Source organism: Pelophylax lessonae (assembly GCF_965119305.1).
Source record: "Pelophylax lessonae genome assembly, chromosome: 3".
NCBI lineage: Eukaryota > Metazoa > Chordata > Amphibia > Anura > Ranidae > Pelophylax > Pelophylax lessonae.
The window spans coordinates 181,231,704-181,375,882 of NC_138770.1; the positions used below are offsets into that span (position 1 = coordinate 181,231,704).

General features: G+C 44.9%; 1 protein-coding gene across 1 annotated transcript; it reads right to left on the bottom strand.

The window, feature by feature from the left end:
* Positions 1-15,169: 15,169 nt before the first annotated feature.
* LOC309551259 (galactose-3-O-sulfotransferase 2-like) lies at positions 15,170-87,027 on the bottom strand (the record flags this gene model as incomplete). Its single annotated transcript, XM_082251781.1, has 4 exons — positions 86,881-87,027; positions 72,042-72,137; positions 65,572-65,863; positions 15,170-15,952 (listed from the first exon to the last, which is right to left on the bottom strand). Exons 1-4 carry the CDS (start codon positions 86,907-86,909, stop codon positions 15,170-15,172), a joined length of 1,200 nt encoding a protein of 399 aa, XP_082107907.1. The 5' UTR covers positions 86,910-87,027.
* Positions 87,028-144,179: the final 57,152 nt, after the last annotated feature.

Here is a 144,179-nt window from a genome sequence, read left to right on the forward strand (position 1 = left end):
TTATTAGATAGCAGGGAGGTGGGGGGGGGGGTCAGCAGTGTATTAGTGGGGAGGGGGGTCAGCAGTATACTAGATAGTGGGGAGGGGGTCAGCAGTGTATTAGATAGTGAGGAGGGGGGTTAGCAGTGTATTAGATAGTGGGGAGGGGGGTTAGCAGTGTATTACATAGTGGGAAGGAGGGTTAGCAGTGTATTACATAGCGGGGAGGGGGGTCTGCAGTGTATTACATAGCGGGAAGGAGGGGGTCAGCAGTGTATTCGATAGTGGGGAGGGGTCAGCAGTGTATCAGATAGTGAGGAGGGGGGGTCAGCAGTGTATTAGTGGGGAGGGGGGGTCGGCAGTGTATTAGATAGCGGGGAGGGGGGTCAGCAGTGTATTAGATAGCGGGGAGGGGGGGTCAGCAGTGTATTAGTGGGGGGTTGGTCGGCAGGGTATTAAATAGTGGGGAGGGGGGCCAGCTCTGCTGTCCCTGGAGCCTGTGCCGTTCTCTCAACCCCCCCCCCCCCAACAAGGAGTAAGAGAAGGAATAAAAAGAGAGAATACATGGAAGAGAGAGGGAAATTCGGGGGAGGAACAAAGAAAAAAAAGGGAGAGAAAGAATAAGAGAAAGAACAGAAAGTCGGATAGAGAGAAAGAGAGATGAAAAAAAAACAAGAAATTAGAAACATAGAAACATAGAATGTGTCGGCAGATAAGAACCATTTGGCCCATCTAGTCTGCCCAATATATCTGAATCCTATGAATAGTCCCTGGCCCTATCTTATATGAAGGATAGCCTTATGCCTATCCCATGCATGCTTAAACTCCTTCACTGTATTTGCAGCTACCACTTCTGCAGGAAGGTTATTCCATGCATCCACAACTCTCTCAGTAAAGTAATACTTCCTCATATTACTTTTAAACCATTGCCCCTCTAATTTAAAACTGTGTCCTCTTGTGGTAGTTTTTCTTCTTTTAAATATGCTCTCCTCCTTTACCGAGTTGATTCCCTTTATGTATTTAAAAGTTTCTATCATATCCCCTCTGTCTCTTCTTTCTTCCAAGCTATACATGTTAAGGTCCTTTAACCTTTCCTGGTAAGTTTTTTCCTGCAATCCATGTACTAGTTTAGTAGCTCTTCTCTGAGCTCTCTCTAGAGTATCTATATCCTTCTGGAGATATGGCCTCCAGTACTGCGCACAATACTCCAAGTGAGGTCTCACCAGTGTTCTGTACAGCCGCATAAGCACTTCTCTCTTTCTACTGCTTATACCTCTCCCTATACATCCAAGCATTCTGCTGGCATTTCGTGCTGCTCTATTACATTGTCTTCCCACCTTTAAGTCTTCTGAAATAATTACTCCTAAATCCCTTTCCTCAGATACTGAGGTCAGGACTGTGTCAAATATTCTATATTCTGCCCTTGGGTTTTTACGCCCCAGGTGCATTATCTTGCACTTATCCACATTAAATTTCAGTTGCCAGAGTTCTGACCATTCTTCTAGTTTTCCTAAATCCTTTTCCATTTGGCGTTTCCCTCCAGGAACATCAACCCTGTTACATATCTTTGTGTCATCAGCAAAAAGACAAACCTTACCATCGAGGCCCTTTGCAATATCACTTATGAAGATATTAAACAAAATTGGTCCCAGTACAAATGGAAGAATTAAAAAAAAAAAAAAAAAAAAATATATATATATATATATATATATATATATATATATATAGCTATATACTAAATAATCTATACATATAAAGTACAAGTGTCTCTGTGTCCAGTCCCTGTGTCCGTGGGATTGCGCTACTGCGCATGTGCCCCACAGACAGCCGTTGGGACTTGGAGCGCAGAAACTTCGGGCGGCCGGGCAAAACTGTTGAAGCGGCGGGTGTGCGCGAGCGTGCGGCGGGTGCGGGCTCCCGTGGACTTACTGCTAAGTCTGTTTTTACAAATGTTTGACCACATATGTTCTAGCACCCGTTAATTTAACGGGCTTAATGTCTAGTCTATAATAATATGCTATGACTGGTTATTATGATGGTATACTAAACTACACATATCTTTAAATTCTCCCTTCTTTTTCTTTGATATGTTTCAGGCATGTGTTTTTTGTTTTTTTTTTATATATACGTATATATATATATATATATATATATATATATATATATATATATATATATATATATCTATAAGTACATTATATGCTTTTGTGATAAAAACATCCATAGCACAGATAGGCAGATCTCTAAACTAACTGACTGCCGTTATATCTATACTCTTTTTACAAGGTTAATATTTATCTTTCTAAAAATGAGAACATGACTCTGTTGTTAGGCTTGTACATTTATAATTCCATCATATACTACTTAATGCTATTGTTTGCTTTTTGACTTAAAAACAGTGGCGGCCTGTCCATAGGGGGCGCAGGGGCGCCGCCCCCCTAAAAAAGAAGAAAAAAAAAAGATTAAAAAATGTCAATTTTTTTAGTCCACTAGGGGCGCCGGACCTAGTGGTGGGTATGGGGGGGGGGTGGGGTTTTGCCACCCACGTGAGGGAGACAGAGGCACGGATTGGCGGCCCTCTGGGGGTCATCGGGGCGCAGAGCAATGCGCCCGACACTCCCCACTTTCTGATGTCCTGCTTGTGATTGGTCCAGACTCCAGGCGTCACGTGACCACCTTCCCGCCCACCGGCGCCATCGAGGACTGAGAGAGAGCCACTCAGCAGTGCAAGTGCAGACGCTGCAGTGCAGAAGAAGTTCATGGTCTGTGTGAGCTGAGAATTTGACTCAGCAGCAGGCCAGCAGCAGCACCCAGGTTACCATCCGGTCCGTCCGACCGTGACTCTGAGTCAGGTAAGTTAGTGATGCCTGGGGGGGGAGGCAGCCCGAGGCAGCCCAACCAGCACAACAGCCCGACCAGCCCGGCCAGCACAACAGCCCGACCAGCCTGGCCAGCACAACAGCCCGGCAAGCACAACAGCCCGACGAGCCCGGCCAGCACAACAGCCCGACCAGCCCGGCCAGCACAACAGCCCGACCAGCCCGGCCAGCACAACAGCCTGACCAGCCTGGCCAGCCCGACCAGCACAACAGCCCGACCAGCCTGGCCCGGGGGGCATGGCAAGCTGGTGGTCACTGCTGCATTGATGATCATGGGGGACAGCAAGCTGGTGGTCAGGTGGTCACTGCATTGATGATGGGGGGCACGGCAAGCTGGTGGTCACTGCTGCATTGATGATCATGGGGGCACGGCAAGCTGGTGGTCAGGTGGTCACTGCATTGATGATGGGAGGCACAGCAAGCTGGTGGTCAGGTGGTCACTGCATTGATTATGGGGGGCACGGCAAAATGGTGATCACTGCTGCATTGATGATGTGGGTCACAGCAAGCTGGTGGTCGCTGCATTGATGATCATGGGGGCACGGCAAGCTGGTGGTCACTGGCACTGCATTGATGATGGCCCTGGGGGCACGGCAAGCTGGTCACTACATTGAAGGGGGCATGTATGCTGGTCACTACATTGAAGGGGGCATGTATGCTGGTCACTGCATTAAAAGGGGGCATGTACGCTGGTCACTGCATTGAAGGGGGCATGTACGCTGGTCACTGCATTGAAAGGGGGCATGTACGCTGGTCACTACATTGAAAGGGGGTCTGTACTGTGGGGTCTGTGCTAGGGGGTCTGTACTGTGGGGTTTGTGCTAGGGGGCCTGTACTGTGGGGTTTGTGCTAGGGGGGTCTGTACTGTGGGGTTTGTGCTAGGGGGTCTGTACTGTGGGGTTTGTGCTAGGGGGCCTGTAATGTGGGGTTTGTGCTAGGGGGCCTGTACTGTGGGGTTTTTGCTAGGGGGTCTGTACTGTGGGGTTTGTATTAGGGGGCCTGTACTGTGGGGTTTGTGCTAGGGGGCCTGTACTGTGGGGTTTGTGCTAGGGCGCCTGTACTGTGGGGTTTGTGCTAGGGTGTCTGTACTGTGGGGTTTGTGCTAGGGGGCCTGTACTGTGGGGTTTGTGCTAGGGGGCCTGTACTGTGGGGTTTGTGCTAGGGGGTCTGTACTGTGAGGTTTGTGCTAGGGGATCTGTACTGTGGAATTAGTGCTAGGGGGCCTGTACTGTGGGGTTTGTGCTAGTGGGCCTGTACTGTGGGGTTTATGCTAGGGGGCCTGTACTGTTGGATTAGTGCTAGGGGGTCTGTACTGTGGGGTTTGTGCTAGGGGGCCTATACTGTGGGATTAGTGCTAGGGGGCCTGTACTGTGGGATTAGTGCTAGGGGGCCTGTACTGTGGGGTTTGTGCTAGGGGGCCTGTAATGTGGGGTTTGTTCTAGGGGGTCTGTACTGTGGGGTTTGTGCTAGGGGGTTTGTGCTAGGGGAACTGTACTGTGCAGTTTGTGCTAGGGGGCCTGTACTGTGGGGTTTGTGCTAGGGGGCCTGTACTGTGGGGTTTGTGCTAGGGGGCCTGTACTGTGGGGTTTGTGCTAGGGGGTCTGTACTGTTGGATTAGTGCTAGGGGGCCTGTTCTTAGGGGTTTGTGCTAGGGGGCCTCTACTGTGGGATTAGTGCTAGGGGGCCTGTACTGTGGGGTTTGTGCTAGGGGGATTGTACTGTAGGGTTTGTGCTAGGGGGTCTGTACTGTTGGATTAGTGCGAGGGGGCCTGTACTGTGGGGTTTGTGCTAGGGGGCCTGTACTGTGGGGTTTGTGCTAGGGGGCCTGTACTGTGGGGTTTGTGCTAGGGGGCCTGTACGGTGGGGTTTGTGCTAGGGGGTCTGTTCTGTGGGATTAGTGCTAGGGGGTCTGTACTGTGGGGTTTGTGCTAGGGGGTATGTACTGTTGAATTAGTGCTAGGGGGGCTGTACTGTGGGGTTTGTGCTAGGGGGCCTGTACTGTGGGGTCTGTGCTAGGGGGCCTGTACTGTTGGATTAGTGCTAGGGGGTCTGTACTGTGGGATTTGTGCTAGGGGGCCTGTACTGTGGGGTTTGTGCTAGGGGGCCTGTACTGTGGGGTTTGTGCTAGGGGGTCTGTACTGTGGGGTTTATGCTAGGGGGTCTGTACTGTGGGATTATTGCTAGGGGGCCTGTACTGTGGGGTTTGTGCTAGGGGGCCTGTACTGTGGGATTTGTGCTAGGGGACCTGTACTGTTGGATTAGTGCTAGGGGGTCTGTACTGTGGGGTTTGTGCTAGGGGGCCTGTACTGTGGGATTAGTGCTAGGGGGCCTGTACTGTGGGATTAGTGCTAGGGGGCCTGTACTGTGGGATTAGTGCTAGGGGGCCTGTACTGTAGGGTTTGTGCTAGGGGGCCTGTACTGTGGGGCTTGTGCTAGGGGGTCTGTACTGTGGGGTTTGTGCTAGGGGGTTTTTTGCTAGGGGGCCTGTACTGTGGGGTTTGTGCTAGGGGGCCTGTACTGTGGGATTAGTGCTAGGGGGCCTGTACTGTGGGGTTTGTGCTAGGGGGTCTGTACTGTGGGGTTTTGCTAGGGGGTCTGTACTGTGGGGTTTGTGCTAGGGGGCCTGTACTGTGGGGTTTGTGCTAGGGGGCCATTACTGTGGGGTTTGTGCTAGGGGGGTCTGTACTGTTGGATTAGTGCTAGGGGGCCTGCACTGTGGGGTTTGTGCTAGGGGGCCTGTACTGTGGGGTTTGTGCTAGAGGGCCTGTACTGTTGGGTTTGTGCTAGGGGGCCTGTACTGTTGGATTAGTGCTAGGGGGTCTGTACTGTGGGGTTTGTGCTAGGAGGCCTGTACTGTGGGGTTTGTGCTAGGGGGCCTGTACTGTGGGTTTGTGCTAGGGGGCCTGTACTGTGGGGTTTGTGCTAGGGGGCCTGTACTGTGGGGTTTGTGCTAGGGGGTCTGTACTGTGGGGTTTGTGCTAGGGGGTTTGTGCTAGGGGAACTGTACTGTGCAGTTTGTGCTAGGGGGCCTGTACTGTGGGGTTTGTGCTAGGGGGCCTGTACTGTGGGGTTTGTGCTAGGGGGCCTGTACTGTGGGGTTTGTGCTAGGGGGTCTGTACTGTTGGATTAGTGCTAGGGGGCCTGTTCTGTGGGGTTTGTGCTAGGGGGCCTCTACTGTGGGATTAGTGCTAGGGGGCCTGTACTGTGGGGTTTGTGCTAGGGGGATTGTACTGTAGGGTTTGTGCTAGGGGGTCTGTACTGTTGGATTAGTGCGAGGGGGCCTGTACTGTGGGGTTTGTGCTAGGGGGCCTGTACTGTGGGGTTTGTGCTAGGGGGCCTGTACTGTGGGGTTTGTGCTAGGGGGCCTGTACGGTGGGGTTTGTGCTAGGGGGTCTGTTCTGTGGGATTAGTGCTAGGGGGTCTGTACTGTGGGGTTTGTGCTAGGGGGTATGTACTGTTGAATTAGTGCTAGGGGGGCTGTACTGTGGGGTTTGTGCTAGGGGGCCTGTACTGTGGGGTCTGTGCTAGGGGGCCTGTACTGTTGGATTAGTGCTAGGGGGTCTGTACTGTGGGATTTGTGCTAGGGGGCCTGTACTGTGGGGTTTGTGCTAGGGGGCCTGTACTGTGGGGTTTGTGCTAGGGGGTCTGTACTGTGGGGTTTATGCTAGGGGGTCTGTACTGTGGGATTATTGCTAGGGGGCCTGTACTGTGGGGTTTGTGCTAGGGGGCCTGTACTGTGGGATTTGTGCTAGGGGACCTGTACTGTTGGATTAGTGCTAGGGGGTCTGTACTGTGGGGTTTGTGCTAGGGGGCCTGTACTGTGGGATTAGTGCTAGGGGGCCTGTACTGTGGGATTAGTGCTAGGGGGCCTGTACTGTGGGATTAGTGCTAGGGGGCCTGTACTGTAGGGTTTGTGCTAGGGGGCCTGTACTGTGGGGCTTGTGCTAGGGGGTCTGTACTGTGGGGTTTGTGCTAGGGGGTTTTTTGCTAGGGGGCCTGTACTGTGGGGTTTGTGCTAGGGGGCCTGTACTGTGGGATTAGTGCTAGGGGGCCTGTACTGTGGGGTTTGTGCTAGGGGGTCTGTACTGTGGGGTTTTGCTAGGGGGTCTGTACTGTGGGGTTTGTGCTAGGGGGCCTGTACTGTGGGGTTTGTGCTAGGGGGCCATTACTGTGGGGTTTGTGCTAGGGGGGTCTGTACTGTTGGATTAGTGCTAGGGGGCCTGCACTGTGGGGTTTGTGCTAGGGGGCCTGTACTGTGGGGTTTGTGCTAGGGGGCCTGTACTGTTGGGTTTGTGCTAGGGGGCCTGTACTGTTGGATTAGTGCTAGGGGGTCTGTACTGTGGGGTTTGTGCTAGGAGGCCTGTACTGTGGGGTTTGTGCTAGGGGGCCTGTACTGTGGGTTTGTGCTAGGGGGCCTGTACTGTGGGATTAGTGCTAGGGGGGCTGTACTGTGGGATTAGGGCTAGGGGGCCTGTACTGTGGGGTTTGTGCTAGGGGGTCTGTACTGCAGGGTTTGTGCTAGGGGGCCTGTACTGTGGGGTTTGTGCTAGGGGGCCTGTACTGTGGGGTTTGTGCTAGGGGGCCTGTACTGTGGGTTTTTTGCTAGGGGGCCTGTACTGTGGGGTTTGTGCTAGGGGGCCTGTACTGTGGGGTTTGTGCTAGGGGGCCTGTACTGTGGGGTTTGTGCTAGGGGGTCTGTACTGTGGGGTTTTGCTAGGGGGTCTGTACTGTGGGGTTTGTGCTAGGGGGCCTGTACTGTGGGGTTTGTGCTAGGGGGCCATTACTGTGGGGTTTGTGCTAGGGGGGTCTGTACTGTTGGATTAGTGCTAGGGGGCCTGCACTGTGGGGTTTGTGCTAGGGGGCCTGTACTGTTGGGTTTGTGCTAGGGGGCCTGTACTGTTGGATTAGTGCTAGGGGGTCTGTACTGTGGGGTTTGTGCTAGGGGGCCTGTACTGTGGGGTTTGTGCTAGGGGGCCTGTACTGTTGGGTTTGTGCTAGGGGGCCTTTACTGTTGGATTAGTGCTAGGGGGTCTGTACTGTGGGGTTTGTGCTAGGGGGCCTGTACTGTGGGGTTTGTGCTAGGAGGCCTGTACTGTGGGGTTTGTGCTAGGGGGCCTGTACTGTGGGTTTGTGCTAGGGGGCCTGTACTGTGGGATTAGTGCTAGGGGGGCTGTACTGTGGGATTAGGGCTAGGGGGCCTGTACTGTGGGGTTTGTGCTAGGGGGTCTGTACTGCAGGGTTTGTGCTAGGGGGCCTGTACTGTGGGGTTTGTGCTAGGGGGCCTGTACTGTGAGGTTTGTGCTAGGGGGCCTGTACTGTGGGGTTTTTGCTAGGGGGCCTATACTGTGGGGTTTGTGCTAGGGGGCCTGTACTGTGGGGTTTGTGCTAGGGGGCCTGTACTGTGGGGTTTTTGCTAGGGGGCCTGTACTGTGGGGTTTGTGCTAGGGGGTTTGTGCTTGAGGGGTTTGTGCTGGGGGGGTCTGTACTGTGGGGTTTGTGCCACTCTCAGTCAGTGTATCCTATAATAGGGTGTCTCTCCCAGTATATCCCATAATAGGGCCCCTGCTCCCTATTATGGGATATACTAGTACTGATGGACCCCTTAATATGTGATATATTGGGAGAAATTTGTTCACACAAGCAAAATACAGGGGACAAAATGGGTGGAGTCTATAAGGGGTGGGGCTTCTGAGAAATGGGAGGGGTCAAAATGGAAGGGTGAGGTCTTGCACCCCACCATCTTAAAACTTCACCAGCCGCCACTGGTTTCCACTAGTGCGACTCCAAAGTTTTCAAAGTCGCTGATTTTCAAAGTAGCAGAGATTGGAATAGGTGCCATTGAAATCAATAAGCTGTGGCTTGTCATGCAACTTTGTGTGTTCAAAGTCGCATGGCAAGTCTCACTATTTGAAACAGAGCCTTAGCCTATGTTTCCACTATTGCGACCCCAAAGTCGCATGATTTAGAGTGTGGCTTTGATCCAACTTTACACTCTCTGGATCAAAGTTGTGCAGGTACCTTGGCTGTGACTTTTCATGCAACTTTGTGTGTTCAAAGTCGCAAGGCAAGTCGCACTAATGGAAATGTAGACGTGTAGTGTGGTTGCCTGTACTATGATCATTGTATATTGTGAGCTAAGACCCCAAGCACTTCCAGCTACACTGACAGCCCCCCCCCCCCTCCCTGTGTCCACCTCCCTTCTTTTATGGTAGTCTTCATTCACAACCCAGCACAGCTATACTGTATGTGGGCACTGTAAAATATATTTGAAAGCATTTGTACTTGACAATATTTATTCTCAGCTGGCAAAAACTTCTGCACAGTATTGTACATAGTAAAATTTTGAAAGTAAGACATTACTTTTATTAATTAGAACACTTCACATATTTTGAATAAACATATTAACCACTTTACCACCGGAGGATTTTCCTGCTAAAAGACCAGGGGTTATTTTGCGATTTTTTACTGCGTGACTTTAACGGACAATTGCGCGGTCGTGCGACGCTGTACCTAAACGAATTTCACGTCCTTTTTTTCCCACAAACAGAGCTTTCTTTTGGTGGTATTTGATCACCTGTGCGATTTTTTGATCACGCGCTATAAACAAAAAAAGAGCGTAATTTTTGCAAAAACAACAATATTTTTCACTTTTTTTTATATGAAATTCCCCCAAAAAAAAATGTAAAAATCAAAATTTTTTAAAATTTTCGGCCAATTTGTTTTACGCTACCTATGTTTGGTAAAAAAAATCGCAAAAAGCGTATTTTGATTGGTTTGCGCAAAAGTTATCGCGTTTACTAACAAAGGGAAAGATTTTTGTCATTTTTGGTGTTTTTTTTTTTAACGAGTAATGGCGGCGATCTGCGATTTTTTTTGCGGTACTGCGACATTGCGGCGGACAGATCGGACCCTTGACTGACATTTTTGACACTTTTGGGGGTACCAGTGACATTACTGCAGTAATCAGTGCTATATATATGCACTGTTACTGCAAAAATGACACTGGCAGGGAAGGGGTTAACAGTATTGGACAGGGAGGGGTTAAGTGTGTCCTAGGGGCGTGATTCTAACTGTGTAGGGACAGGTCTACTAGTGTAAAAACAAAGATCAACAGTTCTACATAGTAGAACTGTTTGATCTTCACTTTTACACAGGGAGAACTGACAGGTGGCTTGTTTACACAAGCCGCTCTGTCTTTCTCCCGCTGTAGCGGCGATCGTAGTGTGACCGGCGGACATCGGGTCCGCCAGTCACACTCCCGCACTCCTCCGTGAACGAGCCGAGGCGGGCGCGCGCGCGCCTCGGCGGGCGCGCGCCCGCCCGCTATTGGCTCTGGAAGGAGTGACAGGCGAGCGACGTAGACCTACGTCACTCTGCCTGGCCGGGGCCGACTGCCGCAGTAAATATACTGTGCGCAGTCGGCAAGCGGTTAATAATACAAACAAGTTCAATGTGTAAAAAATAGCAGCCAGATGTTTGGCCACTCAGACTGAGCGCCAGAGATTCTGTGTGTAGATGGGACAATTTTCAAGAATGGTAAAGACAACTATCACTGCAGGCCTCCACTGATGGGGTCTTTATCATGGCAGAGTGGCTAGATGACGATGGAAGCCTCTCCTCATTGCAAAACACATAAAAGTCTATTTTGATTTTTCAAAAAAGCCCCTGAAGGGCTCTTAGACTGCCCGTAAAAAAATTTTTTCCCTGGTTTGAAGAAAGAGAAATTTAGAATTTTTTTGCCTCAAGTGTAAATGTTATATATGTTGGAAAACCAGTCTTGTTCCTCATTACCTTCCCAATACCATCCCAGCAGTGAAGCATGGTGGTGGCGGGGCAGTGTCCTGCTGTGGGGTTGTGTGTGTTTTCCAACAGCATTATAGACTGGTCTGGGACAGGTAGACTTTTCAGGGTCCATGGTTTAAGGCTTGGTGAAAATCTCTTCCACATCTACAGACAGCACTCTGGACCTCAGGCTGGGCTGAATGTTCTCATTCCTTCCAACATGACAATAATCTTAGGCATACAACCTAGACCAACCCAGAGTCCCTAAAGCTGGCCATAGATGGTTTAATCTAATCTTGGTCAGACTCGGTTCAGTAGGTACTTGTCAGTCAGTTCCTTAAACAAAATGCACTTCTTAAATGTAAACATTTTGGCTGCCACATTGGAATCGAAAAAAAAATATACATTTTTCGATTCAACCTATTCAAAATGTATTGATTTGAGCGTTTTGAAGAAAAACAAATCGTGAAATTCAAAGAAAATTTGAAAAAATACATAAAATGAATTCCGAATATGGATACTGGATACGAATCCTGATCACGAATTGAAGGAGTCAACTGAATTTAACTAAAACAAATTAACTAGATTAACAAATGGAAAAGAAATGAAGCACATTTTTTCATCATGCACACGTCTATATACAACATCCTGAAAGGCAAATTAATGAAGTTATGACAAAACTGCACTAAAATAGAGGATTTCATGACTCAAGCAGAATCAATGGGAAGATTTATGGACAGAGGATACACCCACAGATTCATACAAGACCAAATTGAGCAGGTGGCTAGAGTGGAGAGGAATGGAGAGGAATTCAATGGTATAAGAAAATAAAATAAAAGCAGCACAAAAAATACAAGAGAATCCAGCACTCATTTTAGACTATAATATCAAACACAAGCAAGTAGAAAAAGTTAAATAAATGACATTGGCACATTCTTAAGGCAGATAAACATCTACAGAGTATACTATCTGGGAAACGTAGTTTTGTGTATAAGAGAGTCCCCACACTAAGAGACAAAATTGTCAAAAATGTGATTGAACCACTGCCCAAAAGAGAATTCACCTTTTTCACGGGGTTTTACCTATGTAAGCATTGGTATGCATGCAAAATACAAATAAACCTAACATCAAACAAATGGGATTTACAGTCATAAACACAGGACACATAAAGTAGTTTGTTAGGAGTATAGTTTATATAAGTCTATGTGCGTGCCCGTGTTGTCCGTGTGTGTTTGGCTGGCTTAACCCAAAACAGCATATAAACAAAATGTTCTGTATAGATCACAGGAAAAAGAAAGGTTATTAGTCAGCAATGACATGACGGGCTCTAGGTAAATTGAACATAGACATTTATTGGTAAAAATTCTTGGGGTGTAATAACAACCATGCAAGGTAACAATGTTGGTAAGTACAATCAGTGCAGAGACAAGAAACAAGACATACATGACATTTAAACATACAGTGACAAAAAACCGGCCGGCAGATAAATTAAACTTCAAGAATCTTAATAGATATGTATTCAATCAATTGCAAATTGCAGTAATAATGTTCTTGAAGGGGCTCCTTGAGGGGCGGTGGGTCGCCAATGGGTTAAGTAATTATATTGTACCGTTAACGTTGGATGTTAAATCCAGTGGGATCACTCAGAATGTAACTGTTGGTATGCTTTAGTTTTTGGGGAGAGGGTTGGAGGGTGCCTCAATCCGAGAGGCAGTTGGGTGAGACAGTATAACTGTTTAAGATTGTTGTTGTATGAAGATACATCAATCGTGGGCTGGTGCGGCTTGACGGGGACTATGCAGAGATCTGACAAAGTTGTCTTGATCGCTGACGGTGTATAACCGTTTCTTCACCCCCTATTGGTGGCTAGGTGTCGCTCATGGTTACAGCTAATTAGCTTGTATTTTTTGTATGGGGGTATGGGGTAGTGTAGGGGACTTAAGCAGAGCCAGCAATGATCGGGTAAGTACCTCTGATTCCCGCTGACCGCATGTAAAGTATGGCGGTTCGATGCGGTAAACCAAATGTTTGTCCCGCTTACTCTGACGGCTTTAAGCCGTTTCTTCACCCCTGCTGAGCAAGTACCAAGTACCTTGTTGATGATCCGTGGAGCGAATACACCTGCCTTGCCGCCACTGGTCTCCGTATGTGCTGTCTTCGGCTTCCACTCTCCCTGGCGGTCACTGCGCTGATTGTACTTACCAACATTGTTACCTTGCATGGTTGTTATTACACCCCAAGAATTTTTACCAATAAATGTCTATGTTCAATTTACCTAGAGCCCGTCATGTCATTGCTGACTAATAACCTTTCTTTTTTTCTGTGATCTATACAGAACATTTTGTTTATAAACACAGGACACACCTACCAGATAAAAGACTTTATTAGCCACAGTACTCAAGAAGTAGTATACTGTATATCCTAGAATGTACTTGTAAATTACAATATGCTGGCCAAACCACAAGAGCCTTGAATACTAGAATCCAAGAGCACATACAGAATATTAGAAAGAGATACCATAAACACAGCGTATCCAAACATTTCGCACTGTTACATAACAAGGATCTAGCTAATTTAATTCTGGGATATATAAAAATATAATAAATCATGGAGAGGGAGTCATAAAGTCAGAACACTCAGCTAAAAGGAATCAAGATGGATACATACTCTTAAGACATTGGTTCCTGATGGCTTGAATGTAGAATTCAATATAAATTGTATTATTAGTAATTTTTAAGTGTGGCCTTTTAAGTTTAATTTTTATTGTACTATTTTACCCTTGTTATTTTAATATTTTTTTTCCTAATTTTATTTTTTTATTATTAATATATTTATAATTATTATTATTTATTTATTTTTTTTTGGTTCTACATATACTGGAGATACACAGAGCCCCATCCAACAATAACTGATAAACTGACTGTACGTATTATATCTACTAATAATCATATTACTAACACCTATTTAAAAGGGGCATTAACATATGATGTCGGGGAATTGAAGTGGCGATATCTGGATGATGCCAGACTGGGGTAATTATTGTGTTTTTTTTTAATTCATGAAAGTGGAAAGTGTTTCTTTTTTTCCAAATAAATTGTGTTTGAAAAATTGCTGCGCAAATACTGTGTGACAAAATAAAAAGTTGGAACGACTGCCATTTTATTCCCTAGGGTCTTTGCTAAATATATACAGTATATATATGTGTGCGTGTGTGTATATATATATATATATATATATATATATATATATATATATAATATTTGAGGGTTCTGAGGAATTTTCTAACAAAAAAAATTAGGATTTTTACATGTAGAGAAGAGAAGGAAGAAGCAGAATTGGCTTGGGTGGCAAGTTAAGATCATGCTGTATATCTGAGTATAGGACAACTGAGTGTAATTATAGATTTTGGACACATGAAAGAGGTTATTATGTCTGAAGTAAAGTTTTATTTTGTGAACCCAGGACATCACTTCCCCACTGGGGGACACATGCAACCTTTCCTTTTTTACTATAAATTCGCCCATCTGAGTTAATATTTAAATGATTTTTTTTTAATGCAGTTATGTGTGCCTGAATGGATGAATCCACAACAAAATGGCCACCAAGGAGTACTACCATAGTTCTCTAGCACACGGACTACGGCTCTAGGTGACAATAAAAATTGCCTGACATGTATAGTCTATGACGGATCCAATAAAATGGCGGCTGACACATTTCCTGTTAGTACACAACCAATCATGCCCCCCCTGATGAAGTCACGTGTAGGGTATCCCAGACCGGAAGTGATGTCAAGTACTAATACATGCTATACATGATTATACAGATTGTTTCTATGCACTTTAATTACTTGATAAATGTAAGAGTGTTTTTAACTTAATAAATTGGTGTTACTTTACAATACTACACTATGGGAGGCATTCTGTGCTTTATCCCAACATGCTGATGAGCAGAAACATTGGAACCTTAAAGGGTCCAGCACTTTATTATTGAACAAGCAAACTTGGGTGGATTGGGAGAATATTGGTATTTCCTGGATGACCATACCATCTACCATGTTTCACCTTAAGGCTTTTTTGAATTATAACTAAGTTGGGAGTTATGTGAGCACAGAGGCACTGAGGTGGAAGTGCACTTGTTGGTTGTTCACTAACACATGAGGACTTGCTTATATCAAGGAAGTGGATTGGTGTATATACCTGAAAAATTTGATTTGTCACATTTTTTTTTCTAACATTTATAAGAATCTACTGTGGACATTATTATATATTTTTTTACATTAGGTGTTCCCGTCACCAGTACATTTTCCATTATAATATTCTTTCACTTTGTACACCTTATTTATTCACAATCTGGTAGTGCCAGGGTAAATAACTGTTTAATAGTGACAAGGAATTGTTTCAGCCTGCTTTTTTATTGTTTTATGCCATGTCTTTTTACCAGTGCCCAGCCTTGCACTATATCAGACTTTAGAACAGGTCCATACCTATAGAAACAAGTACCAGTCTGGCATGTTATGCTCTGGCTTTATATTAACTAATTTGTGTTTGTTTGTTTTTTTGCTTGAAACGTAAGAGATTACTATACTGGATCTCTGGTATAATAAGTCTCTGACACAGGGACTTGTCTGTTGTAATTCCAGGTTTCAGGTTGTATCCAAGAATGGTGGCTATTCCAGACTGATATGGCATCATTAAATTGTCTTTTATGTGACTGGGAACAACCTCACCCTGCAGACATTTTTTTTCAGCCTCTGCTCTTTTCATTTGTAATATATGAACTTCGTGTTGCATTCGCTTCATTCCAAACTTCTCTACATGTTTCCAGAAGGAATTGTTGAAATAGATATACAATTGCCAGTCAAGGCTGTTCCATCTTTTCACTTTCTCTTGTGTTTCCAAAGTGAGGGCTTTCTTGGTGGTCTTACTTCTCCTATTCATTGGAAAGGACAAGACATCATCAAATGACCAACAAAGGGCATCCTTCAAAAGAATAAGAGACTCGTCAAAGTATTCCATGATAAGCACTAGATCAAAGATTCTATCTACTGTCCCTTGCGCTGACTTTGCATTTTTAATGGTGTCAAGTCCATTGGGATCAAATCCTAAATCAAAAGTCATTAAGTTTTTAGCTAAGTGGCTTTTATCCATTTTAACATCATAATATGTAGATGTATTGGTGAGAAAGTCTTCCAGGTTCTTAGCCTTTGCAAATGGCCCTTTGTCCTTATAGTAAGAAAAAGACGACTCCATTAGAGAGATTGGGTTCCGCAGGACAGTGAAATAAAAAGTGTCATTTGGCATTACTTTTTGAACCTGTAAAAAAAGACATGAAGCGTTAGTTGGACTTTGTGACATGAAGGAATGGTTTGGTGATATATATATATATATATATATATATATATATATATATATATATATATATATACAGTGGGTACGGAAAGTATTCAGACCCCCTTAAATTTTTCACTCTTTGTTATATTGCAGCCATTTGCTAAAATCATTTAAGTTCATTCTTCTTCCTCATGAATGTACACATAGCACCCCATACTGACAGAAAAACACAGAATTGTTGACATTGTTTCAGATTTATTAAAAAAGAAAAACTGAAATATCACATGGTCATAAGTATTCAGACCCTTTGCTGTGACACTCATATATTTAACTCAGGTGCTTTCCATTTCTTCTGATCATCCTTGAGATGGTTCTACACCTTCATTTGAGTCCAGCTGTGTTTGATTATACTGATTGGACTTGATTAGGAAAGCCACACACCTGTCTATATAAGACCTTCCAGATCACAATGCATGTCAGAGCAAATGAGAATCATGAGGTCAAAGGAACTGCCTGAAGAGCTCAGAGACAGAATTGTGGCAAGGCACAGATCTGGCCAAGGTTACAAAAAGATTTCTGCTGCACTTAAGGTTCCTAAGAGCACAGTGGCCTCCATAATCCTCAAATGGAAGACGTTTGGGACGACCAGAACCCTTCCTAGAGCTGGCCGTCCGGCCAAACTGAGCTATCGGGGGAGAAGAGCCTTGGTGAGAGAGGTAAAGAAGAACCCAAAGATCACTGTGGCTGAGCTCCAGAGATGCAGTCAGGAGATGGGAGAAAGTTGTAGAAAGTCAACCATCACTGCAGCCCTCCACCAGTCGGGGCTTTATGGCAGAGTGGTCCGACGGAAGCCTCTCCTCAGTGTAAGACACATGAAAGCCCGCATGGAGTTTGCTAAAAAACACCTGAAGGACTCCAAGATGGTGAGAAATAAGATTCTCTGGTCTGATGAGACCAAAATAGAACTTTTTGGCCTTAATTCTAAGCAGTATGTGTGGAGAAAACCAGGCACTGCTCATCACCTGTCCAATACAGTCCCAACAGTGAAGCATGGTGGTGGCAGCATCATGCTGTGGGGGTGTTTTTCAGCTGCAGGAACAGGACGACTGGTTGCAATCGAGGGAAAGATGAATGCGGCCAAGTACAGGGATATCCTGGACAAAAACCTTCTCCAGAGTGCTCTGGACCTCAGACTGGGCCGAAGGTTTACCTTCCAACAAGACAATGACCCTAAGCACACAGCTAAAATAACGAAGGAGTGGCTTCACAACAACTCCGTGACTGTTCTTGAATGGCCCAGCCAGAGCCCTGACTTAAACTCAATTGAGCATCTCTGGAGAGACCTAAAAATGGCTGTCCACCAACGTTTACCATCCAACCTGACAGAACTGGAAAGGATCTGCAAGGAGGAATGGCAGAGGATCCCCAAATCCAGGTGTGAAAGACTTGTTGCATCTTTCCCAAAAAGACTCCTGGCTGTATTAGATCAAAAGGGGGCTTCTACAAAAATACTGAGCAAAGGGTCTGAATACTTAGGACCATGTGATATTTCAGTTTTTCTTTTTTAATAAATCTGCAACAATGTCAACAATTCTGTGTTTTTCTGTCAGTATGGGGTGCTATGTGTACATTCATGAGGAAGAAGAATGAACTTAAATGATTTTAGCAAATGGCTGCAATATAACAAAGAGTGAAAAATTTAAGGGGGTCTGAATACTTTCCGTACCCACTGTATATATATATATATATATATATATATATATATTCACCAAATTAGTGCAATAAATCAAATAATATACACCAAGTTGCGCAAGATTATTGATAGATGTAAAAAATATATATGTTAAAAATCAGTAAATCATATAAAAAATTATTAATATAGCTGTGCAAGATTCGCATATGGACAAACTACAAATAATGAACACACACTGTGAACATAACATCAAAGTCCCAATTAATACTATAGCTGTGCAAGATTTGCATATGAACAAACTCCAGATAATGAACACACACTGTGAACATAACATTAAAGTCCCATAATGTGCTCAAAGCGACCACACTGCCTAAAATTGGGCAGAGTCGCTATATAGTGTAATCAAAGTTCCAAAATGATTAAACAAATAAATAACAAGTGCTTCTGCTAGTGGCCAATAATCCTGGAATCCTTTCAGTCTTTGAAATCCTAATTGGACTCTCCAGGTGTGGTTCCCGTGAATCAAACAACAATCACCTTATTAAACCACCACCAATGTGCACACCAACTCCCATTAGATGGTTCCTTACCAGAGACAGTGGCCCCCCATTCTCATGGTATGGGCAAAAACACTTTGTGAATAACAGTATTGGTAATTCTCTCCCGTGTAGAATGAGCTCAGAGGGACTTCTTGTGCACGATTCCCATTAGATAATATGGAAGAAAGAAAAAACTCTCCTTGTGTGATACCGTTTTAAATTAACAGATTTATTAAACAAATCCTTCTCCCATTGCACTTACATAAAAGGCATAAATCAGCACATTGATAGATCCACAATAGGAAGTTGAGCGTCCCAGTGGTCCTTACCACCTCCACACTGGTTGCCGTTCTCCACCTCCTTCACAGAGATATATAGGCGCTTGAGGATATAGGCAGTGATATAGCAACAATGGTAATAATAAATAACAGCAAAAATGTTAATGCAGTTACTGATTACAAGGGAAGGGGGAAGCACAGGGGGGATTTATAGTCCATGTGCATATAAATAGGTTTGGGGGAATAAATAAAGTCTTTGTGAAGGTCCGTAGGCAGGGTCGAGACCGGTACCTGGGATGGATGGTAGCAACTCAGGGCCGGCTCTTAAGAAGAGTGAAGTCAGCTCTAGATAACAGATGAAGGAAGAGGGAAGAGCGCCTCTGAGTGCAAGGTAATAATTTACTGCAGCGATAAAAACATAGTAACTTACATTACAGTAAGGGTATTTGCATATGTCCTGGCGCGGCAGCTCCAAGGTGGAATGGCAGGGTCTGCAGGGTCTTGAGGAGCCTTAGGTGCAGACAGCCATGCCGGCTGGCTGTGTGTGTCCGGGCGGGTGGAGGACCACGAGGCGGGGACTGGAAGGCATCTGATGTCAGGACTGGAATTGGCAAGATGGCGGAAATGGCTTCACAGCGTGTTTCAGAGTCTGCGCTAAACCCGGGCGGGGCATGCGCACCCCCTTTTCAAGTGAACAGGCCATAGGGAAGGAGAGGTCTGATGTAGGCGGCTGCAGGGGGCATGTGTTAGTATATTAAAGCATCAATAGAGTCATAAAAGCGGAAATACCTCTGGGACAAGTGCATAGCAGTTGCTATAAACGACGGGGGAAGGAAGGCATCTTGTATAATAGTGATGTAACAGTGTTATCCATGCTTATGATGGCAAAGGAAATATGAATAGATCGATTAAAAGACGTATAATCACAACAACATGGGTAATCATAGGATAATGCAAACCTAAACATTACTATGAGTACAGATTAAGATAACGATGGTGATCCAAATATTAATATCATAATAAAATAAAAAGGAATAATATAATAATAAAATAATGTGATAATATAATGATGATGAACCGAACCCTACCCTCCCTTCCTCCCATCCACCAGCCCCTCCTCTTTCCCCCCCTTTCTCCCCTTCTATTCCCCCCCATCCCCCTAGTGTCATTTTTTGCCACACAATGATCAATTAGTTGTCATACATTTCACATAATGTAGAAATACATTTTGGTTATTTAGTTGACATAATTTTCACACAAATCTATAACACCTTTTGCCATACAATAATCATATAGTTGTCATAATTTTCACATAATTCAGAAACAACCAACTCTCCACATGCCACATACTAAGAGCATGCATATGCATTGTCATCATAAATCATAAATAATAATATTGAGGGGCGTGGCTTGGCGCGCAGCGAGGATGGCTGCCTGAGATCGGAGCTCCAGACCCACAGCAGCTCTAATCACACTCTGCGGCTTCACTACCTTTCAATTCTGCACAAATATGGGCAGAATCACCAAGGCGATCACCCAGGGCAAACATCTGAAATCCAATAAAGCGGCAAACGGCAAGATTATCGCGGATATTTTTAAAACTCAAGTACCGGCTTGGAGGCACACTACAGGCCTCAAAATGGCGTGGAGGCAGACACAGGAGGAGGATGAGGAGTTCCATGTGGATTCAATAGCTGCTTCAGAGGACACAGTAAGTGACTTACCACATAACGACAGGCAATTGACTTTCAATGATATGACCGCTATAGCGGCGGACATCAAAGGCTCGTTTGCAGCGGCCATTACAGACCTGAAAACTGACATAGTCAGACTGACCGAGCAGATGGCGGGAGTGGAGAGAGCGGGCAAGCACAGAGATAAGGCAATAAAGAGACTGGAAGAAGTTACTAACACACACTCTGGCCATCTCATTGCTATGAATAGACATCTGGAGGATTTGGACAATCGTGGGAGAAGGAATAATATCAGAGTGAGGGGTTTGCCTGAGACTGTGGAGGGGGGAAGCATTAGGTCAGCCCTGACCTCTATCTTTAATAACCTTCTGGAAAGACCCCCTGAATCCTCAACTGAGCTGGAGAGGGCTCACAGAGCTCTAAGACCAAAAGCCCCTGACTCCATGCCGCCCAGGGATGTGATATGTTGTTTGACAAGCCACACTCTCAAAGAGGAAATCCTGCACAAGGCAAGACAGAGTGAACAAATCCTGTTCAATGAGATTCAGATTCAACTCTTCCAAGACCTTTCCCCAATCACATTGAAAAATAGGAGAGCTATAAGACCCATCCTAGATGTGTTGAGGGAGAAAAACATCCCTTACAGGTGGAAATATCCATTTGCAGTTTAAGCCACATATCGTGGTAAACAGCACCTGTTACGTACTCCAGATGACATACCTTCTTTCTGCTCCAGCCTTCAGTTAGACTTGATTGATTTACCAGAATGGTATGCCGAGTTCTTACTGTCTCCTACTCCTCCAAGTCCTCCTAATGGCCCAGGTTCGCCTAATGATCACAGATCCCCCTTTGCGAAGAGTAAGAAAGCCAAAAGCAAGGGGACTTACCTTCCCTTTTCCTCTCCGCCAAAAACTCCCAGATCCAGAGACCACAACTAAGGTACCCAGAATCCAACCTCATAGGATGAAACCTTCACTCTTGCTCGAAAGATGTTGAATTTTTCCCTCTATATTGAGCCCATGAATCAATCTTGTTCCATAGTGTCCAGGTTTAAACTTTGGTTTTTATTACAATTACCTCATGACCTCAGTCTTGGTTTAACCAGAAGATGGCGCTGTTTCACCACTGCTGAAGAATCAATCTACATGGGATATATGCACGTTTGTTCTCACAATTTATGGCCTGACCTTGGGTAATACCTTCACTTGACTGTGTATTCTCCCTTGCTAAATTTGATATGTCCGCCATTTGCTGGGTTGTCCCTGCATAGTTACACAGTTGTGCCACAAACGCACTATCCCTCACTACTATACATTAAACAGCATGGACACAACCGTTCCTGTGCCGCAAGGTTCGTTCTCTGATCTTTATAGGTGTAATGTCAGTTTTTTCCAGCAGATGGCACACATCCTCCGCAATTCTGTCTGCAAACTTGGGATGGGATCAGAATTCAGAACTACTTCTTCAACAGTGGAGGACTTCTATTGCTCATGGGACTTATGATGACAGAATGGACATAACTGAGGTTGGCTTTCGAGGTATTTCTTTTGTCTACCCCATATATTACATTTACTCAGGGCGTTAACCCCCTGTGAATATGGAATTCCCTTAACGGCATCACCTGGATACGTTTTTAATTTTTCATCTAATATACTAGAACACGGTCCTGTTTTTATTCTTTACCTTAGGCCTTTTACTGCTCTACGGAATATTGCATCACGGGACCCTATAACTGAGGGTTTAAAATATCACATCTAGATTGAACCAAATGTTTTTGGGCTTTTCTAATGTTTTCTCAATATGGCCCGTTCTATGTTGTTTTTGGCCGCAGAGTCCATTTTTCTTTTAATGTATTTACGATTATTTGTTTAAAGAGCTGTTTCCCTGTGGGTTTGGACGACATGTTCAAGCGCACAGGAAGTTTATTGAGAAGCGGGGCGCCTCCTTTTTGCGTCTCTCCCACTGTTCCCAACAGGCACTTTATATTTTTACATACCTGTGTATTCTAACGACTTTTGTTAAACTTTGCCTACCGATTAGCTGACGCCTAGGTCAATACCTAGCTGTTGGCTTGTCACGTTGTTTGTCTTTACTTCCTTCTTCTCTTTGTTTCCTCTCCTTTCTCTTTTCGCTCTTCCTAACCACTGACCCTCCCCCCTCTTCCCCTGTCCCTTATCCCAACACAAAAAAGAAACAACCATGGCTTTCTCACACCTGGGTAAAAACCCCATGATCATATCTCATAATGTCAATGGTCTCAATATCCCCGAAAAAAGAAGGAAGGTTCTGCATGAACTTAAAAAAAAGTAAATCTCAAATAGTTTTCCTCCAGGAGACTCATTTCAAAGATAATTCCGTTCCCAAACTGACGGATAAATACTTTACCAAAATGTATTCTGCCTCAAACCCACTTGCCAAAACGAAGGGAGTGGCTATACTGCTAAGTAGGAGTGCTCCCTTTGTGATGGAAAGACAATTTTCAGATCCTGAGGGTAGGTTTATTTTTCTGTCCGGCACACTAAATGGACGCCCTTGTACATTAGCTAACGTTTATTTTCCTAACAAGGCTCATGTGTCCTTTTGCAACAAACTTATTAACAAACTTAAAAGTTTTGCAACTGGGTGTGTGATCCTGGGTGGGGATTTCAACATTCCGCTGGACCCTATTCAGGACACCTCCTCTGGCAAAACAAGTATAGCATACAAACAACTGAAAAAGATTAAGGAGTTGTTGAGGTCCATGAGCCTAGTCGATACCTGGCGAACTTTACTCCCCACAGAGGAGGATTTCACGCATTACTCGGCCCCTCACAGTAGGTACGCCAGTATTTACCAACTATTTATCTCCCAAAGGGACCTACCGGATCTGATGAAGGCTAAGATTGGAATTATCTCATTATCTGATCACGCTCCAGTATCAATCTCCATTGCCACAAGCACGAATTGCAAGCCTATGTTTAATTGGAGGCTAAACCCCTTGTGCTAATTGATCACAAGATAAAGTCAGATATCCATTCCACACAGAAAACACCTCTTCTGAGACTTCCCCAATTATGATTTGGGGAGCTCACAAGAGTGTGATTAGGGGGGAATTCATCAAATTTGGGGCTAGGAAGAAAAAAGAGAATGAAAAACGAATTTCAGATCTAGTAGCCAAAATTGCCCCCCTAGAAGCCGAACACAAACTTTCCTTAGCCAAGACTTTGAACAAAGATCTGCTAGGGTTGAGAAAAGATTTAGCTGACATCTTGAACAGAAAGACTAAAAGATCTTTATATTTGAGTAAAGCAATTTATTACGAACATGGAGACAAGAGCAGCAAGTATTTAGCCAGGGCGCTCAAGGATCTCCAAACCGCATCACAAATCCCATGTATCAGAGATAAAAATAATAACAAATTCAATGATTCTAGTAACATAGCGGAATCATTCCGTCTTTTTTATGAAAAATTATATAACCTCCCTCCCCAAACACATCTCGCTAACCTCGTGGGATCTAGGGAATCACTCATCCATCAGTATATTAAAGAAAGTGGTTTACCTACTCTTTCACAGTCTGACATTTCTGATCTGGAGAAAGACATTTCCTTATGCCCCATACACACCTGCAGATTATCTGCAGACTTTTGTCTGCAGACTTACCTTTTCTATGTAGTGCAAGGGCCTGCCGGATTGCATACAAATTGAAAGTGTTTAGGTTTGACCTCATATTATATGGTTTTGGTAAGTCTGCAGACAAAAGTCTGCAGATAATCTGCACGTGTGTATGGGGCATTAGAGGAGGTACAGCTGGCCATTAGAGACCTGAAAAATGGCAAGAGCCCGGGGCCTGATGGGCTGACTTCCCAGTATTATAAAACTTTTGATACAACCTTAGCAACCCCTCTTACTGAAGCTTTAAATGTTCTTTCCAAACAAACCAAAACTTCCGCACATATTACAGTAATCCCCAAGAAAGACAAAGATTCGACAGATTGCGCTAATTACAGACCCATCTCACTCTTAAATATAGATGTGAAATTGTTAGCAAAAATTTGGGCTAATAGATTGAGACCCCTGTTGCACCTCGTCAGTAGGCTTCATGCCTGGTCGTGAAGCGAGGGATAATATTGTGAAATCCCTTAACTTGATCCATGAAGCGCGTAGAAGCGGTTTGGAGGGTTTTGTTCTTGTCAACAGACGCCGAAAAGGCCTTTGACAGGGTGGCCTGGGTCTACCTCCTGGCCACCTGTAAACACATAGGCCTAGGCAACAACATGATGAGATGGATCGGGGCTCTCTACGCTGACCCTATAGCCAGGGTCAAAGTCAATAATGTCCTGTCATCACCCATTCACCTGAAAAACGGAACTAGACAGGGATGTCCACTCTCTCCGGTTCTTTTTATCCTGGCTCTGGAACCCCCTGATTAGACATGTGAATGCAGAACCAGCGATTCATGGCTTCCAAATTAGAGACAGAGATTTTAAAGTCTCCGCTTACGCAGATGACTTACTATTCTATATCATCCAGCCAAATATTTCAATACCTAATTTGAATCTCAAATTTCGCAACTTCCGTTACCTTTCTAATTTCAAGATTAACCATTCCAAATCTGAGGCAATGGACATCTCTCTGTCAGACAAGTTAAAATTGCTAACCCAAAGTAATTGCCCCTATAAGTGGGAACCCAGATCCCTAAAGTATTTGGTGATTCAACTCACTCCCCATATTGAGTCCCTTTATGGAGCGAACTTCGTGCCCCTATTGGGGAAAATTAACAAAGACCTGCGCAGCTGGAACACTAAAAACTTTTCTTGGTTCGGAAGAGCCGCTATGCTAAAAATGGTCATATTACCCAGATTACTTTACTTGTTCCATGCGCTCCCTATCAAAATCCCCACCACTTTTTTCCGAAATCTCATCTATGCCCAAAGACAATTCATTTGGGCCCATAAAAAGCCTAGAATCAATTTGCGAAGGTTGCAAATGTCTAAGCTGAGGGGAGGTATGGGTCTACCAGACTTCCTTAAATATTATCATGCCTCACATATAATCAGGGTGGTTGACTGGCACTGCCACTCCCATCAGAAGGATTGGGTAGATCTGGAAATAAACTGCTCGAGATTCCCGACCCAACATCTAATCTGGACAGACCCTACTAATTACCCAGCTGAGGTTAGACACCATCCTCTAGCTTTTACTACACTATCGATCTTCAATAGACTCACCACTGAGTATCTCTTAGTCTCCAACCCCGGCCCTATGACACCAATCACCGATAGCCCTGATTTCCTACCAGGTCTAGACTTTAAAACCTTGAAGTCTGACCCACACACTATAGACTCCCCCTCTTGGGTAATGGATTGTTTTAAGAAGAATCAACTCCTGTCTTTCAGAGAATTCAATGAGGTAAAACCTAAAAACTACAATATTGGAACTATCTCCAAGTTCATAATTTCATTCGAAACCATAAGTACAGGTCTCTTGACTAAACCTCTGACGACCTTCGAGAAGCTCTGTAGGGACCAAACGCCTTGCTATAAAACCACCTCACAAGCATACAAATGGATCTCCTGTAAATCCACACAAACACCGGATAAATATAGAAAAATTTGGGAGCGGGACTTGGAATGCTCGATTTCCGATAAGAGTTGGGAAAAAGCATGCGTCTTTACGCACAAATGTTCACTGAGCAAGAAGACCCAGGAAACGGCTTTCAAAATTTTAGTACAATGGTACATTACTCCTGTGAAATTACAGGCATGGTCCCTCAGGGCTCCAACTGCTGCTGGAGGTGTCTGAAAAATAGAGGTACTTTTGTACATATTTGGTGGTCATGTGACTTAATACAGTCTTATTGGAATAAGATTATTAACCTCATTAGACTCATAACAGGCACATCCCTGGACTTAAATGCTGCATGTTGTTTACTTCATATAAACAACCTCTCCTACAAAAAGTACAAGCACTCTCTATCAAGACATTTGCTCAATGCTGCAAAAGCGGTTATACCCCTTCACTGGAACACCCAAAACATTCCCTCTACCAAAGAATGGGCGGATAAGGTAAAACTTATACATGAAATTGAGGAGATTATAGCAATTAAAAAAGAGTCTGATGCTGCCTTTCATGAAACATGGAGACCTTGGACAATTTTTACACTGTCCGATGACTTCTCTAAACTAATAACTCACTAGCTGGATCAGTAGTTTAGTCTACAGGTTACTGGTTCTGCTTGTTGAATTTACTTTATGCTTCCTGAAAATCTGTTCTGAACGTACTATATTGCCATCATTTGATCATCTCCCCCCCACAGTCCCTTCATACCTCCCTCCCTACCTCCCCCACTCTCTCGCACTTTTCTTCTCTCAATTCTTAACATTCCTCCTACTCTTCCTTCTTATTGGCCTTTTAGGCCAACTGGTGTAGTGGTTTCTCTCTTAGACTACACTGTTACTTGTTCTATCCAGTATTTATCACGTTGCTGATAATAGACTTTCAGTTTGTGGTCACCGCATTTAAATATCTGTACAATCTTCATACTGAATTGTCGATACTATGTGATTTTGCTATACCAATTTGTTTACATTACTTTTGTCATTGTTGCTTTCATTTCTCAATAAAGCTTTTTATTGGAAAAAAAAAAATAATAATATTACTCCTTTTTCATTGCATTTGTGTGTATTGTATTTTTGGTCCTTAGCATGCATATTTGGCTTTGATGTAGAGCCTTATGTACCATTCTAGAGATGGACGAACATCGGCCGGGGTGGTTCGCGAACGTCAGCTGCAAATTTTCTCAAATGTCCGCGAACCGCAAGTTCACGGCGGGCCCCATTGACTTTAATGGGAGGCGAACTTTAAAAACCTTTAAGTCATATTTGCAGCCACAAAAGACTTACTAGCTGTGCACAAATAGTCCCACCACATGGACAATGTCATAACTGAAGTATTGCAATTGCAAAAGTTGCCCTAAAAAAAAATTTACAGCAAAAAAAATGTTTTGTTTTTTTTCATAAATCAGCCAGAACTGACAGCAGCCGGTAAATATATGTCAAATACATATAGGGTCCATTAACACATCTGTAAAATGGGTCCGCATCCATTCCACAATTTTGCAGAACCTTTACAGACCTATTGATTTCCAATTCCATTCTGAAAAAATGGGCATTCACAGGATAAAGAAGTGTCGGCCAGTACAGGCCCCAAAAATTAGCCCACATGCATTTACCTGACAGCTAAGAGCGTAGTATTCTGTGGCTGAAGGTTCATTAGGCATTCACAGGATACAGAAGTAAGTTTCGGCCATAAAAGACCCCAAAAATTAGCCCACATGGGTTTACCTGACAGCTAAGAATGTTGTATTCTGTGGATGGAGGTACATTAGGCATTCACAGGATAAATAAGTAAGTGTCGGCCATAAAAGGCCCCAAAAATTAGCCCACATGGGTTTACCTGAAAGCTAAGAACGTAGTATTCTGTGGCTGAAGGTTCATTAGGCATTGACAGAAAAAATAATTGTCGGCCATGAAAGGCTCCAAAAATTAGGCATTCAATGGACATGAAATGCCTTTTATGCCGCTGTATTTAGCGAAGACAAGGACCAGGAATTTTTGTGGGTGGATGGCGGTCTGGTGGATATTTGTGGCCTCTCATGAGGAATTTCAATGAAACATGGTCTACTGGTCACATGTGTTGAATTCCTCAGAGATCCATGCCTCATTGATTTTTATAAATGTGAGATAGGCTACACTGTCATGAGCTAGGTGAGTGCGCTTATCAGTCACGATCCCCCCTGCTGCGCTGAACGTCCTTTCGGACAGGACACTGGACGGGGGGCAAGCCAACAGTTCCATTGCAAATTGTGCAAGCTTTGGCCAGAGGTCAAGCCTGCCCACCCAGTAGTCCAGGGGTTCATCACTCCTCAGAGAGTCCACATCGGCCGTTAACCCAATGTAGTCGGACACCTGTCGGTCTAGGAGTTCCCAGATGCTGGATCCGGAATACAGCTGTCGATGGTTCGGCTGAAAGAAGGATCTCATATCTGAAGTGACCATGACATCTTCAAACCGCCCTCTTCTTGCAGGCGCTGTTGGATTGCTACCCGCAACTGTCTCTCTGTGACTGGAAATTCCTCTGCCAGCGCACGCAAAAGCAAAATAAAGCATTTCTCTCAGCAAGGCCTAGAAGTGCTGCATTCTGACCGCCCTCTGTGATGGTGGTAACATTTCCGCCATTTTTTGTTTGTCCTGGGGGTCTAAGTACGTTGCCACCCAGCACTGGTCCTTGCCCTTTATGCTTTTTATACGGGGGTCCCCCTTAAAACACTGGAGCATGAAGGCCCCCATTCACACTAAACTGGAAGCGGTGTAGTGGCCTGGCTCCAGCTCATCATCCAGGATAATGTCGTCCTTGTTCTCCTCCCCCCATCCACGGATAACACCAGGGATCCCAGAAAGGTTTAAAGCATGCTCTTCTTGCTCCTCCTCATCTGCCCCACAACCATCCTCCTCTGACTCTTCTTCAGACTCCTGTTGTTGACTTGTCTCAGATGGAGTAGCACCCACTGGGAATTCATCCAACATTGCGACTTCCTCATCTTCCTGCTCCTGCTCCTCGACGGCTTGACCAATGACACGACACAATGCACACTCCAGAAATAAGGCGTAAGGTATGATGTCACTGATGGCGCCCTGGCCGTGACTGAACAGTTTGGTGATCTCATCGAATGGCCGCAGAAGTCTGCATGCGTCCCGCATTAGCAGCCACTGGCGAGGTGAAAAAAACCCAAGCTCCCCAGAACCTGTCCTGCCGCAGAGTTCGTACAGGTAGTCGTTAGGCGGCTCCAGCAGAAACGTGCAGTTATCAAGCATATGCAATGTAGAGTTCCATCGTGTCAGGCAGTCACAAATAAGATGCCTGATGGGCAGGTTGTGTTGCCGCTGAATGTCAGCAAGGCAAGCCATGGCTGTGTAAGATCTTCTGAAATGGCCCGAGATTTTCCTCGCCTGCTGCAAGACGTCCTGGACCCCAGGGTATTTGGCAATGAATTGCTGCACAACCAAGTTCAGGACGTGTGCCATGCATGGCACGTGTGTTATTTTGCCCTGTTTCAGCGCACTCAGCAGATTGGCACCGTTGACGCACACCACTTTACCAACTGTTAAATTGAGTGGTGTCAGCCACTGATCTGCCTGTGAACGCAAAGCTGAAAGGAGTGCAGGACCAGTGTGGCTCTTGGCTTCCAGGCACAACAGAGGCAGCACAGCATGGAAACGTCTCACCTGGCATGTGGAATAGGTTCTGGGCCTCTTGGGCGGTGTATCGGAAGAGACGGTAGCAGCAGAAAAGGAGGAGTCAGCCGAGGAGGAGAGGGAGGATGGAGGAGGAGGAGGAGAAGAAGAGGCAGGCCTGCATGCAATTCGTGGCGGTACAACCAAATCTACATGGGTGTCACGGGTTACATGCTTGACAGCCGTCAGAAGGTTCACCCAGTGGGCAGTAAAAGTGATATACCTTCCCTGCCCGTGTTTGCTAGACCATGTGTCTCTGGTCAGATGTATCTTGGCACCGACACTGTGTGCCAGAGATATATTCACTTGCCACTAAACATGGCCATACAGCTCTGGAATGCCCTTCTTCGAGAAATATTTCCTGCCTGGGACCTTCCATTGTGGTGTCCCAATGGGCACAATTTACGAAAGGTCTCCGAGTCCACCAGTTGATATGGCAGTAGTTGACGGGCTATCAGTTCCAACAAGCCAGCAGTCAAACATTGGGCAAGAGGGTTATCCGGCGCCATCATTTTTTTACGCTCCAACATTTGGGCCACAGAAGCCTGCCTTTTTCCAGAACAACGTGACGACGGCATCATGGAAGGTGGAGTGGAGGACAATTGTGAGGAGAGAGGAGAAGGAGAAGAGGCTGGGCGGTGAGAGCCTGGAGTGTGGCTTTTTGGGTTTTGACGGTGTTGCTCCCACTGGGCTCTGTGATGGGAGTTCAGGTGCCTTCTTAAGCCGGTCGTCCCTTGGTGAGTGTGTGGGCTTACCGTGACTTATGCATTGACTGCAAAGGCTGCAGATGTCAACACTGTTGTCATCAACGGACACATTAAAAAAAGCCCACACTGCGGAGCCATGTGCCGGTGTCCTGGGGGCGCCAGATGTGATTGTACATGGTTGATGGCTCGCTCCTGATACATTTGCAGTCTGCTTTGTACCTCTTGTGCAATGCAAGTTCCGTCTACCTCTCCTCCCCCCCATCTGCTGGTCCGTCTCTCCCTCTGAACTCCCCTTCTCTTTCTCTCTTGTGGCCACCTACGTGACGTCCATAGACACGTCATCATCCACGTCACCTTCCCCACCACTAAAATTCGAGATCTCGGAGTAGGCAGCAACAGCGGGGACCAACCTCCTTTGGTTTATCTGGGTACTGTCGTCAGACTGCTGAGTGGCGGCTGTTGCTACCTCCTCTTCCTGATCTGATGCCAAGAATTGCTACGCATCGCAAATGTCTTGTGATGGATCGGAAATTAATTCCAGTGACTAAAGTGGAGGGTATATGGTGGTGGTGGTGGTGTTTGTGGTGGTGTCTTTGGGGGTGCACACAGCAGAGAGTGAAGAGGGTGCAGATAGAGAGGATGTGGAGGGTGCAGAAGAGGAAGCCACTGAACCAATTCTGGTGCGTCCTTTGACATAATCAAAGGCACCTTCTGAAACTTCACACTTTGGCTCCGGCCTACTGCTCCTGCCCTACCCCTACCACCCCTGCGGAAGGGCCTGCCTCTTCCTCTGTCTGTCATTTTTAAAATTACCCTGTGACAAAAGTCTCTAGAGAATCGCAGTATATCTGGAAAAAGATATATAACACCCCGCTTCAATCTGTGGTATTGGGGGGCCACAGGTTTATCACACCAGTTCTACAAATAATTGGTCAGTAATTGTTGTTACTGTGTGTAGCACAGTTAACATAGCAAAAGAGGCCACATTTTTGCAGGACTAAAAACAAAACTCTTAGAAAAGTATACTCTTAAATAACACCCCACTTCAGTATGTGGTATTAGGGGCCACTGGTTTATCATACCATTTGTTCAAAAAATTGGCCAGTGAGTTTGGCACTGTGTGTATCAGAGTTAACACAGCAAAAGAGGCAATATTGTTGCAGGACACGAATACACCTATGAAAGTATACTCAGATAACACCCCACTTCAATATGTGGTATTGGGGGGCCACTGGTCTATCACACCAGTTGTTCAAACAATTAGCCAGGGAGTTTGGCACTGTGTGTATCAGAGTTAACACAGCAAAAGAGGCAATATTGTTGCAGGACACAAATACACTTATGAAAGTATACTCAGACGACACCCCACTTCAATATTTGGTATTGGGGGGCCACAGTTTTATCACACCAGTTCTATAAATAATTGGCCAGTAACTGTTGTCACTGTGCGTAGCACGGTTATCGCAGCAAATGAGGCCAAATTTTTGCAGGACTACAATACACTCTTAGAAAAGTATACTGTTAAATAACACCCCACTTCAATATGTGGTATTGGGGGGCCACTGGTCTATCACACCAGTTATAATACATTAAAAGTGCTTTTGTCACTGTTTGTAGTATTGCTGCAGCAACGCTCAACACACCAGTCACAATGCTGCGCAGTGCACAATACAAATCCACTATAATATGCTTTCTATATTACAAAGTATATTATACGTGGATTACACCCCTATATAGTACACCCCTATCTATTCCAAATAGCAGCCCTTAAAATTACTTTTGTGGACCTTAACAGAGCGATTTGTGTCACTGGCAATCTCTGTCACTGGCAATCTCTGTCCCTGATGAACACAGCACACCTGTCCCTAAACTGAAAAGAGACTGTAGTAGATACTGTATATACCAAATACCAGCCCTTTAGAAGGACTTTTGTGGATCTTAACAGAGCTATTTGTGTCACTCTCAATCTCTCCCTGATGAACACAGCAGACCTCTCCCTACACTGACAAAAAGCAGAATGTAGCGCTTGAAATAAATGTGGGAGAACTACACAGTCCTTAGATACAGACAGTCCATATAAAAAAACGTCTATGTATAAAAATCTTCCAGGAAAGATAAATTCAGGTGCTCCTAAGAATTTATCTTTCCTGGAAGATTTTTATACATAGACGTTTTTTTATATGGACTGTCTGTATCTAAGGACTGTGTAGTTCTCCCACATTTATTTCAAGCGCTACACTCATATGTTTTTATTGTTTAAGAGGATCTGTTTTACCTAATTCGTGGATCAAGTGTTGGCAGCTCATTCATTTATCATTGCTATTTATTGAATTGTACTGTAATGTTTGTGCTTATTCCCCATACATGCGCAGCATATTCCTAATTTTTTAAAAAGCAGAATGTGAAATGGCCGACAGCTCTGGTCTATTTATAAGGTAGGGGGCATGTCCATGTGCTGAAATGTTTCAATTGGCTGTCCCGTTCCACCTGACAGCTGTGTCATGGGTCAAAGTTCTCCCCAATGTAAATGAATATGGCCGCCGCGAACATCGGCAAAAGTCTGCCTTTTCGCAAATTTGCGAACAAGCAAAATTCGCCGCGAACTGACCGCCGGGCGAACCGCAAGGCCATCTCTATACCATTCGTGTAAATCAGTATAATCTGTACCCACAGAGACCCCCGCTAGTTCAATTTCTATTTGCACATGGTCTCTACCATTGTTGTTATTGTTATTACCATTATTGGTAATACTCTTTCATCATCATTATATTATCACATTATTTTATTATAATTCCTTTTTATTTTATTATGATATTAATAATTGGATCACCATCGTTATCTCAATCTGTACTCATAGTAATGTTTAGGTTTGCATTATCCTATGATTACCCATGTTGTTGTGATTATAGGTCTTTTAACCAGTTGCCGACCGCTCACGTTGAAGGTACTGCGGCAAAGTGGCTCGTTATTGTCCAGCGACGTAGACCTACATCGCTGGACAACGCCCCCTCTCGGCGGCGCGCGTGCCCCCGGAGGCTCCCTCCCGCTGTATTCAGACACAGCGGGAGCCGGTCCAGGGGAGGAGAGGCGGTGATCACTGCCGCTCTTCCCCAATCGTCTGGGATCGAGTGTGGAAATCCGCCCACTTGTGTAAACAAAGTGGGCGGATCTCCTATGTGACAGACAGTCACAGATTACAGGATTCAGCATAGTTGAACCTGCGATCTGTGTCTGTGTCACACAATCCCCTCCCCCCACACACGTCAGTAAGCATGAGGCATACATTTAACCCCTTGATCACCAATAAAGTTAACCCCTTCCCTGCCAGTGGCATTATTACAGTAAGTGCATATTTACAGCATTGATTACTGTAGTAATGTCACTGGTACCCCCAAAAGTGTCACAAATGTCAGTTAGGGGTCCGATCTGTCCGCCGCAATGTAGCAGTCCCGCAAAAAAAATCCCAGATCGCCGCCATTACTAATAAAAAAATAAACAATAAAAATGACAAATCTTTCCCGTAGTTAGTAAACGCGATAACTTTTGCGCAAACCAATCAAAATACGCTTATTGGGATTTTTTTTTTTACCAAAAATATGTAGCAGAAAACAAATTGGCCTAAAATGTTAAAAAATTTTGATTTTTAAATTTATTTTGGGGAATGTTATATATCAGAATGTAAAAAATATTGTTTTTTTTTTTCAAAAGTGTCGCTCTTTTTTTTCAAAAATTAAAAAAATTGCACAGGTGATCAAATACCACCAAAAGAAAGCTCTATTTGTGGGGGAAAAAGAACATAAATGTAATTTGGGTACAGCGTCGCATGACTACGCAATTGTCCGTTAAAATGCCGAATCGCAAAATATAGTCTGGTCAGCAATGGGGTAAAATCTTCTGGACTTAAAGCGGTTAAAAATACGCTCTTTGAGAATTTTTTTGTCAAAGACATGTAGCTAAATACATTTTGGCCTAAATATATGACAAAAATTGAATATATTGGATATTTTTTAACTGTCAAAGTAGAAAATGTCAAATTTTTCACAAAATTTTCGCTCTTTTTTTATTAATATCGGAAAAAATGAAAAGCGCAGAGGTGATCAAATACCACCAAAAGGAAGCTCTTTTTGTGGGGGAAAAAAAGGACGTTCACTTGAAGAAGGAGTGCGCATGCCCCGCCCGGGTTTAGCGCAGACTCTGAAACGCGGTGAGATGCCATTTCCGCCATCTTGCAAATTCCAGTCCTGACGTCAGACGCCTTCCAGTCTCCGCCTCACGGTCCTCCACCCGCCCGGAACACACACAGCCAGCCAGCATGGCTGTCTGCACCTAAGGCTCCTCAAGACCCTGCGGACCCCCGCCATTCCACCATGGAGCTGCTGCGCCAGGACATATGCAGATACCCTTACTGTGATGTAAGTTACTATGTTTTTATTGTTGCAATAAATTATTACCTTTCACTCAGAGGTGCTCTTCCCTCTTCCTACACCTCCTTCACAAGCACTTGCGTTTTGCCATATAGCCACGCCCCGACGTTTCGTCACTTCCGACTTACACTGGGAATTCTTATAAAAAGATATATATATATATATATATATATATATATATATATATATATATATATACACAGTATATATGGTCTTCAAAAAGTTCCGCTATATTATATATATACTGCTCAAAGAAATGTAAGGAAAACTTTGAAACACATCAGATTTCGATGGTGAAAAATATAATGCTGGATATCTATACTGATATGGACTGGGTAATGTGTTAGGAACTAAAGGATTCCACATCGCTTGATGGAAATGAACATTTTCAACCTACAGAGGGCTGAATTCAAAGACATCCTGAAAATCAAAATGAAAAATTATACAGCAGGCTAGTCCATTTTGCTGAAATTTCATTGCAGCAACTCAAAATGGTACTCAGTAGTTTGTATGGCCCCAACATGCTTGTATGAAAGCCTGACAACATCGGTGCATGCTCCTTTTGAGACGACGGATGCTGTTCTGGGATATTTCCTCCCAGATCTGGACCAGGGCATCACTGAGCTCCTGAACAGACTAAAGTGCAACCTGGTTGCGTCAGATGCACCAAAACATAATGTCCCAGAGGTGTTTTATTGGATTTAAGTCAGGTGAGCGTGGGGACCATTCAATGGTATCAATTCCTTCATCCTCCAGGAACTGGCTGCACACTCTTGCCACACTCTTGCCACACTCTTGCCACATGAGGCCGGGCATTGTAGTGCACCCGGAGGAACCCAGGACCCACTACACCCGCGTAAGGTCTGACAATGGGTCCAAAGATTTAATCCCAATACCTCATGGCAGTCAGGGTGCTATTGTATAGCCTGTGGAGGTCTGTGTGTCCCTCCATGGATATGCCTCCACAGACCAACATTGACACACCACCAAACTGGTCATGCTGAACTATGTTACAGGCAGCATAACGTTCTCCACAGCTTCTCCACACCCTTTCACATCTGTAACATGTGCTCAGGGTGAACCTGCTTTGATCGGCGAAAAGCACAGGGTGCCAGTGGCGGACCCGCCAATTCTGGTGTTCAATGGCAAATGCCAATCGAGCTCCACGGTGCCGGGCAGTGAGTACAGGGCCCACTAGAGGACGTTGGGCTCTCAGGTCACCCCCATTAAGTCTGTTTCTGATTGTTTGGTTAGAGACATTTATACCAGTTGAGGTCATTTTGTAGGGCTCTGTCAGTGCTCATCCTGTCCCACCTTGCACATAGGTGCAGATACCGGGCCTGCTCATGGGTTAAGGACCTTTTTTGGCCCTGTCTAGCTCTCCTAGAGTAACTGCCTGTCTCCTGGATCCTCCCCCATGCTCTTGAGACTGTGCTGGGAGACACAGCAAACCTTCTGGCAATGGCATGTATTGATGTGCCATCCTGGAGGAGTTGGAATGCCTGTGCAACCTCTATAGGGTCCAGGTATCGCCTCATGCTACCAGTAGTGACACTGACCCTAGCCAAATGCAAAACTAGGGAAAAACAGTCAGAAAAGATGAGTAGGGAAAAAAAATGCAGTGGCCTTCACTTGTAAAACCATTCTGCTTTGACGGTCGTCTCATTGTTGCCCATCTAGTGCACCTGCTGTTCATTTCATTAACACCAAAGCAGCTGAAACTGATCAACAACCCCCTCTGCTACTTAACTGACCAGATCAATATCCCAGGAGTTTAATTGACTTGATGGTATACTCTGATTAAAAAGCGTTCCTTCAATTTTTTTGAGCAGTGTATTATAGTGTTTAAAAAAGTGTGGAAACTTTTTGAAGAACCCTTTCTATCTATCTATCTATCTATCTATCTATCTATCTATCTATCTATCTATCTATCTATCTATCTATCTATCTATCTATCTATCTACAAGTGCATCTCAAAAAATTAGAATATCATCAAAAAGTTAATTGTTTTCAGTAATTCAATTCAAAATGTGGAACTCATATTTTATATAGATTCAATGCACACAATCTCTCTACTGAACCAAACTGTCCATTTAAACGCTCAGGAAACCTTTACAGGTGTTTTGAGTTATTTGGCTGATTGGAGTGTGACCCCATGAGTCTATATTTATTGAACTTTTTCACAATAATCTAATCTTGAGTTTTCACTAGCTGTCACAAGGGATATTTACATTCCTTGTGACAGCAAAAAAGTGAGATTTTTTTTTCTAAAGCAAGAGTGTAAAAATCAAATAAAAAAAAAAAAAAATTACTAGTAAAAAACATAAAAATTTTGAATGCTATTGTGCAAAGGCAAATGCGCGCATCAGTCCCGCATGCACGCAAACAGCAAGGTATTACCACGAACATCCTATCATGGCCAGCAATTCTAGCACTAGACTTAAAAATGTTACTAAACCCAGGGGCCTGCATTCACTGTCTCCCACAGTACGCAGAACATGGAAATGCAATTATTATAGTAAAGACAAACAGCTAAACACCTTTTTCCTGACAGACTCCATGGCAGCATACGTTCGGGTAGGCCCCGCCTCCTCTCCTACCTCATAGGACCCCACTCCCATAAATCTTTGCTCCCTTTCAGCATCAGTGTTCCTTTTTTGTCCTCCTCATTCATACGGTGTATGTTCCTACAATTTCGGTCCTATATGCTGGAAGCAGGATTGGGTCACGGAACCTCCGCTAAGCCCTGGCTCTTAGCAGGGTATGGCGGGAGCAATAGAAGAGACCCCTTGCAGGAGCTTGGTGGTCTGGCCGAGAGAGAACGGCTGCTGCGGGTGGCCCAACATTGCCCGAAGATATGGCTGGTGATGCGTCTCTGGACCCGTCCCTGCTCCAGGCAGGGTGGTAAGCCCTGTCATGGGACCCCCTTTTTTTACTCTACTTGCTTGTTTTGTGTTTTACCTTCTTTATTGCTGTGGCCATGTCATGCTTTGCTTGAATGTTCCTTTGCCCCGGTTATATGATTCCTATGGCTGTACTGTACCTTTGGTGTTGTGCTCTCCGGTCCGGTTCCCGGCCGCGGCCGCAATCGTGGCCGCCACTTCCGGGTTGCGCCGTGTGTCTGCGCATGCGCGGTAGCCGCCGGGGGGTTCGATTCATTGCGCATGCGCGGGAATGACGCGTGACGTCACCCGCGCATGCGCGGTGCGTCTCAGCGGCCGCTTGGCGGTCTATTTAAACTTTCTGCAGTACTAGAGCTGGTGGGAAGGTCGGCGTGAATAGCCTCCCCCAGTCTCTGGCTTGTGATTCAAGGTAAGATGATATCTTCTGCTTTTATGTATGGCTATTTAAAAAAAAAAAAAAGGCTCTTTTCTTTTTTATTATGGAAACTTAGCCTGCTGTTTCTATCTGTCTAGCTGTTGAGGGATATTGCCTATCTTCTGTTATAAGATGGATGCATCTCCGCCCCCTAGTGGCCAGCCCGCTCATACAAGGTATGTGCTGGGTGAATTAAGGGATGGGGAGTCCTGTGTGTTATTGGCTCTTTTTCTACACCATGTATATCTGTCTCCAGCTCTTCTAGGTCTGACCAGCAGCCCAGCACACGCAATAAAGACAGACACTCTAAAGCGCATTACCAGCACTCCTCATCTAGGTCCAGACGCAGCTCCCCCCATAGTAGGGGACGTGATGGCCAGTCTTCATCTGCCAAGCATCAGGGCCACCCGGAGCGTCCGCACGGGAGGAAGTGCTGGGGGTGCGGTACCCTAGTATCGGATGGCTCCTCTCTGTGCAAGCCCTGCTATGCCCAAGCTACGGGTGAATGGAAAAAGTCAGACCAGCATATTGAGGAGGTTGTGCGCAGAGCCCTTAAAGACTCCCTTGCGGATCTACATAGACCAAGTACTTCTGCAGCGCCATCCCGCTCTCCTGAAAGAGATCTTCTGGTTCAAGATCCTTTTGAGTCTTCCTAGTCCAGCCATCCTTCTATCCTTCCGTCAGAGTCGGAATCTGATTCAGAGGACTCCGGTACAGGGTTTGAGTTTAACCTCGTCTCCCCTTTAGTTAAGGCGGTGAGAGAAGCCCTTGATTGGGAAGATCCTGCTGTCTCCTCTCCGAAACAGAAATTTTTTTTCAAGCAGTTATGTAAGGAATGCTTGAATTTTCCCTTCCTAGGGGAGCTGGGAGACATAATCTCCGAAGAGTGGAGCAAAGTGGAGAGGAAGAATTCCATGACCACGAAAATGGCGAAGCGGTATCCATTTAAACAGGATGAGGTGAAGCATCTAGAGTCTTCCCCTAGTGTGGATGCAGCTGTGATGCGTCTTGTGAAGTACGTCACTCTTCCGATGGAGGATACGGTGTTGTTTAAGGATCCTCTGGATAGGAGGATTGATGCTGACCTTAAGCGAGCATACCTTTCAGCTGGCATGGCCTGCAAGCCAGCTTTGGCCTTGGCTACAGTTTCAAAAGCCATGGAAGTTTGGATCAACGCCCTGGATGATACTCTTAAAGGAGTTTCGGAAGAAGTTCTTCGGAGGTCCCCGATTCAGGAGCTGAAGATGGCGGCGGGCTTCTTGGGGGAGGCATCTATAGACACCATTCGCCTTTTGGCCCGAGTTATGCTGTCTTCAGTCATGGCAAAACGTGCCCTTTGGCTTCGTCCGTGGGTGGCTGATGCCGCTTCTAAACAGGCATGGTGCCGAATTCCCTTTGAGGGCTCTTCCCTCTTCGGGAACAAGTTGGATGCGGCCATAACTCGGGCCAAGGGCGGGAAGTCTGGATTCCTTCCTCAGGACAAACGCCCAGGCGCTCAGAAGCGCTCCTTCCCAAGGAGACAGAATATTAATCGTTCCAGGGAAGCACGCAGCTACAGGCCGGGCAAGTCCTACGGGAGAGGTTGGAAGTCAAGACAATCTTCCTTCCAGAAAGGTCCAAAAGGCACTTCGTCTGGTGACCGGGAGGCCACCAAATCCTTTTGAGGTTGGGCCCATCCAGGCTTCCCCGGTAGTAGCCAGGTTGCTCCAATTTTGGGATGTCTGGGCGGCCTCGATCCAGGATCCCTGGGTTCTAAATATAGTGTCCCAAGGGCACTCTTGAGTGTTCAACAGCGTTCCCAAACCCAGGTTCATCGCCACATCTCTTCCTCCTTCATCAGAAAAAAAGAAGGTCCTTCTTTGCTATCTAGACACCTCATTGGCTCAGCGAGCTGTTGTTCCAGTTCCCGAAGCGGAAAGAGGTCGTGGAGTCTATTCACCCCTCTTCCTTGTTCAGAAGAAGAACGGCCCGTGGCGGCCTGTGATAGACCTCACGTACCTCAACAGATCTATCCGTCAAGAAAGATTCAAGATGGAGTCCCTAGTCACAATCCAGCAATCTGTTCTGCCAGGAAACTGGCTAGCATCCATAGATCTAAAAGATGTGTACTTCCATGTGCCTGTGGCAAGAGAATATCATCAGTTTCTCAGATCGCAATCGGTCATTAGTGATGTCGCGAACCTAAAATTCGCGGTTCGCGAACGGCGAACGCGAACATCGGCAAATGTTCGCGAACCGGCGAACCGGGCGAACCGCCATAGACTTCAATAGGCAGGCGAATTTTAAAACACACAGGGACTCTTTCTGGCCACAATAGTGATGGAAAAGTTGTTTCAAGGGGACTAACACCTGGACTGTGGCATGCCGGAGAGGGATCACGCAAAAAAAAGTTCTTAAAAATTATAATTTTTTGATAGAGAGCCAATTATTGGAAAAATTAAAAAAAAATAAAAATAAAAAATTTCTTTGGATTTAGCATCTGGGGGGTCTAAAAAGTGTACCTGTGAAGTTTCAGCTCTGTAGCATGTCCAGAACCCCTAAAAAACAGCATTTTTCTTATATTTTCAGGAATATGGCTTCTCTGCGGCTGGCTTTTTCTCTTGCAGGCATTTAGCGGGCATTTTTTTAGGCAGGCATGTCATTTTTTGTATTTAGTGTCTGGGGGGGTCTAAAAAGTGTACCTGTCAAGTTTCAGCTCTGTAGCATGTCCAGAACCCCTAAAAAACAGCATTTTTCTTATATTTTCAGGAATACGGCTTCTCTGCGGCTGGCTTTTTCTCTTGCAGGCATTTATCGGGCATTTTTTTAGGCAGGCATGTCATTTTTTGTATTTAGTGTCTGGGGGGTCTAAAAAGTGTACCTGTCAAGTTTCAGCTCTGTAGCATGTCCAGAACCCCTAAAAAACAGCATTTTTCTTATATTTTCAGGAATACGGCTTCTCTGCGGCTGGCTTTTTCTCTTGCAGGCATTTATCGGGCATTTTTTTAGGCAGGCATGTCATTTTTTGTATTTAGTGTCTGGGGGGTCACAAAAGTGTACCTGTCAAGTTTCAGATCTGTAGCATGTCCAGAACCCCTAAAAAACAGCATTTTTCTTATATTTTCAGGAATACGGCTTCTCTGCGGCTGTCTTTTTCTCTTGCAGGCATTTATCGGGCATTTTTTTAGGCAGGCATGTCATTTTTTGTATTTAGTGTCTGGGGGGTCAAAAAAGTGTACCTGTCAAGTTTCAGCTCTGTAGCATGTCCAGAACCCCTAAAAAACAGCATTTTTCTTATATTTTCAGGAATACGGCTTCTCTGCGGCTGTCTTTTTCTCTTGCAGGCATTTATCGGGCATTTTTTTAGGCAGGCATGTCATTTTTTGTATTTAGTGTCTGGGGGGTCACAAAAGTGTACCTGTCAAGTTTCAGCTCTGTAGCATGTCCAGAACCCCTAAAAAACAGCATTTTTCTTATATTTTCAGGAATACGGCTTCTCTGCGGCTGTCTTTTTCTCTTGCAGGCATTTATCGGGCATTTTTTTAGGCAGGCATGTCATTTTTTGTATTTAGTGTCTGGGGGGTCACAAAAGTGTACCTGTCAAGTTTCAGCTCTGTAGCATGTCCAGAACCCCTAAAAAACAGCATTTTTCTTATATTTTCAGGAATACGGCTTCTCTGCGGCTGTCTTTTTCTCTTGCAGGCATTTATCGGGCATTTTTTTAGGCAGGCATGTCATTTTTTGTATTTAGTGTCTGGGGGGTCACAAAAGTGTACCTGTCAAGTTTCAGATCTGTAGCATGTCCAGAACCCCTAAAAAACAGCATTTTTCTTATATTTTCAGGAATACGGCTTCTCTGCGGCTGTCTTTTTCTCTTGCAGGCATTTATCGGGCATTTTTTTAGGCAGGCATGTCATTTTTGTATTTAGTGTCTGGGGGGTCACAAAAGTGTACCTGTCAAGTTTCAGCTCTGTAGCATGTCCAGAACCCCTAAAAAACAGCATTTTTCTTATATTTTCAGGAATACGGCTTCTCTGCGGCTGTCTTTTTCTCTTGCAGGCATTTATCGGGCATTTTTTTAGGCAGGCATGTCATTTTTTGTATTTAGTGTCTGGGGGGTCACAAAAGTGTACCTGTCAAGTTTCAGCTCTGTAGCATGTCCAGAACCCCTAAAAAACAGCATTTTTCTTATATTTTCAGGAATACGGCTTCTCTGCGGCTGTCTTTTTCTCTTGCAGGCATTTATCGGGCATTTTTTTAGGCAGGCATGTCATTTTTTGTATTTAGTGTCTGGGGGGTCACAAAAGTGTACCTGTCAAGTTTCAGATCTGTAGCATGTCCAGAACCCCTAAAAAACAGCATTTTTCTTATATTTTCAGGAATACGGCTTCTCTGCGGCTGTCTTTTTCTCTTGCAGGCATTTATCGGGCATTTTTTTAGGCAGGCATGTCATTTTTTGTATTTAGTGTCTGGGGGGTCACAAAAGTGTACCTGTCAAGTTTCAGCTCTGTAGCATGTCCAGAACCCCTAAAAAACAGCATTTTTCTTATATTTTCAGGAATACGGCTTCTCTGCGGCTGTCTTTTTCTCTTGCAGGCATTTATCTGGCATTTTTTTAGGCAGGCATGTCATTTTTTGTATTTAGTGTCTGGGGGGTCACAAAAGTGTACCTGTCAAGTTTCAGATCTGTAGCATGTCCAGAACCCCTAAAAAACAGCATTTTTCTTATATTTTCAGGAATACGGCTTCTCTGCGGCTGTCTTTTTCTCTTGCAGGCATTTATCGGGCATTTTTTTAGGCAGGCATGTCATTTTTTGTATTTAGTGTCTGGGGGGTCTAAAAAGTGTACCTGTCAAGTTTCAGCTCTGTAGTATGTCCACAACCCAAAAAAAACAGCATTTTTCTTATGATTTTTAGTAGAAAACTAATGCAGTGTCTTTCCAGCTGTCTTTTTTTCTTTCTGGCAAGCTGAAATATGATATGCCAAGGCAAACATGCCTATCAGTTGAGCTATGACACAGACAACACTGCACACATGGGGAAATATGTAAAACAAAAAACAGGAAAAGGAAATTAGGTGACGGTAACAAAACATGATATTGTGATTGGCCAAATAAAAAGTCACCTCGCGATGAGGTCGCGCCAAAGTCGCGCTAAGTCGCGCCAAAGTCGCACTGGAAGCGACGCTACTTTAGTGGTAGCGGCAGTGTAAACCAGCACTAAAACATCCAGTGTGTGAATACGATCAGGTATGATGTTTTATCGGTCAAGTAGTGTAAGGGTTACGCCCGTTGCCCGCTTCACAGTGACAGACCAAACTCTGACAGACCAAACTCCCCGTTTAACAGTCAGTCAGTCCATTTGCACAACCGCAAACTCCCAATTTGCACAAGGTTGGATACCAAGCTAGCCATGTCCCGTTCCTTGTCCTCACTGACATCATTGAAGGTCTCTTCCTCCACCCAGCCACATTCAACACCAAGGGTCCCCGAAAGGTGAGAACAAGCCCCCTGGGACGCCTGCTGTGGCTGGTATTCCACCTCCTCAAAGCCACCTTCCTCCTCTGACTTCTCTTCTTCAGACTCCTCTCTCTGCGTTGCCACAGGTCCAGCAATTGACAACGACAAGGCTGCTTCTGGTGGTGATGAGGACCACAACTCTTCCTCTTCATGCTCATCTACAGCCTGATCCAGTACTCTTCGCAGGGCACGCTCCAGAAAAAATGCATATGGGATGAGGTCGATGATGTTGCCTTGGGTTCGACTGACCACCAGGGTTGTCATCTCCGCAAAAGGACGCATGAGCCTACAGCCATTGTTCATGAGCATTCAGTAACGCGGCCAAAAAATACCCAGCTCCGCAGAAAGAATGAAAGAAAATGAATGTTTTTTTTTATGAAAAATTATCCTGCGGATCGCTTTTGGTCTGTACACAATGAAGCAACGACCTTATCATCTGGGGTGTGCCAACACAATCCTAGAGGTGATCGCTTCATTGTGATACGCATGCCCCTTCACCACGACAAGGTAACGATCACGAAGGGGAATTGACACATGTATGTGCCTTTTTTTTTGTTTTTTGTTTTTTTGCAGCCACAGTGTAGCACCAGAGGCCAGAAAAATTAGGCATGTACACATGCATGAAAAAGTAGGTATTGTTGCAGCCGCTGCTGTAGCAGCGGCCTGAAAAATTGAGGTTTTAAGGCAGAAAGTGCACTAAAACATTGCTGCTTGAACCGTAGTTGGTGGCGGAGACGTCACGTAAGTCATCCGGCATGCAGAGAATGATTATATACAGCAGCGTGTGGACCATTTTTAGGCCAAGGCATCTCAGTCATCACCAGGCCTTTTTTAGTCAAATGCATCCCCCACTGTCAGTCCCTTCGGGATCCATGCCTCATTCATCTTAATAAACGTGAGGTAATCAAGACTTTTTTGACCTAGGCGACTTCTCTTCTCAGTGACAATACCTCCTGCTGCGCTGAAGGTCCTTTCTGACAGCACACTTGAAGCGGGGCAGGCCAGAAGTTCAATGGCAAACTGGGATAGCTCAGGCCACAGGTCAAGCCTGCACACCCAGTAGTCAAGGGGTTCATCGCTCCTCAGAGTGTCGATATCTGCAGTTAAGGCAAGGTAGTCTGCTACCTGTCGGTCGAGTCGTTCTCTGAGGGTGGACCCCGAAGGGCTGTGGCGATGCATAGGACTAAAAAAGCTCCGCATGTCCTCCATCAACAAGACGTCTGTAAAGCGTCCTGTCCTTGCCGGCGTGGTTGTGGTGGTAGGAGGAGGATTACTTTCACCTCTTCCCCTGTTGGATTCCCGTTGTGCTGTGACATCACCCTTATACGCTGTGTAGAGCATAGTTTTTAACTTATTTTGTAGCTGCTGCATCCTTTGCGACTGCCGGTAATTGGGTAACATGTCACAGACTTTCTGCTTATACCGGGGGTCTAGTAGCGTGGCCACCCAGTACAGGTCGTTCTCCTTCAGCCTTTTTATACGAGGGTCTCTCAACAGGCATGACAGCATGAAAGACCCCATTTGCACAAGGTTGGATGCCGAGCTACTCATGTCCAATTCCTCGTCCTCACTGATGTCATTGAAGGTGTGTTCTTCCCCCCAGCCACGTACAACACCACGGGTACCAGATAGGTGACAACGAGCACCCTGGGATGCCTGCTGTGGTTGGTGTTCCTCCTCCTCAAAGCCACATTCCTCCTCTGACTCCTCTTCCTCACACTCCTCTTCCAGTGTTGCCGCAGGTCCAGCAATCGATGGTAAGGCTGTTTCTGGTGGTGGTGATGGTGACCACAACTCTTCCTCTTCCTCTTCACGCTCATCTACGGCCTGATCCAGCACTCTTCGCAGGGCACGCTCCAGGAAAAAAACATATGGGATGATGTCGCTGATGGTGCCTTCAGTGCGACTCACTAGGTTTGTCACCTCCTCAAAAGGACGCATGAGCCTACAGGCATTGCGCATGAGCGTCCAGTAGCGTGGCAAAAAAATACCCAGCTCCGCAGAGGCTGTCCTAGCACCCCGGTCATACAAATACTCGTTGACCGCTTTTTCTTGTTGGAGCAGGCGGTCGAACATTAGCAGTGTTGAATTCCAACGTGTCGGGCTGTCGCAAATCAAGCGCCTCACTGGCATGTTGTTTCGCCGCTGAATATCTGCAAAGTGCGCCATGGCCGTGTAGGAACGCCTGAAATGGCCACACACCTTCCTGGCCTGCTTGAGGACGTCCTGTAAGCCTGGGTACTTCTGCACAAAACGTTGCACAATCAGATTCAACACATGTGCCATGCACGGCACATGTGTCAACTTGCCCAAATTCAATGCCGCCAACAAATTGCTCCCGTTGTCACACACCACTTTGCCGATCTCCAGTTGGTGCGGGGTCAGCCACTGATCCACCTGTGCATTCAGGGCGGACAGTAGTGCTGGTCCGGTGTGACTCTCTGCTTTCAGGCAAGTCAACCCCAAGACAGCGTGACACTGTCGTATCCGGCATGTGGAATAGCCCCTGGGGAGCTGGGGGGGTGCAGTTGGTGTGGAGCAAGACGCAACAGCAGAAGAGGACTCAGCCGAGGAGGTTAGCAAAGAGGATGGAGTAGGAGGAGTAGAGGAGGTGGCAGCAGGCCTGCCTGCAAGTCGTGGCGGTGTCACCAACTCCTCTGCAGCAGAGCCACGCATTCCATGCTTGGCAGCCGCCAGCAGGTTTACCCAATGCGCAGTGTACGTTATATACCTGCCCTGACCGTGCTTTGCAGACCAGCTATCAGTGGTCAGATGGACCCTTGCCCCAACACTGTGTGCCAGACGTGACATGATTTCTTTTTCCACAATAGAGTACAGGTTGGGGATTGCCTTTTGTGAAAAATAATTTCGGCCGGGTACCTTCCACTGCGGTGTCCCAATAGCGACAAATTTTTTGAAGGCCTCAGACTCCACCAGCTTGTATGGTAAAAGCTGGCGGGCTAAGAGTTCCGACAAGCCAGCTGTCAGACGCCGGGCAAGGGGGTGACTCTGCGAGATTGGCTTTTTGCGCTCAAACATTTCCTTCACAGACACCTGACTGTGGGCAGGTGACGAGCAGGAACTGCTGAAGGTGAGAGGCGGAGGGGCGGGTTGTTGATAGGGGGCATGGAGGACAGCAGTGGTTGACGTGGCTGAAGATGCTGGACCAGGAGGAGGATGGTGGCTTTCAGTTTGTGTGCTGCTTTTACTCATGTGTTGATCCCATAGGCGTTTGTGATGTGAGATCATGTGCCTTCGCAAAGCAGTTGTACCTAGGTGGGTGTTGGACTTCCCACGACTCAGTTTCTTTTGGCACAGGTTACAAATGGCATCGCTGATATCAGAGGCAGACACACAAAAAAAATGCCACACTGCTGAGCTTTGCAAGGACGGCATTCTGGTGGTGGCAACAGCTTGCGTTGATTGGCGTGCTGTCTGGCTGACCCCGGGTGCCGAATCTACATGCTGTCTGACTGCGCCACTAGCTCCTTGCGATGACCTCCTCCCCCTGCTTCCAACTCGTCTCCTCCTCCTCTCTGTCTCCCCATCTGAACTTTCCCCCTCTTCTTCTGCTCTTCGAGCAGGCACCCAGGTGACATCCACAGACACATCGTCATCAGGTACAACATCATCATCATCACAATGTACGTCCATGTGTATAATGCTGCCTGACTGAGACATATCCCCGTTATCTACATCCTCTGGCACTAATAGTTGCGCATCACTTATTTCTTCAAACTGATGTGAAAATAACTCCTCTGACGGATCAAGTGAAGCGGCTGTGGTGCTAGTGTTGGTGGTGGTGCCGGCGGGCTGGCGAGTGGTAAATTGAGAGGTGCCCGAAGCTGAGCTGGAGGAGGATGGTGCATTAGGGTTCCGAGCGGAAGCTGTAGACGATTGGGTGTCCTGTGTAAGCCAGTCAACTATGGCCTCAGAATTTTTTGAGTTCAGGGTCTGTGGTGGCCTCTGAACACTGGGCATTATTCTAGGGCCTAAGGAAATCACAGCACCACGACCACGACGGCCCTTGCGGGGTGGCCTGCCTCTGCCTGTCATTTTTTTTTTAATGTGTTGTTACTGTTGTACTATGAGTGCAAGCTGCTGTGCCACCTTATATATCAGTGGTGGGTGGGCAGTGGCACAGTACACTCTCTGTGGACCTGACAGCAGTCACTGGCACCCAGGCAACTGCAATTTAAAAAATATATATATTTTTTTTTACTTTGCAAGCTGCTGTGCCACCTTATATATCAGTGGTGGGTGGGCAGTGGCACAGTACACTCTCTGTGGACCTGACAGCAGTCACTGGCACCCAGACAACTGCAATTTAAAAAATATATATATATTTTTTTACTTTGCAAGCTGCTGTGCCACCTTATATATCAGTGGTGGGTGGGCAGTGGCACAGTACACTCTCTGTGGACCTGACAGCAGTCACTGGCACCCAGGCAACTGCAATTTAAAAAAATATATATATTTTTTTTACTTTGCAAGCTGCTGTGCCACCTTATATATCAGTGGTGGGTGGGTGGGCAGTGGCACAGTACACTCTCTGTGGACCTGACAGCAGTCACTGGCACCCAGGCAACTGCAATTTAAAAAAATATATATATTTTTTTTACTTTGCAAGCTGCTGTGCCACCTTATATATCAGTGGTGGGTGGGCAGTGGCACAGTACACTCTCTGTGGACCTGACAGCAGTCACTGGCACCCAGGCAACTGCAATTTAAAAAAATATATATTTTTTTTTTACTTTGCAAGCTGCTGTGCCACCTTATATATCAGTGGTGGGTGGGCACACAGTGGCACTGCAGTGGGCACAGTACACTCTGTGGACCTGACAGTCACTGGCAGCCCAGGCAACTGCAATAATAGAAAATATTTTTTTTTTCAATTTATTGCAACAAGATGCTGTGCCAACGTATATATATCAGTGGTGGGCAGTGCACTGCAGTGGGTACAGTGCACTCTGTGGACCTGACACAGCACTCACTGCAATTATGACAGAGAAAAAAAAAATATTTTTTAAAATGCCAGGTACTGTGCCTGTGCCACCCGAAATGAGTGTGGTGTGCACACAGTACAGTCTGTGGTAGGTCTGTGGCCTCTCACACACAGCGGGCAGGCAACTGCAGTGTACAATAGATATATATATATATATATAAAGAAAAAAATCTATTACCTTACCAGCCCTTGAAAGGGCTTTTGGGGACACTATATATATATATATATGTATATATATATAAATAAAAAAATCCTCAATTACCAGCCCTTAAAAGGGCTTTTGGGGACACTAGATAGATATAGATATATATATATATGAAGAAACAACTCAATTACCAGCCCTTAAAAGGGCTTTTGGGGACGCTAGGTATATATATATATATATATATTAAAAAAAAAAAAACACACAAATACCAGCCCTTAGAAGGGCTTTTTGGGGTGCTGATATTACAGCAGTAGTGGACCAAGAACACTGCAAGACCAGGAACACTGACTAACTGTCCCTAGCTTAACAGCAGCAGCAGCAGCTCTCTCCCTATTCTCACTACACACACTGCTTCAGAATGATCTAAGATGGATGCTGCCCTTGCTTATTTATAGGAGGTGGGAGGGTGTGGGAGGGAGGTACGCTGATTGGCTGGAAATGTGTCTGCTGACTGTAAAGTTCAGGGTCAAAGTTTGCCTCAATGATGTCTTATGGGGGGCGGACCGAACATCGCATATGTTCGCCGGCAGCGGCGAACGCGAACATGCTAAGTTCGCCGGGAACTGTTCGCCGGCGAACAGTTCTATACATCTCTATCGGTCATGCTCACATGCAGTTTACATGTCTCCCCTTCGGCTTTCAACATCGCCTCGCACGTTTTAAAAGACCTTATTGGCAGTAGTGATGTCGCAAACATAAAATGTAATGTTCGCGAACGGCGAACGCGAACATCGGCAAATGTTCGCGAACCGGCGAACCGGGCGAACCGCCATAGACTTCAATAGGCAGGCAAATTTTAAAACCCACAGGGACTCTTTCTGGCCACAATAGTGATGGAAAAGTTGTTTCAAGGGGACTAACACCTGGACTGTGGCATGCCGGAGGGGGATCCATGGCAAAACTCCCATGGAAAATTACGTAGTTGACGCAGAGGCGGGTTTTAATCCATAAAGGGCATAAATCACCTAACATTCCTAAATTGTTTGGAATAACGTGCTTTAAAACATCCAGTGTGTGTATACGATCAGGTATGATGTTGTATCGATCAGGTAGTGTAAGGGTTACGCCCGCTTCACAGTGACAGACCAAACTCCCCGTTTAACGCACCGCAAACAACCGCAAACAGACCAGAACCGACCAAAATAGGACAGGAACTGGGCTTTAAGGGTTAGGGTTAGGTTTAGTGTTAGGGGCTAGGGTTAGGGTTACGGTGAGATACTTAGGGTTAGAGTTAGTAACCCTACCCCTACGCCTCTAACCCTAACCGTCTAACCCTAAGCACTAAAAATAACCCTAACCCTAGCCCTAACCCTAATTCTATTTTTTTTTCTGGTTCTGGACATGCTACAGAGCTGAAACTTCACAGGTACACCTTTTAGACCCCCAGACACTGAATCACACAAAAAAAAAAGTTCTTAAAAATTGTAATTTTTTGATAGAGAGACAATTATTGGAAAAATTAAAAAAAAAATAATAAGAAATGTATTTGGATTTAGCATCTGGGGGGTCTAAAAAGTGTACCTGTGAAGTTTCAGCTCTGTAGCATGTCCAGAACCAGAAAAGAATTACGAATTAGGGTTAGGGCTAGGGTTAGGGTTAGGGCTAGGTTTAGGGATAGGGTTAGGGTTAGGGTTAGGGCTAGGGTTATTTTTATGGCTAGGCTTAGAGGGTTAGGGTTAAGGTTAGAGGGTTAGGGTTATGGTTAGAGGGTTAGGGTTAGGTTTAGTGTTAGGGGATAGGGTTAGGGTTACGATGAGATACTTAGGGTTAGAGTTAGTAGCCCTACCCCTACCCCTCTAACCCTAACCCTCTAACCCTAAGCACTAAAAATAACCCTAACCTTAGCCCTGACCCTGACCCTAACCCTAACCCTAACCCTAACCCTAACCCTAGCCCTAATTCTATTTTTTTTTCTGGTTCTGGACATGCTACAGAGCTGAAACTTCACAGGTACACTTTTTAGACTCCCAGACACTGAATCACACAAAAAAAAGTTCTTAAAAATTGTAATTTTTTGATAGAGAGCCATTTATTGGAAAAATTAAAAAAAAAAAAATAAAAAAAAAAATAAAAAAATCTTTGGATTTAGCATCTGGTGGGTCTAAAAAGTGTACCTGTGAAGTTTCAGCTCTGTAGCATGTCCGGAACCAGAAAAAATTACGAATTAGGGTTAGGGCTAGGGTTAGGCTTAGGGCTAGGGTTAGGGCTAGGGTTAGGGTTAGGGTTAGGGTTAGGGTTAGGGCTAGGGTTAGGGCTAGGGTTAGGGCTAGGGTTAGGGTTATTTTTATGACTAGGCTTAGAGTGTTAGGGTTAAGGTTAGAGGGTTAGGGTTATGGTTAGAGGGTTAGGGTTAGAGTTAGTAGCCCTACCCCTACCTCTACTCCTCTAACCCTAACCCTCTAACCCTAAGCACTAAAAATAACCCTAACCTTAGCCCTGACCCTGACCCTAACCCTAACCCTAGCCCTAATTCTATTTTTTTTTCTGGTTCTGGACATGCTACAGAGCTGAAACTTCACAGGTACACTTTTTAGACGCCCAGACACTGAATCACACAAAAAAAGTTCTTAAAAATTGTAATTTTTTTGATAGAGAGCCAATTTTTGGAAAAAAAAAAAAAAAAAAATTCTTTGGATTTAGCATCTGGGGGGTCTAAAAAGTGTACCTGTGAAGTTTCAGCTCTGTAGCATGTCCGGAACCAGAAAAAATTACGAATTAGGGTTAGGGCTAGGGTTAGGGCTAGGGTTAGGGTTATTTTTATGACTAGGCTTAGAGGGTTAGGGTTAAGGTTAGAGGGTTAGGGTTAGAGGGTTAGGGTTAGGTTTAGTGTTAGGGGATAGGGTTAGGGTTACGGTGAGATACTTAGGGATAGAGTTAGTAGCCCTACCCCTACCCCTCTAACCCTAACCCTCTAACCCTAAGCACTAAAAATAACCCTAACCTTAGCCCTGACCCTAACCCTAGCCCTAACCCTAACCCTAGCCCTAACCCTAATTCTATTTTTTTTTTTCTGGTTCTGGACATGCTACAGAGCTGAAACTTCACAGGTACACTTTTTAGACCCCCCAGACAATAAATCCAAAGAATTTTTTTTTAAGTTTTTATTTTTTTTTATTTTTTCAATAATTGTCTCTCTATCAAAAATGACAATTTTTAAAAACTTTTTTTTTTGTGTGTGATTTAGTGTCTGGGGGGTCTAAAAAGTGTACCTGTGAAGTTTCAGCTCTGTAACATGTCCAGAACCAGAAAAAAAGATCATTTTTCAGTAGAGCAGGGATGGTGGGAACCCTCCTTTTTATAACTATATGATCTTTTTTTTTATGGTTCTGGGCATGCTACAGAGCTGAAACTTCACAGGTACACTTTTTAGACCCCCCAGACACCAAATCCAAAGAATTTTTTTTTTTTAATTTTCCCAATAATTGTTTCTCTATCAAAAATGACAATTTTTAAGAACTTTTTTGTGTGATTTAGTGTCTAGGGGGTCTAAAAAAGTGTACATGTGAAGTTTCAGCTCTGTAGCATGTCCAGAACCAGAAAAAAAGATAATTTTTCAGTAGAGCAGGGATGGTGGGAACCCCTTTTACACCTATATGATCTTTTTTTCTGGTTCTGGACATGCTACAGAGCTGAAACTTCACAGGTACGCTTTTTAGACCCCCCAAGACACTAATCCAAAAAAAGTCATGCCTGCCACCGTATATATCAGTGGTGGGTGGGCAGTGGCACTGCAGTGGGCACAGTACACTCTTTGGACCTGACAGTCACTGGCACCCAGGCAACTGCAATTATAAAAAAAATATATATTTTTTTAATTTGCAAGCTGCTGTGCCACCGTATATATCAGTGGTGGGTGGGCAGTGGCACTGCAGTGGGCACAGTACACTCTGTGGACCTGACAGTCACTGGCAGCCCAGGCAACTGCAATAATAAAAAATATATTTTTTTTTTCAATTTGCAACAAGATGCTGTGCCACTGTATATATATCAGTGGTGGGCACTGCAGTGGGTACAGTACACTCTGTGGACCTGACACAGCTCTCACTGCAATTATGACAGAGGAAAAAAAAAATATTTTTTAAAATGCAAGGTACTGTGCCTGTGCCACCCGAAATGAGTGTGGTGTGCACACAGTACAGTCTGTGGTGGGTCTGTGGCCTCTCACACACAGCGGGCAGGTAACTGCAGTGCACAATAGATATATATATATATATATATATATATATATATATATATATATATATATATAAAATACTCAAATACCAGCCATAAAAAGGGCTTTTGGGGACAATATATATATATATATATATATATATATATATATATATATATATATATATATATCACAGAACAAAAAAATTACACAAATACCAGCCCTAAACAGGGCTTTTTGGGGACAATAGATATACTGTATATATATATATATATATATATATATATATATATATATATATCCAAAAAAACCCTCAAATACCAGCCCTAGGAAGGGCTTTTTGGGGTGCTGTCCTTACAGCAGGAGTGTACCAAGAACACTGACTAACAAGACCGGGAACAACTGTCCCTAGCTATTAACAGCAGCAGCAGCACTTTCCCTGCTCTCCCTAACACACTGCTTCAGAAATGATCTAAGATGGATGCTGCCCTTGCTTTTTTATAGGAGGTGGGAGGGTGTGGGAGGGAGGGTATGCTGATTGGCTGGAATGTGTCTGCTGACTGTGAGGTTCAGGGTCAAAGTTTGCCTCAATGATGATGTATAGTGATGTCGCGAACATAAAATTCGCCGTTCGCGAACGCGAACATCGGCGAATGTTCGCGAACCGGCGAACATTGCGAACCGCCATAGACTTTAATAGGCAGGCGAATTTTAAAACCCACAGGGACTCTTTCTGGCCACAATAGTGATGGAAAAGTTGTTTCAAGGGGACAAACACCTGGACTGTGGCATGCCGGAGGGGGATCCATGGCAAAACTCCCATGGAAAATTACGTAGTTGACGCAGAGTCGGGTTTTATTCCATTAAGGGCATAAATCACCTAACATTCCTAAATTGTTTGGAATAACGTGCTTTAAAACATCCAGTGTGTGTATACGATCAGGTATGATGTTGTATCGATCAGGTAGTGTAAGGGTTACGCCCGCTTCACAGTGACAGACCAAACTCCCCGTTTAACGCACCGCAAACAACCGCAAACAGACCAGAACCGACCAAAATGGGACAGGAACTGGGCTTTAAGGGTTAGGGTTAGGTTTAGTGTTAGGGGCTAGGGTTAGGGTTACGGTGAGATACTTAGGGTTAGAGTTAGTAACCCTACCCCTACGCCTCTAACCCTAACCGTCTAACCCTAAGCACTAAAAATAACCCTAAACCTAGCCCTAACCCTAACCCTAATTCTATTTTTTTTTCTGGTTCTGGACATGCTACAGAGCTGAAACTTCACAGGTACACTTTTTAGACCCCCAGACACTGAATCACACAAAAAAAGTTCTTAAAAATTGTAATTTTTTGATAGAGAGCCAATTATTGGAAAAATTAAAAAAAAAAATTTCTTTGGATTTAGCGTCTGGGGGGTCTAAAAAGTGTACCTGTGAAGTTTCAGCTCTGTAGCATGTCCGGAACCAGAAAAAAATTACGAATTAGGGTTAGGGCTAGGGTTAGGGTTAGAGCTAGGTTTAGGGTTAGGGTTATTTTTATGGCTAGGCTTAGAGGGTTAGGGTTAAGGTTAGAGGGTTAGGGTTATGGTTAGAGGGTTAGGGTTAGGTTTAGTGTTAGGGGATAGGGTTAGGGTTACGGTGAGATACTTAGGGTTAGAGTTAGTAGCCCTACCCCTACCCCTCTAACCTTAACCCTCTAACCCTAAGCACTAAAAATAACCCTAACCTTAGCCCTGACCCTAACCCTAACCCTAGCCCTAGTCCTAATTCTATTTTTTTTTTTCTGGTTCTGGACATGCTACAGAGCTGAAACTTCACAGGTACACTTTTTAGACCCCCTAGACACTAAATCACACAAAAAAAGTTCTTAAAAATTGTCCTTTTTGATAGAGAGCCAATGATTGGAAAAATTAAAAAAAAAATAAAAATAAAAAATGTCTTTGGATTTAGCGTCTGGGGGGTCTAAAAAGTGTATCTGTGAAGTTTCAGCTCTGTAGCATGTCCGGAACCAGAAAAAAATTACGAATTAGGGTTAGGGCTAGGGCTAGGGTTAGGGTTAGGGTTAGGGCTAGGGTTAGGGCTAGGGTTAGGGTTATTTTTATGTCTAGGCTTAGAGGGTTAGGGTTAAGGTTAGAGGGTTAGGGTTATGGTTAGAGGGTTAGGTTTAGTGTTAGGGGATAGGGTTAGGGTTACGGTGAGATACTTAGGGTTAGAGTTAGTAGTCCTACCCCTACCCCTCTAACCCTAACCCTCTAACCCTAAGCACTAAAAATGACCCTAACCTTAGCCCTGACCCTAACCCTAACCCTAGCCCTAACCCTAATTCTATTTTTTTTTCTGGTTCTGGACATGCTACAGAACTGAAACTTCACAGGTACACTTTTTAGACCCCCCCAGACAATAAATCCAAAGAATTTTTTATTTTTTTTTAATTTTTTTTTTTTTTAATTTTTCCAATAATTGTCTCTCTATCAAAAATGACAATTTTTAAGAACTTTTTTTGTGTGATTTAGTGTCTAGGGGGTCTAAAAAGTGTACCTGTGAAGTTTCAGCTCTGTAGCATGTCCAGAACCAGAAAAAAAGATAATTTTTCAGTAGAGCAGGGATGGTGGGAACCCCTTTTACACCTATATGATCTTTTTTTTCTGGTTCTGGACATGCTACAGAGCTGAAACTTCACAGGTACGCTTTTTAGACCCCCCCAGACACTAATCCAAAAAAAGTCATGCCTGCCACCGCATATATCAGTGGTGGGTGGGCAGTGGCACTGCAGTGGGCACAGTACACTCTGTGGACCTGACAGTCACTGGCACCCAGGCAACTGCAATTATAAAAAAATATATATATTTTTAATTTGCAAGCTGCTGTGCCACCGTATATATATCAGTGGTGGGTGGGCACGCAGTGGCACTGCAGTGGGCACAGTACACTCTGTGGACCCGACAGTCACTGGCAGCCCAGGCAACTGCAATAATAAAAAATATTTTTTTTTTTTCAATTTGCAACAAGATGCTGTGCCACCATATATATATATCAGTGGTGGACAGTGCACTGCAGTGGGTACAGTACACTCTGTGGACCTGACACAGCACTCACTGCAATTATGACAGAGGAAAAAAAAATATTTTTTAAAATGCAAGGTACTGTGCCTGTGCCACCCGAAATGAGTGTGGTGTGCACACAGTACAGTCTGTGGTGGGTCTGTGGCCTCTCACACACAGCGGGCAGGTAACTGCAGTGCACAATAGATATATATATATATATATATATATATATATATATATATATATATAAAAAATACTCAAATACCAGCCCTCAAAAGGGCTTTTGGGGACAATAGATAGATATATATATATATATATATATCACAGAACAAAAAAATTACACAAATACCAGCCCTCAAAAGGGCTTTTGGGGACAATAGATATATATATATATATATCCAAAAAAACCCTCAAATACCAGCCCTAGGAAGGGCTTTTTGGGGTGCTGTCCTTACAGCAGGAGTGTACCAAGAACACTGGCTAACAAGCCCAGGAACACTGACTAACTGTCCCTAGCTATAACAGCAGCAGCAGCAGCACTTTCCCTGCTCTCAGTAACACAGAAATGATCTAAGATGGATGCTGCCCTTGCTTATTTATAGGAGGTGGGAGGGTGTGGGAGGGAGGGTATGCTGATTGGCTGGAATGTGTCTGCTGACTGTGAGGTTCAGGGTCAAAGTTTGCCTCAATGATGATGTATAGGAGGCGGACCGAACATCGCATATGTTCGCTCGCAGCGGCGAACGCGAACATACGAAGTTCGCCGGGAACCGTTCGCTGGCGAACCGTTCGGGAACATCACTAATGATGTATAGGAGGCGGACCGAACATTGCATATGCTCGCCCGCCGAGGCGAACGCGAACATGCGAAGTTCGCCGGGAACTGTCTGCCGGTGAACAGTTCGGTACATCTCTAATTGGCAGTTGTAGCTCTCATCAGGACCAGAGGTATCAGGTTGCAGATTATCTGGACGACCTCCTTCTTCTGTCCCAGGACAGATCTCAACTACTTTTACATCTGGAGCAGGTGATCTCTACTCAGACTAGTCACTAGTGTTCCTAGGGGCATTGTTCAACACGATAAAATGCACCATCTCTCTGCCCGAAGAAAAAATCCCAGTGGATCAAGGCAGGGTGGCTCTCACTGCTCGCCAGTGTCTGAAGGTAGTGGGGACTCTTGTTGCTACATCGCCCATGGTGAAGTGGGCTCTGTGGAAACTGAGACCCTTCCAGAGGGGTTTTCTCCAGCAATGGACGTCAGAGAACATGTCACAGGTTATTCACCTGACCCCATTCATGAAGGGGTGCCTTCCTTGGTGGTTACGCCGTGTAAATCTCACCAATTGCCACTCGATTACCCCAATCACCTGGGTCACGATAACCTCCGATGCCAGCAGTACCGGTTGGGGGGCCCACTGTCTTTCAGAAGTAGCACAAGGCAGGTGGAACTTTCCCGCTCACGGAGTGATGTCCAACATTCTAGAACTGCGAGCTGCCCTCAAAGCCCTTTAGGCTTTCCACCATCTGACTCAGGGAGCCTCAGTGTTACTCAGGATGGACAACACCACAGCAGTGGCATATGTCAAGAGGCAGGGAGGAACTCGCAGCATGTCTTTTCTCCAGGAAACAGAACCGATCATGTAGTGGGCCCAGCAACATCTGGCCAATCTGTCGGCAGTCTTTGTTCCAGGAGTGTTGAATGTGGAAGCAGACTTCCTGTCCAGATACCAACTCGACAACAACGAGTGGTCTCTACATCAGGAAGTGTTCGATTGGGTTCTGTCTCTGGGAATATCTCCAGAAGTAGATCTTTTTGTGAGTCCACGCAACAAGAAGCTTCGGAAATACTATGCAAGGTTCAGGGATCCTCAAGCCTTCAGAGTGGATGCCCTCACGGACAGATGGAATTTCCAAACTGCATATGCTTTTCCACCAGTGCCAATAATTCTCCAATTCCTTCGGAGACTGAAGATGGAGGAGGTAGTAGTCATAGCGATAATTCCCTTCTGGCCCAACAGGCCCTGGTTTCCCCTGCTGTCTCTTCTCAGCTTCAGGGATCCAATCCCTCTACCTCCCAGACCGGACCTTCTGTCACAGGGTCCTACTATGCATCCTTGTCCGGCACGTCTGCACCTCAAGGCTTGGTTCTTGAGAGGGGGAGGTTGGAGGCTCTCGGATGCCCAGAAGAGGTGATTCCTACTCTCATGAGTTCAAGAAGAGGTAGTACCAACAGTCTATGAGAGGATCTGGGCTAGGTTCATGAGTCATCAAGTCCAGAGGTCTGGTCCAGTAGACACACCTACTATCCAGCAAATCCTAAGTTTCTTGCAGTCTGGTCTGGATCTCTCCCTGTCGATCAGTTCTCTCCGGGTGCAAGTCTCTGCCATCTCAGCCTTCACTGGAATTTCGTGGGCAAAAAATCAACTGGTCCAACAGTTTTTTAAGAGCGCAGTCAGGCTCAGGCCTCAGAGAAAACCGAGATTCCCAAAGTGGGAATCTCTTGGACTTCTTCTCTTCGGTGGATGTTGCTTCCATGTCAATCAAGGAGCTCACGCTGAAGACAGTATTTTTGGTAGCTATTACCTCCGCTAAGAGAGTATCTGAAGTTCACAATCTAGGTTGCAAAGAGCCTTTTCTGACCTTCTTCCAGGACAGAGTGGTCCTAATACCGATGCTAGGGTCAAACCCTAAGATGACCTCTGTCTTCCATGAAAATTCTGAGATAGTTCTTCCCACCTTCAGAACCAATGAGGGATTTCCAGTTCATCCACTAGATGTGGGCAACACTTTGAATCAATATTTGGAGTCTACATCCTCCTTCCGCCAGTCGGATTTTCTTTTTGTCCTTCTTCATGGGAAAAAAAGAGGAATGCGTGCCTCTTCTAGAGCAGTGGCTGCGTGGATTGTCCAGGCTATTCAATGGGCGTATAGAGCAAAGGGCTTGGCTCCTCCGGAGGCGGTTACGGCTCATTCTACCAGAAGCATTGCTACGTCTTGGGCAGTCTCTAAACACGTCGCTCCTGATGTGATCTGCAGGGCAGCCTCTTGGTCATCTATCAACACCTTTCTTTCCCATTATTGTGTTGAACCTGCCGCATTATCCTCTGTTAACTTTGGCGTTCAAGTCCTGTCAGTTGACGGTGCCAATTAAAATTTTCTTTGTTCAGCATCTTCCCACCCGGGAGTGTATAGCGAGTTATTTCCCGAACGTATGCTGCCATGGAGTCTGTCAGGAAAACGGAAAATTGATATCAAATACTTACCGTAATTTTCCTTTCCTGATGGACTCCATGGCAGCAGGAGTCCCCTCCCAATTCCTGAGTAGGCTAGTTACAGAACACTGATGCTGAAAGGAAGCAAAGATTTATGGGAGTGGGGTCCTATGAGGTAGGAGAGGAGGCGGGGCCTACCCGAACGTATGCTGCCATGGAGTCCATCAGGAAAGGAAAATTACGGTAAGTATTTGATATCAATTTTCCGTTTTTTTATCAGCAGTATATAGCAGCCTTGTGATTGGTGAAGCTTGTAGGAGGAGTTTTAATACTGCACTGAGCTGTCCTATTAGGATCCCTGACCCCTGATCCTCTGTCTGGACATATCTGGACAGTGCTGATTGGCTCTGTGCTGATTGGCCCTGTGCTGATCACATACACCCTCCCAAGAAAAAAAATAAAAAAAATCTCTAGCAACACATACCAAACTGAGCATGCCTGCCTCCAAAGGCTCTGTTTTATCCTGACAGGTTCTGGAGACAATGCAAGAAGAATGATCTGTGCATACAGGATCAAGCAGCGTTTTTACACAATGCAGAGGATTTACCCCTTAGGTTCCACCGTGAGTATAACAAGCATGCTTTATTGCATATACAGACTGATTTTACTGTTGTGGGTTTAGTAACACTTTAAATATACATTTTAAGTGATAACTTGTAAAGGCTTTTAAAGCATCGCTCATGGATACTAAAGTTTACGTTGTTTGTCGCCATTGCGGGGGCATGCACAATTTTAAAGCATGACATGTTTGGTCTCTATTTACTCAGTGTAACATCATCTTTTATATTTTACAATAAAAATGGGTTATGTATAGTGTTTCTTTGCATTAAAATTCAAAAACGTGTATTTTTTCCCCAAAAAAAAATATACAAACCCGATTCCAAAAAAGTTGGGACACTGTACAAATTGTGAATAAAAACTGAATGCAATGATGTGCAAGTTTCAAATTTCAATATTTTATTCAGAATAAAACATAGATGACATATCAAATGTTTAAACTGAGAAAATGTATTATTTTAAGGGAAAAAGAAGTTCATTTTAAATTTCATGGCATCAACACATCTCAAAAAAGTTGGGACAAGGCCATGTTTACCACTGTGTGGCATCCCCTTTTCATTTTATAACAGTCTGCAAACGTCTGAGGACTGAGGAGACAAGTTGCTCAAGTTTAGGAATAGGAATGTTGTCCCATTCTTGTCTAATACAGGCTTCTAGTTGCTCAACTGTCTTAGGTCTTCTTTGTCGCATCTTCCTCTTTATGATGCGCCAAATGTTTTCTATGGGTGAAAGATCTGGACTGCAGGATGGCTATTTCAGTACCCGGATCCTTCTTCTACGCAGCCATGATGTTGTAATTGATACAGTATGTGGTCTGGCATTGTCTTGTTGGAAAATGCAAGGTCTTCCCTGAAAGAGACGACGTCTGGATGGGAGCATATGTTGTTCTAGAACTTGGATATACCTTTCAGCATTGATGGTGCCTTTCCAGATGTGTAAGCTGCCCATGCCACATGCACTCATGCAACCCCATACCATCAGAGATGCAGGCTTCTGAACTGAGCGCTGATAACAACCTGGGTTGTCCTTGGCCTCTTTAGTCTGGATGACATGGCGTCCCAGTTTTCCAAAAAGAACTTCAAATTCTGATTCGTCTGAACACAGAACAGTTTTCCACTTTGTCACAGTCCATTTTAAATGAGCCTTGGCCCAGTGAAAACACCTGCGCTTCTGGATCATGTTTAGATATGGCTTCTTTTTTGGCCTATAGAGTTTTAGCCGGCAACGGCGAATGGCACGGTGGATTGTGTTCTCCGACAATGTTTTCTGGAAGTATTCCTGAGCCCATGTTGTGTTTTCCATTACAGTAGCATTCCTGTATGTGATGCAGTGCCGTCTCAAGTTCCGAAGATGACGGGCATCCAGTATGGCTTTCCAGCCTTGACCCTTATGCACAGAGAATGTTCCAGATTCTCTGAATCTTTGGATGATATTATGCACAGTAGAGGATGATAACTTCAAACTCTTTGCAATTTTTCTCTGAGAAACTCCTTTCTGATATTGCTCCACTATTTTTCACTGCAGCATTTGGGGAATTGGTGATCCTCTGCCCATCTTAACTTCTGAGAGACACTGCCACTCTGAGAGGCTCTTTTTATACCCAATCATGTTGCCAATTGACCGAATAAGTTGCTAATTGGTCCTCTAGCTGTTCCTTATATGTACATTTAACTTTTCCGGGCCTCTTATTGCTACCTGTCCCAACTTTTTTGGAATGTGTAGCCTTCATGAAATCCAAAATGAGCCAATATTTGGCATGAGATTTCAAAATGTCTCACTTTCAACATTTGATTTGTTATATATATATATTATATTGTGAATAAAATATAAGTTTATGAGATTTGTAAATTAGTCCATTCCTTTTTTACTCACAATTTCTACCGTGTCCCAACTTTTTTGGAATTGGGTTTATATAATGTTTGGGGGTTCTAAGTAACTTTTTAGAAACTTTTATATAAAAATGTCAGGAAAGGCCTGGTCTTCAAGTTGATATACCATGTTAAATTAGAATTGTTAACAATTTTGCTTACTTTCAATGGGAAACTGTAGATACCATTGGGCACACTTGTCAAACTTAAATAAAAAAATACAATTTGGAGTCCTATAAACTTTAATTTTCCTAGCTTTCCTCTCTCCCATCTGTTTAGAGCAGGGGTGTCAAACTCAATTTAATCGCGGGCCGCATCAGCATTATGGTTGCCCTCAAAGGGCCAGTTTTATCTGTAAGATTAGATGTCCAGAGCACCCCACGCCCCCTTACACCATTACATGAGATGTCAAGAGCCCCCCACCATCATAAGTCAAGAGTCACCCACCCTTCCTTAAATCACAATGCATCCCCTTACCTTGTGCTACTACCAGGAAGAAGATGTGGGTGGATCTGGGAAGAAGAATGTGCAAGATCTGGAGGAGAACCAGAGGAAGGTTGGAGTCAGCTTGGTCTGCTGAATGCTGAGACCAGGGAAGGCAAAGACAAGGTGGTGTTGTGGCTACACAGAGAGGTGCAGGATCTGGCAAATTAGTTCTGTCCTCTCTGCTGCCAACTACTGAGACAAGGTGGGGCAGAGACAAGAGGTGTGCCACAGCTGCAGGAGAGGTGCGAGGGCCACATGAAATGGCCTGGGGGGCCGCATTCGGCCCGCGGGCCTTGTGTTTGACACCTGTGGTGTAGAGAGTTTAAATATGACTGTGCAGTCCACTAGACCATGTGCTCTGGTCATGGTCAACTACACCACTCCTCCTTCTATGCCAAACAAGTCTGTGTGAGAACGTTGGTGCTGAAATGTTTGACTGTTACTCTACCAGCAAAGGGCATCACAGTGGGGGGGGGGGGGGGGTAGGAAGCAAGATTTTCACTTAAAGAAAATGTTTTTTTTTATGCATTTTTCTATCAAAGAAAGCCACAAATCATAACATATAGGATTTAAAAGAGATAAAATGGTGTGAGGTTTCAATTGTACATGAAATATATCTCACTTTACTAGTATGCGATTCAAATACCTAAAAATAATGTTTAATAAAATTAGTATTCATAAAATAAATGTTAATAAGAATATTTCACCACAGTAACACACAATATGTACTGCCTTTCACTCACTAGTGTTCATCATCCTCACAGGCAAACTCACAAACTAAATAACAGCAATATACTAAGGAGTTTTACTTAATGCAGATGGAAAATGTAACCAATGCCCACTCAAGATATTAGACTTTAATATAAAATTGTTCCCTAATCATGGATGTTCTGACAGACCTCCTACCAAAATTATTTATGGGTATGTTGCCACCTTGAGGTCATTGTATTAAATAAACTCAATTTTCAGCCTATGCTCCCTATTATATAATTGTAACTTACTTCCTTCCTCATTGCGGGTTCCTGTATTGTTCCTGCAAGACGCACAATGAGGCTCAGAAACATAGAAACATAGAAACATAGAATGTGTCGGCAGATAAGAACCATTTGGCCCATCTAGTCTGCCCAATATATCTGAATCCTATGAATAGTCCCTGGCCCTATCTTGTATGAAGGATAGCCTTATGCCTATCCCATGCATGCTTAAACTCCTTCACTGTATTTGCAGCTACCACTTCTGCAGGAAGGTTATTCCATGCATCCACTACTCTCTCAGTAAAGTAATACTTCCTCATATTACTTTTAAACCTTTGCCCCTCTAATTTAAAACTGTGTCCTCTTGTGGTAGTTTTTCTTCTTTTAAATATGCTCTCCTCCTTTACCGAGTTGATTCCCTTTATGTATTTAAATGTTTCTATCATATCTATCATATCCCCTCTGTCTCTTCTTTCTTCCAAGCTATACATGTTAAGGTCCTTTATCCTTTCCTGGTAAGTTTTTTCCTGCAATCCATGTACTAGTTTAGTAGCTCTTCTCTGAACTCTCTCTAGAGTATCTATATCCTTCTGGAGATATGGCCTCCAGTACTGCGCACAATACTCCAAGTGAGGTCTCACCAGTGTTCTGTACAGCGGCATAAGCACTTCTCTCTTTCTACTGCTTATACCTCTCCCTATACATCCAAGCATTCTGCTGGCATTTCGTGCTGCTCTATTACATTGTCTTCCCACCTTTAAGTCTTCTGAAATAATTACTCCTAAATCCCTTTCCTCAGATACTGAGGTCAGGACTGTGTCAAATATTCTATATTCTGCCCTTGGGTTTTTACGCCCCAGGTGCATTATCTTGCACTTATCCACATTAAATTTCAGTTGCCAAATATACCCCCGGGACAGTCAGGGCTAGTACATTCCACAATGGCTAGCCTCTGATATGTCCCGGTTCGCACTTACCTTTTAGAAGAAATACTCACTTATAAAATTTCTTCCAACAGCGTTTCCATCTCTCTTGTGGGCAGCTGAAGCCGGTGCGGTCCTCTTCGGCGTCTTCTTCCGCGTCTTCTTCTCCCAGAATGCGCCTGCACCGGCCCTTCTCGTCACTTCCGGTGCGGCGCCGCATTCCTCCACAGCTTCTGGGCATGCCCAGAAGCTGTTTAGCAGGGTAATGCGGGGCGCCCGGAAGTGACGAGCGGGGCCGGTGCAGGCGCATTGATTCCTGGGAGCGATGACGTTCAGCTCCCAGGAATCAGTGCAAGCCAGGAAGTGACGGGTGAGCCGCGGCGCAGAGGGAGGAAGTGAAGACTAGGTGAGTATCTTTGATCTTCAATTACAAGGTGAGTGAATAAAAAAAAAAAAACTAACTATCCAATTCTGTTTCAGGTGGAGGGGAACTAGCGGACAGGCACAAAAAAAAATATCGATTTTGTGCCCGGAACTCCGCTTTAATTTATAAAATAAGGTCTGCAGGCATCGACCACAAGGTTTGCTTTTCGATACGGAACTGGCTAAAAGGGCGTGTCCAAAGGCTGGTAATAAATACCGCATACTCAGACTGGTCTGGGGTGGTAAGTGGGGTCCCCCAAGGCTCAGTCCTGGGACCAACCTTGTTCAATTTATTCATAAACAGCATTGAGGACGGGATCATTAGTTCTATATCAGTTTTTGCAGATGACACAAAATTGGGCAGGGCAATAACAGCACAGCATGAAGCAGATATCCTACAGAATGACCTGAACAAACAACATTTGGGCAACGACATGGCAAATGAGGTTTAATGTGGAGAAGTGTTAGGTTTTGCACTTTTGGACTAAAAACATAAAAGCACAATACACTTTAGGGGGGAACCCTTGGGGGAATCAAAAATGGAGAAAAATCTGGGAGTCTTGGTAGAGGATAGACTAAGCAACAGCATGCAATATCAAGCGGCAGCTGCCAAAGCCGGCAGAATATTAGCATGCAAGGGATGTATTCCAGAGATAAAACTATAATCCTACCACTTTATAAAACTCTGGTCCGACCGCATTTGGAGTATTCTGTCCAGTTCTGGTCGCCAGTCCTCAGGAGGGATGTGTTGGAGCTGGAGAGAGTCCAGAGAAGGGCAACTAAACTAATTAGGGGATTGGAGGATCTTAATTATGAAGAGCGTCTACAATCCCTTAATTTATTCTCCCTGGAGAAGAGACACCTGAGAGGGGACATGATAGCAATTTATAAATACCTCATTGGTGATCTCAGCATAGAAAAAAGCTATTCAGTCGCAAGGATTGCATGAGGACTCGAGGGCTTATATTGCAATTAGAGGAGAAGCCTTTTAACCACAGGCAATGCAGAGGGTTCTTTACTGTTAGGGCTACAAGATTGTGGAATTCTCTACCACAAGAGGAAATTTCTGTGGGAAGTATGGCTACTTTCAAAAGACTCTTGGACATACATCTCAAGGATCAGATCATTAAGGGGTATGAGAGATTATTACGGCCATACACACCTACACAGGTTGAACTGAATGGGCTATTGTCTTTATTCAACCTCAACCTGTATGTAACAATGTAACTAACTATAAGTATTTGTAAGTTTAAAAGTCTCTCTCACCTCTGTGAACCTGAAGCGCATATGATGGCACATGATGTTAAATGTTGTATTTCCTTTTTCAGAAAAGTTATCCACATACGAGGCTGAAAATATTTTTGGGTAAAAGTAATAAGTAAAGCGAACAGGTAAGGCAAAGGTTAAGTTGTGGAATTCACCGTAGCGCAGAAGGATGTTCATGATGGTGCTGCTGGCTGTTTTGTGGGTCTTCAAAAAAAAGATGTTTCTCTTGGGCTGACAGGACCTTCTTCCTTTATTGAGCAGCATTTTCCAGAGGTTTGTTCTGTTTTCAGATCTTAAAACATAAGGATAATGTTTTTTTTCTGTGAGTACGCATTTTGATTTGTTATTGTAATTTTTACCTAAGCGCAAACATGTTACCAAATTGAAAGTCCAAAAAAAGGTATGTCAGTAAAGGAGAAAGTCAGTACTTCCCTCTCAAAACCCTCTTTCCCTGTCCTGCACCACTAAATATCCCTCCATTCTAACACATTACAGGACTTTTCACCTTCTTGTTCCCTGCTGCACTCATTGGTTCCCTATACCAGCCCCTATGTCACCATTGGACACAGTAGTTATGTAGGGGTTGGCGGGAGGAACTACATATCCCTGTGAAGAGCCAGGAGATCAACAATCCTGAAAGTGTCAATTTCCGAAGAAATTTTAGCTAGCGATTTCTCTTTATTGGAGAGGTATTCAGTGGTGTGGACAGCAGGAGAGGTAAGCATTTACTTTATTCTTCACAGGTACATATGTTATATAGACTTCCATTTTAGTCACAGAATAATTTTCAAGTATACCTGTATTTAAACTGCAGACATTCATATATTTACTGTGTAGCACCCCCCCCCCCCCTGATCACCGGCATCAGAGAGGGCTGATATTTCACCTCAAAGTGCAAGCTGCTAGGCATGGTGGGCTGTGAACAGTGTAGACAAATGGGTACCAGTTATGTTTAATGCTGAACAAAAATAGGTTTATTGCAAAGACAACAAAAATTCAGGGAGAGAAGGATAGGGCACAGGACACTCAAAAACAAGTAGGCTAGCATACTAGCAGACTCCTCAAACAAAAATGGAAAGGTTTACAGTAGTACAGAAAAAAAGGCCTTTAGGCTGTGCCTAGCGATCTGTACTTTTGTAGTAACAGCTGTTTCCTTTAGCAACAATAACTCACAGTAATGTGCAGGAATTGTCTGAATGAGGGCATCTTCACAGTATCCCTGGCTCTCCACAGTTCCCTGGTCTATGGCAGAGTGACTTCTGTTACTTCATCTCGGGTCTCCATCCTTTCCTTCATGAAAGCATACAGGTCCTCGATTTTTAGAGCCTGGAGTACATGGCTAGGCCTTAAGCTTCAGGCCTATCCAGCACAGCAGTTCCTTAAACACCTACACCAGACCAAAGTCTGGGTAGGATGACCCTGATCACTTGACCTCCAACAATATGTATACTCTCTCCCAGCATGCAACAGTAGAAGAACACTCCTACTGGTTGGCTAAGAGAAGTATGCATATTCATAACCCAGTTTACCTGCAGCTCATCATACTACAGCTACATTGAACTTAGGAGAAAACCCACATGATCATAAAGACTACAAATTAGCCAGGTTACCTACAACCCAGCACAGCTAAATGTAATGTAGCCCCTCTTTAGGACAGGATGGCTACAACCGTATATATCAACAAGCAGCGAATGAGTTTACAAACAAGCTTTCACTGATCTCTGCAGGATATGTAAAGCTATTCATTAAATTTTACAGCAGAAGCACTGTGGTCATTACCTAATGGCCTGAATACACGATTAGAATATCGCCCGATCATGAAAAAGTGTTCGTTGATCGAAAACGTTCCCAACATGCATGGGCCGAATATTGCCGACCGTTGACCGCCGACCATCGAAACAGTGTTCGTCAGTCAAGTATTTCCGGTCATGCGTGATAAGGTTCTACAGATTTCAAATGAACGACCTTAACACCAACGTATAGAATATCGTTCATTTGCAAACGAGACAACAGAATTTTTCGTTTTTTTTCAAACGTTATTTTTCGTTCACAATATCGATATCGGTCATTGATGGCTGGACATTAACTAGTAGAATATCGGCCGATCGTTTGCTGAACGGAAGTTTTCGGCCGATTTTCTTATCGTGTATTCCAGCCTTAAGCCAGCTCAGCCCACCCTGCTTTTTTCTTCCAACAGTGCTTCAGTTTTCCAGCCTTCTAACCTTGAATGTAAACACAGAGCAGGTACTCTTTGTGTGCATGTAAATCAATAATTAATTGCTAGAGAGACTAGGAGGACTTAGCGCAAGCAAACTCTTGACTTCAAGGAGAATACCTTAAAAAGCTACTAGACACAGGACTACAAGCAAATCCAAAGAAATAGGAAGGCACTCTTACCAGCCAATTAAAGAGACTCTGTCACTTTGCCCTAAATGAGTCTCTTTAAATCTCTCTCCCTAATCCCGTTATGCTCATCTTTCATGAACTCTGTCAATCAGTTGTCTTATTGGCACTGCCACAAAATAGTGAGACTGTGAACCTCGCGCTTATGGAGTGTGTAAATACCATATGTTGTGTTTGTCTTAAAATTAGCTGCCTGCTGCAAGAAAAAAGTGCTAGTGCTTTTTGAGAGTTTAGGTCAGTGTTTGCAGCGCTGCTAGAAATTGTCTGAATACAATGTATTCATATAAGTTCATCTGTGCTATTTAGTTGCTACTAATCTCAATATTACTGTGCAAATTATACTGTGCAATATCTGTGCAAAAGAGCAATAAAAATGTGCAAGTAATGCAATATAAAAATCATATAATAAAGTGCAAGCTCAGTGCATAAAAAAGTCCATATAACAGTCCTTCAGAGGAAAACAGATGCTTGGTGCTCGTTCCGTACTGCTTTGGGGTGTCCCCCCTACCTCTCGGCCAATGGCTAGACGAGCTACAGATGACGCTGTGTCCACAGCGAAACGCGTCTAGCCATTGGCCGAGAGGTAGCCACGTGATTTCCGGTCGGTGAAGCGCACGCTGTGGGAGCAGCTAAACCACCGCACCGTGTATAGGATATATGATACAGGCTTTTATTTATACTATGTTTGATACCTGGGATTACTCTATCTTGAGAAAGGATCGCTTCCAACAACAGCACAACAGCCCTACAGGAGCCAAAGGAACTCAGTGTCAGCACTTTCTGCCTCAATCAAACCACATTGTAGATACCCAAGGGGGGACACCCCAAAGCAGTACGGAACAAGCACCAAGCATCTGTTTTCCTCTAAAGAACTGTTATATGGACTTTTTTATGCACTGAGCTTGCACTTTATTATATGATTTTTATATTGCATTACTTGCACATTTTTATTGCTCTTTTGCACAGATATTGCACAGTATAATTTGCACAGTAATATTGAGATTAGTAGCAAATAAATAGCACAGATGAACTTATATGAATACATTGTATTCAGACAATTTCTAGCAGCGCTGCAAACACTGACCTAAACTGCCGCAAAATACCCAGCATGACCTCCAGCGTGCAGTGCTTGACCCTAAGCAGCCAATTGTCATGTGACAGAGGGAATGTATCATCAACCCTGTGTGAGCTCTGGAATCATCCAATACAGAGCTTACCCATGGTTGGAACTGTGGAGGAAGCAAGCTGCAGAAAATGTGAATATAATTGGGTCAGAGGGAATTTAAAGGGATTCTTTTTAGAACTTTACAAAAATATTTAAAATAACTGTTAATGTTAGAACCATGTCACTAAGGCTCCATTCACACCTGGGTGTATCGTTTTCAGAGGTTTTTTTGGGGGCTTTTTTCCAGGTTTTTTTGGGGGGGGTTTTACTGGCCTTTTTCAAGCATTTTCAGGCTTTTTTTAGGTGTTTTTTGCAGGTGTTTGGAGGCAGGCATTGACATCTAACAAAAACACTTGTAATCTGCCAAAAAAGAAGCTCATGTACTTTTTTAAGCTTCAGGCGTTTTGCTTCAGGTGACAAAATGCTCAGATGTAAACAGGGGCCATTGAAATGAATGGGATTTTGCTTGTTGGGCGTTTTGAGACTTCAGAGATAAGCGTTTTACGAACTGGAATACGCTCAGGTGTGAACAGGGCCTTAGACCTTTAACAACTGCAATGGACACCTGCAAACAATTTGTGGAGTCTTGTTATAATTTGCCAGCATCTGATATTATTCATCTTGCATTTTACTAGTAATGGCCAGCTTGGAAATTTAGATCATCATAATTATGGCCCCTGACTTGTCCAGAGTAGGAATGAGGTTGGGGCTGGGGTTCTCTGCTACCATGGATTTGAGGTGAATTCTGTGGGTTTGAGATTTGTGGTCCTAATAAACATTGGTACAGATTCAGCTGGGAGATTTTGTTAAGCCATAGAGCACTGCATGGCCTTTAAACTATGAGCCCTAGAAGTGCCAATACGGGGGCTTTTGGATAAGCCAGCTTTGTCACTATAATGGGGGGGGGGGTTACAGAGCAGCCATGGTGTCAGTAAACTAGAAGCTAAGGTAGGGAAAGCATAGAGAAAGCTGACAAACTGCATAGGTAGAGGTTAGGGTCAGTTGTTATCCTTGGGCAACCAACCTATTTTTTAATTGTTAATATTTTTAGAGACTATTTTGTCTTTTGTTTTATTTTTTGTTGATGTCAGCAATCACTTTTAGCTGCTGTCCCATCCACGACAACTTTTGCTGCAAGGCTTCCATGGAAAAAATGTGCTTTTGTTTCATGGGTTTTTTTTTTTATTATTTCATATTGATTGGGCATATTTTTTTTACACACAAATAGAGATTTCTTTTGGTTGTATTTATTTACCACTGGGGTTTTTTATTTTTTGCGCTATAAATAAAAAAAAAGACTGAAAGTTTTGTAAAAAAAAAAAAAAATGTTTGTTCATTTCTGTTATAAAATTTAGCAAATTAGTGATTTTTCTTCATAAATTTTGGCCAAAAGTCATACTGCTACATATCAGTGCCATTGGCTCCTGCTGCTGCCAATCAAATCCTGTGATGCGGGATGCGGGGACGGGGCTATGTAATGATAGGAAGCAACTTCCTGTGGTGGTGCACCAAGATGAGGAGGAGGCAGGAATGCCAGTGGGGGACCCTAGGAGGCCCAAGGAAACCGATTATAGAAGGGGACTTATAACTGACCTATATGCCAATTTCTTACCTACCCCTCAACATCCCCACCGACATATGTGACCATGTGGGAAAGAGACCTTGATATTATGCTAGAACCAGCTGACTGCTCACACATCTGGCAGGCCACCAAATCGGCTTCCCCCAACATTGTAGCCCTGGAAACCAACTATAAGGTGCTCACCAGATGGTATCTAGTCCCCACCAGGATCTCCAAATTCTTCCCCCAATGTCCCCTGCACTGTTTTAAGGGCTGTCAGGCACCAGGAACCCACGTTCATATCTGGTGGGAATGTCCCATAGTGGACACTGGCACGCAGTATTCCAAATCCTATCGACTCTCTTTGACATGCCCTTACCTTCTGACTCACTTGTGACTCTCCTGAACAACCGACCGTCGGCTGTGACCCATCGCCAATTTAAACTCTTACTCTTCATCACCACAGCAGCTAAACAAACCATTGAGAAAGTATGGAAATCTCCCTCCCTAAATATTCTAGCAATGAAACACAGAATCACTTAAGCAATTACCCACGCTAAAACTGACGTTGTAATTCTAGACAAGGTTGCCCTCCTTTCTTTCTCTCTCATTCCATAGCCTTAAGCCACCCTTTGCTTTGCTTTCACTTTCTCTCTCCATCTACACCCACCCCCAGTGGTCCCTGAGAATTCTTTCCTATGTCACACCCTACTCATATGGGCAAATAAAACACCCTCCCCCTACTTTTCAGTTACATGTCCACTGACGGATTTTGATGGTGACCCTCAGGCTTCCCCCTTAGATGTACTCGGAGGTACCCTGATGTGGTTATTACCATCCTTCTTTCACCTCCCCCTCTGAAATGCCTAATTGTACCTCTATAGGTTGTTCTCACTTCTGAATTTATTTTTTTCTCCTTATTCCGACTATACTGTGTAACCTATCCTCCTCCCACTAGAGGGTCCACCCTCCTATGTCAGCCACAGTTTAATCCTACAAGCCTGGCCAAGGCCCCTTTCTTGTTGTTTTTTTTTTTTATTTTATGTACTAAATTATGATGACATATTCTGTGGCGCAATATTGTACATGTATCTAACCTTTTTCTGACTCCAGTGTATCGATGTACAATAAACTATTTTAACAAGAAAACATCTAATAAAGTATATCTTATTTCAAATTTGTCTGCAACAGTAAAAACACACTTTAGATCACACAGAGATTAGTGGGAGCTGTTTTTGGCTTTTAACTTTACTTAACTGTACATGTCTTCGCAGTAAATATTTATCTGATGAATTATATTAGAGCTCCACACTTATTTGGTTTGTTTATAAATCCACTTACCTGTCTGGGACTTTGAAACACCAAATCTGTAGAATTAGGAGCATTGTACCAGTTACAATGAGAACAGCACCTACACTTTTCAGATGCAGAATATTGCTGTAGAAATAATATAAATAATATATTTATTTAGGCTTTGTGGCAATTATAATCACATAGAGTAAATGTCAGAAGGAATGAACCAGTTATTTCCTGTCACATGACCTTGACCTATCCACAAGTTTTTTCTGCAGCAATCTACAGAGAACACCTCAAAGGGAATATATTACATGCCCCATGCTAGGAAGTATTTCCATCAAAATAATATGGTTTACAGAAGATATATATATTATATATAGATCAACTTTAAAGAATTACTAATACTTTTCAGGAAATATAATTCAGGTCCTTCTTGTAATTTTTTTCCAGGAAAACTAGCCTTCAACATCAGATGGTCTTTAGACATACAAGATTAAGGTGACTACCAAAATTTCAGATTGCCTATACATTAAATTGTCTCTGGTGGTGAATAGAAAGAGAGCCATCGGACATCCCAGAGGTGGTCTAATCTAAAAAAAATGCAATCCAACTGATTACTAGTTTTCTGGTCAGCTGTGGTCTAAAACTAGCTACATTAGGGGACAATTATGTCATGTGTTTGGATAGCCCAGTGTTTCTCAACTCCGGTCCTCAGGGCACACTAACAGGCCAGGTTTGCAAGAAAACTGAAATACATCACAGGTGATATCATTTACTGCTCAGTGATTGCAGTATTCTAGTCTGCATCTCCCCAAGGTAATACTTAAAATCTGGCCTGTTAGTGTGCCCTGAGGACCGGAGTTGAGAAACACTGGGATAGCCTATGGGAAAATGTACTAAAGGTGTGACTTTCCATTAGATCCTAGATACTAGGTACATCTGCAGAGTGCCTCCAAAACCTTTAGAAAGATGGAGACTTTAATAGTATAGGAGGAGGAGGCATATCCCCTTCAACGCACACAGCAGTGGTAGTTGTCTAAAAAACCCATCAATAGGCTTAAGCACAGTTTATACAAGGGGCTGAGAGTATGCCTAAGTCTTTACCAATACCAAGTACCAAGAAAGTCTGTATTTCCATAGGAACTTCTGTAGGACCACAGGCCCAGGCAAGGACTGGTACATTATTGCTCTGATATGCTATAATAAAGTATACTATTCAGCCAAAGATAGGTTTATACTAGTGATCGACCGATATCAGTTTTTTGTTGCCAATACCGATACCGATATTTTGGAGATCGCATATCGGTATTGGCCGATATTGGCCGATATATTGTGCATTTCAAATTTTGCAAAATAAACACAAACTTCGACACAAATCTGTTACTGAACATGCTAATCTTTATTTTAACATTAAGGGCTTGTTCTTCACACCTTAACTGCATGAAAACTGATAGGAAAAGTGAACTTGCAGGGACATCAGTTTCACATCATCTGATTGTGCATTAATGCATAATAAACTGCTGCAGCAGTGCACTCACTTACTGCTGTCAGGTAAACTCCAACAGTTTGGCTAATCAGCGAACTCGCGCATTGGCGCGAATACGCATGCGCGGCCAACTCCGGGCAAGATCAACTAAGAACGTGCGTGCGCCAATGAGCACACACACACGCAGGACGTGACGGCGCTTGGCGCCAAACGGCCTATTTAAACTCAGCAATGACAGGCACTAGTTGCTGGATGATCTTCAGCTCCCTGTGTCCCTTGTGCCTTGTTTTTGCCTTTATCTTGGATTTCCTGTTGCCGACCCGGATTGCTTGACCATCGACTCTTCTTGATACCTCTGGCTTTTGACCCTTTGGCTTGTCCCTGGACTTTCCCTGTTTTCTCCAGTGTCTGACCCGGCTTGGCTATTGACTCCACTTTACCAGTCTCCTGTGGGCTATCCAACTTACCTTGTTCCTGCAGCACACCTGCCTGGCTTGTCAAGTGTTCCAGATCCGCCTTGGACCTATCACCCATTGGCCTCAACCACCATCTGGCCATCCCAGCCGGCAACCCGTGCTACTTCGGGCACAGCACTCCCTGTCTCACCTCCAGGGGTGTTCTGCACCTAGCCGCAAGGGGAGCCCTCTCTACACTCCGGCTTCAGATCAGGTACGTGACACTGCAATAATTTAAAATCCCTACTGCAGTGCAGTCAGTGCAAAACTGCTAGAAAAAAAGCTAGGCAACAGCTAGACAGTGGATTGGACTGGAGTCAGTGGACTACTGCTGCAGTAGGGCACTCACTGCAACTACTACAGTCAGTTCAAAACTGCTAGAAAAAAAGCTAGGCAACAGCTAGACAGTGGATTGGACTGGAGTCAGTGAACTACCGCTGCAGTAGGGCACTCACTGCAACTACTGCAGTCAGTGCAAAACTGCTAGAAAAAAGCTAGACAAAAGCTACACAGTGGATTGCAGTAAACACTACTACTACACTTTTCAATAATCCCAGTTAAGTAGAACAATATTTTACTGAAGAAAGCAGAACATTTCAGCATGTCCATGGTCACCTGTTAAACGGCTTCTGTTTTGTTCATATTATGCTGCCACTTCATTAACATGTTTAGGAGGAGAGGAGGACAAAGGAGTGAGAGAGGTATCTTCTAGCCTGGGAAGCAAGTCTTTTGTAGGGTGTCTCATTTTCTTTCCACCACTGAAGAGGATCACTACTTCTGTCAATTACTGGTTCCTGAAGATGAAGTTCATCATCCCTGGCTCATTGCAGATTCAGAAGAAATTGAATCCTCCACATGAGGCCCCAAGAAAACACTGAAAATGTCCTGATCAATTCGACCACGATGAAGATGATTCTCTTCTGTTCATTGACTTATTTTTGGACATTTTTCTGTTTTTGCAGCATGCTGCTCTTTCAGATTATAAAAATGATGTTCTGGACTTGTCTTTTCGGCAGGAACCTCCTGCGCCTCCTGTTGAATATCTTCTGTCAGCCATTGTTTTGCCTTAGCCACTACATCATCAGAAGAGAAAGCATGGTTCTTGTATTGAGGATTCAAAAGACTTGCAAGCACAACATTTTTAATCTCTTCATGATTCTCAAAACATATATCAATCAAAGCTCTTTGGCTTGACAGACCATCATTTGAAAGTTGGAGGGTGTTGTGTGCCATGACACTGATAGAACATAGAAACATAGAATGTGTCGGCAGATAAGAACCATTTGGCCCATTTAGTCTGCCCAATATATCTGAATCCTATGAATAGTCCCTGGCCCTATCTTATATGAAGGATAGCCTTATGCCTATCCCATGCATGCTTAAACTCCTTCACTGTATTTGCAGCTACCACTTCTGCAGGAAGGTTATTCCATGCATCCACTACTCTCTCAGTAAAGTAATACTTCCTCATGATGTCTGATATATCAGCAAGCCTCATTCCTTTCCACATGTTTGCTCCACTGTCTCAAAGTAGCACAAGCATCACTCGGTCTTTGTTGATTCCCCAGTCTTCAAGCATGCCTAGAAACATTTCTCCACTGTACTCAGTGTGGGATCCTTGCATCACTTTTGTATTCAACACCAATTGCCTTTTTGTCCATCCGCTGTCAATGAAGTGGCATGTAAGAATCATTAGTGACTTTGACTCTGTTTGTCCTGATGACCAGCAGTCAGTCATGAATAAGAGTGAGTTGCCGGCATTCTCTGGTTGCAGCATAGCCTTTACTTTCTCAACGACCTTTTGGAGAATCTTTCCCAGCATTTTGGTTCGATAATACTTCTCACTCTTCGGTGTGTAACTTGGCCCAAGTATGGACATCAACCGCTTAAATCCTGAGTCAGACGCCATTGTAAATGGCTGGTTATCAGTGACAATCATCTCTGTGATTACTCTGTCCAGCAGTTAGGATCTTCTATCTCAATCTAGACAGTTACACCTGTTTTTTTTTTTTTTTAGAAACATATCTGTTATTGTTGCCTGGGATAATGTAGGAGGTATTTCAAAATCATTTTGTTTTTTCTGTGCTGCATGATATAATTGATTATGATGAACTCTTAGATGGGCCCAGAGATTTGACACATTTTTGTTTTTTGCAGTTACTGATCCCATGCTTATATTGTTTGTGCATGTGTTGCACACTGCTGCTTTTCCTGGAGATGGTTGAGACGAGAAATAGTCCCAGACCACACTTTTACTTTTTCTGTCCTCATCCATCTCCAAAATGGCTGGCTGGCTGGCTGCTGGCCTGGCACCCTGCTGTGGGTGGCTTGCTGGCACCCTGTTGGGGGTCAGTCGGTGGCTGACGCCTAGCAGTGTGGGTGGCTGGCTGGCACTCTGTTGTGGGTCAGTGGCTGACGTCTGACAGTGTGGGTGGCTTGCTGGCACCCTGTTGTGGGTCTGTAGCTGACTCCTGGCAGTGTGGGTGGCTTGCTTTCTGGCACCATATTGTGGAGTGGCTGGCTGCTGTCACCTTGTTGTGGGTCAGTGGCTGATGCCTGGCAGTGTGGATGGCTTGCTGGCACCCTGTTGTGGGTCGGTGGCTGACGCCTGACAATGTGGGTGGGTTGCTGGCGCCCTGTTGTGGGTCAATGGCTTACTCCTGGCAGTGTGGGTGGCTGGCTAGCACCCTGTTGTGGGTTGGTGGCTGATGCCTGGCACTGTGGGTGGCTTGCTGGCACCCTGTTGTGGGTTGGTGGCTGATGCCTGGCAGTGTGGGTGGCTTGCTGGCACCCTGTTGTGGGGTGGCTGGCTGCTGTCACCCTTTTGTGGGTCGGTAGCTGACGCCTGGCAGTGTGGGTGGCTGGCTGGCACCCTGTTGTGGGTGGCTGGCTTGCTGGAACACTGTGGTGGGTGGCTGGCTTGGTGTCACCCTGTTGTGGGTTGATGGCTTGCTGGAACACTGTGGTGGGTGGCTGGCTTAGTGTCACCCTGTTGTGGGTGGTTGCTTGCTGGAACACTGTGGTGGGTGGCTGGCTTGGTGTCACCCTGTTGTAGGTGGCTTGCTTGCTGGAACACTGTGGTGGGTGGCTGGCTTGGTGTCACCCTGTTTTGGGTGGCTGGCTTGCTGGAACACTGTGGTGGGTGGCGGTCTGGCTTGCTTGAACACTGTAGTAGGTGGCTGGCTTGGTGTCATCCTGTTGTGGGTGGCTGGCTGGCTTGCTGGAACACTGTGGTGGGTGGCTGGCTTGGTGTCACCCTGTTGTGGGTGGGTGGCTGGCTTGTTGGAACACTGTGGTGGGTGGCTGGCTTGGTGTCACCCTGTTGTGGGTGACTTGCTTGCTGGAACACTGTGGTGGGTGGCTGGCTTGGTGTCACCCTGTTGTGGGTGGCTGGCTTGCTGGAACACTGTGGTGGGTGGCTGGCTTGCTAGAACACTGTGGTGGGTGGCTGACTGGCTTGCTGGAAAACTGTGGTGGGTGGCTGGCTTGGTGTCACCCTGTTGTGGGTGGCTGGCTTGCTGGAACACTGTGGTGGGTGGGTGGCTGGCTGGCTGGCTGGCTGGCTTGCTGGAACACTGTGGTGGATGGCTGGCTTGGGGTCACCCTGTTGTGGGTGGCTGGCTTGGTGTCATTCACCCTGGCCTTTTGTGTGTGGCTGGCTTGCTGGAACACTGTGTGGTGGCGGGTGGCTGGCTTGGTGTCATCTGGGTGGCTGGTTTGCTGGAACCCTGTTGTGGGGTGAGTGGCTAGCTGCTGGCACCCTGTTGTGGGTTGGGTGTCTGGATACTGGCCTGGCACTCTGCTCTGTTGTGGGTCGGATGGCTGGCGGCTGGCACCCTGTGGTAGGTGGCTGAGGCCACCTACCACAGGGTGCCAACACCATGAGCACTGTGACCAGGCTGGCTGCACACGAGGCTGTCATAGGCATGGGAGTAAGACTTAGAAGGCAGAACCTGTGCAGCGCGCGGTAAAATGACGTCATGTATGCACCATGCAGGCATGGGAGGCAGTCTTAGAAGGCAGAACTGCCTTATTAAAGGCTTACCTATAGGTACAACTTCCATAGAGGGTTTACAACCTCTTTAATAAATATTTATCCAGGTTTCCCTTTCTTGCACCCAGTTTTGGTTGTTCAATGACCCAAAACTTGAGTTGCTGTGGTTCCTTACTATGCACCTGTCGCATATGTTTAGCCAAGGTTCTATTTCTATTGAGTCTTGCCCACATATATTTTGGGGCACGGACACTTGACTGCGTACATCACTCCTTCTGAGCTGCAATTGAAAAATGATTTCTATTGGATCATTGTGTCATCCTTTTGGTTTACAAATTCCTTAGTTGTCGGGATTTATGTGCATGCCTTGCATATCTCTTTGATTTTTTTCCCCCTCCTTTATGTAATTAAAGGATTCTGGGGAAGGACACCATGCAGGTCCTTGATGTCATGTAAGATATTCTAATATCGTTTGAAAATTTACATTGAAAATCTAACCCGACTGATTAGAATATGAGCCAATGATTCGAAACATAGAATGTGTCGGCAGATAAGAACCATTTGGCCCATCTAGTCTGCCCAATATATCTGAATCCTATGAATAGTCCCTGGCCCTATCTTATATGAAGGATAGCCTTATGCCTATCCCATGCATGCTTAAACTCCTTCACTGTATTTGCAGCTACCACTTCTGCAGGAAGGTTATTCCATGCATCCACTACTCTCTCAGTAAAGTAATACTTCCTCATATTACTTTTAAACCTTTGCCCCTCTAATTTAAAACTGTGTCCTCTTGTGGTAGTTTTTCTTCTTTTAAATATGCTCTCCTCCTTTACCGAGTTGATTCCCTTTATGTATTTAAAAGTTTCTATCATATCCCCTCTGTCTCTTCTTTCTTCCAAGCTATACATGTTAAGGTCCTTTAACCTTTCCTGGTAAGTTTTTTCCTGCAATCCATGTACTAGTTTAGTAGCTCTTCTCTGAACTCTCTCTAGAGTATCTGGAGATATGGCCTCCAGTACTGCGCACAATACTCCACGTGAGGTCTCACCAGTGTTCTGTACAGCGGCATAAGCACTTCTCTCTTTCTACTGCTTATACCTCTCCCTATACATCCAAGCATTCTGCTGGCATTTCGTGCTGCTCTATTACATTGTCTTCCCACCTTTAAGTCTTCTGAAATAATTACTCCTAAATCCCTTTCCTCAGATACTGAGGTCAGGACTGTGTCAAATATTCGATATTCTGCCCTTGGGTTTTTATGCCCCAGGTGCATTATCTTGCACTTATCCACATTAAATTTCAGTTGCCAGAGTTCTGACCATTCTTCTAGTTTTCCTAAATCCTTTTCCATTTGGCGTTTCCCTCCAGGAACATCAACCCTGTTACATATCTTTGTGTCGAAGACCTGCCTGTGTGTCCCTTTTCTTTTGTTTGTCAACCAAAAAACTTTCTCTTGGGATGTCTTTTACCTTTTGATATGATCTTTTAAGGTCATGCATTTTTATAACCCCTCCGTGAAAACCATTCCATTAGCAAGGAGCTCTCTGTCTGGAAAGCCTGCTCCGTTGAGCAATTTTGTTTGGCTCACATAAATTGGCCAGTGGGTATACCCTTTTTAAGGGATGCTGGGTGGTTGCTGTCCCAGTGGAGTAGGGCATTTGTGGATGTTGATTTCCGATATATTGTTGTCTGAATTGAGTCCTGGGCATCCCTTCTAAATGACAGATCTAAAATATTGATACTGATGTAATGGATCTTACGCGTAAAGTACATGCCAATCTCATTCTCATTCAGACAATTCACAAACTACACAAAAGTTTTTTTTCTGGCCCTTCAACAAGATGTATATATCATCTATAACGCATACCCAGAGAAGGATCCTTGATGTATAATTATCCATAGCTTCACTGAATACCAAAGTGCACTCCCACCAGCCCAAAGATAGGTTGGCATACGTTGGCGTACATGCAGTGCCCATGGCAGTGCACTTCTGCTTCTTATATATTTTTCCATCAAATAGAAAGAAGTTGTGTTCCAGTCTGAACTTAATAGTTCCAGAAAACAACTCCTCCCGCATCCAAAAAGAATCTGCATGCCTGTAAGCCCAAATTGTGTCCGATATTGCTGTATAGGGCTTCAACATCCAGGTTCGCTAGCATGTATCCAAGACTATGTCAGCTTGTTCACAAAGTCCCTTGTGTCTCCTTAATATAGGATGTTAATTTGTGGACGCATGACAAAGTCTATATATTTTCTAGCTCCTTCTGTCAGTTTGTCGTTGCCGGATACAATTGGATGACCCGGAGGTCTGCCCTGCTGTTTGTGCACTTTAGGGAGAGCGTAGAAGGTTGCTATAGTAGGGTAATTATTGATAATAAAAGCATGTTCATCCATGGAAAGTATGCCTCTCTATCAATTGCTCTTTTAACCTCCCTAGCGGTATTCCCGAGTGTGGCTTGGGGTTAATATTCAGTGCCAAAAGCGGTAACCCCGAGCCACACTCAGGATTACCCCAGAATGAAACTCACCTTCTCTGCGATCCTCTGCTGTCCTTACCAGCCTTCCTCCAGCCTTCCTCCAGCCATTCTCCAGCTGTGTGTTAGGCCAAAGCCGTTACCTGTTTTCCGGTTCCCTTCCCTGCGAGCGCCGCGTCGCAGGTGGGTGAAACCGGCAGGAGATTTAAAAAAGAAAAAAAATTACATGATACAGAACTGTTAGGATTACAATTTTGTATTATGCCTTTCCACCTGGTGGCTTTTCCAGTGCCCTGCCTGTACTTTTTGCAGTACTTTGTGCCTGGAAAATTGAGAACGTCCATAGCGTCCAAAAAGCGTTCTTTTAGCTCAAAAACGCTTTTGTACGAACTGGAAAACAGCGATGGTGAATCAGAAATATTTGAAGAACTGAGCGATAGCGATTCGTGGGAAAATTCGTTATTGTATCTTAGTTATATGAGTTATTCCTAAGAATTACAGGCCTAAAATATAAAACAACATATTTCAATGCAAAACAATGTACCACTTTTAGCACAAAAATTCTGACATAATCAGACCGCCAGGGAGGTTAAAAATACCTCTCAGTTCTTCTAGGTATTCTGGTGTGGGATCTTTTAATAACACTTCATAATTAACTTCATTACTCAAGATGTCATGACACATCTTGAGGTAGAAGTGTCTCTCTATCAGGACAATGTTTACACCCTTGTCTGCTAGCTTAAACACCAGTGACTTATTATTTCGCAATTCTTATAGAGCTTTCCATTCTGCAAAACGATGAATTAAAGGATTTTTGCCTGCCTCCCCTCTTTTCCTACAGTTACTGTAAGTCCCTCTCAACTAGTTTGACAAAAAGCTGAATGTGACTTCCCTGTGGGAATGGAAGAGTATAGATACTACTAGTTTTAAATGGGGAGAAGGGGGGCCCACTACATCACTACTTCCTCCCTCACATTCCTTTTGTAGTGACTCCAACAGTCTCAATGCCTCAATATCCTTTGCTGTCATATCATTAGTTTGCTGGATCGGTTTATCCTCATACTCTTTTCTTAGTGCTAGTTTCCTGGCAAATAGATTTAAATCCTTTACCCATTCGAATAAATCAAAATCCTGAGTGGGTACAAATGATATGCCTCTTTTAAGCGCCGCCAAATGCGCTTTTGTAAGTCTCAAATGAGACAGAAAATAAACCTGCAAATCAACCTTGGTGGATGTTGATGGATCTATTTTTGTTTGCTGCACCCCCCTCTTGGTTCCCGTGTATCTCCATTTTTCCAGATTCCTCAGATGTTGTGGTTGTCCTAAAAAATGATCATCTCTATTTCTTGGGGGTCTTGTTTTGCCCCTCCTACCTAGACCTCTGAATTGGGGTTTGTTTATAGCAGGGATGTGACTCCTTGGAGTCACTAGGTCACTCCATCCCACCCTCTGTGCCTGAATTCTCAGACTCACAAGTGGTCTCTGAGTCTGAACTGTAGGCGGGTTGTGGGATCCCCCCCCCCTCCATTTTCCAAGCTTAGTTATAGGCCCTCCCATTCCCAAAGTCTTCGGAATCCCTAATAATTTTTTTGTGTTTTTTCACTCTAATTAACTCTTTACGTTTTTAACCCTGTCTTTGTAATTTCTCTTCCAGTTTCTTAAACTCTGGATAATCTTTATATTGGAGGATATTGGTCTGTTCGGCTTTCAGTTGGGCATTCAGCTCATCTGACTGGGATTTCTCAAAATCTAACAGATATTGCATCATTCTGAAAGTATTATCAGTTTGTAATTTGTCCCAGCCTGCCATGAATTCTGGATTTTCAGTGTGGGTATGAGGCCCGATCAAATTCTCAGACCACGGACCGTGATTTGCTTCTTTATATACATGTCCAAGCTTGCCACCTCTCACTAGCATCTTTATATCTTTTATAGGCTCGCTGTGTGCGTCTGAATGTCTCATGAATATTTGTTTCTTTTGGCACAGCAAGTGCCTCATTTGAAAATACTTGGCTGGCTTCCAGACAGAGTGACTCAAAGTAAATTCCTTTCTCAGGGAAGCCTGCCAGTTTGAGATATCTGGCCCAGGTAGAGGCTTAAGCCCCGGTTCACACTTATGCGACTGCGGGAAGGCTGCGAATCTGCAGCCTGTTCCCGCATCGCACACGCACCCCCGGCAGTTCACACTGCCATATGCGATATGCTGGGGGTGTCAATGTAATCTTAACGACACCCCCAGTTTGATCGCATATCGCAGTGCGATCGTGCAGTTCGCACAGGATCGGATCGCACAAGTGTGAACCGCTGTGCGATCCGATCCTGATGCGGCTGCCAAAAAGGGTCCCTGTGCGTGTTTGGTGCGGCTGAGGTGCGAATTTAGCCATACAAACTGTATGGCTAAACTCGCACCGCACAGCTGATCGCATGTAATGTCGGAGCAGTGCGCTTCGACATTACATGCGAACCCCGCACACGCACAAGTGTGAACCGGGGCTAAAACAAATGCAAAAAAATTATAATCAACACAGACTAATACCTGAAGTTTAGCAAAAAATACCAGACTGGCAACAAACTGAAGCTACACTGAACAAAGGATGCATTCCCTTACGTACCATAAACCATAGGTATTTAAATTATAACTTTTATTCATACCTGTAAAACATTGTCTGGACTGTATACATGTACAATAAGGGAAGGTTCAGTGTAGCTTCAGTTCAGTGTAGCTTCAGTTTGTTGCCAGTCTGGTATTTTTTGCTAAACTCCAGATATTAGTCTGTGTTGACTAACTTTCAGGTGCCAGACACCTTGCAATCACCTTCTATGGGTACCCAGCTGAGGAATACTTACAGATACCCACAGTCGGGGTATAAGTTTAGAGTGCACTCAAGAACATTATTATTGCATTAGCTGGGTCTATCCATGCTCACTGCTAATTACCTTATTTCAATTTTTATTTGACATTTCTACAGTTCACTTGTTTCATACTGTAATAAGGCAGTTCAATGGACCTAATTCTGCCTCTTAAAGAGTTATATTGTTTGATGCCAATTTACCCATTCATTATAGTACAGTTTCTTAATCTACCATGTGGTGGTCTGTGGTCTATTTTCTGTGCATTGTTTTAAAGTGGAAGCTCATTACTGCTTTAGTCACACAGGTGTGAGCAAGGCTCATGTCACAGCCAGGTGTGTCAGTGGGGAACATGCCGTTTACTGAGTCACGGCAGAATAGAGAATACTTCATCGCCGGCAAATCCTGCAGGGGTAAGCTCTACACTATAATGCACACAGCGTTATGTGGCTTTATAGAACACTGCAAGAGAAAGAAGCCGCCTATTGATTAGAGCAGTGTTTCTTAATCTTTTTTCAGTAAAGGCACCCTTTAAAAATGATGGAGAATCTCGAGGCACCCTTTTAAAATTATGGACAGTCTCGAGGCACCCCATTCTAAAATGTAAAAACGATTCTAATAGTTTTACAAATTGCAGCAACCTCCACAAGTTCAAGTAGGACACCCAACGTTAGAGGTGATTTATTCTTCCAAAGCAAATACACTTTTGCAAACTGGTACTGACTAGTATTTCAATGTTTCTCCATCACTCAGCTAATGTGACCCCACCATTTATAAAGAGGGGCAGAGGAGGGTCATTTAAAGATGCTATGCAGGCAACTGGGATCTTTCTTATTAACTGATGATGCCATTGGTCATTAGGACGCCGGCAGCTAGAAGGCTGTAATGGTGCACAATGAAAACCTGTGACAGTTTAACTAAAAAGCAACCTTCATCCACATGCCAGCTTATATTCAAATTTTGGACAATTTTCAAGTATTTTGCCAAAGCACCCCCTGAAGAAACCTCAAGGCACCCCAGGGTTTCTTTGCACCCTGATTGAAAAAAGGCTGCATTAGAGTGTTTAAATCAGCTTCTGAAAGTGCTTTAAAAAGAAGGGTTCAAAATAATTTTAATTGACATATGTAGGCATCATGATTACTTAGCAGGCTGGAGGCAGAGAAGTTAAACATAAAGGCACAAACCAGAATCTCAATCAGGAAGTGTATAACCTGTCTGACAATGCAGTGTGTCAGAGGTGCATAAATCACAGTTCCACAAGAAGGAACTGTTCGACCCGAGTTACAATGTGATTGAAGTTTTAAGATAAACTAAGCTGATAAAAGAATATTAAAGGAAATAAAAGAGGTAAAAACATTTCTTCAGATTGTCATTATGTTATAGTATGTCTGAACTAACTTTGAAGCAGAGAAATGTATTTGAAAAATAATGCAAAATAACATTAAAGTCAGCCTTTAAGAGGGTTGGCAAAGTTTCAGAATGATCATTAATATTGGCAAAAAAATGGTAAATGTTCTTTGTAAACTAAATAAAAAACATCCTTCTACCCATTAAAATCTTTGATCTGCCTGACTCCTCCAAGGTTTTGTTGCTAATCACACCAGATTTAAAAAAAAAAAAACAAAACATGTCATTAGAAGATCTAGAGTCATATTTGTTGCATTTTGGAAGTTTTTGCTGTGTTTATGTGAAGAAAAGTATATTTTATCAGTTGGATTATATAGAAATGTCTAATTAGTGTCCAATAGTTGGGGGCAAGTCTTTGATGTAAGACCACAAAGACTGCTAGTAATGTCCATAAGGAAAAAGACCAGTAAAATGATTGGCTATTTCTGAAATTAAAAGGTGGGCAAGGGTGGTCTTATTACAAATTAATTATATGATATGATTTAATGTTATTGTAATCAGTGAAGAACATAGCTTCCAGATTAGAGGAATGATGATCATGAAGACCCACAAAGTGAGATCCTGATTTGCCTGAGCATTGCTTCTGCTACATACAGTGGACTGGAATAAATCCTATATTTAAAATATTGGTACTGGCCATAGAGCAACATACAGTGTATTTTAACATGAAGAATGGTCATACATGACATAAATTATACAACACAATCCAAGCACATCTTGTGACAAGAATATTTGGGTCATTTTAACGGGATGAGAGTAAGTGCTTTTGAGAGTTAGAAGTGCTTATATCATTTGCAATCAAAGTCACTAAAGGGCACTTGCTTAAGAAAGATATTTGACCCCCCCCCCCCCCTTGCCTTAAAAAACTACACCTCAACAAACACTTAATCACTGTGTATAGCTAGATGAAAATGAAGTGTAGCTTTTGTACAGTTTGCTGAACTCTGGTCCAATAATAGGCAACTGGGATCAGGTACCGCTTTCACTTTAAGTTGAATTGTTAACCTCACTGACCTCTGAAGTTTCAGACACTGTGGAACAATTCACCCACAATAATCACAGCAGGAGCCCTAAAGGTACCTCACCTTGCTTTCCACTGAGCAGGGTGAGCTGTCAAGAGATAATGAGTTTAGTACTTGTATTAAAACTCATTTAATTATATTAAGAATATATACATACTTAAATGTTTATACCCTGGCCACCTGTTTACTTTAAAGTGACACTAAACTCTAGTTTAAAAAAAAAAACTTCTATTGCTTTTAGCCAGTCTTTTTTTTTTGCTGCTGTGATCCATCTTCTTGAGTTAGAAGGTGGCTAGGTTCATTCTCCATGGTACCACTCTATGTAGGAATGTAGCCACCCTGTCTTGCTCACTTCTGAGATTGACTAAGGAATATGGACTATGGGATTTCTAGTGTACACAGACCAGTGCTCACAAAGGAAGTTATAAGGAGGCAGAAAAACCCAATAAAAAACCATTAAAAAAAAAAAAAAATTACAGGGCCATTATTGAATGTACATGAATTATTTTTGTAGAATAATGATGATATTTAGTGTCATTTCAAGCACATGATATATTTTTAAATGAATAGCCTACAAAAACGTTGTATGAAAAATCTTCATTTTCTTTCCCTTTCTCTGCTACGGGGGCTGGAGAGAGTGATGCCAGAAGAATCTTTGATCAAGGAACGTGTATTCCTAATTTGTAAACCACCATCTGTACATTTTGACTATATTAGGCTCACTAAAAGCAAGTCAAATGACTAAAAGCAAGCCCACCTACTGCACTTCTGTACTTGACTACATTGATAAAACCGACAATTACTGCTGGAGATAATACTGTACAGTATCTTTGTGCACCAAGTCTGCCAAGCTGTACCTCAAATGGCAGAACAGACTGCCCTTTGGGTTAAGCAAAAATATACATTGTACTTTTTGTAATGAAAATAGAAAAAGGAAAGGTATAATAATTTATGAATAAACCTAAATAATTTTGAAATGAACTTTCACTGGCAGTTCATTTTTTTTTTTTATCTTAAGACACCAAGGTGCAGTGATTCTTACTAAAGTGTCTGCATGTAATGTGCAATATACACCAGGATTCATTTTTATAACATGAGTCATATTTTACTTAAATTACAACATTTATACAATATACAGGTACAGGATACTGAAAGTTAGTCAATAATAGATGTAAATGTCACACTTTTCTTACCCGCAATGATCCCTTTGCTTTGACATCATGAAATAGCACTTCACAGCAATCACTGTTAAATAAGATCTTTCTCACACCACCAGGATTTCCGTTTCATAGATTTATATCCTTATTCCACGTCATCATTCTAAATTCTTGTATGATCTGTCTCCTGTATTTGCTCACATCTCTACTTACTCTGTGTACTCAGGTAGGAGCTCTCCACTTTCATTCTCTCTTTAATAGTTTACATACTCCTGCAAGTCAGTTGCTTCTCAAGTTGCTCCGTCAACCATGACCCAATGGAAATTTTTCATCCCTATTTAATAGGTTATCAAGATTGTACATGAGTGTAGATTAACCATCCTAATATCTGCAAATAGTTTCATTTTTATAAGTATCATTTTTAAAGCTGTACTTCACCCCTTTTAAAAAAAAAAAAAGTAAAAGTCAGCAGTAGTGTTGAGCGAACACGGACTGTATTATTCAGGTCCGTACCGGATAATTGGATTTTTGCCACCCGGACACGGACCCGAATACTGTACTGTATGTTCGGGTTTAAAATCCATGTTCGGTAATTTTATTTCCTGTTTTGTATGTAATGGCGCGCTTTTAATGGCGGGCTTTCAACAGCCAATCAACAAGCGTTTAACTGGTGTGCCTTAAGCCATCCCAGCCATGCCTACAAATGTATTAGTAGCTGTGATTGGCCATCTGAAGCATGTGACCCATGTCGTTATAAGTTCGAGAGGCACAGCGCGGTGCATCATTCTGCTGTAGTGTAGGAAGAGAGCACACATCATACGTGCTGGCTGCTGCTGATTAGGGACAGACAGTGAAAAATTGTGCCCGAAAAGAATGCAGGGACAGGTCGGAGTGTAGGCAGGGAAAGATATTTGTGCATTTTAGGGACAGGCTGGAGAGATTAGGCAGGGACAGAACAATCGTCCGTTAGCGATCTACATCGATATTGCTGTGTGGGGGGTGGTGCATTGAACGATCTTTTTGCCCTCACTTGAGCCCACTGAGGAGGAGGAGGAGGAGGGAGAAAAATATATATTTTTATCAGTCTGTTGTGTGCAGCGTTCAGCTATATTTTACTACAGATTGCTGTACTAATCTGCTATTTAAAAATTACAAAGTTAAAGGGGAATTTTTTTTTCCCTTCATAGCCTGCTGCTGAGCTGACCGTGACATAAAACATAAGACACTGCTGTGTTCACATGTGCTATTGAAAAATCACCAATTTTATTATACTTTTTTCTATTCTGCTATTCAATCTACACCCTTTTGGGGTAAAAAAAATTAAATTGCGGCATAGTCTGTATCGGTACGTGTGAGATACACCTTCCAAATTTTTGGGGTGCATCTTCCACCGCCGAGGATTGCAGGGTGCTTCAGTTTGCCTCCTGTTCCGAACTCCTCCTACTCCTCATCCTGCCTTTAGGGTACAAAAAATTGTAATCGGGGCCTAGTCTGGGATGGTACGTGTGAGATACACCTTTTTATATCATATTTTCTATTCCGCTATTCAATCTACACCCTTTGGGGTAAAAAGAATTAAATTGCGGCATAGTCTGTATCGGTACGTGTGAGATACACCTTCCAAATTTTTGGGGCGCATCTTCCACTGCCGAGGATTGCAGGGTGCTTCAGTTTGCCTCCTGTTCTGAACTCCTCCTACTCCTCATCCTCCCTTTAGGGTACAAAAAATTGTAATCGGGGCCTAGTCTGGGTTTGTACGTGTGAGATACACCTTTTTATATCATATTTTCTATTCCGCTATTCAATCTACACCCTTTGGGGTAAAAAGAATTAAATTGCGGCATAGTCTGTATCGGTACGTGTGAGATACACCTTCCAAATTTTTGGGGCGCATCTTCCACCACCGAGGATTGCAGGGTGCTTCAGTTTGCCTCCTGTTCCGAACTCCTCCTACTCCTCATCCTGCCTTTAGGGTACAAAAAATTGTAATCAGGGCCTAGTCTGGGTTTGTATGTGTGAGATACACCTTTTTATATCATATTTTCTATGCCGCTATTCAATCTACACCCTTTGGGGTAAAAAGAATGAAATTGCGGCATAGTCTGTATCGGTATGTGTGAGATACACCTTCCAAATTTTTGGGGCGCATCTTCCACCGCCGAGGATTGCTGGGTGCTTCAGTTTGCCTCCTGTTCCGAACTCCTCCTACTCCTCATCCTGCTTTTAGGGTACAAAAAATTGTAATCGGGGCCTAGTCTGGGTTTGTACGTGTGAGATACACCTTTTTATATCATATTTTCTATTCCGCTATTCAATCTACACCCTTTTGGGGTAAAAAGAATTAAATTGCGGCATAGTCTGTATCGGTACGTGTGAGATACACCTTTCCAATTTTTTGGGCGCATCTTACAATGCCGAGGATTGCAGGGTGCTTCAGTTTGCCTCCTGTTCCGAACTCCTCCTACTCGTCATCCTCATCCTGCCTTTAGGGTACAAAAAATTGTAATCGGGGCCTAGTCTGGGTTTGTACGTGTGAGATACACCTTTTTGTATCATATTTTCTATTCCGCTATTCAATCTACACCCTTTGGGGTAAAAAGAATTAAATTGCGGCATAGTCTGTATCAGTACGTGTGAGATACACCTTCCAAATTTTTGGGGCGCATCTTCCACCGCCGAGGATTGCAGGGTGCTTCAGTTTGCCTCCTGTTCTGAACTCCTCCTACTCTTCATCCTCCCTTTAGGGTACAAAAAATTGTAATCGGGCCTAGTCTGGGTTTGTACGTGTGAGATACACCTTTTTATATCATATTTTCTATTCCGCTATTCAATCTACACCCTTTGGGGTAAAAATAATTAAATTGCGGCATAGTCTGTATCGGTACGTGTGAGATACACCTTCCAAATTTTTGGGGCGCATCTTCCACTGCCGAGGATTGCAGGGTGCTTCAGTTTGCCTCCTGTTCTGAACTCCTCCTACTCCTCATCCTCCCTTTAGGGTACAAAAAATTGTAATCGGGGCCTAGTCTGGGTTTGTACGTGTGAGATACACCTTTTTATATCATATTTTCTATTCCGCTATTCAATCTACACCCTTTGGGGTAAAAATAATTAAATTGCGGCATAGTCTGTATCGGTACGTGTGAGATACACCTTCCAAATTTTTGGGGCGCATCTTCCACCACCGAGGATTGCAGGGTGCTTCAGTTTGCCTCCTGTTCCGAACTCCTCCTACTCCTCATCCTGCCTTTAGGGTACAAAAAATTGTAATCAGGGCCTAGTCTGGGTTTGTATGTGTGAGATACACCTTTTTATATCATATTTTCTATGCCGCTATTCAATCTACACCCTTTGGGGTAAAAAGAATGAAATTGCGGCATAGTCTGTATCGGTATGTGTGAGATACACCTTCCAAATTTTTGGGGCGCATCTTCCACCGCCAAGGATTGCTGGGTGCTTCAGTTTGCCTCCTGTTCCGAACTCCTCCTACTCCTCATCCTGCCTTTAGGGTACAAAAAATTGTAATCGGGGCCTAGTCTGGGTTTGTACGTGTGAGATACACCTTTTTATATCATATTTTCTATTCCGCTATTCAATCTACACCCTTTGGGGTAAAAATAATTAAATTGCGGCATAGTCTGTATCGGTACGTGTGAAATACACCTTCCAAATTTTTGGGGCGCATCTTCCACCGCCGAGGATTGCAGGGTGCTTCAGTTTGCCTCCTGTTCCGAACTCCTCCTACTCCTCATCCTGCCTTTAGGGTACAAAAAATTGTAATCGGGGCCTAGTCTGGGTTTGTACGTGTGAGATACACCTTTTTATATCATATTTTCTATTCCGCTATTCAATCTACACCCTTTTGGGGTAAAAAGAATTAAATTGCGGCATAGTCTGTATCGGTACGTGTGAGATACACCTTTCCAATTTTTTGGGCGCATCTTACAATGCCGAGGATTGCAGGGTGCTTCAGTTTGCCTCCTGTTCCGAACTCCTCCTACTCCTCTTCTTGCTTTTAGGGTACAAAAAATTGTAATTGGGGCCTAGTCTGGGTTTGTAAGTGTGAGATACACCTTTTTGTATCATATTTTCTATTCCGCTATTCAATCTACACCCTTTGGGGTAAAAAGAATTAAATTGCGGCATAGTCTGTATCAGTACGTGTGAGATACACCTTCCAAATTTTTGGGGCGCATCTTCCACCGCCGAGGTTTGCAGGGTGCTTCAGTTTGCCTCCTGTTCCGAACTCCTCCTACTCCTAATCCTCATCCTGCCTTTAGGGTACAAAAAATTGTAATCGGGGCCTAGTCTGGGTTTGTACGTGTGAGATACACCTTTTTGTATCATATTTTCTATTCCGCTATTCAATCTACACCCTTTGGGGTAAAAAGAATTAAATTGTGGCATAGTCTGTATCAGTACGTGTGAGATACACCTTCCAAATTTTTAGGGCGCATCTTCCACCGCCGAGGATTGCAGGGTGCTTCAGTTTGCCTCCTGTTCTGAACTCCTCCTACTCCTCATCCTCCCTTTAGGGTACAAAAAATTGTAATCGGGCCTAGTCTGGGTTTGTGCGTGTGAGATACACCTTTTTATATCATATTTTCTATTCCGCTATTCAATCTACACCCTTTGGGGTAAAAATAATTAAATTGCGGCATAGTCTGTATCGGTACGTGTGAGATACACCTTCCAAATTTTTTGGGCGCATCTTCCACCACCGAGGATTGCAGGGTGCTTCAGTTTGCCTCCTGTTCCGAACTCCTCCTACTCCTCATCCTGCCTTTAGGGTACAAAAAATTGTAATCAGGGCCTAGTCTGGGTTTGTATGTGTGAGATACACCTTTTTATATCATATTTTCTATTCCGCTATTCAATCTACACCCTTTGGGGTAAAAATAATTAAATTGCGGCATAGTCTGTATCGGTACGTGTGAGATACACCTTCCAAATTTTTGGGGCGCATCTTCCACCGCCGAGGATTGCTGGGTGCTTCAGTTTGCCTCCTGTTCCGAACTCCTCCTACTCCTCATCCTCGTCCTGCCTTTAGGGTACAAAAAATTGTAATCGGGGCCTAGTCTGGGTTTGTACGTGTGAGATACACCTTTTTGTATCATATTTTCTATTCCGCTATTCAATCTACACCCTTTGGGGTAAAAAGAATTAAATTGCGGCATAGTCTGTATCAGTACGTGTGAGATACACCTTCCAAATTTTTGGGGCGCATCTTCCACCGCCGAGGATTGCAGGGTGCTTCAGTTTGCCTCCTGTTCTGAACTCCTCCTACTCCTCATCCTCCCTTTAGGGTACAAAAAATTGTAATCGGGCCTAGTCTGGGTTTGTATGTGTGAGATACACCTTTTAATATCATATTTTCTATTCCGCTATTCAATCTACACCCTTTGGGGTAAAAAGAATTAAATTGCGGCATAGTCTGTATCGGTACGTGTGAGATACACCTTCCAAATTTTTGGGGCGCATCTTCCACCGCCGAGGATTGCAGGGTGCTTAAGTTTGCCTCCTGTTCCGAACTCCTCCTACTCCTCATCCTGCCTTTAGGGTACAAAAAATTGTAATCGGGGCCTAGTCTGGGTTTGTACGTGTGAGATACACCTTTTTATATCATATTTTCTATTCCGCTATTCAATCTACACCCTTTTGGGGTAAAAAGAATTAAATTGCGGCATAGTCTGTATCGGTACGTGTGAGATACACCTTTCCAATTTTTTGGGCGCATCTTACAATGCCGAGGATTGCAGGGTGCTTCAGTTTGCCTCCTGTTCCGAACTCCTCCTACTCCTCATCTTGCTTTTAGGGTACAAAAAATTGTAATCGGGGCCTAGTCTGGGTTTTTAAGTGTGAGATACACCTTTTTGTATCATATTTTCTATTCCGCTATTCAATCTAGACCCTTTGGGGTAAAAAGAATTAAATTGCGGCATAGTCTGTTTCAGTACGTGTGAGATACACCTTCCAAATTTTTAGGGCGCATCTTCCACCGCCGAGGATTGCAGGGTGCTTCAGTTTGCCTCCTGTTCCGAACTCCTCCTACTCCTCATCCTCATCCTGCCTTTAGGGTACAAAAAATTGTAATCGGGGCCTAGTCTGGGTTTGTACGTGTGAGATACACCTTTTTATATCATATTTTCTATTCCACTATTCAATCTACACCCTTTGGGGTAAAAATAATTAAATTGCGGCATAGTCTGTATCGGTACGTGTGAGATACACCTTTCCAATTTTTTGGGCGCATCTTACAATGCCGAGGATTGCAGGGTGCTTCAGTTTGCCTCCTGTTCCGAACTCCTCCTACTCCTCATCTTGCTTTTAGGGTACAAAAAATTGTAATCGGGGCCTAGTCTGGGTTTGTAAGTGTGAGATACACCTTTTTGTATCATATTTTCTATTCCGCTATTCAATCTACACCCTTTGGGGTAAAAAGAATTAAATTGCGGCATAGTCTGTATCAGTACGTGTAAGATACACCTTCCAAATTTTTGGGGCGCATCTTCCACCGCCGAGGATTGCAGGGTGCTTCAGTTTGCCTCCTGTTCCGAACTCCTCCTACTCCTCATCCTCATCCTGCCTTTAGGGTACAAAAAATTGTAATCGGGGCCTAGTCTGGGTTTGTACGTGTGAGATACACCTTTTTGTATCATATTTTCTATTCCGCTATTCAATCTACACCCTTTGGGGTAAAAAGAATTAAATTGCGGCATAGTCTGTATCAGTACGTGTGAGATACACCTTCCAAATTTTTGGGGCGCATCTTCCACCGCCGAGGATTGCAGGGTGCTTCAGTTTGCCTCCTGTTCTGAACTCCTCCTACTCCTCATCCTCCCTTTAGGGTACAAAAAATTGTAATCGGGGCCTAGTCTGGGTTTGTACGTGTGAGATACACCTTTTTATATCATATTTTCTATTCCGCTATTCAATCTACACCCTTTGGGGTAAAAATAATTAAATTGCGGCATAGTCTGTATCGGTACGTGTGAGATACACCTTCCAAATTTTTGGGGCGCATCTTCCACCACCGAGGATTGCAGGGTGCTTCAGTTTGCCTCCTGTTCCGAACTCCTCCTACTCCTCATCCTGCCTTTAGGGTACAAAAAATTGTAATCAGGGCCTAGTCTGGGTTTGTATGTGTGAGATACACCTTTTTATATCATATTTTCTATGCCGCTATTCAATCTACACCCTTTGGGGTAAAAAGAATGAAATTGCGGCATAGTCTGTATCGGTATGTGTGAGATACACCTTCCAAATTTATGGGGCGCATCTTCCACCGCCGAGGATTGCTGGGTGCTTCAGTTTGCCTCCTGTTCCGAACTCCTCCTACTCCTCATCCTGCCTTTAGGGTACAAAAAATTGTAATCGGGGCCTAGTCTGGGTTTGTACGTGTGAGATACACCTTTTTATATCATATTTTCTATTCCGCTATTCAATCTACACCCTTTGGGGTAAAAATAATTAAATTGCGGCATAGTCTGTATCGGTACGTGTGAGATACACCTTCCAAATTTTTGGGGCGCATCTTCCACCGCCGAGGATTGCAGGGTGCTTCAGTTTGCCTCCTGTTCCGAACTCCTCCTACACCTCATCCTGCCTTTAGGGTACAAAAAATTGTAATCGGGGTCTAGTCTGGGTTTGTACGTGTGAGATACACCTTTTTATATCATATTTTCTATTCCGCTATTCAATCTACACCCTTTTGGGGTAAAAAGAATTAAATTGCGGCATAGTCTGTATCGGTACGTGTGAAATACACCTTTCCAATTTTTTGGGCGCATCTTACAATGCCGAGGATTGCAGGGTGCTTCAGTTTGCCTCCTGTTCCGAACTCCTCCTACTCCTCATCTTGCTTTTAGGGTACAAAAAAATGTAATCGGGGCCTAGTCTGGGTTTGTAAGTGTGAGATACACCTTTTTGTATCATATTTTCTATTCCGCTATATAATCTACACCCCTTGGGGTAAAAAGAATTAAATTGCGGCATAGTCTGTATCAGTACGTGTGAGATACACCTTCCAAATTTTTGGGGCGCATCTTCCACCGCCGAGGATTGCAGGGTGCTTCAGTTTGCCTCCTGTTCCGAACTCCTCCTACTCCTCATCCTCATCCTGCCTTTAGGGTACAAAAAATTGTAATCGGGGCCTAGTCTGGGTTTGTACGTGTGAGATACACCTTTTTATATCATATTTTCTATTCCACTATTCAATCTACACCCTTTGGGGTAAAAATAATTAAATTGCGGCATAGTCTGTATCGGTACGTGTGAGATACACCTTCCAAATTTTTGGGGCGCATCTTCCACCGCCGAGGATTGCAGGGTGCTTCAGTTTGCCTCCTGTTCCGAACTCCTCCTACTCCTCATCCTGCCTTTTGGGTACAAAAAATTGTAATCGGGGCCTAGTCTGGGTTTGTACGTGTGAGATACACCTTTTTATATCATATTTTCTATTCCGCTATTCAATCTACACCCTTTGGGGTAAAAAGAATTAAATTGCGGCACAGTCTGTATCGGTACGTGTGAGATACACCTTTCCAAATTTTTGGGGCGCATCTTCCACCGCCGAGGATTGCAGGGTGCTTCAGTTTTCCTCCTGTTCCGAACTCCTCCTACTCCTCATCCTCATCCTGCCTTTAGGGTACAAAAAATTGTAATCGGGGCCTAGTGTGGGCTTGTACGTGTGAGATACACCTTTTTATATCATATTTTCCATTCCGCTATTCAATCTACACCCTTTGGGGTAAAAATAATTAAATTGCGGCATAGTCTGTATCGGTACGTGTGAGATACACCTTCCAAATTTTTGGGGCGCATCTTCCATCGCCGAGGATTGCAGGGTGCTTCAGTTTGCCTCCTGTTCCGAACTCCTCCTACTCCTCATCCTGCCTTTAGGGTACAAAAAATTGTAATCGGGGCCTAGTCTGGGTTTGTAAGTGTGAGATACACCTTTTTATATCATATTTTCTATTCCGCTATTCAATCTACACCCTTTGGGGTAAAAATAATTAAATTGCGGCATAGTCTGCATCAGTACATGTGAGATACACCTTTCCAATTTTTTGGGCGCATCTTACACCGCCGAGGATTGCAGGGTGCTTCAGTTTGCCTCCTGTTCCAAACTCCTCCTACTCCTCATCCTCATCCTGCCTTTAGGGTACAAAAAATTGTAATCGGGGCCTAGTCTGTGTTTGTACGTGTGAGATACACCATTTTATAAGATTTTTTCTATTCCGCTATTCAATATACACCCTTTTGGAGTGTAAAAAATTAAATTACGGCATAGTCTGTATCGGTACGTGTGAGATACACCTTTTTAAATTTGTTTGCGCATCTCCTTCCACCTCCGAGGATTGCAGGGCGCTTCAGTTTGCCTCCTGTTTCGAACTCCTCCTACTCCTCTTCCTCATCCTCATCCTGCCTTTAGGGTACAAAAAATTGTAATCGGGGCCTAGTCTGTGTTTGTACGTGTGAGATACACCGTTTTATAAAATTTTTCCTATTACGCTATTCAATATGCACCCTTTTGGGGTGTAAAAAATTAGATTACGGCATAGTCTGTATCGGTACGTATGAGATACACCTTTTGAATTTGTTTGGCGCATCTCCTTCCACCGCCGAGGATTGCAGGGCGCTTCAGTTTGCCTCCTGTTCCGAACTCCTCCTACTCCTCTTCCTCATCCTCATCCTCCCTTTAGGGTACAAAAAATTGTAATCGGGGCCTAGTCTGTGTTTGTACGTGTGAGATAAACCGTTTTTGAAAATTTTTTTCTATTCCGCTATTCAATATACACCCTTTTGGAGTGTAAAAAATTAAATTACGGCATATTCTGTATCGGTACGTGTGAGATACACCTTTTCAATTTGTTTGGCGCATCTCCTTCCACCGCCGAGGATTGCAGGGCACTTCAGTTTGCCTCCTGTTGCAAACTCCTCCTACTCCTCTTCCTCATCCTCATCCTCCCTTTAGGGTACAAAAAATTGTAATCGGGGCCTAGTCTGTGTTTGTACGTGTGAGATACACCGTTTTATAAAAATTTTTCTATTCCGCTATTCAATATACACCCTTTTGGGGTGAAAAAAATTAAATTGCGGCATACTTTGCATATTTGACTGTGAGATACACCCGTGCGATACTGTTGTTGTTTTGTTCCGCTATTCAATAAACACCTGTCTAGGGCAAGATCATAAATTACAGAAATATGAGGAGACCGTCAAATAGGGGCCGTGGCCTGGGTCGTGGTGCTGCTGGTAGAGCTCCTGTTGCAAGGAGAGGACGTGGTCGATCTGTGCCAGCTACACGCACAAGTGAAACACCTTCCTCAAGTGTGAGTAGGTGACAGAACCTGCAGCAGTATTTGGTAGGGCATCATGCGCCTCTACAAGTGTTGAGGCCAGAACAAGTAGAGGTGATAGTAGATTGGTTTGCTGCTGACAGTGCCTCCAGTTCCTTCACATTGTCTCCCACCCAGTCTACTGCAGAAAGGTCAGAGTTGGCACCTGCAGCCGATGTCCAACCGTCTTTCACCTCACCCCCTTGCAAATCAGGCAAGCAGTCTGAGTCCCAAGTCATGCAGCAGTCTCTTCTTCTTTTTGATGACTCTGTCAGCAGGGTTTCCCAGGGCCATCCACCTAGCCCTGCCCCAGAAGTGGAAGAGATTGAGTGCAGCGATGCCCAACTACTTATTTCTCAAGATGAGTACATGGAAGGACCATCGCAGCACGTCTCCGATGATGACAAAACGCAGGTGACAACTGCTGCGGCACTCAGAATTGTGGAGACCGACAAGGAAGGCAGGGGTGAAGACTGGGTGGAAGATGATGTGGAGGACGATGAGGTCCTCGACCCCACATGGAATGAAGGTCATGCAGGTGACCTGAGTAGTTTGGAGGAAGAGGCGGTGGTCGCACAGAGCCACCAGCACAGCAGAAGAGGGAGCAGGGTGCAGAAGCGGAGCGGCCGTGCCCTATACACTACACCTGCTACTGCCCAACGCAGCAAGGGACCGAGCGCACCAAAGCCAGCTCAAAGGAGTTCTCTAGCGTGGAAGTTCTTCAGAAAGTGTGCTGATGACAGGACACGAGTGGTTTGCACCCTGTGAAATCAGAGCCTGAAGCGAGACATAAACCTTCTCAACCTGAGCACAGCCTGCATGATCAGGCATCTAAGTGCAAAGCACGAGCTGCAGTGGAGTAGACACCTTCAAAACCAAGAAAGGTCTCTGGCTCCTCCTGCTTCCTCTTTTGCTGCAGTCTCGGCCTCTTCATCCACCTCTGTAGTGATACCGGCACCCCGCAAACAGATGATCTGTCAGCAACACCACCACCTGGGTCACCAACCATCTCCTCAATGTCCCGTGGAAGCGTTCAGCTTTCCATCTCCCAAACACTTCAGAGGAAGAGGAAGTACCCCCCTACCCACCCGCGATCCCTGGCCCTGAATGCCAGCATTTTAAAATTCTTGGCCTTTGAAATGCTGTCATTCCATCTGGTGGAGACGCACAGTTTTAAAAGCCTTATGTCGGTGGCTGCCCCACAGTACGTCGTGCCCAGCCGCCACTACTTTTCCAGGCAAGCCATCCCTTCCCTGCACAACCAAGTGGGGGAAAAAATCAGGTGTGCACTGCGCAACGCCATCTGTGGCAAGGTCCACCTAACTACCGATACGTGGACCGGTAAGCACGGTCAGGGGCGTTATATCTCCCTAACGGCACACTGGGTAAATGCAGTGGCGGATGAGCCTGAGGCGGATAGCAATTTGGCGCATGTCCTTCCACCACCGAGGATTGCAGGGCGCTTCAGTTTGCCTACTGTTCCTAACTCCTCCTACTCCGCTTCCTCATCCTCTACCGCCTCCTCATCCCGTCAGCGTAACACCTTCACCACCAACTTCAGCACAGCCAGGGGTAAACGGCAAACAGGCAGTTTTAAAACTTGCCTGTTTGGGGGAAAAACCACACACTGCGCAGGAGTTGTGGGGGAGCATGGAACAGCAGACCGATGAGTGGTTGCTGCCAATGAGCCTCAAGCCCGGCCTGGTGGTGTGCGATAACGGGCGAAATCTCATAGCAGCTCTGGGCCTAGCCAGTTTGACGCACATCCCTTGCCTGGCGCATGTGCTGAATTTGGTGGTGCAGAGGTTCCTTAAAAATTACCCCGATATGTCAGAGCTGCTGCAGAAACTGCGGGCCGTCTGTGCGCACTTTCGGCGTTCTCACCCTGCTGCTGCTCGCCTGTCAGCACTGCAGCGTAACTTCGGCCTTTCCGCTCACCGCCTCATATGTGACGTGCCCACAAGGTGGAATTCCACCTTGCACATGCTGGAAAGACTGTGCGAGCAGCAGCAGGCCATAGTGGAGTTTCAGCTGCAGCACGCACGCGTGAGTCGCTCTGCGGAACAGCACCACTTCACCACCAATAACTGGGCCTCCATGCGAGACCTGTGTGCCTTGTTGCGTTGTTTTGAGTACTCCACCAACATGGCCAGTGCCAATGACGCCGTTGTCAGCCTAACTATCCCACTTCTATGCCTCCTTGAAAAAACGATTCGGGCGATGATGGAAGAGGATGTGGCACAGGAGGAGGAGGAAGAGGGATCATTTCCAAGGCTTTCAGGGCAGTCATTCACAAGTGGCTCCGAGGGTGGGTTCCTGCACCCACAAACGCCAAGTACACAATTGTCCAGCAGGGGCACAGTTCTGGAGGATAAGGAGGATGAGGAGGAGGAGATGGAGGAGGAGATGGAACCATGTTCACAGCAGGGTGGCACCCAGGCCACCTCATGGCCATCACTGGTGCGTGGCTGGGGGGATACAGAGGACACAGACGATACACCTCCCACAGAGGACAGCCTTTCGTTGCCTCTGGGCAGCCTGGCACACATGAGCGATTACATGCTGCAGTGTCTCCACAACGACCGCCGAGTTGCCCACATTCTAACTTGTGCTGATTACTGGGTGGCCACGCTGCTGGATCCCCGTTACAAGGACAACGTACCGTCCTTAATTCACTCACTGAAGCGTGATCGCAAGATGCGCGAGTACAAGCGCACGCTGGTAGACGCGATGCTGCTGGTATTCCCACCTGACAGCGGGGCCACAGTGGAAGCACAAGGCCAAGGCAGAGGAGGAGGAGGAGGAGGAAGAGGTCGCCAACGCAACCAGGGCACCGCCAGCACCTCAGAAGGCAGGGTTAGCATGGCCGAAATGTGGAAAAGCTTTGTCAGCACGCCACAACAAACAGCAGCACCAGCAGCTCATATGGAACGTCTTAGCAGGAGGCAGCATTTCACCAACATGGTGGAGCATTATGTGTGCACACGGCTACATGTAGTGAATGACGGGTCTGCCCCCTTCAACTTCTGGGTCTCCAATTTGGGCACATGGCCTGAGCTTGCCCTTTACGCCTTTGAGGTGCTGGCGTGCCCTGTAGCCAGTGTATTATCTGAACGTGTATTTAGCACGGCTGGGGGCGTTATCACAGACAAGCGCAGCCGCCTGTCCAGAGACAATGCGGACAAGCTCACGTTCATTAAAATGAACCAGGCATGGATCCCACAGGACTTTTCCGTACCTTGTGCAGAATAGAGATGGATACCGACCTTACCCAGCCATTGTTGTTATATTTTTGACCTTTCTCACTCTTTTGGGGTGTACCCTAATTTAAAATGACTGAAAAAAAGCAGTGTTGGCTACCTCGTCCACCTCCACCGCCGCTTCCACCTACACCGCCACATCCACCGCCACCTCAACCTCCCTCCTACTCCTTATGGGCCTTGTCCTTCACAGATGAAGAAAATTGTTTTATTTTTCTTTTTTTCGTTTTTTTGTTGTTTTAAGTTATTTCCCTATCCACATTTGTTTGCAGAGCACTTGCCATGCTCTTAACTACATTTTGCTGCCATTTGCAGCACTCTAGCCCTTTCCATTGGTGTTTTAGAGCCATTTTAGGGCCTGAAAGTTCGGGTCCCCATTGACTTCAATGGGGTTCTGTGTCCGGGTAAAGTTCGGAAAAAGTCCGGGAAACGGACCCGGACTTTTTTTTCAAGTTCGGCCGAACTCGACATCCAGGTGTCCACTCAACTCTAGTCAGCAGCTACAAATACTGAAGCTGTTGTCTTTTTAATAAAAAGACACTCACCTGTCCAGTAGTCCAATGCCTTGCTCTCCCGAACCAGTTCTTCACCAGTTTTCGGGCCCCCCTGGTGCTCCTGGCATTTTACCTATGCTGAGTACCACAATCAGGAGAATTTCAAGAAGAGATTAGGCCTGATGCTTACCCTACTCACCAGGAACCTTTCCCTAGCACTATTACTATCCCTCACAGATGGATAACTTGCCCCTAAATTGTCCACTAGCCAAAGTGTGCCAAAACCCGGGAGCCAGGGCCTTAAGGCTCTGCCTGTTTCAAGATGGCTGCTTGAGTAATGTGGGGGCAGCATCCAAAAGGATAGCTTCCCCAGTGACCCAGGAAACCATAGAGGGACCTTGTTGCCCCTGACTTCCTATCCAGCAACAGGGCCACTGCTGAAGAGCACCACCTGCTGTGTAAAGCGTAGACTGCACCAGCCTACAAGTGCCTTTCATTGTAAAAACATAAGGCATCGCTTCCCTTTGCTGACAGCTGTGATCACTACCCGCAGGAAAAAACAGAACGCCCCCCTGCTCTCTGATAATAGGATTTGAATGGCAGCAGTCGATCCTCTATGTACTCAGATGGCTTGAGTCATGGATACTGTGTACAGAGCGGATCTAAGCGACTCTGTACTATGTGATCACTCTGATGACCAGTGACAGCACTTATACATGTAAATAGTTTACATTGCTAACCACACCCTTCCTCTTACAATAGAAGAAATAATACTACAAATGAATGATTAATGTATTCATTAGTTTCAGGTCAGAGGAAGCAGCAGTTGTGGTTTGTTTTTAACCCTCTCACCTGCACCCCTTGTATCTAATCTCAATTATGTCTATACAATGACTTGTACAATAACCCCTCACCTTCCTCAATCTGCATATTTGTACATTATCCTCTTCACCTCCTCGTTCCATTGTTTATGACTAGAGTTGAGCGGACACCTGGATGTCCGTGTACGGCGGGTTCGGCCGAACTTGAAAAAAAAGTCCAGGTCCGTGTCCCGGACTTTTTCCGAACTTTACCCGGACACCGAACCCCATTGAAGTCAATAGGGACCCAAACTTTCAGGCACTAAAATGGCTATAAAACACCAATGGAAAGGGCTAGAGTGCTGCAAATGGCAGAAAAAAACGTAGTTAAGAGCATGGCAAGTGCTCTGCAAACAAATGTGGATAGGGAAATAACTTAAAACAACAAAAAAAACCCAGAAAAATAACACAATTTTCTTCATCTGTGAAGGACGAGGCCCATATGGAGTAGGAGGGAGGTTGAGGTGGCGGTGGATGTGGCGGTGTAGGTGGAAGCAGCGGTGGAGGGGGACGAGGTAGCCAACACTGCTTTTTTTCAGTCATTTTAAATTAGGGTACACCCCAAAAGAGTGAGAAAGATCAAAAATATAACAACAATGGCTGGGTAAGGTCGGTATCCATCTCTATTCTGCACAAGGTACGGAAAAGTCCTGTGGGATCCATGCCTGGTTCATTTTAATGAACGTGAGCTTGCCCACATTGTCTCTGGACAGGCGGCTGCACTTGTCTGTGATAACGCCCCCAGCCGTGCTAAATACACGTTCAGATAATACACTGGCTGCAGGGCACGCCAGCACCTCCAAGGCGTAAAGGGCAAGCTCAGGCCATGTGCCCAATTTGGAGACCCAGAAGTTGAAGGGGGCAGACCCGTCATTCACTACATGTAGGCGTGTGCACACATACTGCTTCACCATGTTGGTGAAATGCTGCCTCCTGCTAAGACGTTCCATATGAGCTGCTGGTGCTGCTGTTTGTTGTGGCGTGCTGACAAAGCTTTTCCACATTTCGGCCATGCTAACCCTGCCTTCTGAGGTGCTGGCAGTGGCCTGGTTGCGTTGGCGACCTCTTCCTCCTCCTCCTCTGCCTTGGCCTTGTGCTTCCACTGTGGCCCCGCTGTCAGGTGGGAATGCCAGCAGCATCACGTCTACCAGCGCGCGCTTGTACTCGCGCATCTTGCGATCACGCTCCAGCGAGTGAATTAAGGACGGTATATTGTCCTTGTAACGGGGATCCAGCAGCGTGGCCACCCAGTAATCAGCACAAGTTAGAATGTGGGCAACTCGGCGGTCGTTGTGGAGACACTGCAGCATGTAATCGCTCATGTGTGCCAGGCTGCCCAGAGGCAACGAAAGGCTGTCCTCTGTGGGAGGTGTATCGTCTGTGTCCTCTGTATCCCCCCAGCCACGCACCAGTGATGGCCATGAGCTGGCCTGGGTGCCATCCTGCTGTGAACATGGTTCCATCTCCTCCTCCATCTCCTCCTCCTCATCCTCCAGAACTGTGCCCCTGCTGGACAATTGTGTCCCTGGCGTTTGTGGGTGCAGGAACCCACCCTCGGAGCCACTTGCGAAAGACTGACCTGAAAGCCTTGGAAATGTTACCTCTTCATCCTCCTCCTCCTCATCCTATGCCACATCCTCTTCCATCATCGCCCGAATCGTTTATTGAAGGAGGCATAGAAGTGGGATAGTTAAGCTGACAACGGCGTCATTGGCACTGGCCATGTTGGTGGAGTACTCAAAACAGCGCAACAAGGCACACAGGTCTCACATGGAGGCCCAGTTATTGGTGGTGAAGTGGCGCTGTTCCGCAGAGCGACTCACGCGTGCGTGCTGCAGCTGAAACTCCACTATGGCCTGCTGCTGCTCGCACAGTCTTTCCAGCATGTGCAAGGTGGAGTTCCACCTTGTGGGCACGTCACATATGAGGTGGTGAGCGGGAAGGCCGAAGTTACGCTGCAGCGCTGACAGGCGAGCAGCAGCAGGGTGAGAACGCCGCAAGTACGCACAGACGGCCCGCACTTTCTGCAGCAGCTCTGACATATCGGGGTCATTTTTAAGGAACCTCTGCACCACCAAATTCAGCACATGCGCCAGGCAAGGGATGTGCGTCAAACTGGCTAGGCCCAGAGCTGCTATGAGATTTCCCCCGTTATCGCACACCACCAGGCCGGGCTTGAGGCTCGCTGGCAGCAACCACTCATTTGTCTGCTGTTCCATGCTCCTCCACAACTCCTGCGCGGTGTGTGGATTTTCCCCCAAACAGGCAAGTTTTAAAACTGCCTGCTGTCATTTACCCCTGGCTGTGCTGAAGTTGGTGGTGAAGGTGTTACACTGACGGGATGAGGAGGCGGTAGAGGATGAGGAAGCGGAGTAGGAGGAGTTAGGAACAGGAGGCAAACTGAAGCGCCCTGCAATCCTCGGTGGTGGAAGGAAATGCGCCAAATTGCTATCCGCCTCAGGCCCATCCGCCTTTGCATTTACCCAGTGTGCCGTTAGGGAGATATAACGCCCCTGACCGTGCTTACTGGTCCACGTATTGGTAGTTAGGTTGACCTTGGCACAGATGGCGTTGCGCAGTGCACACCTGATTTTTTCCCCCACTTGGTTGTGCAGGGAAGGGATGGCTTGCCTGGAAAAGTAGTGGCGGCTTGGCACGACGTACTATGGGACAGCCACCGACATAAGGCTTTTAAAACTGTGCATCTCCACCAGACGGAATGACATCATTTCAAAGGCCAAGAATTTTGAAATGATGGCATTCAGGGCCAGGGATCGCGGGTGGGTAGGGGGGTACTTCCTCTTCCTCTGAAGTGTTTGGGAGATGGAAAGCTGAACGCTTCCACGGGACATTGTGGAGATGGTTGGTGACCCAGGTGGTGGTGTTGCTGACAGATTGTCTGTTTGCAGGGTGGAAGGTGCCGGTATCACTACAGAGGTGGATGAAGAGGCCGAGACTGCAGCAGAAGAGGAAGCAGGAGGAGCCAGAGACCTTTCTTGGTTTTGAAGGTGTCTACTCCACTGCAGCTCGTGCTTTGCACTTAGATGCCTGATCATGCAGGTTGTGCTCAGGTTGAGAAGATTTATGCCTCGCTTCAGGCTCTGATTGCACAGGGTGCAAACCACTCGTGTTCTGTCATCAGCACATTTTCTGAAGAACTTCCACGCTAGAGAACTCCTTTGAGCTGGCTTTGGTGCGCTCGGTCCCTTGCTGCGTTGGGCGGTAGCAGGCGTAGTGTCTAGGGCACGGCCGCTCCGCTTCTGCACCCTGCTCCCTCTTCTGCTGTTCTGGTGGCTCTGTGTGACCACTGCCTCTTCCTCCAAACTACTCAGGTCACCTGCATGACCTTCATTCCATGTGGGGTCGAGGACCTCATCGTCCTCCACATCATCTTCCACCCAGTCTTCACCCCTGCCTTCCTTGTCGGTCTCCACAATTCTGAGTGCCGCAGCAGTTGGCACCTGCGTTTCGTCATCATCGGAGACGTGCTGCGATGGTCCTTCCATGTACTCATCTTGAGAAATAAGTGGTTGGGCATCGCTGCACTCAATCTCTTCCACTTCTGGGGCAGGGCTAGGTGGATGGCCCTGGGAAACCCTGCTGACAGAGTCATCAAAAAGAAGAAGAGACTGCTGCATGACTTGGGACTCAGACTGCTTGCCTGATTTGCAAGGGGGTGAGGTGAAAGACGGTTGGACATCGGCTGCAGGTGCCAACTCTGACCTTTCTGCTATTTCCTGGGTGGGAGACAATGTGAAGGAACTGGAGGCACTGTCAGCAACCCAATCTACTATCGCCTGTACTTCTTCTGGCCTCATCACTTCTAGAGGCGCATGATGCCCTACCAAATACTGCTGCAGGTTCTGTCGCCTACTCACACTTGAGGAAGGTGTTTCACTTGTGCGTGTAGCTGGCACAGATCGACCACGTCCTCTCCTTACAACAGGAGCTCTACCAGCAGCACCATGACCCAGGCCACGGCCCCTATTTGACGGTCTCCTCATATTTCTGTAATTTATGATCTTGCCCTAGAAAGGTGTTTACTGAATAGCGGAACAAAACAACAACAGTATCGCACGGGTGTATCTCACAGTCAAATATGCAAACTATGGCGCAATTAAATTTTTTACACTCCAAAAGGGTGTATATTGAATAGCGGAATAGAAAAAAATGTATAAAACGGTGTATCTCACACGTACAAACACAGACTAGGCCCCGATTACAATTTTTTGTACCCTAAAGGGAGGATGAGGAAGAGGAGTAGGAGGAGTTCGGAACAGGAGGCAAACTGAAGCACCCTGCAATCCTCGGCGGTGGAAGATGCGCCCCAAAAATTAGAAAGGTGTATCTCACACGTACCAATACAGACTATGCCGCAATTTAATTCTTTTTACCTCAAAGGGTGTAGATTGAATAGTGGAATAGAAAATATGATATCAAAAGGTGTATCTATCTCACACGTACAGACCCAGACTAGGCCCCGATTACTATTTTTTGTACCCTAAAGGCAGGATGAGGAGTAGGAGGAGTTCGGAACAGGCAGGAGGCAAACTGAAGTACCCTGCAATCCTCAGCGGTGTAAGATGCGCCCCAAAAATTGGAAAGGTGTATCTCACACGTACCGAAACAGACTATGCCGCAATTTAATTCTTTTTACTCCAAAGGGTGTAGATTGAATAGCGGAATAGAAAATATGATATAAAAAGGTGTATCTATCTCACACGTACAGACCCAGACTAGGCCCCAATTACTATTTTTTGTACCCTAAAGGCAGGATGAGGAGTAGGAGGAGTTCGGAACAGGAGGCAAACTGAAGCACCCTGCAATCCTCGGCGGTGGAAGATGCGCCCCAAAAATTGGAAAGGTGTATCTCACACGTACCAATACAGACTATGCCGCAATTTAATTCTTTTTACCTCAAAGGGTGTAGATTGAATAGTGGAATAGAAAATATGATATCAAAAGGTGTATCTATCTCACACGTACAGACCCAGACTAGGCCCCGATTACTATTTTTTGTACCCTAAAGGCAGGATGAGGAGTAGGAGGAGTTCGGAACAGGCAGGAGGCAAACTGAAGTACCCTGCAATCCTCAGCGGTGTAAGATGCGACCCAAAAATTGGAAAGGTGTATCTCACACGTACCGAAACAGACTATGCCGCAATTTAATTCTTTTTACCCCAAAGGGTGTAGATTGAATAGCGGAATAGAAAATATGATATAAAAAGGTGTATCTATCTCACACGTACAGACCCAGACTAGGCCCCGATTACTATTTTTTGTACCCTAAAGGCAGGATGAGGAGTAGGAGGAGTTCGGAACAGGCAGGAGGCAAACTGAAGTACCCTGCAATCCTCAGCGGTGTAAGATGCGCCCCAAAAATTTGGAAGGTGTATCTCACACGTACCGAAACAGACTATGCCGCAATTTAATTCTTTTTACCCCAAAGGGTGTAGATTGAATAGCGGAATAGAAAATATGATATAAAAAGGTGTATCTATCTCACACGTACAGACCCAGACTAGGCCCCAATTACTATTTTTTGTACCCTAAAGGCAGGATGAGGAGTAGGAGGAGTTCGGAACAGGAGGCAAACTGAAGCACCCTGCAATCCTCGGCGGTGGAAGATGCGCCCCAAAAATTGGAAAGGTGTATCTCACACGTACCAATACAGACTATGCCGCAATTTAATTCTTTTTACCTCAAAGGGTGTAGATTGAATAGTGGAATAGAAAATATGATATCAAAAGGTGTATCTATCTCACACGTACAGACCCAGACTAGGCCCCGATTACTATTTTTTGTACCCTAAAGGCAGGATGAGGAGTAGGAGGAGTTCGGAACAGGCAGGAGGCAAACTGAAGTACCCTGCAATCCTCAGCGGTGTAAGATGCGCCCCAAAAATTGGAAAGGTGTATCTCACACGTACCGAAACAGACTATGCCGCAATTTAATTATTTTTACCCCAAAGGGTGTAGATTGAATATCGGAATAGAAAATATGATATAAAAAGGTGTATCTATCTCACACGTACAGACCCAGACTAGGCCCCAATTACTATTTTTTGTACCCTAAAGGCAGGATGAGGAGTAGGAGGAGTTTGGAACAGGCAGGAGGCAAACTGAAGCACCCTGCAATCCTCGGCGGTGGAAGATGCGCCCCAAAAATTTGGAAGGTGTATCTCACACGTACCGAAACAGACTATGCCGCAATTTAATTCTTTTTATCCCAAAGGGTGTAGATTGAATAGCAGAATAGAAAATATGATATCAAAAGGTGTACCTATCTCACACGTACAGACCCAGACTAGGCCCCGATTACTATTTTTTGTACCCTAAAGGCAGGATGAGGAGTGGGAGGAGTTCGGAACAGGCAGGAGGCAAACTGAAACACCCTGCAATCCTCGGCGGTGTAAGATGCGCCCAAAAAATTGGAAAGGGGTATCTCACACGTACCGATACAGACTATGCCGCAATTTAATTCTTTTTACCCCAAAGGGTGTAGATTGAATAGCAGAATAGAAAATATGATATCAAAAGGTCTACCTATCTCACACGTACAGACCCAGACTAGGCCCAGATTACTATTTTTTGTACCCTAAAGGCAGGATGAGGAGTAGGAGGAGTTCGGAACAGGCAGGAGGCAAACTGAAGCACCCTGCAATCCTCGGCGGTGGAAGATGCGCCCCAAAAATTGGAAAGGTGTATCTCACACGTACCGATACAGACTATGCCGCAATTTAATTATTTTTACCCCAAGGGTGTAGATTGAATAGCGGAATAGAAAATATGATATAAAATTGGTGATTTTTCAATAGCACATGTGAACACAGCAGTGTCTTATGTCAGTCAGCTCTGCAGCAGGCTATGAAGGGAAAAAAAAAGAAAATTCCCCTTTAAGTTTGTAATTTTTAAATAGATTAGTACAGACTATACCACAATTTATTTTTTTTAACCCAAAAGGGTGTATATTGAATAGTGGAATAGAAAAAAGTGTATACAATTGAAAATCACTCAATAGCACATGTGAACACAGCAGTGTCTTATGTCACAGTCAGCACTGGAGCAAAAAGGCTATGAAGGAGTAAAAAAAAAAAAAAAAAAAAATCCCTTTTAACTTGTTGTAAAATAGATCTAAGATGAACGCTGCACACAACTGACTGATAAAAATTGATTTTTTTTTCTCCCTCCTCCTCCTCCTCCTCAGTGGGCTCAAGTGAGGGCAAAAAGATTGTTCACTGCACCAACCCCAACACAGCAAAATCGATGTATACTGTCCCTGCCTAATCTCCAGCCTCTCCCTAATATGCTCAATAAGATCGTTCACTGCACCACCCCCCACACTGCAAAATCGATGTAGAAGACTGACCCTGCCTAATCTCCAGCCTCGCCCTAAAATGCTCTAATAACTTTCCCTGCCTGCACTCCGACCTGTCCCTGCATTCTTTTCGGACACAATTTTTCACAGAATCACTGTCTGTCCCAAATCAGCAGCCAATCACAGCTACTAATACATTAGTAGGCATGGCTGGGATGGCTTAAGGCACACCAGTTAAACGCTAGTTGATTGGCTGTTGAAAGCCCGCCATTAAAAGCGCGCCATTACATACAAAATAGGAAATAAAATGACCGAACACGGGTTTTAAACCCGAACATACAGTAAAGTTTTCGGGTCCGTGTTCGGGTAACAAAAATCCAATTATTCGGTACGAACACGAATAATACAGTCCGTGTTCGCTCAACACTATTTATGACCTGTACATTTACAGTAACCACCAAGACCAAGCTCCATGTTATAACCTCCTCAATACCAGACCGCTTCTTCATTTTCAACAAACTGTGCCAAAAAAAAATGGATCACCTTGGGGTGTCTACGTTCCAAAAAAGGGTAATTTTAGAGTTTTCCCATTTTTATTTGCTTTGTTTTCCAGCATGACATTAGGAAACCATTTATTCAAAGTATTTTTTTCCCTTAATATAATAAAGAATAGAAACAACCCAGTGGTTATTAAAAATCATCAAAAGCAAGCTTTTCCTGTCTCAAATGAAAAAGATATTCATTTTATTCGGGTCTAGTGTTGCATGACCAAATAAATGTCAAACTATCAGAGCAATGAAAGTTGAAAAATCCCCTGGTAAAGAAGGGGTATTGCAGGCCAGTACTAAAGTGGTTAAAGCAAACCAGTGTCCTCCATTGCCAATTGTTCCTTTGTATTTAGATGCACTATATCCAGGTGTCTACAGACATCTTTAATGCAGGTGTAAACCCTTACTAAATGATATACAGTTTACTAAAGCACTATCGATCATAAACAATTGTTATTATAATAATGCAAGTCACGCTTTCACCTTTTACTTGTTTTTAGTTGCACCTAATCTCAGCTACCTATTCTTAGCCACTTCTTGTCCCCATGTGTAGCACCCTCAGTGTTACTAAGTGTAGGTAAATTTAGTTTTTAGACTGTGCAGGGGTTAATTTGTTTTTAGACTGTGCAGTGCTTCAAGGTTGTGGCTCTGTTACCTCCCCCTGTCTTCTAGAAGTCACTGGATAGTTCTAGAACTTAGGTGGAGGAACAGACACTGCAGTCTGAATATTTATGGAGTTCTCATCAATCCCTGAGGAGGCAAGGCTCAGAAGCCTAGCAGTCAGAGGAGCAGAGTCCAGAGTCCAGTCATCTGAAGGGGACCCCTGTGCTGGGACTCTGCCCCTGGGCAGAAGGAAGGGCAGGAGAAAGAGAAAGTGAGAGAAAGAGCAGCTCCCTTTTCTTGCCTCAGCTAGGCTTATCTGAAGCCATCCTGATAACAAGGCTTATTGGATTCCAGAAATCATTTAAAGGGACTGAGTGAGTAACTTCCATTTCAACTTACCTCAAGCTTGTACAGAGAAGACAGTTAGGCTGCAATATTTTACATCTCTGGGACCAGGGAACAGCTTAGAGCCAGCACAAAGCAGCCTGAAAGCATTTCCACATCTCTAGCTTGTGTTAGTGGTAGCCAAGTGCTTTGGTATTCCTGCAAGGAGTTTTGGAACCTTTTTGATGTTTTTTTTTTTTTAGCTGCATCATCATCCACACAGGTGAGCAGCACTGTTGTAGTCAGTTCTTAGCAGTCAGAGACATTAGCCAGTCCGCAAGTGTTTATCCAAGTTGTTCAGTTCTGAGCATCCCATGCATCCCTATTTCCTATCCAAGTTCATCCCTTTAATAAACAAAACCAAACCAAAACCCCTGGACTGACTATTGAGCTTTGAAAAAGTGTGAACAATGTTATTGTCTGCTGCTAGGGGGAAAGACCCACCAAATCCAGCGCTTCCTATGGGAGTGAGCACTACAAATGCATTGCATTCCAGTGGTAGCATGGCACATGCATGGCATTTTTGGGTTGAAATAATATGGTAAATCTTTAACTTTTCCAAACAACCTTTGAAAATAAAGGGCACTCAGTTATTCAAACTGCAGCCTGAACTGGCCTTGTCAGCACTTTGACTGCCTTAGTATCTAGTGAAATAGCATATCCTATTCTATATCCTAGCAATAACCTCTGCATAGCTCACAACTAGTGATGTCGCGAACATAAAATTCGCCGTTCGCGAACGGCGAACGCGAACATCGGCAAATGTTCGCGAACCGGCGAACATTGCGAACCGCCATAGACTTTAATAGGCAGGCGAATTTTAAAACCCACAGGGACTCTTTCTGGCCACAATAGTAATGGAAAAGTTGTTTCAAGGGGACAAACACCTGGACTGTGGCATGCCGGAGGGGGATCCATGGCAAAACTCCCATGGAAAATTACGTAGTTGACGCAGAGTCGGGTTTTATTCCATAAAGGGCATAAATCACCTAACATTCCTAAATTGTTTGGAATAACGTGCTTTAAAACATCCAGTATGTGTATACGATCAGGTATGATGTTGTATCGATCAGGTAGTGTAAGGGTTACACCCGCTTCACAGTGACAGACCAAACTCCCCGTTTAACGCACCGCAAACAACCGCAAACAGACCAGAACCGACCAAAATGGGACAGGAACTGCGCTTTAAGGGTTAGGGTTAGGTTTAGTGTTAGGGGCTAGGGTTACGGTGAGATACTTAGGGTTAGAGTTAGTAACCCTACCCCTACGCCTCTAACCCTAACCGTCTAACCCTATGCACTAACCCTAGCCCTAACCCTAGCCCTAACCCTAATTCTAATTTTTTTCTAGTTCTGAACATGCTACAGAGCTGAAACTTTACAGGTACACTTTTTAGACCCCCAGACACTGAATCACACAAAAAAAAAAAGTTCTTAAAAATTGTAATTTTTTGATAGAGAGCCAATTATTGGAAAAATTAAAAAAAAAAATAAAAATAAAAAATTTCTTTGGATTTAGCATCTGGGGGTCTAAAAAGTGTGCCTGTGAAGTTTCAGCTCTGTAGCATGTCCGGAACCAGAAAAAAATACGAATTAGGGTTAGGGCTAGGGTTAGGCTTAGGGCTAGGGTTAGGGTTAGGGCTAGGGTTAGGGCTATTTTTATGGCTAGGCTTAGAGGGTTAGGGTTAAGGTTAGAGGGTTAGGGTTATGGTTAGAGGGTTAGGGTTAGGTTTAGTGTTAGGGGCTAGGGTTAGGGTTACGGTGAGATACTTAGGGTTAGAGTTAGTAGCCCTACCCCTCTAACTCTAACCCTCTAACCCTAAGCACTAAAAATAACCCTAACCTTAGCCCTGACCCTAACCCTAGCCCTAACCCTAACCCTAACCCTAATTCTATTTTTTTCTGGTTCTGGACATGCTACAGAGCTGAAACTTCACAGGTACACTTTTTCGACCACCCAGACAATAAATCCAAAGAATTTTTTTTTTTTTTTGAAGGTTTTTTTTTTTTTTTAAGTTTTCCAATAATTGGCTCTCTATCAAAAATGACAATTTTTAAGAACTTTTTTTGTGTGATTTAGTGTCTAGTGGGTCTAAAAAGTGTACCTGTGAAGTTTCAGCTCTGTAGCATGTCCAGAACCAGAAAAAAAGATAATTTTTTCAGTAGAGCAGGGATGGTGGGAACCCCTTTTACACCTATATGATCTTTTTTTCTGGTTCTGGATATGCTAAAGAGCTGAAACTTCACAGGTACGCTTTTTAGACCCCCTAGACAATAAATACAAAGAATTTTTTTTTTTTTTAAGTTTTTTCTTTTTTTTAATTTTTCCAATAATTGGCTCTCTATCAAAAATGACAATTTTTAAGAACTTTTTTGTGTGATTTAGTGTCTAGGGGGTCTAAAAAGTGTACCTGTAAAGTTTCAGCTATGTAGCATGTCCAGAACCAGAAAAAAAGATAATTTTTTCAGTAGAGCAGGGATGGTGGGAACCCCTTTTACATCTATATGATCTTTTTTTCTGGTTCTGGACATGCTACAGAGCTGAAACTTCACAGGTACGCTTTTTAGACCCCCCAGACAATAAATACAAAGAATTTTTTTTTTAAGTTTTTTTTTTTTTTTAATTTTTCCAATAATTGGCTCTCTATCAAAAATGACAATTTTTAAGAACTTTTTTGTGTGATTTAGTGTCTAGTGGGTCTAAAAAGTGTACCTGTGAAGTTTCAGCTCTGTAGCATGTCCAGAACCAGAAAAAAAAAAAGATAATTTTTCAGTAGAGCAGGGATGGTGGGAACCCCTTTTACACCTATATGATCTTTTTTTTCTGGTTCTGGACATGCTACAGAGCTGAAACTTCACAGGTACGCTTTTTAGACCCCCCCAGACACTAATCCAAAAAAAGTCATGCCTGCCACCGTATATATTAGTGGTGGGTGGGCAATGGCACTGCAGTGGGCACAGTACACTCTGTGGACCTGACAGTCACTGGCACCCAGGCAACTGCAATTATAAAAAAAATATATATATTTTTACTTTGCAAGCTGCTGTGCCACCGTATATATATCAGTGGTGGGTGGGCACGCAGTGGCACTACAGTGGGCACAGTACACTCTGTGGACCTGACAGTCACTGGCAGCCCAGGCAACTGCAATAATAAAAAATATTTTTTTTTTTCAATTTGCAACAAGATGCTGTGCCACCGTATATATATCACTGGTGGGCAGTGCACTGCAGTGGGTACAGTGCACTCTGTGGACCTGACACAGCACTCACTGCAATTATGACAGAGGAAAAAAAAAATATTTTTTAAAATGCAAGGTACTGTGCCTGTGCCACCTGAAATGAGTGTGGTGTGCACACAGTACAGTCTGTGGTGGGTCTGTGGCCTCTCACACACAGCGGGCAGGCAACTGCAGTGTACAATAGATATATATATATATACAGTGGCGTACCTAGAGCATTTGGCACCCGGGGCGGATCCTATATCTGGCACCCCCCCCCCCCCCCCAACTTTAAAATGTAAAAACACCCACAAAAAATTGTAATGTGTTCAAGAATATTTTTTGCACAAATTTCACAGCCCCCCCCCATCACAGTGCCCCTTGCAGTCTGCCCTCCGTCTCTCTAATCACAGTTCCCCCTTTTGCACTCTCTGCCTCCCCTGCACAGTCCTACCTTCAGCATAAATAGATAGCTAATATTATTATCAATGTGTTTAAGTTTGAGTAAGAGATTGGAGACTTGCTAAAGGAGATATTCAGAGACTGCAGACATGATACAGGAGATGGTCAGAGACTAAGGGCATGATACAGGAGATGGTCAGAGACTGAAGACATGATACAGGAGATGGTCAGAGCCTGCAGACATGATACAAGAGATGGTCAGAGACTGAGGACATGATACAGGAGATGGTCAGAGACTAAAGACATGATACAAGAGATGGTCAGAGACTGAGGACATGATACAGGAGATGGTCAGAGACTGAGGACATGATACAGTAGATGGTCAGAGACTGAGGACATGATACAGTAGATGGTCAGAGACTGAGGACATGATACAGTAGATGGTCAGAGACTGCAGACGTGATACAAGAGATGGTCAGAGACTGCAGACATGATACAGTAGTTGGTCAGAGACTCAGGACATGATACAGTAGATGGTCAGAGACTGCAGACGTGATACAAGTGATGGTCAGAGACTGCAGACATGATACAGTAGATGGTCAGAGACTGCAGACATGATACAGTAGATGGTCAGAGACTGCGGACATGATACAAGAGATGGTCAGAGACTGCAGACATGATACAGTAGATGGTCAGAGACTGCAGACATGATACAGGAGATGCTCAGAGACTGCAGACATGATACAGTAGATGGTCAGAGACTGAGGACATGATACAGTAGATGGTCAGAGACTGAGGACATAAAACAGTAGATGGTCAGAGACTGCAGCCGTAATACAGGAGATGGTCAGAGACTGCAGACATGATACAGAAGATGGCCAGAGACTGCAGTACATGATACAGGAGATGGTCAGAGACTGAGGACATGATACAAGAGATGGTCAGAGACTGAAGACATGATACAGTAGATAGTCAGAGACTGCAGACATGATACAGGAGAGGGTCAGAGACTGCAGACATGATACAGGAGATGGTCAGAGACTGCAGACATGATACAGGAGATGGTCAGAGACTGAGGACATGATACAGTAGATGGTCAGAGACTGAGGACATGATACAAGAGATGGTCAGAGACTGCGGACATGATACAGGAGATGGTCAGAGACTGCAGACATGATACAGTAGATGGTCAGAGACTGAGCACATGATACAGTAGATGGTCAGAGACTGCAGACATGATACAGTAGATGGTCAAAGACTACAGACATGATACAGGAGATGCTCAGAGACTGAGGACATGATAGAAGATAGAAGAGCACTAGGGGGGACGGAGAGCACAGACGAAGCAGGGAGCACTGGAGGAGCTGAAGGGCACGGTGGGGGGGGGGGGCTGGAGAGAATTAAGAGGGGGTTTGGAAAGCATTGTAGGGGGGTTGGAAGGTGCAGGGGGTGGAGAGCACTGGGGGGGACAGGGAACACTTGGGGGGCTAGCAGGGAAAACCAGGGGGGTGGAGAGCACTGGGGGGGGGGACAGGGAGCACTTGGGGGGGTGGGCAGGGAAAATCAGGAGGGTGGAGAGCACTGGGGGGGTACAGGGAGTACTTGGGGGGCAAGCAGGGTAAAATCAGGGGGGTGGAGAGCACTGGGGGGGACAGGGAGCACTTGGGGGGCGAGCAGTGAAAACCAGGGGGGTGGAGAGCACTGGGGGGGGACAGGGAGCACTTGGGGGGGTGGGCAGGGAAAATCAGGAGGGTGGAGAGCACTGGGGGGTACAGGGAGTACTTGGGGGGCAAGCAGGGTAAAATCAGGGGGGTGGAGAGCACTGGGGGGGACAGGGAGCACTTGGGGGGCGAGCAGGGAAAACCAGGGGGGTGGAGAGCACTGGGGGGGGACAGGGAGCACTTGGGGGGGTGGGCAGGGAAAATCAGGAGGGTGGAGAGCACTGGGGGGTACAGGGAGTACTTGGGGGGCAAGCAGGGTAAAATCAGGGGGGTGGAGAGCACTGGGGGGGACAGGGAGCACTTGGGGGGCGAGCAGGGAAAACCAGGGGGGTGGAGAGCACTGGGGGGGGGGACAGGGAGCAATTGGAGGGGTGGGCAGGGAAAATCAGGAGGGTGGAGAGCACTGGGGGGTACAGGGAGTACTTGGGGGGCAAGCAGGGTAAAATCAGGGGGGTGGAGAGCACTGGGGGGGACAGGGAGCACTTGGGGGGCGGGAGAAAGCACTGTGGGGAGCTGAAGAGCATGGGGGGGGGGGCTAAAGAACAGGGGGGGGGGTCTAGTGCACTGGGGGGGCTAAGAGCACCGAGGGGGGAGATTAGGAGCACTGGAGGGGGGCCAGCAAAAGAAGTTGTATAGGAGGGGGATGGGGCAGTTGCATATAGATGAATTGATCTTTCCCTATTCTTCCTGCAGGAGGGAGAGGAGGAGAATCAGTTATTCAGCAGGCAGCTGCAGGAAGAATAGAGAAAGATGAACTCCTCAATATGCAGCAGCCCCATCCCCCTCCTATCCAGCACACACACCTGGGCAATGGGCACTCACCTTCTTCCCGACGAGGCCCCGCCCCCTTCTTCCCGCCAAGGCCCCGCCTCCTTATTCCCGCCGCGGCTCCGCCCCCGTATTCCCGCCGAGGCTCCGCCCCCGTATTCCCTCCGCGGCTCCGCAGTCCCCCCCCCCCGCCCCCCGCTAGCAGCACGGACTGAAGGAGCTGCCACTGCAGCTGCCTTCACACTGGGGATCTGTCTGAACACACCGGGCAGGACACCGGCTGACACCCCCCAGAGCGTGGCACCCGGGGCGGCCCGCCCCCCCGCCCCCCCCATTGGTACGCCACTGTATATATATATATATATATAAAAATACTCAATTACCAGCCCTAAAAAGGGCTTTTGGGGACACTAGATAGATATATATATATATATATATATATATATATATATATATATATATATATATATATATATATATATATATATATATATATATATAAATAAAAAAAATACTCAATTACCAGCCCTTAAAAGGGCTTTTGGGGACACTAGATATATATATATATATATATATATATATATATATAAAATTACACAAATACCAGCCCTTAGAAGGGCTTTTTGGGGTGCTGTCAGGATGCTGTCCTTACAGCAGTAGTGGACCAAGAACACTGACTAGCAAGACCAGGAACACTGACTAACAACTGTCCCTAGCTATTAACAGCAGCAGCAGCAGCAACACTCTCCCTGCTCTCACTAACACACTGCTTCAGAATGATCTAAGATGGATGCTGCCCTTGCTTATTTATAGGAGGTGGGAGGGTGTGGGAGGGAGGTATGCTGATTGGCTGGAAATGTGCCTGCTGACTGTGAAGTTCAGGGTCAAAGTTTGCCTCAATGATGTATTATAGGGGGCGGACCGAACATCGCATATGTTCGCCCGCAGCGGCGAACGCGAACATGCTAAGTTCGCCGGGAACTGTCCACCGGCGAACAGTTCGGTACATCTCTACTCACAACTAGATAATTTACAAAAGGTTTTAACTGACAGCCCTTGACAGTGCTAATTGTCACAAGACATCTAGTACTAGAAGTTTATTATTTATTAGGCATCTGTGCTTATTACTGCAGGATGGGTTAGGGGACTGGATAGTTTACTCTTGTGAGAAGCCAAAAAGTGCCGCTACTTGTGTTCTCTAGGCTTGCAAGCAGCACCAGATTTACCAAATAAAATCGGAACAGATAGGAGATGTAAACAAGACAAAGTTCTCTTAACCTCTTTCTTGGCATCTTCACGTCTCTGATCCAAACTGTAGCAACTCTTTAGAGATCGTGAGAATAAAGCCCGTCAGCCAGAAAAATGTAGAGCTGCTGTTATTTCCTTGATACCATACTTTATTAACAACATATCTCTTAAATCTCAGTTCACAAAGTACTACATCTCTGATACAAACAGTAGCAACTATTTGGAGACTGTGGGACATATACACCATATTGTCAACAGTATTGAGACGCCTGCCTTTACACCCACATGAACTTTAATGACATCCCAGTCTTAGTCTGTAGGGGTTCAATATTGAGTTGGAGAATTTTTAAATTAAATTGTTCATCAGGCAGATACTTATGCATCATGCCAAACCATCAGGGAGGTGTGTGATTGGCCCCAAATTTATTTTGCAGCAGAACAACAACCCCAAATTTACAGCCTATGTGATTAAAGTGGCGTTCCACACCTGTAGCACTGCCCCCTAGGGATCTGCTGAGAATTGCACCTCCTGGATTCCCCTGGGTTACCCTTAGCAACGGAAAGCAGACAAATAGCATTTTAAGCCCTTGGCTCAGTCAATAAACAGTCCAGGGGATGTTGGTTTTTGTGTTTTATTTTGGAACTGGGATGGGAGAAGGGATGAGTGGGATACTCCAACTTGAACTATGCACAATCCTGAGGACAACTAACTGCAGTGTGTGCGGCAAGGCCGCTACTTCACCTTGCCACTGAAGTGAAGACAAAGAATATGAACCCTTGTTTAGCTTACTCTTCAGGGTCTAACTTGGCACCCCCTTTCTCACTTGCTGTGTGTGCTGACCTCCTGTCCACTGACACTCTACTGGAGTGGTCCCCTTCCTGGGCAGACCCCTGGCAAGCTTCCCGGTACTCACAAACACTGTTTTTCCCTGGGTTGCTCTGCCTCCAACTCCCTTGTCAGCATCCACTGGACCTCCTGGCTCAGCTCCACCCGTCTGTTCCACAAGGCCAACCGCCTGTGACCACCTTCCTCAACAACAGGAGGAGAGACAGCCATCACCCTCCTCCTGGGACCTGGCTTCCCGCCCAAAGACACCCTGTCACATGTACTCGTGGCTTTTATAACATATCCCAGCATGCACCACTGTTGTGCCAACCCACTGGGATAGTCATAAAAGCCTGTGTGTCACTAGCTGGGTTTCCTCCACTGTCCAACAGGCTCCCCTATTGGATACAGTGGGGACACTCCCTCAGCCCAGATGAATCACACATGGACACATGCAACAGGCAAAACTAACAATCAGGCTCCCCTGATAAGCAGCTGGAGCTGCTAAGCTTTTATCCACCTAGTGGAAAGAGGGGAATCCGCGCTTGTGGACAATTAGCAGAGGCTGCAGCCTACCTCAAAATATGGCCCGGGGGCTATATCAAAGTATGTAGGTATGGTGAGGTAAAGTGGCGCTGCCTAGTGATCTAAAATTACAATAAATGCGGTTGTTTTACGTGAAAAGGTGCTAATTAATAAGGTGTCTTTTAAAATATCAAGTTAAATAAATATGTTGATAAGAGTATATCTAAAGTAGTAAAGTGCAAGTGTGCACAAAAAATAATATATATACTATATAATACTGGTTGAAATCCAAATTATGAAGATAAAAACAGTGGTTCTTATAGTAGGATTGAAAACATAGTGCATTAACAATAATAAATACAAACAATTTTAAAAAGTGCTCGTGCAATGAACCAAAAACAAACAGTCCATCGATTAGTAAATTGCTGAGTGAATCCGTGACTAAAATATATAAAGTTGATCACCAATAAATATTCAAGTGAAAAATAGAGTGTGTTGAGTGCTCTCTTTAAGGAGTGGGGTGGGTGGTGGGCAGAAACACGCAGGTGCACCCCTCTTATTCCTCCCGCACTCACCGAAGGTAGGTACCCCTACAGGGGTAATGGGCCTTATTGCAGCGTAGTCAGTATGGCTCCTGTAGAGGGATGGGGGGAGGGGATACCCCCACTTTAGACCAAGTAATGGAAGACTCCTCTTGGATATGTACGATGATGATGAGAGAAAGAAGTGCCAATATAGTGATGTACCGTAATATAAAGGTGTACGTTTAGTAAACTGAGATAAGCTGAGATCTGGATGATCACGGCTTGTCTCAGAGCATTGCCGGTTTAAATTACTGAGAAGAGTAGTGGAGAACATAGTCTTCTCTTCTCATCTCAGTACACAAACTGCTTGCATTCACTGCAATAGAAACAGCCAGTTTAGTAACACATGATCTCACCTGATCACTCTGCTTCTCTTTGAAGATCTCCTCTTCCTACTTCTCCAGCTCAGAGGTGGAGATAGCAGGAAGAAATAGGAGATCTCTGCTGTGAATGTCCCAGTGCCCAAAAGTGAAAGTAAAAACTCTCCCTACTGCAGTGAAATATACATCAACAGCAGGTTAGAAACACATTAACTATACAATCACATATATATCTGTGTGTGTATATATATATATATATATATATATATATGTATATATATATACATATATATATACACACACCAGTACATACAGTATATATATATATATATAAATATATATATATACTGTATGTACTGGTGTGTATGTATGTATATATATATATATTTTTTTTATTTCAGGTACTTATATAGCGCTGTCAATTTACGCAGCACTGTACATATGCATTGCACATTCACATCAGTCCCTGCCCTCAAGGAGCTTACAATCTAAGGTCCCTAATGCCTCGTACACACGTACTGATCGTCGGCCGACCGATCGGCCGTCTTTTGTCCAGGGCTGTCCTGTCCGCTGAAAAGTGCAAAAGACTGCACACGAATTTTGTCGGCCAACAACAGCCGATTGCAGAAGTGATGTCATGTGATGGTTAACTTTCCCTGTGTTTTTCCTTTTCTGAGCATGCCTAGTCTTGCAAATCTGCTGTTTGTCGGCCGAATTCTGTACTGACTGGCGAACAATCGGCCGTTCTGGTGTTGGCCAACAAAAATGTTAATGCCTGCACGACAGATTCTGTTCGGCCGAAAATGCGCTGTCGGCTGTCGGAAGCATCATACTAACAAGCATACAATCGGCCGATCGGTCGTCGGCCGAATATTTACGGCCGACGATCGGTACGTGTGTACGAGGCATCACTCACATACATACACAGCAGGGCAAATTTTTTATACAGGATCCAATTAACCTACCAGCATGTCTTTGGAGTGTGGGAGGAAACCAATCTGTCACGATTCAACCACGCCCACGGCGACTAGCTAACCGAGACGTGATGAATCGTGACTGGGCAGTATAAGGGGATAAAGGAAATAAAGAAAATTCTTACTAAAGGCCCTTACACACGTACCGATTGTCGGCCGAAAAGATTCAGCCGACGACCGATCGGCCGAATGTAGGCTTGTTAGTATGATGCTTCCGACAGCCGACAGCGCATTTTCGGCCGAACAGAATCTGTCGTGCAAGCATTAAAATTTTTGTATGCCGACACCAGAACGGCCGATTGTTCGCCAGTCAGTACAGAATTCGGCCGACAGACAGCAGATTTGCAAGACTGGGCATGCTCAGAAAAGAAAAAACACACGGAAAGTTAACCATCACATGACATCACTCCTGCAGTCGGCGGACAAAATTCGTGTGCAGTCTTTTGCACTTTTCAGTGGACACGACAGCCCGGGGACAAAAGACGGCCGATCATTCCTCCGACGATCGGTAAGTGTGTACGGGGCTTAAGTAATTAGATTGGCTGCAATACTTTCACAGCCTGCACTGCCTTCGGTCACCACTAGAGGGAGACTCCAGTCCAATCCAGCTGGCTAACCACACACAGGCAGATACAAATCTTACATACAATCTGATGCACTCTAAGGGTTGGGGAGCAGTCTAGCAATTACCACACACTACTAGGATTCCTCCAGCTTTCCTACAAGCCAGAACCCCTGTGTTGATCACTCTTCCCACTGTCCCCACACCCACACACCACAAACAATAGCCTGCCACCACCCAACAGTTTGTCCACAGACTGGTCTGCTGGGACACCACACACACGCAGATCTCCGTCTGGTGTACAATCTGCATGCAATCTGCCAACACGCAGTGCAATTGCATACAGATTGGCATGTATGTATGTATGTACTGTATGTACGGGTATATATATATATATATATATATATATATATATATATATATGTGTGTGTGTGTATGTATATATATATATATATATATATATATATATATACTGTATGTATATATACCGTGCATGTGTGTGTGTGTGTATAGATATGTTTTCATGTGTCAGAACATGTCATTACGAGTTATTTTAAACTTTAGTTTCACTTTTTAAACTTAGCAGTGCCTGTAATCTCACAATATCTCGCGAGATTACAGGCAGTCCACCCAGTTATACAGAGATCACGGCAGTTCTCAGAGAAAAAACTTCTCCTCTGATCACCCTGTGAGAAGTGAAGTTCTCCGCCTTCTAAACTGGGTGCCAGAGGAGATATTTTTTCTCTGAGAACTGCCGAGAATTGAACTGAGAGAAAACTTCTCAGTTTACTAAACGTACACCAAAGTGCTTTATTAAATTTAAAATAAGTCAGGTACTCACATAAATAATCAAGACAGTAGGTAATCAAGCAGTAGGGGCCGCGAGTTCCTCGCTAGCGGCCACTTCCGGGACGCCGTGCGGTTCAGCGGCTGGATCTGCGTTCCAGTAGGGCGGAAGTGACGTAATCGCGCAAACATCTGACCAAATAACTGATAAGTCTACCAGGGAGATCAGAGAACTGGGCCAATGCACGGCCGAGTTGGAAATCAGAACGGATGACCCTGAGGTGAGTGTTTCCAATCACTCTGAGGAATTGGAAGCCCTCCGGGAGGAGAATCAGACCCTGCAACTCCAATTGGAGGACCAGGAAAATAGGGCCAGACGCTCTAATATCAGGATTAGAGGGATACCTGAGACAGTGATGGACCTCCAGTCCACTGTCACTGCCCTCTTCCAGGAGCTTTCCCCCTTTAATCCCCCTGGAACGCCTGGAAATGGACCGTGTCCACCGGGCTCTGGCCCCGTGCAAACCTGATGGCCCGCCCAGAGACATAATAGCAAAATTGCATTATTACAGAACCAAGGAGCAGCTCCTGCAGGCAGCCAGACATAAGGAATCACTCCACTTTCAAGGTTATGATTACCAACTCTTCACAGATCTCTGCAAAGCTACCATCGTAAAATGCAGAGAATTTAAACCCCTGCTGCAAATCCTTCAACAGCATCATATTGTTTATTCCTGGGGTTTTCCATTCTCTGTACGCGTTATCCCCCAAGGCCGCAAATACACCTGCAAGACCACATCTGAACTCCAGTGCCTACTTCAAGATCTCCATTTGCTTTCACCACCATCCACTCCTGCACCCCTCCTGCAACGCAGACACTCTGCTTCAAGATCCCCTTTGAAGCCGACCTCCTCCACTTCCACCACCCCGAAGAGAAGTCGACATGTATCTCCGCTACCACCCCCAGTTGATTCTATGGACTGAATCTATGCCTATTGAATGCCTCCTGGACCCCTTGGTCTGTCTACTTCTTCAGTTTTTCCATGTGAGACACTGCCGTCTCACCCCAGCCTACCACTTATCCACTTGGATCCTGTTCTCATGGAACTCGCACCTGTTCTCCTTCTCCACCATTCTCATCAGCGATGCCGGAGCCCTACCACACGGTGAACTCTCTACTAGTTGAACTCTGGACTATCTGGAACATTCCCCCTTTTTTTTTTCCCATGCCAATGGAACCTATTTCCTCCCCTGGTCACCACCATACATCTTGCCTACTAATTTTTGGGCGGTTGTGTCGCTGGTCGGTTGTCACTGCTGCCTCCACTCTTCTCCGGAACCCTCCTTTTGGAGACTTCCTGAGGTGATTTCCTCCCCTCCGCGTAGTGGGTCAGCCCCTGCACAAACAGAAGGGTTTTTTTTCTTTTTTCTATTTAATTTCTTGCTTATATGAATGCCTTTATTTGTTATAGTGTCTATGTTTCACTCCTCCCCTTCCCCTCTGTGTACTCCCTCCTCTCTGCTACCTCTGTCTTCCCACTCCCTTTCCCCTGTTCGTCGGGAGGCTCCACTGCTCATGCTCTTGCCTCCTCCATTTTGCTGCTTTCTCCCAACCGACCCATGGCCACCCTGAATATTCTATTCCTTAATGTCCAAGGTCTTAACTCTTAACAAGGTCTCTGGCTTCGCTAGATGTGCATGTCGCCTGCTTACAGGAAACTCGTTTTTCCTTCTCACATACCCCTAACTTCCTAACTGCCTCCTTTCCTCAGTTCTTCACAGCCTCAGCTGCCATCAAGAAGAGAGGGGTGCTGATCGCCTTCCGCCAGACTACTCCCTTTGCGCTTCATTCATCTATAGCGGACCCTGAAGGTAGGTACCTTATCCTTATTGGCACCTTGCTAGACACAGAAGTGACCCTAGCCTCATGCTATGCACCCAACACCAATCCCAGCTCCTTCCTTACACACTTTATTCAAGTTGTGGAACTACACAAAAACGGTACGACCATTCTTTGCGGTGACTCAAACCAGGTCTTATATCTGTCCTTGGATAAGTCCCCCGCCGCAACTTTCTTCATCCCCACAGCGCCTCACCTTCCAACAACTGCTCTACAATCACTCTCTTGTTGACACTTGGCGTGAACACCCGCATAATACCTTCTCACGCATAGACCATATCCTTGTCCCAGTGGCTACCTCCCCCTCCCTCCTAGCCTCAACAATCGTACCTATTCCCTGGTCTGACCACGCTGCAGTGGTTTCCTCTTTTGATTCCCTAATCCCCAAACAACACACATTCTCCTGGGTCTTGAATGATACCTTGCTGGCCCATCCCTCTCACAGATCTGAGATTGCAACTGCGATCAAAGACTACATCGCTCACAACAACACCACTGATGTTTCCCCACTCACGATCTGGGAAGCGCACAAGACCGTGCTCAGGGGTACTCTCATTAGCCTAGTATCCAGGCACAAGAAGGAACGCCGCCTCCCCTATCAAGCCTTGGATTCTGCCTTTAATCAAGCCCACCGCAGCTTCCAAGCTCACTCCACCCCTGAAAACAAGCAAATTTTTGACAAAGCTACACTGGAATTGAATCTCTTCCTTATGGACGCAGCCGAAAAACAACTCAGATGTACTCATCATAAATTTTATTCAAAGTGAATAAAATTTTCTCGCCCTTACCCGCCGTTACCCGCAAACCAATCCGTTTGAAAACCTCCCTCACGACCCACACTATCAACCCCCTTCAAAATACTGGACACATTCCAACGCCGCCTCTCCGAGCTTTACTCCTCCTCCCAAACCCCGACTGACTCCCAACTCTCTGAGTTTTTCTCCAATATTGCCTTACCTGTCCTGTCTGATACCCACCGGGAAACCTTCGAACATCCTATTTCGGAACTGGAAATTCAAACGGTGGTTAAAACCCTTAAACGCCTCTTCCCCGTCAGCATTTGTCCGCTACGCAGGCTTCCGCTCATCCCCCTTCCCTATTCGGTCTGGCACTAGACAAGGCTGCCCTTTATCACCCCTCCTCTTCACACTAGCAATAGAGCCCCTGACACACAAAATCAGTGCCAATCCCGACATAAAAGGACTTGAATTTGGTGGCTTCCACCACAAACTGTCTCTTCATGGAAGACATCCTCTTGTTCCTTACATCCCCTCTCATTTCGGTACCCAACCTCCTCGCTACCCTGTCCCAGTTCGCACACCTTTCAGGCCTGACTGTTAACCCCGGTAAGTCGCGTGCTCTCAATGTTTCTCTGCCCCCTTCTCTCCTTTCACAACTACGTGCGGTGCTCCCCTTCTCCTGGGCGCAGCACTCCCTACCCTACCTGGGGATTAAGTTGACAGCGGACCCGTTGGAGCTTTTTTTCGGCTAACTACCCCCCCATGCTCCGTCATCTCATGAACTTGATGGCGTCTTGGTCCTCCGTACCTCTAGCCTGGATGGGACGCATCACTGTCGCTAAGATGGCCATTCTGCCTAAGATTCTGTATCTCTTCAGGGGGCTTCCGATTAATGTCCCCTCTTACTATCTTCGCCAGCTTCAGCGACGCACCTTCACCTATGTCTGGGACTGGGGCAAGTCTAGACCTAGAATACCCCGCAGAACACTCTTTCTCCACAAACTCCGAGGCAGCCTAGGCCTCCCACACTTTACCAAATACTACCAGGCGGCCCAACTGGCCCAGCTGCTCAAGTGGCATGCCACTAGCGAAGTCCCCTTTGGGTATCCCTAAAAATGGTTGAATGCGACCCCCTCTCTGTAGCTAACTTGTTATGGCTTACTCCCTCCGACCGCAGGTCCACCTCTAATCCCATAATGCGCCACTCCCTACGCCTCTGGGACGCCCTAAAATTGAAATTCAAACTACAATCACCCCACAACCCGCTGCTCTCCTTTCTACACAACCCATCCTTTCTATCGGCCTGGGAATCCCCCTCGTCCTTCCGACACTGGACATCAGCTTGTCTACTTCGGGCACACTCTTTGATCCAACACCATTAAACCTTTCTCTTCGCTTTGTGAGTCCCACCACCTGCGGAGCTCTGAGATTTTCCGTTATCTCTAGCTAAAACACTTTTACGCCAAATGCATCCACACCGACTCTTCTCTGCCCACTATGACTGCTTTCGAACATACCTGCCACCGTGACCCACACACCCGGGGGCCTCATTTCCCAGCTGTACTCCAGACTCACGGACTCCCCTGACAACTCCCCTGACACTTATACTGCTAAATGGGAACAAGATCTGGGGTCCTCTTTAGATATTGAGGACTGGGCTAAGATCTGGCACTCGACAAAAGCGGCCTCCCAAAATATAGTTGCCTTGGAAACCAATTACAAAGTACTGATGCGGTGGTACTTGGTACCCTCGCGTATTGCGAAATTCCTACCCTCCCATTCTTCCACATGCTTCTGAGGCTGCCTGGAGGCAGGCACACACATGCACATCTGGTGGACTTGCCCACTAGTAAAAACCTTCTGGCAAGCTGTCTTCCAAATCCTCTCGACCTTGATGGCCGAATCAATCACACCTGACCCCCTCTTAGCTTTACTCAATGTGAAGCCGGACCCTGTTTACAAATCTAGGCACAAACTATTCCTCCAAGTCACCACGACAGCCAAACAAACCATAGCAAGAGCATGGAAGTCCCCGCACCTCTCCTTGCCTGAGCTCAAGCAGCGGGTCACCACCGCCATGATACACGCCAAAATTGAGGCAGTTCTATTGGATAAAATAGATAAGTTCTATAGACTCTGGCAACCTTGGGTTGACAATTTTCTTCCCTCCAACCTCGACCACTCCCTCCTGCTGCCCTGATACTAATCTGAGGCTTACTGGTTACTACTTCCTGTTCATTGACCCCGCCCCCCCCAGCGAACCTTCCTTCTTCCCCCCTCCCGCCTCTTTCTCTGCTCTAGCTCCCCCTCTGTCCCCCCCCTCCCTGCTCCACCTCTCTACATGATTTGTTCTGGCACCAACAACACACCTGTTTGAGCCTGTCAAGAACTACAGAGTGCACCTCGCAGGCTCCCTGGTTTAGCCTGCTTTTCCTGGTTTTACATATTGTAACCTCTTTCTCCCGTCTAGTTGCATTACCATGTGGATTATCACACCCATCTATCCCTTCTCACGTGCTACTGAGCTTTTTTCACCCTTGCTTCGCCTGCAGCTTGGCCGCGCCTCCCCACCTGGGCACAGAGTGTTCCCTTTATGGGGTGCCTGTGGGTTGGCCAAGCCAGTCGCAGAGTCCTGGCCACATCCCCCTGGTTTCCTCTTATCCACCTACTCCTAAGTTTGACCCATGGTTATTGTAGCCGTTGTTTTGTTAGCGCATCTGGCTTGAAGTCATCTTGTCACTCTGTTTACCAATTGTTGTTACCTGTTTACTTTGTTCTCCAATAAAATGTTTGAACCAGAAAAAGTCAGCACTTTTTGTAGCTGCTGACCTTTAATAAACACAAAAACGGGTGGAACTCCGCTTAAGGCTCTAACTTCAGTGTAAGGAAGAACAAGGAGCATTGAAAGTGATGGTTTGGCCCCCACAGAGCCCCAATCTCACCATCATTGTGTCTGTCTGGGATTATATGAAGAGGCAGAAGGATTTGAGCCATCCTACATCCATAGAAGATATGTGGTTAGTTCTCCAAGATGTTTGGAACAACCTACCTGCAGAGTTCCTTTGAAAACTGTGTCCACAAGCACTGTGTGTACCTAGAAGAATTTATTTAGATTTTTCTTATTTTCTCTCACTTTGCAATGTGCAAGTTGATAAAAAAAATAATTAAAATACGTATATTTGAAAGCATTGTTTCTTTACAGCATTTCTTCACACCTGACTAAAGCTTTTGAGCAGTATTGTATATTAGATCAGAGCTGATGATTTTCCTGCCCTGATTTAGAGTAAAAATGCCAGAAATTTGACATGTTAGTATATTGACATGTTTTCCCTCTGTTTTTCACCTCATGACACACCTCCTATGTTATCTACGTGCATAGAAGGAAGCATAACAAAGAGCTTAACATATTTACTCGTATAGGGATCATCAAAGATGTGCAGCAGTAAGACTTTTTCCAAAACAATTGAATTTGAGGGCATGTCCAGACCATGTGAAAAAAGGATGCCTCAGGAGCCTGGCAACAGGGACAGGCCAAGGAGGCAGAAGGATCGATGGTTGCAAGGTGCTGGGGGGTTATAGCATACCCAATGCAAGAACTTAAGATGGATAAACCTATCCCTAGACTAAATCATATTAGATACATAGAAGCCCAGGCAGCCTTCCCATTCATCCACCTCTAAGTTAGGGATGTCAACCAACCACTTCTGATAAACTCGATCCATCTTGGTTGTGTAGGTCTGCGAGAGGTATAAATAAAGTGAGTGTTTGTTTAATATTCTGGAGGTTAGCAACTTCTTGACTGGGTCTGATTCTAGGGTAAGCCGAGATGGGAACTGTTGACTAAGTGCATGTGGAGGTACCTAAAGAACATCCAATTAGGTAATTGAAAAGCGGCTTTAAGGTCAGGAAATGTACACAGGCGACCCTCCAACACTATGTATTTTAAACCCACCACTCCTCTTACAGCCCATACACTGGGGTCTGGAATGCTACGTAGGTGGGGAACAGAGGGTTACCCCATAAGTGAATATGGGGAGAGAAGGACTCCGGGGTACGGTACTTATACCAGGCCTTGTTCCAAATGAGCAAATTTGTTCTCATCTAACTAGTAATCTCTGGATGAGCTTTAGGGCCCTGAAAGACCAGGTTGCTAAGCGCGGAGGATGAGCCCACAATAGCTGCCTCCAGAGTTATAGCAGAGTTATTGCTTGGATGCGAGAGCCACCATCTGACTGTAACAAGTACAGCCGCCCAAAAGAAAAGCTGAACATTTGGTAGAGACAGGCCCCCAGCCCAAGAGGTAACTGTAACATTGACAGGGCCAACTGAGTCCCTCCTGCACACAAAAATTGGTAAGCACACTATTCACCTTAGTAAAGAATGATGTTTGTAAGGAGGTAGGGCAGTGGCAAAAAAAAAATGCAGAAATTTAGGTAGATACACCATCTTGAATAAATTTACCCTACCCACTAGATTATGGGGGAGAGAACGCTAGGACATACATTGCTGGGAGAGGCGCTGGACTAAGGGTATCAAATTCAATTCATATTAGGACAGTTTCTCGCCAATCTTAACACCTAGATATTTAAATTCCGGGACCCAGCAAAGTGGGAGTTCTGGAAAGTGGTCTAGGGTGGGCCAGGTAGAGTGGGAAAAGAAGGGATTTACCCCAGCTAATTCTAATTCCTGAATAGGAGCCAAAGATATTTATAATGGGGAGCGCAGCGGGCAATGAGGAACCAATGTCATGGAGATAAAGGAGCGTGTCGTCAGCATACAAGGATATCTTTTCCTCTAGTACCCCAATGCCAATTCCTTTAACTAGGTCGGAAGCCCTAATGAGAGCCGCCATAGGTTCCATCTCCAGGGCAAACAGACCAGGAGATAAGGGACATCACTGCCTCGTCCACCTGCTGAGTGGAAAGGGCAGGGACAAAGAATTATTCATATGAATTCTGGCCAAGGGGGCCGAGTATAACATATGAATCCATAATATGAATTGAGGGCCAAACCCAAACTTACTGTTGTGCTCATAAGTTTACATACCCTGGTAGAATTTATGATTTCTTGGCCATTTTTCAGAGAATATGAATGATAACACTAAAACTTTTCTTTCACTCCTGGTTAGTGTTTGGCTGAAGCCATTTATTATCAATCAACTGTGTTTACTCTTTTTAAATCATAATGACAACAGAAACTACCCAAATGACCCTGATCGAAATGTTACATGCCCTGGTGATTTTGGCCTGATAACATGCACACAAGTTGACACAAAGGGGTTTGAATGGCTATTAAAGGTAGCCATCCTTACCTGTGATCTGTTTGCTTGTAGAGTTTCTGGACTCCTGACAGACCCTTGCATAACAGAGTGGGCAACTACATGGCAAATGAGGAACGCCCAATACGGTTTGGGGTGGGGGTCCCCTGGGTAAATCAAAAATGGAGAAAGATCTGGGAGTCTTAGTGGAAGATAGACTTGGCAATAGTATGCAATGTCAAGCTGCAGCTGCCAAGGCCGGCAGAATATTAGCATGCATAAGAAAGGGGATGTATTCCCGAGATAAAACTATAATCCTACCACTTTATAAAACACTGGTCCGAACACATCTGGAGTATTCTGTCCAGTCACCAATCCTCAGAAGGGATGTGAAGGAGCTGGAGAGAGTGCAGAGAAGAGCAACTAAACTGATTAGGGGATTGGAGGACCTTAATTATGAAGAGTGCTTACAAGTGCTTGATTTATTCTCCCTGGAAAGCGACGCCTGAGAGGGGACATGATAGCAATTTACAAATACCTCAATGGTGATCTCAACATAGAAAAAAAAACCTTAGGCTACACAGGGGGTTTTTTACTGTAAGGGCTATAAGATTGTGGAATTTTCTAACACAAGTGGTATTAACTGCAGGGAGTATGGCTACTTTTAAAAGACTCTTGGACGTACATCTCAAGGATTAAAACATTCAGGGGTATGGGAAATAATTACATCCACACACACCTACACAGGTTGAACTGGATGTACTATCACCTTTATTGAACCACAACTACTATGTAACTATGTAACTTTTTCTGTTGAATAACAAAAGACTTACTGACTGGATCACCAGATGAAAATAGGAGAAAGAAAGAATAAAAAAGGAAACTAATGGGGCTATCACATCCCAGGCTGGACTGGCCTACTGGGATTCCGGGAAATTTCCCAGTGGGCCGCTTTGAGACGTGGCCCCAGGCTCCCTTCTGTATTTGCGGCCGCCGGGTATGCAGAGTCAAGCTAGCCGCGGCCGCCGGATGTGAGCGGTATGACGTCATATCCGGCGGCTGCACGGCAGTCAGCGGATCTCTCACGGGAGGGGGGAATCAGCATTGTATTAGGCGGAGGGGGATCAGCATTGTATTAGGGGGAGGGGGCCAGGGGGGGATCAGCATTGTGCTAGGGGGAGGGGGGAACAGCATTGTATTAGGGGGGAAGGCACCAGAGGGGAACAGCATTGTATTAGGGGGAGGGGGGTCAGCGTTGTATTAGGGGGAGGGGGATCAGCATTGTATTAGGGGAAGGGGGGAACACCATTGTATTAGGGGGAGGGGGCCAGGGGGGGACAGCATTGTGTTGGGGGGAATCAGCATTGTCTTAGGGAGAGGGGGGATCAGCATTGAATTAGGGGGAGGGGTCCAAGGGGGGCAGCATTGTATTAGGGGAAGGGGAGAACAACATTGTATTAGGGAGAGGGGGGACAACATTGTATTAGGGGGAGGGGGGACAGCTTTGTATTAGGGGAAGGAGGGATCAGCATTGTATTAGGGGGCGGGGGCCGGGGGGGATCAGCATTGTATTAGGGGGAGGGGGCCAGGGGGATCAGCATTGTATTAGGGGGAGGGGGGAACAACATTGTATTAGGAGGAGGGGGCTGGGGATCAGCATTGTATTAGGAGGAGGAGGCCGGGGGGGACAGCATTGTATTAGGTGCAGGGGGAGGGAGGGGATCAGAATTGTAATAGGGGGAAGGGGTCAGGGGGGAACAGCATTGTGTTAGGGGGAGGGGGAACAGCATTGTGTTAGGGGGAGGGGGGAACAGCATTGTATTAGCAGGAGGGGGGACAGCATTGTATTAGGGGAAGGAGGGATCAGCATAGTATTAGGGGGAGGGGGCCGGGGGGGATCAGCATTGTATTAGGGGGAGGGGGCCGGGGGGCTCAGCATTGTATTAGGGGGAGGGGGCCAGGGGGGAACAACATTGTATTAGGAGGGGGGGAAACAGCATTGTATTAGGTGCAGGGGGGGATCAGCATTGTATTAGGGGGAGAGGGGATCGGCATTGCAATAGGGAGAGGGGGTATCAGCATTGTAATAGGGGGAGGGGGTCGGGGGGCAGCATTGTATTGGGGGGTCAGCATTGTATTAGGGGGAGGAGGGGGACATCTTTGTATTAGGGTGAGGGGGCAAGGGGGGACAGCATTGTATTAAGGGGAGGGGGCCAGGGGGGGCAGCATTGTATTAGGGGGAGGGGGGATCAGCAGTGTATTAGATAGTGGGAGGGGGGGTCTGCAGTGTATTAGATAGCAGGCAGGGGGGGTCAGCAGTGTATTAGATAGCGGGGAGGGGGTCTGCAGTGTATTAGATAGCAGGGGGGTTCAGCAGTGTATCAGATAGTGGAGAGGGGGGGACAGCAGTGTATTAGATAGCAGGGAGGTGGGGGGCTCGGCAGTGTATTAAAAAGCAGGGAGGGGGTGGTCGGCAGTGTATTAGATAGTGGGGAGGGGGGTCAGCAGTGTATTAGTGGGGAGGGGGGTCAGCAGTGTATTAGATAGTGGGGAGGGAGGCCAGCAGTGTATTAGATAGTGGAGAGGGGGGTCAGCAGTGTATTAGATAGTGGGGAGGGGGGTCAGCAGTGTATTAGATAGTGGGGAGGAGGGTTAGCAGTGTATTACATAGCAGGAAGGGGGGTTAGCAGTGTATTACATAGCAGGGAGGGGGGTCTGCAGTGTATTACATAGCGGGGAGGAGGGGTCAGCAGTGTATTCAATAGTGGGGAGGGGTCAGCAGTGTATCAGATAGTGGGGAGGGGGATCAGCAGTGTATTAGTGAGGAGGGGGGGTCGGCAGTGTATTAGATAGCGGGGAGGGGGGTCAGCAGTGTATTAGATAGCGGGGAGGGGGGGGTCAGCAGTGTATTAGTGGGGGGGGGTTGGCAGGGTATTAAATAGTGGGGAGGGAGGGCCAGCTCTGCTGTCCCTGGAGCCTGTGCCGCTCTCTCAGCCCCCCCCCCCCAACAAGGAGTAAGAGAAGGAATAAAAAGAGAGAATACATGGAAGAGAGAGGGAAATTGGGGGGAGGAACAAAGAAAAAGGGAGAGAAAGAATAAGAGAAAGAACAGAAAGTCGGATAGAGAGAAAGAGAGATGAAAAAAAATCAAGAAATTAGGATAGAGAGAGATAAAAGGGAAAGAAAGGAAAACAGAGAAGGAGTGGTAAATCCTAAGATGTATCAGAACGGGTTTTATTTCTGTATGACTGGTAGGGACCCAGAGAGCGCTAAATGTTCGCTGGTTAGGAGCGCAAATGACTTGCCTTGGGTGCTGCCAACCCGCGCTACGCCACTGGGGCTGGTATGAAATTATTTCCAGGGCTGGTTTTTATCCCCAGTCCGGCTCTGATCACATCTAAGAATTTTTAAGTTTCAATATACTGTAATAAATGTTTTCTTTTGGGTTCAATACTGCTTTAAAATCTCTTTGTCGTGAAAGATGCTTTGCACAGTTTTTTTGTGATTCTAATCTACCTGATGAGGAACTAAGTATAAAAAATAAGATACTTGAGACCAGAATGTTAGCTATCTCCTTAGTATCTCTTATACTGGAACACCAACCATGAGATAATGCTGATCGCCTTTCAGTGAGAAGTAAAGTGTGTCACTATTACTCCCTTAAAGTTTAATTGTCATCAAAGAATCAGATTGCTATCTTTTAATGGTGGGCCAGCAGGTGTGAAGGATAACTCAAGGTCTCTTGGATGACAAGAGCATCACAGGTTATAAACCAGGTTACACTTTACATACCTGGAAAGGTTTTTTTGCTCATATTTTCTTTAGATCACAAGTTTTTTTCTAACTTTCTTATACTTAAAACATGACAGTGTTTCTTTTTCTTTAAATTATGTTTAAACTTAATCTGTTCAGTTCCATCTGCTTCTATAGCTTTCTGCATAATTTTTGAGTGATATTAAAGAGTTGATGTTTTTAGCGAAAGCTTCTTGTTATAGAATTTGGTGGGCATAGGCATGCGCAGGGGGTGTGCCAGGGGCCCAATGATACCAATGATGGGGCATAATTCCTCCCAATGATGGGGCACAATTGCTCCCATTGACACCAATAGGGATTGTTTAATCCCACTGATGCTGGGACATTTTGTACTCCTGATGGCTACAGTCCAGCCCCCTTAAAGTCAAAGGACAGTAAACTGGCCCTTTGCTTAGAAAGTTTGGAGACCCCTGGTCTAGAGTTTTGGATTTTGTATGACTTTACATTCCCATTCCAATCTATTTTTTTTTTTATTTGCTTATTTGAACCTCCCCATCAGTACCATAAATTTGAGATTGTTTATGTTGTGGCCTCTGCTGCATTGGTGGATCACTACAAAAACACCTGTTTTGACCTAACTCCCTAACATTTAGCCCTGCTGGGTCTTTTGCACACTTTATCAGGCATTTGAGGATCTGCAGCTAAAAGTATGATGTATTCTGTACTCTTGCTTCGATTCTGTGATGTTCCATTTAGTATTGGGCTGTTTAGAAAATGTCTCACAATTAGCTGTTTTAGATCAGCTGGTTGTCAATATGCTACCATGCTAATACTACTACAACTACTCTGGTTAAAAACAGAACTTTTTATTGATGTTTGGGTGCTATACGTCTGGTATGGTACTGCCTCCAAATAAACCTACTTTCAATTTATACATTACTTTTTATGTCCTGTATTTTGTAACTTAGATACACTATATTGTCAAAAGTATTGGGACACCTGCCTTTACACGCACATGCAATTTAATGGCATCCCAGTCTTGGTCCATAGGGTTTAATATTGAGTTGGCCCACCCTTTGCAGCTATAACAGCTTCAACTTTTCTGGAAAGGCTGTCCACCATGTTTAGGAGTGTGTCTATGGGAATGTTTGACCATTCTTCCAGAAGCGCATTTCTGAAGTCTGGCACTAAATTCATCCCAAAGGTGTTCTATCGGGTTGCGGTCTGACCAATAAAGTTCCTCCACCCCGAGATTCGCTCAGTCTTTATGGACCTTGCTTTGTGCCCTGGTCCAAATCATTTGATGGAGGGGGGATTATGGTGTGGGGTTGTTTTTTAGGGGTTGGGCTTGGCCCCTTAGTTAGATACCAAGACATTTTGGACAATTTCATGCTCCCAAATTTGGGGGAAAATTTGGCCCCTTCCTGTTCCAAAATGACTGTGCACCAGTGCACGTAAGTACATTTTCTGCAAGTTCAGAAAATACCTGATGATTATGCTAGATATCCTGTTTTTTTGTAAGTTCCTGAACATTGAACTGAAATCTCAAACAATTTTATCGGCCTTCCCATCTTTTGGGAACTACAAAACAACTCTCTCAGGGTGTTTGTAGTCCAAATCAAGACAGCAGCCTAGGGGGACAATGCTGCTTCTCCCTAGATACAGTACAGTACAGTAAGTGAGCAATGTGTTACTGGCAGGATCACTAGGTGAAAATAAAGCAAGAAAGCCTATAGCTATAACTAGTACAGCCGCTGCATCTGTGAGATACCGTGCCTTGCGAAAGTATTCGGCCCCCTTGAACTTTGCAACCTTTTGCCACATTTCAGGCTTCAAATATAAAGATATAAAACTTTAATTTTTTGTGAAGAATCAACAACAAGTGGCACAATCATGAAGTGGAACGAAATTTATTGGATATTTCAAACTTTTTAACAAATAAAAAACTGAAAAATTTGGCGTGCAAAATTATTCAGCCCCCTTAAGTTAATACTTTGTAGCGCCACCTTTTGCTGCGATTACAGCTGTAAGTCGCTTGGGGTATGTCTCTATCAGTTTTGCACATCGAGAGACTGAACTTTTTGCCCATTCCTCCTTGCAAAACAGCTCGAGCTCACTGAGGTTGGATGGAGAGCGTTTGTGAACAGCAGTTTTCAGTTCTTTCCAGAGAGATTCTCGATTGGATTCAGGTCTGGACTTTGACTTGGCCATTCTAACACCTGGATATGTTTATTTTTGAACCATTCCATTGTAGATTTTGCTTTATGTTTTGGATCATTGTCTTGTTGGAAGACAAATCTCCGTCCCAGTCTCAGGTCTTTTGCAGACTCCATCAGGTTTTCTTCCAGAATGGTCCTGTATTTGGCTCCATCCATCTTCCCATCAATTTTAACCATCTTCCCTGTCCCTGCTGAGGAAAAGCAGGCCCAAACCATGATGCTGCCACCACCATGTTTGACAGTGGGGATGGTGTGTTCAGGGTGATGAGCTGTGTTGCTTTTACGACAAACATAACGTTTTGCATTGTTGCCAAAATGTTTGATTTTGGTTTCATCTGACCAGAGCACCACATGTTTGGTGTGTCTCCCAGGTGGCTTGTGGCAAACTATAAATTACACTTTTTATGGATATCTTTAAGAAATGGCTTTCTTCTTGCCACTCTTCCATAAAGGCCAGATTTGTGCAGTACACGACTGATTGTTGTCCTATGGACAGAGTCTCCCACCTCAGCTGTAGATCTCTGCAGTTCATCCAGAGTGATCATGGGCCTCTTGGCTGCATCTCTGATCAGTCTTCTCCTTGTATGAGCTGAAAGTTTAGAGGGACGGCCAGGTCTTCGTAGATTTGCAGTGGTCTGATACTCCTTCTATTTCAATATTATCGCTTGCACAGTGCTCCTTGGGATGTTTAAAGCTTGGGAAATCTTTTTGTATCCAAATCCGGCTTTAAACTTCACCACAACAGTATCTCGGACCTGCCTGGTGTGTTCCTTGTTCTTCATGATGCTCTCTGCGCTTTAAACAGACCTCTAAGACTATCACAGTGCAGGTGCATTTATACGGAGACTTGATTACACACAGGTGGATTCTATTTATCATCATTAGTCATTTAGGTCAACATTGGATCATTCAGAGATCCTCACTGAACTTCTGGAGAGAGTTTGCTGCACTGAAAGTAAAAGGGCTAAATAATTTTGTACGCCCAATTTTTCAGTTTTTTATTTGTTAACAAAGTTTGAAATATCCAATAAATTTTGTTCCACTTCATGATTGTGTCCCACTTGTTGTTGATTCTTCACAAAAAATTACAGTTTTATATCTTTATGTTTGAAGCCTGAAATGTGGCAAAAGGTCACAAAGTTCAAGGGGGCCGAATACTTTCGCAAGGCACTGTAGAAAACTGCAATATATTAAATTTTGTTTTTGGGTAGATACAGTATATATTTTATAGAAGTTTCTTCTTAAGGTTAAGGTCTGGGTAAGAATTTGATTAAAGTTTTTTATCATAAGGGTTTTCAGGTTTCGACTAAGGGTTGAGTTTCACTCCAGCCATTTCCCAAATTTACTCCCAGGCCTCCCCCTTCCCTTCTAGAGAAACTTGCAGCTGTATTTTTTCTTCTACCTTATTCCTGTAGCGAGAATTTGAAACAGCTTTTATTGGTCACTTTTCCATGCCACAGTGGAAATTGGTTTTAACTACATAGTGCTGCATATTGGGTGTTTTTTAGAGGGGCATGGTAAATAGAGCCTGAGATTACTCACAGTACACACCGCACATGTTTTACACTATCCTTGTATGCACAAAATATTCTGTAATTACATTGCCACTACAGAAAGCGATATATAAACCTTAGGACTCAAATAATATTTTTAAACAACCTTCTGTTTTTCTATGAGTCTACCTTAAAGGATGAGTTCACCTTTGAAAAATTAAATATATAAATAAAAAAATAAATGCACATCTTTTTTCCAGGTAAAAAAATGTGCATTAATTCTTTTTTACTGGGAGCCTGAAAAGTATTGCCCCCATGATCAGCAGATCGCGAGTGCAATGTAGGACTCTTGCAGACTGTCAGTGTAAGCTGTCTGTTTGTACCTCATACAGCAGGCAGTTACACACTGACAGGAAGCATCAATGAACTAGCTGTCCCCCAGGCGGGTATGGCTGGTAGCTGCTGCTTGCTGTCCTCCAGGGCTGGTACTGCTGGGTGGTACTGCTGGTGGGTACTGTTGGTGGGTACTGCTGGCTGGTACTGCTGATGGCTACTGCTGGTTGGTACAGCTGGCGGGTAGTACTGGCTGGCACTGCTGGTGGGTAATGCTGGCTGGTAATACTGGTGGGTACTGCTGGTGGGTACTGCTGGCAGGTACTGTTGGTGGGTAGTGCTGGCTGGTATTGCTGGCAGGTACTGCTGGCTGGTACTGCTGGCGGGTACTGCTGGCTTGTACTGCTGGTGGGTAATGTTGGTGGATACTGCTGGCTTGTATTGCTGGTGGGCCCTGCTGGCTGGTACTGCTGGTGGGTACTGCTGGCTGGTACTGATGGTGGTTACTGTTGGTGGGTAGTGCTGGCAGGTACTGTTGGTGGGTACTGCTGGCTGGTTCCCGGCCCACCATCAGTGTGACAGGAGCCAGTGCTAGAGGAAGCATGTGGCTGCAGGAGAGGGCAGAGCAGATGCTTCCTGTATCGCTCCTCTCACAGGCGGAGTGCATTTGGTATCACTCTGCCTGTGACAGGAGCCAGCGTTATAGCGTTATACAGGAAGCATCTGCTCTGCTTCCTCTAGTGCAGGCTCTGTTCTTCATACTGACGCTGGGAGATGGTGGGTCGGAAACCTGCAATCTGGGCTTACCGACCCGCCATCCCAGAGCAGGAGGTGGCGCTGGGATCCTGTTGGGGGGGCACCAAGACGTGGCTGCTAATGGGAATGGCATTCCTGCTGTGGAAAAAAAACAGAAATACTGTTTTAATGCGTTCCTACAGGACTCGAGCTATACTATCATCAAGAATAATAAGCCCACCTGGCTACTTCTTCAGCAGCCCACTCGGCTGTTTTAAAGATCTCCCAGGACAAGGGAATGGAAAGATTAAGCACAACGCTGTCTTCCAGAAAGGCTAACTACATGTGGCAATATCTTCCCTTGTGAATCCCTAGATGTGCTGATGTATTCACACTGTCCTTGTCATGGTTCTCACCGTGCCATACAGACAGCAAAGCGTGTCTGCCGTTAAGTACCTAACAGGGGATGTGAACCTGGGTACTTTGATGCTCTGGGCCTGTAATCCTGCCTCTGAGCCACACTTCAGCTCATATGGATCCAGTCTTGTTTATCTGGCATTGCCTGCAGCACTAGGGGGCTGGACTTTACCTGTAAATGCTCCTGTCTCTCTTTGTCCTCTTAAAGCTAATTGCTCGTTTAAACAGGGTATAAAACATTGCCTTCCCCTAAGAGCAGTGTCGGTTCATTGTTCCTGGTTGATAGATTAAGTTCTTGTTTTCTTGTTTGCTGAGCTTGTTTTCCAGACTGACCCGGATTCATTCATTCAGTGACTACGGTTATTACTGGACTATCCTTGCGTTTGTATTCCTGCCGGTTCTGCTAATTGGAGCTCTTTTCCTGCCAAGCCCCCGTGCACAGATTCCCAGCCCAGGTGGCTTCCTTACCTGGTCACCTTGAACTGTGGATATCTGCAAGAGTGAGCGTACATCTCTGTGCTACAGACTCCAACCAAGGTAACCCCTGACATAATGAACTGAACATATGGAGTCCACAGAGATGTGCAAGCAGCTTACCCAGCAGGTGTCCAGCATGGCCCAGACTGTGTCCGAATTGCAGCACGAAGTGCTGATACCTAAAGGCACAGCACGCCCAGCCCTGTGTAACGCTCTAGCGTTTGTTTAGAGAGTTGGATTTGCAGCTGCAGAATCTCCACTCAGTAGTCATGTAGAGATGTGTTGAATCACCAGGTCCAACTCTCCAGACTCATCATTGTGGCCAGCCTGCTTCAGCATACAATATACAAACACTCAATAAGATGTTCCTGGAGTGATAGGTTGTATATGATAGTATAGAGGTGATGTGCTGAAAGGACAGGCATGAGTTGTGATAGCAATGATGAGTACTCAATAGTAACAATAGTAATGTTCAGGAGAGTAGTAGATGATGGTAGATAGGTTAGCAATCATGTGCAATAACAGGTGGTAGGGGACAGCAGATGGAGTGTACAAGAGAGGCTAACTTAGTGCAAGGATATAGATGGTAGTAGGCTCAAGAGCTAGCAATCTATGTAACAGTGCAGATGATAGAAATAGTAATGCATAGATAGTAACAGTCCTTAGTATGCAGAAGTAGATAGTGTAAGTTTGATAGGAAGGAATCCCCTGTGGGGTACTTATCACTAGTTAGATTAGTAAGCTGAAGGGTCCGGTAATGAGTGAATGATCGGGTAGCGAGATACGGGATCAATAGCGAGGTTCCGGTCTATCCAGGTATGGCAATAGCTGAAGGCTCCGGCAGCGTAAGGCGAGGCTGTATACCATGCGGTTTGAACGAACAATTTGTGAGAGAGAAGCCGGCGATTGAAATAGCTGCTCAGAGCGGCGCTTAGTGATGACGTCATGCGGCTTAAAGGTATATGCGTTCCACCTAGCTGAAAAGGTGGGACGCAATATGAAGAAGAAAATGACCTATAAGGGTACCGAAGGTACCAGAATCTTACAGTACCCCCCCCCCCCCCTTAAGGCTGGCTCCGGAAGGCCTATAGCACTGGTCTCTCCGGGTATTTGGAGTGAAACCTTCATATAAGCCTGGGTGCGTGTACGTCAGAAGTATCCAACCAGGTGTCGTCTTGGGGTCCATAGTTCTTCCATCTTATGAGATATTGGAGTTTTCCTCTGTGGATACGAGAATCCAAAATCTCCTTAATCTCAAATTCCTCTCCGCCTTCAACTTGTACTGGAGGTGGAGGCGAGATGGTAGGCCTTATTCCTTGGTTGGGAACATGTGGTTTCAGTAACGACACGTGAAAGATGGGATGTATTCTGAGATCTGCCGGTAAAGTGAGTTGCACTGCAGCTCTTCCAATGAGCTTTTTAATTGGAAAAGGTCCGAGAAATAAAGGTCCAAGCTTTTTACTGGGTATCTTTAACCTCAAATTTTTTGTAGATAGCCAAACGAGATCCCCAATAGCGTATTGAGGAGAAGGTTTTCTACGAAGGTCGTAATACCTTTTTTGTTGGCTATGGGCATGTGAGATGGTGGTGTTAAGTAAACCCAGAGAGTCTTTTATTTGGGTAAGATAGTCTGAGGCTACTGGGTTACTTGATGGAAGGATGCGTGGTGGAAGAAGTGTTGGATGAAATCCATAGTTTAAGTAGAATGGACTCTGCTTAGTAGTACTGTGGGTTGCATTGTTATAAACAAATTCTGCCAGAGGGAGGAGGTCCACCCAATCATCCTGTAGGTATGAGGTGTAGCAACGTAGGTATTGTTCAATGCACTGGTTGACTCTTTCAGTTTGTCCGTTGGTCTGAGGATGGTAAGGAGAAGTGAGTTTTCGCTCAATACGTAGTATATGACATAGAGCTTGCCAGAACTTGGAGTTGAACTGTGAACCTCGGTCAGATAGAAGAGTCTTTGGAATTCCATGTAGCTTGAACACATGTTTCACTAGTAATTCCACTGTTTGTTTAGATGAAGGTAGTCTATGAATAGAAATGAAATGTGCCATCTTTGTCAGATGGTCCACTGACACTAGAATGGTATTAAATCCGCTGGAAGGTGGTAATTCTACTATAAAGTCCAAGGATACAACTTCCCATGGAACCTGGGGTATTGGTAGACTGCAAAGTAGACCAGATGGTTTTGTAGTGTCAATTTTGGACCTTGCACAGATGTCATATGAGGAAACAAACTTTTGTACAGACGTTTTCATATCAGGCCACCAAAACTGCCTGGTGAGCAAATTAAATGTCTTAGTCATACCCATATGTCCTGCCATAGGTACGTCATGTGATAATTCCAAGATCTTGGTACGCATACTAGGAGGTATGTAGAGTTTGTCGTTAAAGTAGAGGAAGCCTTCTGCATGAGCACTTAGTTGTGGTGGAGGTGAATCCAGTCCTATACTGTGCAGAATCTCTTCCTTCAGGGAGCGAACAACACCAACAATACGATCATAGGGTATTATAGGAAATGAAGGGATTTCGGCGCAGTTATCTTTGGTTAATCGTGATAGCGCATCCGCTTTTTTGTTTTTGTCTGCAGGCGTGTAGGTCACTAGGAAGTTGAATCTTAGGAAGAATAGTGACCAACGTACCTGCCGGTGGGAAAGGGTCTTGTTAGTCTGAAGGTATTGGAGATTTTTATGATCTGTATATATGAGTATTGGCAATCGGGTACCTTCAAGTAGATGTCGCCAATTCTCTAGTGCCAGTTTTATGGCAAGCAACTCTTTTTCACCCACTGGGTAATTCACCTCTGGGTTGCTTAATGATTTAGAGAAGAAAGCAACTGGGTGAAGTGGCGAAGTATGTGTTGGTCGTTGGGAGAGAACTGCTCCTACTGACATATTTGACGCATCTACCTCCAGTATATATTGTAGGGATGGGTCTGGATGGCGTAGTATGGGAGCGGAAGTGAAGCTTGATTTTAACAAGCGGAAAGCTCCATTGGCTTCTTCAGACCATTTAAATGGTTTCTTTACACTTGTAAGTTGTGTGAGAGGTCTCACAATAGCAGAGAAGTTCTTGATGAACTTCCTATAGAAGTTAGAGAATCCAAGGAATCGTTGTAATGCTTTACGAGTTGTTGGTACAGGCCAATCCAGAATACACGATATCTTGCTCATATCCATTTTGATTCCGTTCTTAGATATGATGTATCCTAGGAATAGTACTTCTTCTTTATGAAATAGGCCTTTTTTTAATTTTACGTATAAATTGTGTGCGAGTAATCTGGACAACACAAGTCTTACATGTTTTATATGTTCAGACAAAGACTGAGAATAAATGAGTATATCATCCAGATATACCACAACACAAACATCAAGTAAGTCTCTGAAGATGTCATTTATGAATCGCTGAAAAGCTGCGGGAGCATTACACAACCCGAAAGGCATCACAAGATATTCGAATAATCCGTATCTGGTTCTGAATGCTGTTTTCCACTCATCCCCGTCACGGATTCGGATTAGGTTGTATGCCCCTTTTAGGTCCAATTTAGAGAAATAGGTAGCTCCACGCACTTGTTCAATGAGTTCAGGAATGAGAGGTAAAGGATAGCTATCCTTTATCGTAATGGTATTTAATTGCCTATAGTCAATAATAGGCCTAAGACTTGAATCCTTATTGCGGACAAAGAAAAGTCCTGCAGCTGTGGAAGAAGTAGAGGGTCTGATGAACCCTTTCGCTAAATTCTCATCCAAGTATTCCTTGAGATGAGAAAGTTCATCCTGAGAAAGAGGATAAACATGACCGAAAGGTAATTTGCTATTAGGGAGTAGATCAATAGAACAATCATAGTCCCTATGGGGAGGCAACACTTGAGCGTTTTTCTCAAGGAAGACTTCTGACAGATCCTGGTAGCATGGTGGTGGTGTAATTTCATCTGACACCATAGACAGGATTTTTTTATATGATTGGAGGTTACACGTGATCTCGCAATAGTGAGAAGGGAAGGTTAGAGTCCATGTCTTCCAATCAATGGTTGGTTGATGTATGTGTAACCAGGGAAGTCCCAAAATAATGGGAAAATGTGGTGAAGGTAATACATCAAAAGTGGTTGTCTCCGCATGAGACTCGTTAGCAGTAACAAGGAGTGCTTGTGTCTGATTGGTGATTGGACCAGAAGATAACGGGATACCGTTAATGAAACTAACAGAGACAGGTTTAGGTTTTGAAATAATAGGTATTTTATTTAAGGTAACAAAACGAGTATCGATG